At 40.7% G+C, this 105870-nt stretch overlaps 3 protein-coding genes and 1 pseudogene across 3 annotated transcripts; 1 reads left to right on the top strand and 3 right to left on the bottom strand.

Moving 5' to 3' along the window:
* Positions 1–2115: 2115 nt before the first annotated feature.
* On the bottom strand, positions 2116–6034 carry si:ch73-109d9.2 (uncharacterized protein LOC565042 homolog). Its single transcript, XM_056236882.1, has 4 exons — positions 5736–6034; positions 4663–4793; positions 4108–4216; positions 2116–3235 (listed from the first exon to the last, which is right to left on the bottom strand). Exons 1-4 carry the CDS (start codon positions 6007–6009, stop codon positions 2169–2171), a joined length of 1581 nt encoding a protein of 526 aa, XP_056092857.1. The 5' UTR covers positions 6010–6034; the 3' UTR covers positions 2116–2168.
* Positions 6035–8919: 2885 nt separating this feature from the next.
* LOC130071983 (von Willebrand factor A domain-containing protein 7-like) lies at positions 8920–39103 on the bottom strand. The gene is made up of 17 exons (XM_056236851.1): positions 39097–39103; positions 37839–38041; positions 36172–36444; positions 34722–34815; positions 34329–34445; positions 34053–34233; positions 33110–33270; positions 32818–32930; positions 32522–32638; positions 32128–32346; positions 31806–31932; positions 29339–29497; positions 28407–28499; positions 28063–28331; positions 27658–27951; positions 24501–24848; positions 8920–9138 (listed from the first exon to the last, which is right to left on the bottom strand). Exons 1-17 carry the CDS (start codon positions 39101–39103, stop codon positions 8920–8922), a joined length of 2994 nt encoding a protein of 997 aa, XP_056092826.1.
* Positions 39104–41168: 2065 nt separating this feature from the next.
* On the top strand, positions 41169–46995 carry LOC130071998 (uncharacterized). Its single transcript, XM_056236864.1, has 4 exons — positions 41169–41490; positions 41827–41978; positions 42269–42380; positions 43740–46995. The coding sequence occupies exons 1-4, from the start codon at positions 41220–41222 to the stop codon at positions 45872–45874; spliced, it is 2670 nt and encodes an 889-aa protein (XP_056092839.1). The 5' UTR covers positions 41169–41219; the 3' UTR covers positions 45875–46995.
* Positions 46996–49913: 2918 nt separating this feature from the next.
* LOC130072002 (von Willebrand factor A domain-containing protein 7-like) lies at positions 49914–83867 on the bottom strand (annotated as a pseudogene).
* Between the last annotated feature and the right edge of the window lie 22003 nt (positions 83868–105870).

The following is a 105870-nucleotide window of genomic DNA, read 5'->3' as shown; positions in this document are numbered from 1 at the left end:
GTACGGTGGCCTTGTTGGGCTAAAATTGGACTAAAATAAATTACATCAATGGCAAATATCCCATTTCGAAATATACATGAGCTAAAATTGTGCAGTTTCATAGGACATATACTATGTAAAATATAAGACTTCAGGTACAGCTAACCTTTACAGTATTATTATTTTAATATTCTTAAATGTTTTAGTTAGATCCTAGTATCATAACAAGAAGTTACATTATATGCAGATATATTTAACTGTTTTAATGTTTTGTACCAGAGGGGCCGTTAAATGCTTGATTCTGATTGGGTGATAGAGATTTTAAGCAAGGCGCGCAATTATTTTTTTAGTAAATGCACAGCTATATGAAGTAGTTCCAGGCCATTACAGTTCCTCTTCACATCGTGGCAATATTAACATCTCATATGTGCATTACTTATCTATATTTTATTCCATAATTCAATAGACTGTTGTCAATTATTCCTTACATGGGTTCTGAAGAGCCAAGAATATGTTTCATAATTTTTATCAAAGAGTTTAGAATAAACAGCTAAATCACCTGACAAACAAATTAATGTTTAAAATGATATTTGAAGGTGTAATGCTGAAGCAGAGAGCCGAAAAAAAAGACTGATATTGCATGTGACATACATTGTGTATTTGAAACTATATTAGGTAAGTTTTAAATAAACATTAATAAACTGAAATCACTCCACCTACATTTTCAAAATAAGCGTTATAGACAATAAGATTCTAAAGATCATGAAAGTGACAATGTCTTACCACTGCATAGAAAATACAATATTTACATCAGATGCAAAGATGGCCACATTAACCACAATGTTACTTAAAGGCATAGTCTAATCGAAAAAATGATATTCTGTCATCGTTTACTCACCCTCGAAACTGCATGACTTTATTTCTTCTGCTAAACACAAAATAAGATATTTTGCAGAATGCTGGAAACCAAACAGATTATACAGACAAAAAAACCCCTCAAAATCTATATTTTTTTATGTTTCACAGAAAAAGTCTTACAGGTTTTAAATGACATAAGGGCGAGTAAATGATGAATTTTTAGGTGAACCATCCCTTTAAAGGGATACTCCACCCAAAAATTAAAATTCTGTCATCATTTACTCACCCTCAAGTTGTTGCAAACCTGTATGAGTTTCTTTCTTCTGCTGAACACAAAGGAAGATATTTTGAAAAACGATTGGAACTTTGGCACCATTGACTTCCATAGTAATTTTATTTTTTTCTACTATGGAAGTCAATGGTGCCAAACAACTGTTTGGTTCCAATCGTTCTTCAAAATATCTTCCTTTGTGTTCAGCAGAAGAAAGAAACTAATACAGGTTTGCAACAACTTGAGGGTGAGTAAATGATGACAGAATTTTCATTTTTGGGTGGAGTATCCCTTTAAAGCTGGGCGCACATGGTGCGTTTTTTGCTGTCGTACTAGCTTGCAGGCATTTTTTTTCTCTCTGTAGATATCGTGTGGAAATCGTTGATGCTTGTATGGTCGCGGCTCGCATTGTGAGAGGAATTACAAGCCAAGCCGTGTCCCAATAACTTTCAAACTGGTTTAAAAGTTTGGGAAAAATTTCACTGGTCCAGTGAGTCCAGTTGACCAGTGTCCCCTATAGCCAAGTCATACACAACCACGTCAGATAGAATAGATCTATGAATATTATTATAGCCCAGTGGCTGCAACCCTTCAGTGTGTGCATACACTGACACACACGAATACTCTCTAGTTTTTTGTGTTGAGAGGAATGGCTGTGTTGTTTTCTCTGCTTTTCACAAAATCATTTGAACACTTCCCTTTGTATTCTCTTTCCTTTTTCAATACGAAGCAACAGCAGCAACATTGAAAGCTCCAGTCTCCAATGCTCATGTGATTCCCGCCAGCTCGCCGTGCGGTACAGTCGTGCCGTGTACCAGCTGTTTTTACGCCATTATCAGGTTAACTGACTCATAATGTGTGCAATGACGTACGACCTCCAGGGTGTCCAAACTCGCAGTGTCCGCCTGCCTTTACAAAAACAAAATTAAATTATACAGAAAACATAATGACTACAACGGGAGGTTCTACAGTAACAGTGTAACGTTTTATGGGAAACAAGTGGCTTCCAACAATTTAAAAGTCAAACCAACTCTGTAAGGTTGTGAGGTGAATTTTTTCGTCATTGATTATTCGGGTCAGCACTATGTTTGCGATGATGTGACCTGAGATGGTCCATTCGTTTGAAGCTCAGTCCACAGATACCACAGCAGTACGGTCTTTCTCCTGTATGGGTACGTTGGTGGACTTTCAAGATGTCGGCCCGGGTAAAGCTCTTACTGCACAGAGTGCACTTGTGTGGTTTCTCCTGCGTGTGAATGCGTTGATGCAGCTTGAGATTCCATAGTCGGCTGAATTTGTTCCCACAAAGCGTGCAGGTGTAGGGTTTGTCTCCGCTCTGGCTGCATTTGTGTCTACGCAGGTCACTGAAGGACGAGTAGCCTTTCCCACAGTGGCTGCACAAATGGAGACCGTCCCGCTGGTGGACACGCTGGTGGACTTTTAGGTTGCAGGCCTGAGTGAACTTCTTACCGCACTGGTTACAAGTATATCCAGCACTTGAAACGACTCGTTGGGAGACCGGGTAGCCTTTCCCAGAAGCCCTGCTGTCACCTAATGCTTGTCCAACATTAGACTTGAGAGAGTGATTCGATGCATGTCCCTTATAAAGTGCACTACTAGCTGTGTCCCCAGTGTAAAGTGAGTGTCCTCTATGTCCAGCACCATCTTCAATCCCACTGTGAACTTCCGTGAGGGCACTTGTGTCTTGTATGTGGCCATCTGCATTAATAAGTATACAGTCTCTATCCACGTCTTCTGTCTCGGGGTTGACTTGTGCAGGTAAAGATGCTCTGTTTCCTCTTTTACTCCTAATGGAAGAGCTGTAACGTCTCCCACCTTCCTCAACCAGGTCTTTTTGATCAGTCCCAACTGCAACTGCATGACCTAATGTGTCTTGAGTTTTTCCTCCAAGACTGTCCAGGTTTCCCATGTCCAGTTCATGTACACTGTAGCTCGCTAGCTCTTCTGCATTGTAATGTGTTCGGTATGGCAAGCCCTGAACGTCTACGATGTTTGCGTAAGTCTCACTGTCAGCGGTCTGTTCAAGTCCGGAGCTCCAGTCTTCCTGAATCTGTTGCAGCTCTTGCTCACTGTAACTATGAGCTGAGAAATCCATCCTCTCAGCTCCTGGAAAAGCAAACATTGAAAGAAAAATAAAAAACATTGTAATCGTCAAACACAGTCTGATGTCAGAGGTTTGCAGTAATCAGATGTTTAAAGGGATAGTTCACCCAAAAATTTAAATTCTGTCATCAATTACTCACTCTTATGTCGTTCCAAACCCATTAGACTTTTGTTTATCTTCATAACACAAATGAAGATGTTTTTAATGAAATCTGAGAGATTTCTGTCCCTCCATTTAAAGTCTATTCACCCAAAATTCGACAGTTCAAAAACTACTAGAAAATATAAAAATAAAGAGATCGTGAAATAAATCCAAATGAATCGAGTGGTTTAATCCAAGTCTTGTGAAGAAACATGATCAATTTATATGACAAACAGATTTAATTTAGGCTTTTATTTGCATAGAAACATTGATCAACAAGTGTACACAAAGCACTCAAATATAGTAAACAGAAGCTCAAGCGTACAACCAACCTCGTTGGTTCTTGTGAAAAGTCAAATGTGCTGGTGTAGCACACGAGAATGAACCTCACTGGTACTCACGCGTCAAGCAAACATGCTTGAGCTTCCATTTACCAAATTTGAGTGCTCTATGTATGTTATATGTGAATAAAAGCCTGAATTAAATCTGTTCGTCATATTAAGCGATCATGTTTCTTCAGAAGACTTGGGTTAAACTGCTCGAATCATATGCATTTATTTTATGATCTCTTTATGAACCGTCAAGAGTTTTGAGTGAACAGACTTTCAAAGAAGGGACAGAAATCTCTCAGACTTGATTAAAATTATCTTCATTTGTGTTCCGAAGATGAACGAAAGTCTTACAGGTTTGGAACGACATAAGAGATGACAGAATTTCTCTCTTTAAATCACACCTTCAGTATTTAGTGTCCACCCATCCTGAAGCTCCTTATTATCAGCAGTGGCATAGAGGGCCTCCTCTTTCAACACGCAGTCCAGTTTCCTGTCCTCTGTACCAGCAGACTACAGAGAACACAAAGAGAGAACATGCACAGGATGTTAAAGTTGTGGTGAAACAGAAGTAGCGACAGATCTTTTCTTCCATGTTGTGATGTACATCGGAGTGAAATAAATGAACGATGCGGTCGGGTCATCAGTTGATGATCTGAATGAAAGCTTGTAGTCGACTGTAAGGGACTAAATTATTGGAGAAGTCCAGCATACGTCACCAGAGAGAAGTCTGTCGTTTCACAGGAAGATCAAGTTAGTAATTAAGAATTACAAAGTCATTTTTTTTTTATGTTACATGCACAGGTTTATTGTTCACAATAAAATCAATAACATGCACTTACTAAATAATAGAGTGAATTTTCTGGTCTCAGACACAGCCATGGTGAAACACTGCTGTACAAGCAACTTATCAAGGTTAGAGGTCATCAGTAAAGTGGTTTATCCATTCGGGTACTCACCTCTGTTGTGTTACTGGGTCTGGTTTGATCTTCTAATCTCTCTTTGTCACCCAAATGTGTGTCAGTCTCCAACTCACAGCTTCCCCAGTTCCCAACCGGAACTCTCTCCTGTTTGAGGCTGCGTTCATTTTCTACATGTGGTCATCAAGGGTGAAAGCAACTGTGAGGGCATTGATTACACAGTCCTTTAATGGTCTTTAATGGGACGGAAGAAAAATGTCATATGGTCTGGAATGACATGAGGGTCTATACACTAATCCTCTATATTATGCTGCAGGTCAATTTGACAACTTGGATCTTTGAGTTGAGAGAAAACCAATGGTTAACCAATTTTCCTTGAAGATGTTATTCATTTAGTCTTAGGAACATGCCTGCAAAGTGTCAACACTGATGTGTTTTGGAATGTGCGTACAAAATGTATATTACTATTATGATGTTTTCAATTAAAGGCAGCTGCACAGACCCGACATATTTTGACAGGTCAGTTTCTCATCTACCCTCTAACGGTATTTACATGTATGCATGATGTATATTTAAGAAACTTCCTCTGCATTAAAGGTGTACACTTTTATCAGTTCATGCATGTTCTTCTGTTCAATGTGAATCGAACCCATGATCTTGGCGTTGCTAGCACCATGCTTTACTGCTCTACTTATTCTGTTAAAAATGTTGAAAAACATTTTTGGAAAAATTAAATAAATAGTTACAATGCTGTTTATAATATTGAGCTTTTGGATTTAAAAAAAAAGTTGCTAAATTCAGATTTAAAAGGTTTGCTGTTTTTACCTGATGTTGTTTTGTCATCGTGTGATTTTTGGTCAATTGTACTGAATCCAATTAGGGTCCCTTTGACCACCACCTTAACTATCGCACCCAGATTTATGTTTAACCTGGGTTAAGTGTTCAGTATGTCAACATGGATGATTCATAAACACTTCACAATAAATTCCTGTTCTGTTCTAAATACTAAGTGTATATGATATTCCAACAGATTATAAAATCTTTACATTTCCTTTTTGTAGAAATTACAAATAGTAACAACACGGATTTTGAGTTGAATTGAGTGAACCAACCTGATTGTGGTAACAATTCTTCTCTTTCACTGTTACACACACGAGCTTTGTCACCACACTCTGCACACCTCAGGGCGCGCATCTCCTGGTTTTTCCTTCTGCACTCGCTCCACTGCAGCCTCTTCTTGAGAGTCTCCACCTGCTCTCGACTGCGGGACACTTCCTTCACGAAACTGTCCTCCACGAGCCGGGTGATCTCAAACATGGCAGCTTTGAAAACGGTCTCCATGACCCCGGATAGCTGTGACTGAAACGAGTGTATGGCTTCGGACATAATGACGAGTATTTGGATGGGAAAACCCTATCTAGCTACTTCCGGTGATTATAAACAAACCAACAATTTATCCTCCAGCTTTTCATTAGACTTATCGTAGGTGTGCTACCGTTTCACTGTTTTTATTGAACCTTCTTGTAGTTTTGTCAAATTTGTAGTCCAAATGCTAGCGATGACTGTTCTTGTGCTAGCTACTGTTTAGGCTAACTATCGTTTATTTCACTCTCATTCGTCTCACAATTAAACATTGTAACATAAACGATACGCTGAGAATTAATGCTGATCCAGCTAAGAACATTCTCTCGTCCTACAGTGTGGGACTGACCGGAAGTACTTCTTAAACCAAACATACGGGAGGAAGTTGAGGGGGCGGGGGCAGTAAGTTACTGCTTTAAAGGGGCAGTACAACCGAACATTTAAGAAAGTTAAAAGTTTAAGAAGTTTACTCGTCGTTTTCTGTGTAATTTTATTCAAAATCATGTACTCATCTTCATGTTGTTGCAAACCTGCGTGGATTTCTTCATTGCGACGGAAAATAGATGTTTGTCAGAATGACAGTCCCAGTCACGATTCGCCTTCACTACATCGTTTGTCTAAAATGAAATTGAAGTGACTCAGGCAAAGTGAGGTCGCATTAAAAACTGTATCTTTTGTATTCCAGGGTCGGCTTTGACCTGGTAGAACGTAAGCTTATAAAACAGTCATAACTTAATATTTCTAAAATAAAACCATATTGAATCAGTAACTTCTCAGAGTAGCCTAAATACACAAAAGTTTTAAAGTTTTGAATGTTACCATGTTTTTACCATGCTATCACTTATTTAGGCCACCCCATTTTTATTAGTTAAGAAATGAGAAATTTCAATATTTTCAAGAATAGCAAAAACCAGTGTTAGCACTCAGTGACTGACATTGCCCATCCCTGCCAGAAGAACAAATTTTTTTTTGTCCCAGTACACTGTCTGATAATCGTTAAAGGGTTAGTTCACCCAAAAATGAAAATTAACCCATATTTACTACTTGCCATCAAGCCACCTTCACACAATCTGAGTTATATAAAAAAAAAATCCTGGCTCTTCCAAGTTTTATAATGGGAGTCACCTCTCTTCCAAGCTTTAAAATGGGAGTGAATGGTACCTTGTTTTTGAAGCCCAAGTAGAGCTTATGTGATAGTAGAGTCTACTCTTACTTACCTAATCTTACACTACTTTTACATCCTATGTCATATGTCGGGTCAGATGTCCCTCTTCTGCCAGAACTACTCGCGTACAGTCGTAACCAGAAGCCAATGATTATAGTTTCTAAAGTTATAAATATGGCTGAATTATATAATGAATGCCTTTATTAAAACCCTGGAGCCATATGAATTACTTTTATGATGGATGGATGCGCTTTTGGGGCTTCAAAATGTAAGGTACCATTCACTCCCATTATAAAGCATGGAAGAGCCAGGATATTTTTTTAATATAACTCAGATTGTGTGTTTGGCTGAAAGAAGAAAGTAATATACACTTGGGTGGCTTGAGAGTGAGTAAATTATGGGAAAATTTTCATTTTTGGGTGAACAAACCCTTTAACTGCAAATCTCTATTAACTGTTCATTCAATCAGTTGCACTGACTCTTTCTCTGTGTTCAATATATCTTTATCTCAAAGCACTCAAAAAGTTGTCCAAACCGTACTTATATTTTCCCTTATTTACGTACATTATAATTTTCACCGGAAAATGTCATCTGAACAAGTAAGTAACATCCACTTTTGTTCTGGTTTTGACATTGCAGTAAATCGCGCTGATTAAATCTAAAAATCGCTTATCATATCACGCAAAACCGTGCAAATTACACTTTGTTCTCAAATTGTTAATGTTAACAACGTCAGCCAAGGCGGTCACTTCGACATTATGTCATACTGACGTATATGGGAACTCCTCCCTTCTCCATTTTCACTGAAATCTTATAGGCTAACGCCAGCTGGGGACAGCTGGCCAATTGACGCAAAACATGCAAATGCTGACCGGTCCGCGGGCAGTATAAATAGCATGGGCGCGACAATTACGTCAGAATCTCTTTCTTCACACTAGAAGTCTTATCTGAAGTCATCGTGGAAGTTGCAATAGAGGTTACTCACCATGTTTCCTCCCCGCATCCGATGGCTGCTACATGCCAGATATGTGCGGGTTCTATTGACTCGCTCTACCCAAACAAGAAGATCTACCGAGGCCGCACTCAGTGCGCGTCCTCAGGGGAATAAACCCGGGCAGCGATATTTTTTTTCACAGGATGGTAGGGGAAGACTCATGAATATTCATTAGGGAACTCATCCCTGATTGGTCTTAACCCCAGTGACTGGTAGGTTTAGGGGCAGGGTTAGGGGTAGGTCATCATACCCCCAGTGACGGGTAGGTTTAGGGGCGGGGTTAGGGGGTAGGTCATCAGACCAATCAGGGATGAGTTCCCTAACGAATATTCATGAGTCTTCCCCTACCATCCTGTGAAAAAAAATATCGCACCCGGGCATCAGCAGGGATGAGGCCCACTGCCGCCAGCGGCCGCTGGTGGGCCCTCTCCCGCCCAAAGACGAGTTGACAGTTGTTCTCCCCTGTGGCTCAGTGGCGGAACCCGAAGCCTTCGCGCGAGAGACCCGTGTTCAATCCCGGCTCTCGCATCAGACACATTTTAACCTAGCCCGTCGCCTCTCCGGTCCTTTTCGCGGGCTCGCTAGAAGGACTCGACGCGATAGGCTTCGTCGAAAAGGATACTTTTATTATTTTACTTTAGCCTGGTATCTTAGCCAGACTACTTTAAGAAAGACTCCGTCTTCCACGACGTCCTATGGTAAGTCATGCGCAAGACGCGTCCGAGAGACGAGGCAAGGCCATGGCTCTGTGTCTAAAGGCGCGAAAGTGATGATGCTATGAAGTCTCTATTACGGTCCAGCCTTCCTCGATGTCTCTCTTCGTCGGTACCTCGTCCCGCCTAAATTCGGCTACAGCCGCCAAAACGGTTCGAACCCAAATTAACCGGATCTTCACCGTTGGCAGAGGGCGGGACCGGGAATGTGGCGACACAGGCCACGGAGAGCGCCGCGCCAGACGTGGGTCCTTCCCTGTCTTGCCTTTAGACGCCCCGCTCTGGTAATGGAGGTGCACAGCTTACAGCTTATGTCGGCAGGCTGCCCTGTATCCTTCAGTGCAACTGGCCATTCTGATTTAACCACGTATTCACAATTGTTGTCGCTACGCCACTGACGCTGTGTTTATGTTCACACTGCACAGTGATATGTGCTATGATTTGTGCCGTTATATATTGCCCTGTTTCTTTCAGTGCGAATGGCTATTCTGATTACCACGTATTCACAGTTGTTGTCGCTATGCCACTGACGCTGTGTTTATGTACACACTGCACACTTATCTGTGCTATGATTTAACTGTTATATCCTTATATATTGCCCTGTATCCCTCAGTGCAACTGGCCATTCTGATTTAACCACGTATTCACAGTTGTTGTCGCTATGCCACTGACGCTGTGTTTATGTACACACTGCACACTTATCTGTGCTATGATTTAACTGTTATATCCTTATATATTGCCCTGTATCCCTCAGTGCAACTGGCCATTCTGATTTAACCATGTATTCACAGTTGTTGTCGCTACGCCACTGACGCTGTGTTTATGTACACACTGCACACTGATTTGTGCTATGATTTAACTGTTATGCCCTTATATATTGCCCTGTATCCCTCAGTGCAACTGGCCATTCTGATTTAACCATGTATTCACAGTTGTTGTCGCTACGCCACTGACGCTGTGTTTATGTACACACTGCACACTGATATGTGCTATGATTTAACTGTTATGCCCTTATATATTGCCCTGTATCCCTCAGTGCAACTGGCCTTCTGATTTAACCACGTATTCACAGTTGTTGTCGCTACGCCACTGACGCTGTGTTTATGTACACACTGCACACTGATATGTGCTATGATTTAACTGTTATGCCTTTATATACTGCCCTGTATCCCAAAGTGGAACTGGCCTTCTGATTTAACCTCGTATTCACAGTTGTTGTCGCAACGCCACTGACGCTGTGTTTATGTACACACTGCACACGGATATGTATTAAGATTTGCGCCGTTATATGTTGACCTGTTTCTTCAGTGCAAATGGCTATTCTGATTACCACGTATTCACAGTTGTTGTGCGATGGAATGACGCTGTGTTTACGTGCACTCTACACACTGTTATGTGTTCATGATTCATGCCGCTATAAATTGCCCTGTATCCTTTAGTGCAACTGGCTATTCTGATTCATCTATGTATTCACAGTTGTGCGATGCCACTGACGCTGTGTTTATGTACACTGATATGTGTGTGTTATGCTTATGCCACGATATTGCCCTGTACCCTTCAGTGCAACTGGCTATTCTGATTACTACATATTCACAGTTGTTGCGATGCAACGGACGCTGTGTTGCGTACACACTACACACTGTTATGTGTATGATTTATGCCATTATATATTGCCCTGTTCCTGTATCCTTCAGTGCAAATGGCTATTCCGATTACTACGTATTCACAGTCGTGCGATGCAACTGACGCTGTGTTACGTACACACTGTACACTGTGTTATGAATTTTGCCGTTGTTGCCCTGTATCCTTCAGTGCAAATGGCTATTTGCACTGCAAATGCAAATGTCACCTGAATGTGGGACCAGACAGACTGTCCAGGAACAATGTTCCAGCAGGGGAATGGTCGCTGCACCCGCAGACGGTCCAGCTGCTGTGGAAAACGTTCGGCAGAGCACAGGTGGACCTATTCGCGTCCCACGAAAACGCTCATTGCCCGGAGTTTTTCTCGAAAAGCAAGGACGCGCTGGCTCATGTTTGGCCCCGCTGCCCCCTATATGCTTTTCCTCCTGTCTCGCTCCTGCCTCAGGTGTTGGAACGAATCAGGGAAAACGGATGCCCAGTGCTGCTCGTAGCTCCGCTCTGGACAAACCAGACGTGGTTCCCTGCCCTGATGCAGCTGACCAGCACTGCCCCATGGCCTGTACCATTGAGGAGAGACCTCTCTCAGGCGGAGGGCTTGATTTGGCACCCTCGCCCGGAGCTATGGTCCCTGCACGCATGGGCCATCAACGGGTACCCGCTAGCCTCCCAGAAGGAGTGTTAAACACGATCGCGCAGGCTAGAGCTCCGTCTACCAGGCGGCTCTACTCCTCGAAATGGTCTGTTTTCTCTGCATGGTGTCAAGCCCAGAGCTTTTCACCTGTGGAATGCGGGGTTTCGGAAGTGCTTTCCTTCCTTCAAGAGCTACTGGATAAGGGCAGGACCCCATCCACGCTCAAAGTATATGGGGCGGCCATAGCAACGTTTGCAAAACCGGTGTCTGGCCAGTCGCTGGGGAAAAACGACTTAGTCGTGCGTTTCCTTAGGGGAGCTCGGAGGCTGAACCCTCCCAGGCCCCCTTCAGTCCCGACGTGGGACCTTTCCACGGTCCTGGAGGCCATGAAAGGCGCCCCGTTCGAGCCAATCCAGCTGGTGGACATGAAACACCTGTCGTTCAAAACAGTGTTTCTCATGGCTCTCGCTTCAGTGAAGCGCATAGGGGACTTGCAGGCGCTTTCAGTAAGCGCGTCATGTATGGAGTTTGGGCCTAATGACTCGAAGGTCATTCTCAAACCTAAGCACGGGTATGTGCCGAAATCCCTCTATACACCGTTTAGGGCCCAGGTAATTTCCCTGTCCCCCCTTCCGGTTCTCAGTGAGGAGGAGGACGCGAGTCTCCTTTGCCCCGTCAGGGCATTGAGAGCTTATGTGTCGCGCTCGTCTGTTTTCAGACAGACGGAGCAGCTTTTCGTTTTGTTTGGCGGGCGTTCCAAGGGACTTGCCGCCTCAAAACAGAGCCTATCCAGATGGATAGTGGATGCCATTGCGCTCGCTTACACTGCAAAGGGCCTGCAGTGCCCCTTGGGTGTCAGAGCGCACTCCACGAGAGGCGTGGCCTCTTCGTGGGCATGGTCAAGCGGGGTTTCCCTGCAAGATATCTGTACGGCCGCGGGCTAGGCCTCGCCGTCTACATTTATAAAATACTATAACCTGGAGGTATAGTCCAGGCAAAGTAGCGTTTTACGACAGACTAATTGTAAAAGTATTTTTTGCAGCATAGATCATTTCTATAAGGTGTCCAGAACAACATACTAAAAGTCCTAAGAAATCCTAGTTGAGGAAATATGTTTAATTCTCATCAATCCGAGATTTGTGCCAATAAGGCCAGGCAACAATACACCTCAATGGGGCTATTTTTTTCCTTTACTCCTATCAAAATGAAACTTTACAAAATGAAAGTATCCATGAAAAGTAATTTTTTTTGTATTAGAAGTTTCTTTGAAAATGAAATTTAATATGCAAATGAGCTATACACTAATCGAAAATGCCCAAATACACCCAAATAGACTTATTTTTTTCCTTTATTCCTACCACAATAAAAATTTACAAAGTATACAAGAAAAGTAACTTTTTTTGTATTACAAGTTTCTTTTGAAATGAATTTGAATATGCACATGAGCTCCACATGTCCTAATGTGCATAGGCAGAAACACCCTTCATATGTATGACAAATCGGCCCAATCTTCATCCAATCATCCTACTGCCAATGGGAGATGGCAATGCTGCTTTTAGACTGGCCTCTAACCTGAAAACTGCCTGGCTTGGTAGTACCTGCCAGGGGTATAACCCCTGCCGGTATAGTCTTCAGTAGTGATGGGCGATACCACTTATTTTGTTTTCAATACGATACTGATATTTTCAAGGCCAGTATCGTCGATACGGATACCAATACGATACTTCTAAACTGACCTTTTAAATTTGAAAATTTCTTAAATGATCAAATTACAAAGATTAAAATGGGTAATGATACCCATTAAACATTATATTTGAAAGGCATTTTAACATTCAATATGCCTTAATTGGAATTTATTAGATTATATTTTTATTTACACATGGTTAAAATGTTTACTTGTAGTGGTAACCATGGAAATCTACAAAATATTATAGGCCTATTTGAACTATGGTCACTGTAATGTTCATTTCCATAAGGGACTGCCAGTGACACCAATAAAATGTAACCTTTTTATTCTGACAGTGTATGATTTATATTAAAATTAGTTACAGAATAGAACATCAGTATGAACTTTTAACATTCAATTAAAAACAATTTAATTGCACAAACTATGTAGGCTACAATTTGTTTATTGTGAAATAGCTCAAATATATATTTTTCTGTCTTCTGTTAAGCATTGTTTGAATCACTGATCTATCTAATGACAATATATTAGTGGTTTGAATGCATTGTTAGCAGTGTGTGAACACTCTCTATGATTGATTGGTTCTGACTTGCAGCATTTGCGTGTTCAGTTCAGATAAGCAGGGAAGTGGTTCTACTACACAATTATTCACTAACATAGGTTATTCATCCAATATACATTCATTATGCATATTGTACGCATTGGATTTCTTGTCAAATAAACAAAATCACTGGTAAAAAAAAAAAAAAACCTGTAGTATCGATATTTTTATTTGAGTATCAATACTTTCGATTCTCGACATCAGTATCGATATATATACACCCATCACTAGTCTTCAGGGTCACAGAGGCACACAAGCCTCAGGGGAGGGTTGGGTGTTTTTTATTTTATGTTTTCTTTTCTTTTCTTTTTTATCCAGTCTGGATCCTCGACCCCTTCTCTGTGGCTCTTGGTTCTGGCACCCCCTATATCAGTTGCTGGTTTGTTCTTTGCTTAGTTCTTCCCCTCTGGGTCATATTCATCTGATAAATCAGGCAACTGTGAGTTTGTGCAGCTAGTACCACGGCATTCTCCGCAAATGGCAGTGCAAGGGAGTCCATGTTTTTTGCATGTGCATCTCTTTGTGCCGCAGTCTTTCTTGCAACTACAGCGGACTACATCTAGTATTTCTGACCGTCCGGTCATTATTGGCATAAATCTCCATCCAAAACATGCCACCCCTAGTCTTTTGGGTCCATACGTTCACTTCCCCCTTTCCACTCCATCATTTGGTAAAAGACCCGAAGACTATGGAAGTTTGCAGCTGTTGACGTTGGAGGGAGAGTTTGAGGTTCCACTGGAGATGAGTTCTGAGTTACTTTATCACAGAATCGCCTTTATATGCATAGGTTAACTTACTGAATGGACATGAATGTGCTAGTTATTTGGCCCCTGTTTTTTCTACTTGTGACTTTATGGCTTCTTGGCCATAAGTCAATTAGGCCTATAGTGTTGAGCTAATTTGCATATTTAAAATAGATTTTTCCAAGAAACTAACTACATACATTTTTGTTTTACAAGATACTAACTTGTAAAACAAAAATGTAACTTTTCATGTATATTTTCACTGTGTGAGGTTTGATTGTGATAGGAGTAAAGGAAAAAATAAGCCCATTAGGGTGTATTTTGGGCATATTCTATTAGTATATAGCTCATTTGCATATTCAAATTCATTTTCAAAGAAACTTCTAATACAAAATGTTTTACTTTTCTTGTAGACTTTCATTGTGTAAAGTTTTATTGTGGTAGGAGTAAATGAAAAAATTAAGCCTATTTGGGTGTATTCTGAGCATATTCGATTAGTGTATAGCTCATTTGCATAATACAATTCATTTTCAAAGAAACTTGTAATACAAAAATTTTTACTTTTCATGGATACTTTCATTGTATAAAGTTTTATTTTGATAGGAGTAAAGGAAAAAAATAGCCCCATTGGGGTGTATTGTTGCCTGGCCTTATTGGCACACATCTCGGATTGATGAGAATTAAACATATTTCCTCAACTAGGATTTCTGAGGACTTTTAGTATGTTGTTCTGGACACCTCATAGAAATGATCTATGCTGAAAAAAATTATTTTACAATTAGTTCTATTTTTGGCTCCAAAATGAGTTACTTTGCCTGGACTAGTACCCGCCTTACAAGCTAAGCTTTTGGCGGTCTAAAATTCAGTGCTATCTGCCCCGCTGTGCGGCCCAGATGCTGAGTTTACTGCAGCCCCATGAGTGTTGACACACGTATGGCCACCCAGATCAGGCTGAAAGCTTTCACCCTGGCTGCGCGTTTTATTGTCATATGATAGCCCCGCTGGGTGCTTTTTTATAAGGAATGACGCTTCCAGCCTCTCTTCCGTGAGTTTATGGTGATTATGCACTACATGAGCCCTGGGCTTCGGCCCCTGGGACTTTGGTGTTGGATCCCTGTACGCACGGCGTGTTGCATTGTGTTCCCCTAGCGTAAGCTATTACGCAGTACGAGAGAAGAGAACGTACTCGGTTACTAACGTAACCTCGGTTCTCTCTAGAGAGGGAACGAGTACTGCGTATCTTGCCGTGCTTGGAATACGCTCTGGTTCGCTTCGGCGATGAAAACCAGCTTGTACCAGCCTAACGAGCATATTTATAGGGTGAGACCACGCCCCTTCTGGCGGGACGTGACGATATGGGCGCGAGTTGCCCCCTTTGGTCATTACGTCACGCAGAGTCTCTCTCGATAGGCTGCTGCATTTGCCGCAAGAGCAGCCAATAGGCGCGCGAGCTGTTTCGCCTATGTCTGCTTGCTGCTGCAAAGCGTTTTACATTAATAAAAAATTAAGGATAATTTTTGGCTTCAATATCTCGTGGAAAAGAGTTTTTCCCCTAGCGTAAGCTATTACGCAGTACTCGTTCCCTCTCTAGAGAGAACCGAGTTTACGTTAGTAACCGAGTACGTTTTATTAATGTACTCATGAAACTGTTACCACCAGCTGTGCAGTAGTCTGTATTGCAGAGTTACCATTGCTGCTAACTCTGTGTTATGACTATAAGGTTACATAGCTGTTTCCACATTACGCAGTAGTTTCCAATTACTGTTAACTCTGTGTGGCTATAAGGTTATGCAGCTGTCACCGCTATGCCGTCGACCAGGGCTGGACTGGCCATCGGGCATACCGGGCATTTGCCCGGTGGGCCGACGTGCTTTGTGGGCCGATACATCTCATACTTAATTTTTTTTTTTTTTTTTTTTTTTTTTGTCTGAACGGCCCATAAAACTCGTACATCGGCGGCCCATTGCGTTTAATTTTGTTTAATTGGCGGCTCTGGGATCTTTGTGCCGGTGCAATGCATTGGACAAAAAAGTCAGCGTAGGTTTTTCTTTTTCCGGCGCATGATGAAACTCGTAGATCAGCGGCCCATTGGTTATTTTCTTGATTGACACTGGGCTGGTCCAATCACATCTTTAAACTCCTCCCCCTTTGAGCTCTGAGTGAGCGAGCAGTGTCAGTGTGTATCTGTCAAAATAGTCAGAGCGATGGAGAAGAAACGCAAGGAATGTGCAGAGAAATAGCGTGAAAAGAAACTTCAAAGGCCCTTCAAGTGTCTGATGAGGATAGTGAGGAGGATAAGGAGAGAGATGAGTGAGTGCAGAGAACTGTGGTAAGCAGAACTAGGCTACTGTCACAACACTTGGTGTGTTCACGCCGAACGCGAATAGAGCGTCAAATACGCGTCTATCGCGTTTAGTTAGACGCTTGAACATTCGCTCGAGTTCAAATTTTTCAACTTGCGCGGAAGACATTCGCGGCAAACGCGTCGCCCAAGTCGCGTCATTCGCAACGCCCGGCGCGAATGATGCGTCTATTCGCGTCTTTGCATTGACTTTGTATGTAATCTACTCGCCCAAATAATTAAATTCGCGTATGTAGGAACCCACTATCCAGTTACGCATTATTTACACATCTGCATATTTGACGATTACGCATTTTATTAGAATTGTAATGAGACAATAATGAGTAATGAGTTTGTAAACCATATTTTTCTTCAAAATAAAAGCTCGATGCCGTTTCCGTCAAAATAAAATATCATGTGCTTATCTCTGTATAGAAATTAGTACGAAACTAATTATGAAAGTTGCTTTTATTTTTCAGTGCATTTGTTTTACAACATATGGCTATTACTGCAATGGGATTATTATTAACTATTATTATGTAGTTTTTGACATGACATTTTGGTTTATTTTAGACAGACAACTTAGTTTAAACACAGCGCAGCTGACAAACTACAGCACATTTACTTCTTTCTGAAACAGGTGTAGGCTGAAGCTCTTGCTTACAATGTCTACCCTTAATGCCTGTAGTAGTGTAATGTACACTACAGACACTATATCACAACTAAAAGAGTTTTGAGTTTTTCTTTGTTCAATTTGCACACTGAATATGGGTTGGAGCTCTTTATTTTTAACTCTCAAAGTGCACCAGATTGATGAATTTAACATTAAAAAGCACAAAATTTTCTTACGGGGGAGCATGCCCCCGAACCCCCCTAGAGGGACAGAGGTGCACTCACCACAGATTTCACAAACACCTGTGGGAAAAACCAGTTTTGCTATCCCAACTTATAGCTTTCTTTAGGATTCATCACTGTGGAGTATAGTTCAACTTAGTAGTTATTTAATCGGTTAACTCTTACTCACTCCTATTCACTTATGGCATTAGTGGTTTTAATAGGAGTTGGTATACATATTCAAGGGCGTGCAAAGTTCGGTTGTGTTATATAGTGGGCCAGTCTGGGCCAAAATGCCCGGACCAATTTTTTGTCCCAGTTCAGCCCTGCCGTCGACACTGTGTTAGCTCTTGTGCTCGAGTGCTTATGGTGTTGTGCTGCCCTGTCCAGTGCAGCCTTCGCTTCATTGTAGGGCTGCACGTTTTCAAGTTTTTCATTAATCGTTAACCGAGGCCCTTAGCGGTTAATACTCAGTTAACCATAGTGTGCGCGCCGCCGATCTCATGAAAGTGCGTATATATACAGCGAATGTTATTTCTCGTGCCATTTATACGCCAAAAATAGTTTTTGCGTCTATATGATACGCAGTTTTTGCGTGCATATAATACGCACTTTATGGCGTGTAATACGCACGCATACAAGGGGTTTCAGTGCGTATAGCATATGCTCGCAAAAAAACATTTTTGGCGTATAAATGGCATGAGAAATTACATTTGTGGTATAGATACGCACTTTCATGAGACTGTGTTGGAGATACAGACACACGAGAAAGGGGTAGTTCATTTTTAACACCTTTAATAACTGGTTGGACCACATTTGAAACTAAATTAATTTATAAAACGCAGTGGTAAGGACAGAGCAGTTAAAGTAGGCCACTGACTTTTGCGTTCGCGGCCTGTGAACAAGGCCCTAGAATTTAATGCAGTCATATTATAGCACACTTTTTTTTTAGAAACTTTGTGCAAAGAAACAGTCAAATAAATGCGTACAACAACAACATTTATCTACACCCATTTTTAACAGTAACAAGGTGAGTTTTGTGCCTATAGCTTACACTGCAACAAAGGGCAAATTAAATACAAAATTGATCGAAATAATTAAAAAACAAGAGCATAGACCCACATTTTTCTTTTTTTAAATAAAAATCCAAAAAAAATAAAATGACCAAATATGCTTGTCTGCATTTTCAGGGAATAAATTACCCAAATTAGGCACCAAATTAAATCAGGCTGCTCTACAGAAATCCTTGTATTCGAATTGCTTAGTTTTTATTAAGAAATATTAACACGTCAACGTGATCGGGAGTGAGACTGGTGCGCAGTCTATTTACTGTAAGTCCAGCTGCCGAAAACACCCTCTCTGAAGGTACAGATGTGCCAGGTATGCACAAATACTGTTTAGCAAGTTTGGCCAATCTGGGAAATCGACTGCCGTTTAGGTTCCACCAGTCCACGGGGCTCATTTCTAGGCCAATGGGACTGTCGCTAAGAAAGTTTTTGACTTCTGTTTCACAACTGGTGAGGGCTGATGAAAAGTAGTTTTCGCCAAGTATGAGTGCCATCGCCGTGGCTGCGCTGTCTTTGGAACTTTGTGCTGGGGCCGCGGCCGCCTCCTCTTGCCCGTGTTCTGCACTTTGCGTAACGGCTTCTGTTACATTTGGTACATTGTACGGAACATTTGCTGCAAGGCTACAGAGTTTTGCATTTGCCAGCGCTCTTTTTTCTGGAGATAAGAACCCGAGATGCTTATGGCGCGGGTCCAACATACACGCAGTCATCGCTGGGGATGACAACATCTCTGGCTCAGTAACCTGCACACACGTATTTAGACTTTACTACATGCAAACTTTAACTTAGTGAAATTGTCAATAATCGTCTGGTACCTACCTTCATTCTTTCAGACAGGGAGTTTCGGACTTTAGTTTTAAACTCCACCAGAACCCTGTGCGCGTCGCCTTCGCTTTGTAGTTGTGTATTTATTAGTCCAAAGGTGATGGGATAGGTGTTTGAGATGGACACTTCCCTTTCTGCAGACATAACTGTAGTTGCACACTTGAGCGCTTTTAGAGTTGGTACAACATCATCAATAAGCTGCCAGTGCGCGTCCTTTAACTCCAAAATCCGTGCATCTTGAACTTTCGTTACAGTGCGATCTGACAGCACCGCAGTAACTGCCCACCGCTGTTCCAATAGGCGCTCAAACATGTCACAGACGCTGTTCCACCTGGTTTTACAGGACTGTATTAGTTTGTGGGGTGGCAGTTTCATTTGTTTTCTTTCAAGCGCTTTCGTTGCCACTGAGCTGTGGTTGAAATGGCTCACAAGCTTTGCAGCAGCGGAGATGACGCGGTTCAAAAAAAGAGAAAATCCATCATTTATAGCTAGCTGAAGCGTATGTGCAAAGCATGACACAGAATGCCAATCAACGCCTCTGTTAGCAGCCACAATGTTTTTTGCGTTGTCGTGCACACAGGCAATCACTCGTCCCGTAAGAGCCCACTTTTCCACGGACTCCCTTAACTTCTCTGCTAGGTTATCAGCTGTATGGCGAACGGGCAGGGCTTCAGTTAAAAGGACGAATGATTTTAAAACCCAATCTTCGTCAATGTAATGGCTCGTAATAGTTATGTAACTTTCCGTGTTTAGAGCAGTCCAGCAATCCGTAGTGATGGCAACTACATCAGGTGACTGTAGATCTTCTTTGAGCGAATCTCTTTTTGACACATTTCGTTTTTCAATGCGGCGTGTGATTGCCGAACGCGAGGGAATGCTGTAGCGGGGTTGAACAATATTCATCAGTTCTTTAAAGCCTTCGCGCTCCACCATTCTAATTGGCATCATGTCCTTTTCGATCATTCTGCAAATCCCCTGTGTTATGGATTCGGCTTTATCACCACTGCACAAGTTTTGCACTAGCATCGTGGGGATGGTAGGCTGGACGAAGGTACTCGCAGGCCCCGCGGCAGCCTCTCTAATGATGCCCGGGTGTTGGCTGTTGAGATGGTACAACAACGAGGTTGTACTTGAAGTATATCTAAGCACTGCATTGCAATACTTGCATTTCGCCCCTTCGTTCTCGATTTTAAAGTGCTCCCACGCTGTGCTTTTCTTTGCCCGCTTCATATTTGAAAACTGGTCATGACTACTTCTTGTGTACATTACAAATGTCTGGGAGCGCTCTGGCGGTCTCTGGTGGTGCAAAAATGTATTACAACTTAATTCAATGCACGCCATTGACGCCACTTAACTGAGCAAAATGTTTCACTCGGTTACGCAATTTTTAATGGTTAATCGGTTAACCATGGACACCCCTACTTCATTGCAGTGGATGCGCAATTTGGTAAAGCCGGAGCAGACGTTGGTCTAGTTTCGCCTATCAGTTTTGAGTGCTCCTAGCGGCGCTGCTGGCTTAGAACTGTTGTTTCCTGTGGGAGTGAAGCTTGACCCCGTTCAGGGCTTATCTTCACTGCGCTCACGGCGGGATTCTATACAGTTCCCATATACGTCAGTATGACGTAATGTCGAAGTGACCGCCTTGAAAGGGAACGTCTCCGGTTGCTATCGTAACCTCGGTTCCCTGAGAGGCGGGAACGAGACATTACGTCAACCGCCGTGCTCGCCGTTTGATCAGCTGTGCTAGCGTTCAGTCTTTGTTCTGACGTAATTGTCGCGCCCATGCTATTTATACTGCCCGCGGACCGGTCAGCATTTGCATGTTTTGCGTCAATTGGCCAGCTGTCCCCAGCTGGCGTTAGCCTATAAGATTTCAGTGAAAATGGAGAAGGGAGGAGTTCCCATATACGTCAGTATGACGTAATGTCTCGTTCCCGCATCTCAGGGAACCGAGGTTACGATAGTAACCGGAGACGTTTTCGCATGGGTCCAGTTGCAGTCTCTTTTTTTCTGTAGCCACTCCGAAGTCCGAACGAAGTCTTTTGCATTTTACAGCGGGTGAATCTGTTGACACTGATGATTGTCGTTTGAACCTTTCTTTGGATCCGCCATCAAATTAATAAGTTTAATTATATCAAGTGCTGTGAGAAAAGGCTATAAATCTCCACCTCCAACATCCTCACAGGCAACATAGCCTACTAGCCGAGACTCCTTCTTTATGTGTACAGATGTGACGTAATGAGACATGCTCGAATCTCCCGCGGAAATCCACCAGTACCACTGGAATTAAAAACATTATTACAAGTTTACCGCTTTGAATCGAGCTAAGTCAAGCAGATAGTTTTGAACACTGGCTGGTTATGCATTTTCTCAAATATGCAGCCTATTTTGGATCATTTTTAACCCAAAAAAAGCTACGGACTGCAGCTTTAAAGGAGAACTCCGGTGCAAAATGAACCTTTGGTCTAATTACACATTGTTACCTAGTCAACCGTTATCTGAGATTTGTTTTCATGATTATCAAATGTAAATAGTTTTATCTCTAAAAACAGTTTAGCCTATAAAGCTAGTATAACGCTAGTATATTGGGCATAGATCAATGACAAATAAAAATCGCTTGTTACCACTAACAAGGCTCAAAATAGCCCCACACTAACACGGTAGCATAATGAGGGTCCCTACCTTCAAACCGAAGCATTGAGAACTTTGTCAGTGTCCAGACAGTTTAATAAGAAGATATTTTAAACATACAGTCAACTTCGCGTATACAGGCAGGAGCCATCTTTGAAATACAGCCTTTACCAGTCGATCTACGAACGCCGATCCAAGTGCGCTGCATGGTGAGATATGAACGAGCTATAAGTTGTGATAAGGTGAGCGTGAACAGCAGGCTTGGATCGGCGTTCGTAGATCGATTGGTAAAGGCTGTATTTCAAAGATGGCTCCTGCCTGTATACGCGAAGTTGACTGTATGTTTAAAATATCTTCTTATTAAACTGTCTTATTAAACGGTTGACTAGGTAACAATGTGTAATTAGACCAAAGGTTCATTTTGCGCCGGAGTTCTCCTTTAACAGTTTTTAGAGTGATGTGGCATACATATTTTGTAAGCGTGCATTTCCTTTCAGCAGTTTTGTTTGAATGTTGCTTGCTATAATTAAATGTTTGTTTATATCAAAAATATATTGTTTATATAAAAAATATATTTATATAAAAAATATATATTTCCTGTAATGGCAGTCACATGATCCCTCAGAAATCATTCTAATTGTCTCGGTTTAATGCCCTTTCTTGAAGCCACATTGGTTTACATCTAGCTGGTTGGTCAGAGACAGGAAAGATGATACTTGGTTGAAAGCAACTCGTTCAAGTGTTTTCGCAATGAATGGTGGGAGAGAGACAGGTCTGTAATTCTCTAAAGTGATGTGTTTAATGTTGGTTTTTTAAGCAGTGGAGTTACCCGAGTCTGCTTGAATGCTTTAGGAAAAGTGCCAGTATGGAGGGATGAGTTGATGATGTGTGTGAGTGCTTGGAGAGATGGCTTTAGAAGGTGTGAGGAGATGGGGTCTAGAGAGGGCATCTGGTAGGATGACTGGAAAGGAGAAGTTTAGATACTTCTTCCTCGGTTAGTGGAGAGAAGGAAGAGAGAAGGTTTTTGGCTCTGGGAGAGGTTGGTCTGGGTTCCTGTGTGTGTGGAGCTAAGAACTGACTGCAGACTGCTGATAGATAGATTAGTTAGAAAGAAAGAAAGAAAGAAAGAAAGAAAGAAAGAAAGAAAGAAAGAAAGAAAGAAAGAAAGAAAGAAAGAAAGAAAGAAAGAAAGAAAAGTTAGAAAGAAAGAATAGTTAAAAAAAGAAAGAAAGATTAGTTAGAAAGAAAGAAAGAAAGAAAGAAAGAAAGAAAGAAAGAAAGAAAGAAAGAAAGAAAGAAAGAAAGAAAGAAAGAAAGAAAGAAAGAAAGAAAGAAAGAAAGAAAGAAAGAAAGATTAGTTAGAAAGAAAGAAAGATTAGTTAAATGTGAAGCTGGCGCTGGTAGGTCGATGATAATGACAACATGGCAAATGTAGTACGTACGGATTATATTCATTCTACACACATTCATACTATATAGAACATGCTTTTTTTAGCGGTCGTGAAGTATTTTTCTCATTGAATATAATGAATATAATGTTTCACTGAGAAATACATCAGATTTCTGAAGTAAACTACTATCAGTTTCATGTTGACTTCATGTATGTATGCAGTGTGCAGTAGATTTCCCTTTCAAATTTGTTGAAATATCTCTACATTGATTGGAAGAAATGTGAAAGATAATTGTATATATTTTACCTTAAAAAGACTGTTAATACCTGTTATAATGTAACATCAGCAACTTTAATGCTATTAAATTCATGCATCTTCAAGCAGAGGATCTCAGATCATTGCATAGAAAACAATGGTTCTCCAAAATAAATCATTCTTGTATTGGTTACTTGGTCTGCATTAAAACTGATGTGTAATTCTGTGTAAAGTTGTCCATGTATAGTAAATGATGGTCTTTGAATTCCAAAATATTACAGAAGCTGTGATAGGTTAAAGCTGGTTATAGTATAAGTTCTAGTAAATATTCAACCCAAACATCAGCGTGAGAAATTTTAATGATAATGATTTAATGAGAAAGGTTATCTCCATTAGTAACAGTATTATTGAACAGTAGTAGTTAAATTGAGATTTTCACCAAACCAAAAAATGCAAATTAGATATGGTATATTTTATATAATTGCCATACATAAAGTGTATACAGAAAAATAGATACATCTATAAATCATCCAAAATTGCCCATTTTAATAAAAAGTCAGTTTGATTGGTGGTTATAAAACATAAAAACCTTTTTTCAAATAATCTTACAAGCTGATATCACACCATAGTCCAGACTTGTTTTTATGATCTAATATTTAATACCCATACCATTTGTAAAAAAAAAAAAAAAAAAAAAAAAACCTTAAAGCCATACAAGTATTTATAAAATGTCATTAAAGCATGAATCATCTGCAATAGGCAAAGTAAAACCAAATAATTATTGATCATTTAAAAAATGTTTGTCAGCTGTGATGGAGGAAAAGACAGCTACATAAACCAAGGAATGTTAGTATAAAGACAAGTACAAAAAGGTTAGATGTGTAACACATGGAATAGCAAAATGGCTCCCACACTAACCCAAATATTGCTAAGTGGATAAAAAGGGTGCCCAGAACTGTTGTTTATGGCATTAATAGAGGGAGCCGTTGTCATTGTTGCCATGCTGTTTGTTCTGGACGTTGAGGTGTTTGGTGTGGTGCTAACAGAAGATGCTATTGATCTTGAGCAAACGCCAACATTTCCAGCTCTGTCTACAGCAACCAGTTCCATTACTTCAGAACAACAAGAGGCGCTGTAGAATGCAAGAGTGACGTTCACTCCTCCGTCCCCGAGTGGGGTGCTTGTGTTGAGGGTTCCAAGGCCCTGACGAAGAGTCACAGACACGATGCCCGTCCCATTTCCATCAGTAAGGTTGGCTGAGAGCTCCCATGAGGACAGGCTACAGTTGCTTGAGCAGTTAGCATTTACGCTGATAATCTCACAGACTGGAGAGGTGACATCTGTGATCTTGTGGGGGAAATTATTTCAGATACCATCTATTATTCAATCAATTTAACTTTAATAAAAAGTAACCAAGTATATTGATTTTATATGTGTGTGTGACCGTTCAAAGGTTTGAGGTAAGTTTATTTTTTTGAATGATTTTTGAAAAAAGTATTTTACGCTAGTCAGGGCTGCTTTTAATTGGTCAGAAATACAGTAAAAATGGTAATATTGTGAAATTTTCTATTTTGATATATTTTTAAATGTTCTGGTGGCATCATTACTCCAGTCTTCAGTGTCACATGATCCTTCAGAAATCATTATAATATGATGATTTGGTGTTTAAACAACATTTGTTGTTATTATAATGTTATTATGCTGCTTAATATTTTTGTGGAAAATTCCAAAGTTCAAAAGAACAGCATTTATTTGAAATGCAAATCTTTGTAACGTTATTAATGTATTTACTGTCACTTTTGATCAATTTAATGTTAATTTGTTTAAACAAAATCTTATTTACATCAAGCTGGTCCCACTTTATATTAAGTGGCCCAATACCTGTGAACTTACATGGTGACTAGATGTGTACATAGTATATATGTAACTACAGGGTAAATACACATTGGTACATCGTATCTACAGCTGTAATATTTGTGTAACTACACATACAACCAACGGAATGGTATGTGTAAGTACAAATGTGTAACAACAATATATGTATTTAGACAAGTAAATGTTAATTCCTGTGTGTGGAAGTGGTAAATTCCACTTCCACACACAGTCTTAAAGGAGAACTCCGGCGCAAAATGAACCTTTGGTCTAATAAAACATTGGTACCTAGTCAACCGTTCTCTGAGATTTGTTTTCATGATAATCGAATGTAAAGAGTTTTATCTCTAAAAACTCTTTAGCGTATAACGCTAGTAATGGGGGCATATAATAAGTAAAAAGAAATCGCTAGTTTATGGTAAATGGTAAATGGACTGCATTTATATAGCGCTTTCACAGACCCAATGGCCACCAAAGCGCTTTACAATTTGCCTCACATTCACCCATTCACTCACTCATTCATACACTCATTCATACTTGGACGGGCGACGGCAGCCATGCAAGGCGCCATCCAGCTCGTCGGGAGCAGCCGGGGTTAGGTGTCTTGCTCATGGACACCTCGACACTTGGTCAGGTGGAACCGAGGATTGAACCACCAACCTTCCGGTTTGTAGACAACCAACATGAACCACTGAGCCACTGCCGCCCAGTTTATACCACTAACAAGGCTCAAAATAGCCCCACACTAACACAGTAACATAATGAGGGTCCCTACATGAAAAACGAAGCATTGAGAACTTTGTAAGTGTACAAGACAGTCCACTTCGTGTATACAGACAGGAGCCATCTTTGGAAAACAGTCTCGACTAATCAAACCACGAACGCCATTCATACAGTTCAGAAGTTCACTGAACTTCATACAGTTCAGCTCACTTAGCACTTCGTTCGTGGTTTGATTAGTCGAGACTGTTTTCCAAAGATGGCTCCTGTCTGCATACACGAAGTGGACTGTCTTTATCTTCTTATTAAACGGTCTGTACACTTACAGTTCTCACTGCTTCGTTTTGCATGTAGGGACCCTCATTATGTTACTGTGTTCGTGTGGGGCTATTTTGAGCCTTGTTAGTGGTATTAACTAGCGATTTCTTTTTACTTATTATATGCCCCCATTACTAGCGTTATACGCTAAAGAGTTTTTAGAGATAAAACTCTTTACATTCGATCATCATGAAAACAAATCTCAGAGAACGGTTGACTAGGTACCAATGTTTTATTAGACCAAAGGTTCATTTTGCGCCGGAGTTCTCCTTTAAATACTGCAGTAACCAGTTTGGATATAAATATATTTAATTTCCAACCATGTCAGAATGTTAAAAGCAGATTTAATTTCACAGTGGCAGAGTTTTCTTTTTTTCTTTTAGGCAGTCTAAAGGACCCTGTGCTGTTCTAGTGTAGTGTTAGGCACAGCTGCAGGTACACAGAAGTTTTACTTCAGAATCTGTTACACTGTTGAGTGTAATAATAAACATTGTTTAGCTTTACTGCTTTTTTTCTCTTTTTGCAGAAGTGATCAAGGTTTGATACTTGGCCATTTCACCAATGCAATTGTTAATTATACTTTTAATTGCACAGTTCTTGTGGAATTAACATGTAACATTTCACAATTTAAGTGGGAAGTTCATATGAAATTATCATGTGATGGTACACAACAATTACCTTAACAATTACACATTTTATTAAGTGGACAGTTCCTGCAGAGTTACCATGTAAGTACACTGTTGTTATAGTGTTACACAGATGTTTAGTTTTTTTTGCATTTTACACTGTAAGTTGTGACCATTTTACACTTTAAATGGTAAGTATCACAAGGTGAAACTTTAGTTGTAATTCAACATTATTCCTGCAAGTCATAAATACATGTAACTGCAGCATTTAAGACTGTGTGTGGAAGTGGAACAACTTGTGTAAATACATATTGTTGTTACAAAATGTAGTTACATAATTCCTGTTACACGTGTATTTACTGAAGTGAAAAAGTGTTGTTACCAATGTCCTGTTACACATTTACTTGCACATACCATTCCATGGGTTGTTACATATGTGTAGTTACACAAATATATCTGTAGATATTATGTACCAGTGTCTACTTGCACTGTAGTTACATAGTATGTACTGTACAAGTTCAAAGGTAGGGCCAATTAATATAAAGTGGGAGCTTTTACTTTTTTTATTTTGCTTAATTTAAGACATATAACATAATTCAGAAATAAAGTAAGATAGTTACCGGAGAAACAACTGTAAGCCTAAGCACAGCATAGTTGAAATCACTTTTCCCTGATGTTTCAGCCTCAATGGTGAGAGTCACTTCAGTGCCTGAAGTGGTGGCTACTGGCGCAGTGAGATTTACTGTGCTATTTCCAATACTCCCACCTCCAACGGACATGGTGCTGGGAAATACTGTGGCAAACCCACGGTCATTCCTGGCATTAATGTTGAAGAGTGCATCAGAGCCACTGTACACCACTGTGAAAGGGATGCTCAGTGTCTTCCCAGGCTCCCATACCTCATTGGTTGTAGCCTAAGTGTATAAATTGAGAATAAATAGTGAGTATGAAAAAATAAATGCAATTAATGTTTGTAAGTGGTGGTAAATGCATTTATTAACTAATGTTAAAAATCCTGAACTTACAGTAATAACCACACTGGAAGCTCTGTTTTGAGTGACAGACTGTCTCTGAAAGAGACTATTTGATGAACGTGAAGAACTCCTCTCCCCAAACACACGGACAACAAATTCTCCTGCTGGGACACTGTTCATTGTGACTAAGAAATCCCTAACTGCAACCCTTTCTAGTGTTCCATTAATAGTCTGGGATCCTGATGCTTCCACAAGGGACACCTCTGTAAGGGTAACAGAGTCCCCACCCATGACGGTAAGCAATAGTGTGATGTTACTGTCTGTGGCAAGGAAAGAGCAATACAGAGAGTTAAAATACAAGTTGCTTATTGGTCATAGGCAATATGGTCACTCACTTGCTGGGGGTCTGCCTCTTAATACACTGTAGCCTGAATGAACATCTTTGCTCAGCTCCACAAAGTTGAATAGGAAGTCAATGTCACTTTGGCCTGCCAATTCAACAAGTAAATAGTGCTCAAAGGGGTAGTTCATACAAAAACAATAATTCTGTCTTCATTTATTCATCCTCATGTAAATCTGAACCTTAAAGGCCAACGTAAGCTCAATGGAAAAATGTACCTCTACCTATAGCATATTTTTTTGCCCTGAAAAACTTGCTCGGTAGCCCACCTTGTACAAAATTGCACTTGAGATGAGGATCACTGGTTTAGGCGTGAGTCCCATGAAACAGTCACAAGAGCTCAAAGAATTGTAGAAGCGAGCTAAAATGGAATGGATACTTCTGCAAATGCATATTTATCACACGTTTATTACACTGGCTGGCTGGGCTGTAATGTCAGTTTGGGAAAGGGTTTAGTGTTGGTTATTTCCAAACGCGATGGAGCATTATCCTTTTATCACCACATACTGGATATTTCATTTCCGAACTGCCGCGATACATACAGCGACCAATGTAATAATGATCTGTTGTGAAAATGATCTGTTTTGGATAAAACTTAAACGGTTTTACCACCACTCACTGAACCTTTCACTTTGAAAGTGCCATGAAATGCGTATGAAGCAACATGATAACATTTGGTGATATCATTGCCACAGGCATGTTTTTCCCATAAGCCTGGGTTACAAATGTTAGTAGGGTCCGGTGTGGTTATGGACCCCATTGGCTCTCATTGTATAAAAATAAATAAAAATAAATTGACATTCTTTTGTAGTCTGCCAAAGAAAGAGAGTCATACAGGTTTGTATTGACAGGAGTAAATGACAGACTTTTCATTTTTGGGTGAACAACCTCTAGTGGCTTGTGTATGTAAGAGAGAGAAAAAGTTACCATGGACTTTGATGGTATAGGCCTGTAATGAGCTTATGTTAATGTTCCAAAGGCCTACTTGATCAAGTATAGTCAAACGCACTGTGTAAAAGTTGCCCACATGCTCAACCAAGCCCAGTTTTCCACTTAATTCTTCATTAGTCTGTGAATCACCTGTGGAGGTAAATAATGCCATCAAAGATAACTGATCATTTTTATTATAAATATGATATATTATATATTAAATATGATAATTAAAAAAAAGCTCAGAATTTGTCTCCATACCCGATGGTGTTACGGGTGTGGTGCAGGTTGAAGGAGAGGCAGCAGTCAGCAGATCAAACTCAATAATCTTTACTCAATAAAACTTAACACAGGAATCCAGGAAACATTTACCACACCAAATACAAACGTACCATACACAAACGAGAACCGACAAGGAGTGAGGGAGAACACAGGGTTTACATACACAGAGAACAGATTAGGGAAACAAGGCACAGCTGGGGCAAATGAACTAGACACAGGTGAATAAACTAAACACTAACGAGGAGCGGGAAACTGGAAACAGGACTGAACCAAATACACAAAGAACGGGGGAAACACAGGACATACATGTAACATTAGCTCCCCCTCCTGCAAGGCGCGTCCTCGCGCCGAGTAACATCAATAAGGGTGGGGGGGTGGGCGCCCTGGAGGCTGACGAGGGAGTGGCCTACCCGGAGCTGGAAGCCTCCAGGGCGGAGCAGGACGTGCAGGAGGCCAGGGCGGAGCAGGACGTGCAGGAGGCCAGGGCGGAGCAGGACGTGCAGGAGGCCAGGGCGGAGCAGGACGTGCAGGAGGCCAGGGCGGAGCAGGACGTGCAGGAGGCCAGGGCGGAGACTTTCCCTCGGGTGGCCAGGGTGGAGACTTTCCCTCGGGTGGCCAGGGTGGAGACTTTCCCTCGGGTGGCCAGGGTGGAGACTTTCCCTCGGGTGGCCAGGGTGGAGACTTTCCCTCGGGTGGCCAGGGTGGAGACTTTCCCTCGGGTGGCCAGGGTGGAGAGGCCACTTCAGGTGGCCAGGGTGGAGAGGCCACTTCAGGTGGCCAGGGTGGAGAGGCCACTTCAGGTGGCCAGGGTGGAGAGGCCACTTCAGGTGGCCAGGGTGGAGACGCCACTTCAGGTGGCCAGGGTGGAGACTGTCCCTCGGGTGGCTTATATCCCCCCCCCAAAATTTTCTTGGGGGGAGTGACGGGTTCAGAGACAGGCTTGGGGGAACTGGACGGGACCAGCGGAGAAGGCACGGGAGGACTGGACGGGACCAGCGGAGAAGGCTCGGGAGGACTGGACGGGACCAGCAGAGAAGGCTCGGGAGGACTGGACGGGACCAGCGGAGAAGGCTCGGGAGGACTGGACGGGACCAGCGGAGAAGGCTCTGGCTCGGCAGGCGCGCGGGGAAGCTCCGGCTCGGCAGGCGTGCAGGGAAGCTCTGGCTCGGCAGGCGTGCAGGGAAGCTCAGGCTCGGCAGGGCTGCAGGGAAGCTCAGGCTCGGCAGGGCTGCAGGGAAGCTCAGGCTCGGCAGGGCTGCAGGGAAGCTCAGGCTCGGCAGGGCTGCAGGGAAGCTCAGGCTCGGCAGGGCTGCAGGGAAGCTCAGGCTCGGCAGGGCTGCAGGGAAGCTCTGGCTCGGCAGGGCTGCAGGGAAGCTCAGGCTCGGCAGACATGCAGGGGAGCTCTGTGTCCCAGTCTATAAGCCAGTCTTCCTCTTTTAGCTCCACCAAAATTCCAACTGGCACGGTGGGCATGACGTGATGCATCGGCATGACGGTCTCGGCAGAACGAGACACTGGACACAGTGGAGAGACAGGAACAGAAGGGAGATCTGGGGTTACATCAACGGTGTAGGACGATCCACTCACCCACAGGATGTTGTCGATATATTCCCTAAGGGAACATGTGGTGGCAGTAGCTGGAAATTGCCCAAAGAGTGGATCGTCCAGACCCATCCAGAAGGAGTGCTTGAGGGCTGCCTCTTTCCAGGACACCTGATGGGCGAGGTGGAGGAATTCCTCGACGTAGGTCTCGATCAGATGGTGATTCTGGGAGAGGCTGAGGAGAAGGTCGGTGGAATCTTGAGGGTAGAGGAAGATGCCCATAATGCTGCTGTAACGGTCGGTTCTTCTGTTACGGGTGTGGTGCAGGTTGAAGGAGAGGCAGCAGTCAGCAGATCAAACTCAATAATCTTTACTCAATAAAACTTAACACAGGAATCCAGGAAACATTTACCACACCAAATACAAACGTACCATACACAAACGAGAACCGACAAGGAGTGAGGGAGAACACAGGGTTTACATACACAGAGAACAGATTAGGGAAACAAGGCACAGCTGGGGCAAATGAACTAGACACAGGTGAATAAACTAAACACTAACGAGGAGCGGGAAACTGGAAACAGGACTGAACCAAATACACAAAGAACGGGGGAAACACAGGACATACATGTAACAGATGGGCTTGTGATGTTGAACAATAGAGAATTGCCTGTAATATAGATTGTAATATTTTTCAATGAGGAGTCCACAATAAAAGAGAAGGCTTCTGTTTTTCCTGGGTTCCTTACAATTTGGAAAACTGTTACCTTAAGATACAGAGATTAAGTTGTGTACATATTTATTGATTTTGGATTAATATTTCAATTAAACACATTTTCAAAAACATATTCTTCACTTTTGTGGATGGTGATGATTCATTTCCAGCCATGTGCTTCAGAAAAAACATACAGTAACACAACTACTTTACTGTGGGAAAGGTTTTGAGATATTGATTTCATTACTAGAGCAGATGTGGAGGCATCCAATATAATGCTGGTGGCTTGAGGAAGTGTTGCTTTGGTAACTTCAATCGCCTGCCCTCCAGAGGCCAGAGCTAAATCCTCATAGACCTGATTTAAGGGATTGGAGATCCTGGTGGAGTAATGCTGCCTCTGCCCTCGATTCGAATCCTCACTCCGTCTCCGACGAGCAGCAAGACCATTAGTCAGCATGAAGTTCACCTATAAAAAGTAAAAGCACGATTTTTTTTACTCAACATGCATATTATATCATGGACAGCCAATGCTTTCAGGTAACCGTATATTGAGATGCAGGCTTTCAGCTTGTTTAATTGGCAAAATGTCTATGTCTGTCTATTGACATAACCAGACTATTAAAGGGAAACTTAATACATACCACAGACTTTGTGCTTTCAATCAATGCCAAAACAGTACTTTTTAACTCTTTGTCCTTTGCATCAGCATCAGTGAAAACAAATATTTTAGTCTGGGGAGGTGAGCTAGTAAGAGCCAGCTGGAAAAAGAAAAAGTCTGTTTTGTAAAAATCTCAAATAATCCAGCAGAAGTTGTCCGACTTATGATTTGTGTGGTGTAAATGTGCACGAATATACCATAATAGATCATTTGAATGCATAGTGTAAACAAATTATTATGAAATAGCATTTGAGTCCATTCATATTGGTGTTTCCATACCCGGAGTCCCGAGAGGCAGAGCTCTGGTGTGTCCCCTCCATCATGCGGTTGAAGGGCATTAATTTGTAATTTGAATTCATCAGGATCTGTTGTTCTTATTAGTGGTCCAAAGTCTTTGGGAATGTAATAGGGTCAGTTATCAGAAAATAAGTTCATGTTTCCAGACTTTGCACGCATAATTACTAGTTATAGTAATTATAGTAATACTGGTAATCTTGAGTTCTGCATTTCTTCAGAGATGCATACATTTTCTCTGTGAAATTTAGAAACTAGTAATAAAAAAATTTCTAACCAGGGTCATTGAATGGCACAAGAATGTACTCTGCTACAGTGCCTTTCATACTGTCTGTGATGTTAGAAGTGACTCGTCGTACTTCATTAATGTCATCCCCCATGCTGCCTGTGGTGTCAATCACAAAGCACAGTACTGAAGTCTGAGAGAAGCCCATCAATCTAAGAGAGAGTGACCCAAAAGGAGAAAAATTAATTATCCTAAATTCATATAAAAACTTTGCATTTACATGTAAAGCCCCAAATTAATATAATTCAAAGACATTACATTATTGCACCCTACAATTTGTTTTTCAATCGAGTTAGTACATTTTTTCGGAGGAGTTTACACATATATTGTTTTATCCCATGTGTGATACATTTTAATTGTTGGTGCATATACCCCATTAATACTTATTGTAACAATTTATCAGTACTCAGAACTTGAAGAGAAAAATATTATGGGCCCCGAATTTGCATATTGACAATGTAGGCTATATGCTCTGGCTGGGTATTGTTTGCTATGTCACGATTCAAGATGTATCATTATATATCCATCACGTCAATAAGTATTATGATACATCTTGAATTGTGAAGTAGAAAACAATACAGTCTGCAATATATAGCCTGCATTGACAATATTGGCATCATGTCCAGGCCATTTTTTCAAGAATGTGCCATGTTCTGATTGATGGATGATCCGATCTGCTTCATCACATCACAGTGATATGTTAATGAAAACAGGGCCTTTGTCTGTCAGTACCATGAGCGCTGCCTTGTTAAGTTGCCGTGTAAACAAATATCAAATGAACGTGTTGTGTAAACTGCTCCCCAATCATACTGTAAGCTTGAATTGTTCCAATGGCCAGCCCATGGCCAATTAACTGATCATGGCATTATATTATAGATATAATGATTCATTCAAACACAGCATGCATGGAAAAAAAAGTATTTAGGAGGACAACCTCAAAAAGTTAGAGTCTCCCAAGTAACCTCTAATGTCTTCCAGTAGTTGTCTGGTCGCAGCAATGGCCACTGTTGCAGCGTCGTCATGAAGGTTACCATGACTGGACGATTGTGTATCTTTATTGATTCCACCTTTAAACCAACTTGAGATGTCAGCTACACCTCCGTGGCTACATTTTTCTGCAATATTCAATTTGGATTCACATGTAAACTGAATTTTTGGCATTTTATTAGTTTTCTTTTATTTTGATATAGTGAATGCATGAATTCATTACCAGGTGGCCTGGACAAAAAGTATCCTGATGTCAGTTTTCCCTCTTCATTGATGTCTTCCAGGATGTTGTTTATACAGGCATCTCCATCACAGTTTCTACAAGTGGGTCTTTTTTCTCCTTTAAATATATAAACCCAAAAAGAGTTGAAATGAACTGTCTAACTATTTGTATAGAAGTATACAAATTAAGCACAAATTTATAGGTGTCATTTCAAACAGATCCTTCAGAACTTTTAACTTAGCAAATTAAATTCAGTTCAAATTCAGGATATGAACCAGAATTTTAAAACATTCTTAATTTAATTCTGAATGGTATGCATATTAAAGAATTGATATTAAAGAATTGCTGGCACAAACAGAAATACCACAATTTTAATAATTTTTTTTGCTATACCAGCAATATTATCTATAGGGCGATCGGGTCTGATCAGGTTGGAGTATGGAAATCGGTTCCCCAGTTCTATCCAGTTGCTGTGACTGTAGAAATCCTTTAAAGCCAAACAAAAAGAATAGTCACACAACTGGTTTTGATTACACATTTAAAGTAGGCTATACTGTATACCAGTGGCGAGCAGTGACTTCTTCAAACAGGTATTCAGAGTTTTTCGGTCGATGGAATCATTTTCTGGTTTTAGTTGATGGAATCATATCCTCAACTCCAGCCCTCTGAGTCATAAAATCGATACCTCGACTCCATTTGTTAATAATAAGGACAGAGTCAAAATTCAAGGATCTTGCCAGGAATATCAATTAGGCATTCTCTCTCTCCCTCTCTCTCTTTCTCTCTTAAAACCTTTTTACAATTTTTAATTTAAAATAAAATAAAGAGAGCATTTGTGGAACTGACAATAAATGAGCTAGTCCCCTCACATACAGGTAATTCGGGATTGCACTTGCACTTATACAAGAAAGGTCTTACATAAAGGGGTGGGGCTCGGCTACAAGCTGATTGGTTACTGCATGCTGTGTACACAAAAACAATGTTATGATTGTATGCCACAGGCATGGGAGTTTTTCACTAGTAAGTGATTACAAATGTTTAACACAGCCATGCACAGTTTCCTCCTAAGAATGGGTTAATTTGATCTGTAATATACATATTACTGTCATACTACTGCGTTTAAAATAATATTTAACTAAAATGAGGATTCTGCCATTATTTGTTCACCCTTATTGGTTGTTCCAAACCTGTAGGACACTCAAAAGTTTTTTGGACCCCACAAACATTCATAATACAGTATCTTCTTGAGGGTAATCAAATAATGTCAGAATTATAACTTGCACTTCATATTCATATATAAATTGTTGCTTTTTTGAAAAAAAAAAAATCTGATATAATATCAGTTTCAACGCAATACCAATTTTAACTATCAAAACAGTTTCATGACAATTTGTTCCATTTTATGAAATAGCCTAAATCAGGGATGGGCAACTTCCAACCCATTTACATCTAAAATTAAAAAGGGAATTTATGCTAAATGTTATTATTAATTTGCCAGTCTCAAACTCATTCTCTTAAATGTCCTGGGTCTGCAGAGCATTCTGAAATAGCATTTGAGTATATATATATATATATATACAAACCCCTGTTATACATTCATAAAATATCACATTCTTACAAAATAATACAAGATTCTTTCACATTTCACATCTCATTATTTCATGATTCCGGATTGACCTTGCATTGAAATTCTGAGAAGACATTCAAGATATTTTGAGCTGCAGGATTAAAATATTTGAATAAAAAATTAATAATGAATCAGATTATTGCATCAGTTCTGTGAGAATTATGTATTGATGTCCTTGTCTACAAAAGTTATAAAATGTTCTTTCTAATGACATACCTGTAGAGGATGCAGAGCCTCACCCAACAGCTTTCTTGCTGTTTCATAGTTCTTCTCTTTTGCAGCAGCTTTAACAGCTCTGACACTGTTTTGGATGAGGATCCAGCCCCCAAAAAATTTCTCGTCATCAAAGTGGTATTCTGCATCACTCGCATGGTGAAAATCAACCCAGGCGTTACTACTGCAAACTGTTTTAATGGCTTGTTGGAAACCTTTAGCTGATGAAGGAGATGAGCAAGCTTCTGTCAGAGACTCAACTGTCCATACAGCTGACTAAAACAGAAAATACATTGCATATATCAGTAGACTATTCCATAAAGTACGGATGGCGTGGCTTTAGTATGACATGAACTTGCAAGTGCAATATAGTTTATCAAAGAAAATGCTGTTCAGTAGTTTCTAGCACAACTACCTGTCACACTCAGGCTTGGACACAATGACCAGAACTGAGGTGGTAGGTGTTTTTGCAGTTATGGCAGGAACACAATGCATAAACATGTAACGCCCCCTACCCTCTCCTTTAATGGATGTAGCACCTGGTTCTAATGATGTGTCTCCCGACACATCGCGTTTATCAGGAGCTAATTACCCTCCTCCATCCCCAGCTCCTCCTCTCGCCCAGTCAGGATTTGGCATTATGATTCCCCTTGATTCAGAATAAATTCTCAAATTATGTTGTACTTTAAAATCTTGAATTAATGATATCTGCATACATTCATGTTGGTTCTGTTCCGTTTACCCTAAGGGGGGTTATTGCTGCTCTCCCTGCTCTTATCCATGCTAGGCTGCATTGATGCGCAGGGAGTTCTCGCCCAGAACGGAGCCATACCGCCAATCCAAACTGCTAATTGTCATTCATATTTGACAATAGGGGTCCTGACAGAACTGATACTCAAATATTAATACTCAGTTTGTACCAGAAAGAAAACAGTAATGCAATTCCCTTTTGAGATATGGTACCATACCAAAATAAATTAAAATGCAAAATACACTCAATACAAATCAAGTGAATAAACTAGACAACATGTAATGTGGGCCCACACACACTTTCAGTTTCAATAACCCCAACCTCTTGGCCTGTGTCGTTTCTTGAGAAAGGTGTGGCCGTTAAAACCAACAAATGGCCTCTTCGCTCCAAAAAGCTAAATAAACAAACAAGTGTTGCTGTGTCGACACACGCGCTGCATGTCCACCGATCCCATTAGCAAATTAGCTTAAAGAATATTGGAGCACACACACACACACACACACACACACAAAGGAATGATGTTAAGATGAAGGATGACTGGAGAACGACTTGGATAAGGTAACAGCAGTAGCAAGGTAGTCAGTCAGGAATATAAAGCAGGTAAGTAGTCTCTAGCATCAGACGAAGTCAGACAATGAATGAGTGAGTCTCTGTGCTCTATATACAATAATGCTTGTGGTGAGGGCTAAATGAGTTCCAGGTGTGTGTGGTTAGGTGCCAGGGATGATGATGGGAAACGCAGTCCATGACAGTCTTCCAGTTTAATTTCTTACATGATTTAAATATATCATTTTTTGTGTGTATTTCTAATGTGAAATTGATTTATGCCCTCAAACAGATAAAATATCAGTTTTGGAAATAAACAAATCATCTTTAATCTGTAGCCACACCAAAAACAATGATTCCTTTCTTTTCTCACCTGCACAAAATTCCTTCCTTGTTGAAGTGCCTGAGCCTTACAGACTTCTGCTGTCGTTTGTAAAATTGCTGTTTGTGTTATATCTTGGTGAGTAATGGAATTTGTTAGCATAGTCTTGAAAGCCAGGGTCCTTTCTTCACTGTGCAGATTGACTAATAGGATGATAATTGGATAGAGTGAACTTTGAATCATTGTGACTTTATCTGAAAGAAAAAAACATACACGATATACATAATCACAAACTTAAAGGCAAATAAGATATATATTATGAAATGGCTACTATACCTCAATCCTGGATAACCTAAAAAGTATTCTCTGCTGTTTGTCAAAGCTAGTGGCCTCAGGTAGGACTATTTATACTTACACATGATATCAGTCTAGAAGGTGGCCCTTCAGTGAAGGAATGTGCCATGAACAGGTTTTACTTGATTTTCCCTGAGCAGTCTTGCAGAAAGTTTGCAAAGTCATTATAGCAAACATTGCATTCAATGTTACATGATTCTATCTCATACACATAAAAAGGTACTTTATTGACGTCTATGATTCCATGAAGAACTTTTAACATCCGCAAAACCTTTCCATTGCACAAAAGGTTTATAGATTATTAAAAGTGTGTACTTTCACTTTCACTTTGTAATGCACAAACGACGATTCCTTACATTGTTTTGTGCAATATTTTGTTAAGCTGGTTTTAAAGCACTAGTTCCTGTCTGACCTGATTTGTTTTCACAAATGATGTTCTGTAACATTTTGTAATAGCTCTATAACATTTGGAGTAAAGAATTGTGTCACGGCCGGCTCTAAGCCGCGACAAATGAGGGAGGCAACGAGAACAAAAGCCAGTCAAAGAGATTTTATTTACAGTAAAGAATAAGCTACATCATTAACGCAAAACACAATAAACACGTTCCAATAACACAGGCCTGTAAACATAACTTCCCAACTAAAACTAATACATAAAGCAAGCAAACAAAATAAAACAACCACAACCCAAACTAACAAAAAAACAGAGGGTAACCGAAGCCACCTCAAGTCAGAGAACCATTACCTTTTATAACCCTCTGCAGGTGTTTCACATTAATGACCTCAGTAGGACGGGCCTAGAGGCACGTCACAATTGTTTGAGAGAAAGGACCACAGATGCTTATGAGGCTACAGTTGGGATATTGTTGTACCCTGGGATGTTGGTCAGACAGGAGGCAAGGATCAGTTCAAATACTTTACTGAACGTTTCTTCAACAGCACAGACAAGACATACCGTACATGTGCAGATTTGGACATTGTAGTTGCAGCTCTTATGTTGATGGAGATATGATGGAGATATTATTACTGTAAATAAACTAAACAGTAATAAATGTCACATGTACTGTAAAAAGCACAATTATTTATAAGTTCCTATAAGCTTAATATCGTGTCTGACTCAATGCAACACCTTAAACGGACAAATTATTCTTTAACATAGGAATTTGTACAGAACAAATAATTAATTAGCAGTTTAAATAATACAAGAACAACACTTAAATCACCTACAAACAAAGTGTGTAAGCCTTCAACAATGACATTTTGCTGATTTGCTAATGACACAGGAGTATGCATGACAAATTTCTCTCGAGTGGATTTCTGACCAAAACACTCTTAGCTACAATATCATATTATACAAAACAACAATATTATTTCTGGATGTACAGATTGGAGCATCAAATGGTTAACCTGTCAATAACCTGTGTGTTTTACTTTACATGTATTGGTGTCTGTCACGGTTGTTCTTGGGTTTTGTTTTCACTTTCATGTTTCATGCTTTTAATTTTGAATTCTTGGCTCCTGCTTGTGTCATGTGAAAAAATCTTATTGGAAGTGGGCGGGGCCAGCTCTCTATTTAGGTAGGCATTCTAGATTCTACCATTGGAATCAGGTTAATTCGACTGAAGCGACGAAACGTCAAGTTGTGCAGCATGATAGCATGGCCTGGGACAGAGTGATATGCGAGCGAATTGTAGCGAGTAACCTCGTTTTACAGTGTTCAACACCCATGTTGACACACTGGGGATGGCTTCCCAAGCCCCGGCCCAGGTGGAGTGGTTCGAGCGGCAGTTTCGCTGTGCTGGGAACTGACACTCCTGGTAGCTGGAAGAGGAAATTTGCACTCTTTTAAAAAATGTTTGTTTTTTATTATGTGTGGTGTAACAGCGTTTAACAGCACAGGGGCATGAACATGAACAGGCCCAGTGCTTACAACAAACACACTGCTTCCAACACCCGGAACTGAACGGGGGGTTAGGGAGCAGCTTTGAGGCAGTTTGGGGGGTGGTCTGGCGCGGCGAGACTTTCCTTCATGGAAGATCATGGACGACTTCTGAGGCGCAGAATCCAGCGTTATCTTAAGGCCTTGTTTACACTGTCAGTGAAATGTGACCCAATTCCGATTTTTTACTCATATGCGACACAGATCGGATGTGTTCTATGACAGTGTAAACAGAAAAAAAAACGCATGCATTCGGATATTTCGAGATCGGTTTCAGGCCTCGTTCATATGTGGAAATAAATCAGATATAAATCGGATATGTGCCAATGCGACTGTCATGTAAACAGGCAGATCGGATTTTCTGAGGCATTAGGGCCACTGGAGGGAACTGGAGCATTTCGACAGGAAGTGTCACATTGCCTGTGACAAGGTCTGAGAGGCGGTGAAGCGCTCAGCGAAGCCCTCCACCGCAGGGCAGAAGAGGCCGGTGGGCGACACTGGGGAGTCGAGGAAGGCAGCTTTGACTGCATTCTATAGGCCTACCACTCTATGGCAATGGTTCTTAAGGGTGCCTCAGTCAGCTAACTTCCAGGGGGCCCAAATAAGTATTAAAATCATTTAAATTTAGTTATATTGACATAATCTTAATTATAATGCTAAAAATTAAGATTCACAACATTAAACTGATTATTTTTAAATATGCAATTTTAAAAGGCCTAAAATTCACTTGTGACTCTTCATATATCAAGTAGTTCACTTTGCATAGATAGTAACAAGAATTACCTTTCAATGCCTATTTATATTTAATAATGCATTTTTATTGATTGATTTATAGACTTGAGCACTTAAGATGATAGACTTTGGAAAAATTCATGCACAAATAATGCATATCAATAGGCTATACGTTTTTTTTTTTTTTTTTTTGACGAAATCAACATACATTGTTCAGTGCTTCAGAATGTGTCAGTTTCGTTTTAAAGGCAGACCGCAAACCTTTTCTGCAGCCTATAAATAAAAGTTTTTACCATTCAGTGCGGAAGTATACCGCCCTCCCCTGGACGTGTGTGATCCTAGTTGTTGATTCTGTCAAAGGGACCATAACGTCCGCTCCATAAAATTCAACTAATCCGAATCGCGCCATGCCTGAGGCGAGTCTTGAAGATTATGACGGGTTTCAGACCCAGTTCACACACATAATGGAAACAATATTACTGACTGCTGTCAGGGAAGCGACAAAACTTTATGAGGGCACTTTGCAGCGCTTGAAAGCGGAATTGGTGCAGCTGAGACAAGAGAATGTCAAAACGAAGACAGGTGATTCATCCAGCCAAGACACAAAGAGATCCACTGAATATGGGAGTCAGAGGAATGCGAATGTCCCTAAACATCGTCATATTGGCGTGCAGTGCGGTAGGTCTTTTTCTTGTAACGATGTGTGGTGTTATGGCGTTCAATAAACACTTCCTGGAAAATTATAACGACTTTTAACGGCTTAGACGAAGTCAGATGGTAAATGCATAAAAGCTAGAATTTCGTACTTTTTTTTAACTCTATGGACTTATCTGATATAATCATTTGTAATGTATGTCCTGCTAAAAAATAAAATCTAGAAGAAAAAAACTAGACTAAGATGGTTTCACTATGGGTGTTGTGCACTTTTCTATAGGGTTTTCTTCAAAGGGGTTAACTACAGTTTCCAAAAAAAATACTTTTGTGCTGGTCTTATTTCTCATTTTCATTTGTTAGAAAAGCCCATTTTGGTTGACCAGGGATGCAGCCCTCCTCAGTTTATAGGGCAACATCTTAGTGTGGGAGACATTACGAGTGATAAACTCACAGATCTTTGTGCCAGTGAGGATGGGAGCAGACAGCTTGCATTGCTCCTCATCAAACAAGAGGTAAGAAACGATAGACTAGTATATGTTTACTCATTCTGGTTCTCGTTCCCTTCCTTCCTCCCACTTTTCTGTTTTGCATGTCAAATAAAGTTCACACAGACTGAGGTCATATTCCCTCTCTGTAAGAGTTTGATTGAATATCAAAATGTTATGTGAGGTGAGACTTCATTCTTTGTCACTTAGAGTTTAGTTTCATTTCTAAATCTTATGTTCATATTTGATCTTTTGAACGTGAATAATATTTTAATGCTGGCCTTTTTATGCATTATGATTTTATGTTCTGTCTTCAGCCTCATGATACTGAATGCGACAACTACGCACCAGGATACTTTCTACTGAAGCAAGAAGGTGCTGAGCCGATACTGGTGCGCAGAGAGCCAAATAAGGACACCGTGGAAAGGGGTATAAGAGTCATTCACAAATTTGACCGAACAATGAGAAAATATTATCATATGTTACTTATTTAGCAGCAGTTGATAAAACAGAATAACAACATTATACACTTTTTTAAAACTTGAATAAAAATTAGCTTTTTAAACGTTCCATTTAAATATATATTTAACAGCCCGATCTCATGAAAGTGCGTATCTATACAACGAATGTTGAGACTGTGTTGATATTTAAATGTGGGTGTGTGTGTGTATATATATATATATATATATATATATATATATATATATATATATATATATATATATATATTTATATTATGTATATACAACCCCAAAACCAGAAAAGTTGGGACATAAAATCAAGAATCTGTGATTTGTCAACCTTTATTTAACTGACAAAAGTACAAAGAAAAGATTTTTAAATTTTTCACTGACCAACTTAAATATATTTTGTAAACATAACCACTTTGTTCCCAATATCATGAGAGAATTGTCAAACAATTCAAAAGTCCCTCAGAAGGCATTGCATGAGAAACCGTCATGCTACTGTGTTAAATACAGCCACATGTGCTCGGGAGTACTTTGGAAAACCATTGTCACTTAACAGTCTGCATCAAGAAATGCCACTTGAATCTCTGTTACACACGGAGAAAGCTTTACATCAGTTCTTTGCAGAGATGCTGCCAAGTTCTCTTGGCCCGAGCTCATCTCAGATGGTCTAAAACACAGTGGAAATGTGTGCTGTGGTCAGATGAGTCCATGCTGCAGCTTGTTTTTGGGAAAAACAGATATCGAGTTCTCAGTCCCAAAGATAAAAGGGACCATCCAAACTTTCATCAGCAACAGGTACAAAAATTGCAGGTACAAAAATTCCACTTGCAAAACTTCAACAATTAATATCCTTAATTCCCAAACATTTAAAAAGTGTAATTAAAAGGAAAGGTGATGTTGACGCATTGCTAAACAATAAAGGTTAAAGAGAATTAACAAATCACAGATTCTTGATTTGGGGTTGTGTATGTATGTATGTATGTATATATATATATATATATATATATATATATATATATATATATAAATATTTTTACATAATTTTTTAAATTGACAAAATATGTATGTGCTGTATTTCGTTTTTTCTTTTTAAGTTGAAAAACATTTGGTGCCTAGACCAATGTAGACTAAAAATGTAAAAATATGAATGAAACACCCCATCCCACCCCAAGCACTCAACTCAAATATTTCGCTAAAGTATCTGAGAATTCAAGAATTCACGCAGTCCAAATAGCCAAAATGTACTTCACACATTTGTAAATACATTTTGTTCTTCTTAAAGTTAATTTCTTGCATCTTCACCTCCCTGTATTCACAGTTGTGATCCCACCATCATTTCAAACAATAACCAGGCACCACAGCAACATTAGAGAAAAGTCTCCACCATCAGTGATTCCTTCCTCCTGTAGTCGCAGAGTGGATTCCTGTAGTCACAAACCTAATCAGATTATACAATCCATCCAAGGTACATCTAAAAGAACATTGGAAATCAATGAAGACTTGTCTTCCCAAACCAAAAGACAAAATGTCAGTGCACCAGCACAGACATCCACTACTTCTGTACTTGGTAATTCAGCCCAGACTCCTGCTCCTACTGTTAACTTGTCTGTGCCAATGATCGAGCTGTCTGGTGCTCCATCAATTCCTCAAGCCAAGTCAACAGCATCATCAGTTCACCGACGACCAAACCCAAATCCTCAAACATCTTACCAGACAGTAGTCCCTCAGAAAGTGGGGTCAAATATCTGTCATCCACTTCAAAACACGTTTATTTCCCCTGTTCCTCCAAACCAAGTCTTTGCAATGGAGCCTCATTCCTCCAAACAATGGCCTCAGGCATTGGTTACAAATACAGAAAAAAGTATTTCAACCATTGCCTTGCTAAACCAAGCCACTGAACCATTTACCCAATCTCAGCTTATACCATTATTTCCACCACAAACCATCAAAACACCAGACCAGGAGGTTCCTCCACAAGTACATGCTGCCATGCCATCAGGCCATATTTCTGTCTCACCAAAAACACCTTCAGCAGTTCAGGATCGGATTCTCTCACCCAGCCTTGTTCCACCTCATACCCAAGTTTTTGCATCACTACAAGAAATACCAGCACATTCTGTGACTTCAAGTTCATCATTCCAGTTCCCTTTGGTGCTCCCACATAATCCGACTCAACCGACACCACCTTCTTACCTTCCAACACACATTCCATTTACTTCTCCCCTCCTTCCAGTTAATGCAATTCAGGGATCTGTCTCCCTAAACCCACCTCAACCTCCACTTACACATTCTCAATATCCAATCCAATCCAATCAGTTCTCCTGTTCTTCAGAACAGATGTTTCCTCCACCCGATAATACACCTGGTTTGCTTGAATCTCTTGAAACTTTGCATTTGCACTCATCCATTGTGATGACCCCACAAGAGGCCCCGGAGCAGGCACCCATGCACCATTTTCCACCATCTGGGCAGCTTGCGCCTCTGCTGACACTTAAGGAGCAACAAGCTGTCGCTTCCGCTAGCGTTGTTTTAGGCCGAGTGCCAGTTCTATCTTCAGAGACCTCTCTGTCCCCAGTTGACAACTTTGAAGGAGACGTACCACTTTCCCCATGTTTCAGTGCAGAAACCACAGATATAAATGATAAAGATTTCTCGGAAGATGAAGACACTCCCACACTCCAGTCTAGACTGAGAAAACAGAGAAAGATGTTCTCTAAATCCAGACAAGGTGAGGACGGCACAGTCATGGTCAATGATAAGAGGGTGGATCGGGTGCAGAACAACTTGATTAGTGAAACACCCCATTCTGGCTCCAATAGCGAAAGTCACGTCTTATCGAAACCTTCGAGTAAAACATTGCAGAAAAATACTGAGTGTCCCGAGTGTGGAAGGGTCCTCAGCAACGCGTCTGCCTTGGAGAACCACATGAGACTTCATACAGGAGAGAGACCTTATACCTGCTCCCAGTGTGGAAAGGCATTCCCTAGTGTGCGAGGCCTTAACCGGCACGTGAAGGTCCATGCAGAGGAGAAACGGTATCAGTGTGAACAATGTGGGAAGAGTTTTGTGTACCACTTTACCCTTACCAAACATCAGCTCATTCACTCAGGAGAAAGGCCTTTTCCTTGTAAAGTTTGTGGAAAGAGGTTTTTGGCCAAGGCAGACCGGTCTACCCATATGCGCATGCACACCGGAGAGAAGCCGTTCTCGTGCACGCTGTGTGGGAAGAAGTTTAAACATAGGGTTGCTCTGAATATGCATATGCAGGGGCATAGAGGAGAGAAACGCTACATTTGCCCCCACTGTGAAAAAGGATTTGTGGATCTAGGTAACTTCAAAAGACACAAGCTCATCCATACAGGGGAAAGGCCGTTTGAGTGCAAAGAATGTGGGAAACGTTTCACTCAGTCAGCCCATCTCAAGAAACATGCCAACACACAACACGTTACATAAAGTAATTGGATTGTTTAACAAAGCAGTTGATATACGGTAGATAAATATTCTGTTACAGAAAATATAATGGTATTAGGCCTGATTGCAAATTAATTTATGGATATGCTATTTTTAAAAGAGAAAAATAAAAGATTATATTTTTATATTTTAACTGCATTACTGCATAGATTTTGTACAGTGCTTTAATTGTTAACATTTTTTTTTAAATGTGAAGTAAAACGGGGTTATTTTTCTATTAATTCCTCAACCAGTTGTAACAGTTGTAATTGAAATTATTCAACCCCTATTGCAAATCAGGTTTATTTGCTAAATTTACAGACTTTCAGCTGTTTGCCCCAAAAGGTGGTTTCCCCAAATTCAACTGAAAATGCAACTTTTAATGACTTCTGCAGTCTCAAAAGTATTCAACCCCTTCATGGCAAGCATCTTTAGTACATGGTAGAACACCCCTTTTTCTGTTATGACCCGCTGCAAACGAGATGTATAACCAGACACCAGCTTCTGGCAGCGTTTATGAGGAAATGGAATCTTAGCCCATTCCTCAATGGCCTCCAGTTCAGTAATATTCTTGGGTTTGTGTGCTGCAAATGCCTTCAAATCCCACCAGAGATTTTCTTTGGGGTTCAAGTCAGGTGACTCTGATGGCCACTGTAAAATCTTCCAGGACTTCCTCTGCAACCAAGCCTTGGTGGAATTTGAGGTATGCTTGGGATTATTGTCCTGTTGGAAGGTCCAATGACACGCAAGCTTCAGCTTCATCACAGATGGCATGACGTTGTCTCCTTCCTAGGATTTCCTGATATACAAAAATGAATCCATCTTGCCTTCCACATGCTGCAGGTTTCCAGTGTCAGAGGATGCAAAGCAGCCCCAGAGCATCACAGAGCCCCACCATACTTAATAGTCATAGTGTTCTTTTAAGCATATGCTTAATTCTTCTTCCTCCAGACATACCACTGATCCATAGGGCCGAAAAGTTTTGTTTTATTGCTCCACAGAACAGAATCCCCAAACTTCTGTGGCTTATTTATATGATTTTGAGCAAATTGGAGCTGACTTTTCTTGTGCTTTTGGGTCAGTAGTGGTGTACATCTTGGAGTTCTGGCATGCGTTTAGTACACGCCTTAAGGCGGGCATACACTTTGCGATTTCAGCACGGTACCTACTCACACTGAACGAGTAAATCGCATGCGATGTAAAGCCAAAGTTCAGGATTCATGTGCTCACACTATACGGTCCGATCATCGAGCTGCGACTTCACTGCTCACACTATATGTGTGAAATATCTGCGATAAACCCCTGGATTGCGCCTATAGACGATATCATGTCCAGAGATATTGTAAAAACAAGCATCAGCTATCAATATCAAGATGATTTACCATTTCCAATTTATGCATTAAATTATTATTAGTATTATTGTATTATCATTATTAGGGGAGGCCTAGGCTAATTTTATTATTTAATTGATCCGCTATTATAGTTAATTTGCCATGCAATAATTTCACAGCATATAACCAACGTGCTGTGAGGATAATAAAATATTACATAGAAGCTACTCCTCATTGAAAATTGTCCAAAACATTTAGGTCGATTACAATGAATTATAGGCATATAAATAACTATTAACTGTCTATAATATGTCCGAACATTGCAATAATTAATCATCAATGAAAATTAAAAACAGGTTTATTTCAAAAACATTGTTTAACAAATGAATAAAAGAGGCGTTATCGCAGGTGGCTTGGAAGACGTGGGTAATATATGGTTAATCCATTTTGCAACACGAACTGGAGGTAAACAACAGTAATTTGTAGCTAGTTTGAACTACAGAACTTAAAGTTCTCCCTCTTTTCGTTTTTATTTTAATTTAATTTTGCTGCAGATGAAATGGTTAAACTTCTGTTTTCGCGCAGGCGCAGTGAGGGAAAAAACACTGAGTTTAGGGCAATCGGTTCGTAGCTTTGCATTCAACTGTGCGATATAGTCACGAGGAGCGACCAAAATATCTGACATGCCAGAAATTCATCCGACCATCCGATTGTCGATCGGGAGAGGTTAATCGCCTCTCGTTTCTACCTGTACACTGCACGATAAACGACGCACGACAAAGCTGAAAATCGGTCCGACCCGAAAAAGAGTTGCACGAGTCAGAATTCGGCTCAAAATCGGACGAAAATCGCATAGTGTATGGCCGCCAATACTGTGCAAGCTGAAAACTCTGTGCCTGTTGCCAAGTCTTGCTGCAGGTCTTTTTCAGTCACTCAAGGGATTTTCTGAAAGGGATTTTTTTGCTTTGTCAGAAATCTAGCCGTTGATAGCTTCCTTTTTCTGCCCCGTCCAGGTAGTGTAACCACTGTTCCTTTAACTTTGAACATGCAAACTATGTTTCCAATGGTGTCTAGGAACATTTAGTGCCTTAGCTATCATTTTGTAACTTGTTCTTTGTTTGTGAAGGCGATGAAATCTTCTCTTAACTTGTTGGACTCTTCTCTTAACCATTCTTTTGACTTATATCACCATATCTCTAACATGCAGTCAAACATGACTCAACAAACCTAGCCAGTTCAGATATTTCATGTGTTCTAGCTCAAGCACACCAGGTGCAACTAATGAAGCCCTTGATTAACTGCATCTGGTGTGCTTGAAACAACACCCGTTTTGCAGATTTGTTCTATTATGAGGGATTCTATTCAGGGGGGTAAATAATTTTAGACTGCAAAAATCAAAAGTTGCATTTTCAGTTGATTTTGGGGAAACCACTTGAAACATTTGTTGTGTTGAGCTATTTAAATAACTTTTGTTTGATTTGTTCATTGCAAATAGATGAAAGTCTGTAAATGTTGCCAATAAACCTGATTTGCAATGGGAGTTTAATATATATATATATATAAACACCCCAAATTGAAACATGGAGTCCATTTGAATTTTTTTAATTGTATGAGGGTCACATATTGCTGTTTGCAAGACAAATTTGTGTCCAATAAAAAATAAAAATGATCAAAGTTTGTTTGCTCCACAGTTTCTCTTGAAATTGTATCTGATCTATTTGATACATATGAATGTAGTATGATGCAGACAAGAAAGAAAAATGTTGCAAATCATATCAACCACTGGGTGGCAGTGTAATGTTATGTGATACACAGACTGTCTAAAAAGCCTTTTGTAAACCTCAATATTGAAATAAGTTCAAATAACTGACATTAATTGCAAGTGAGACAAAACAAGATAAAATGTAGAAAAATCTGCATCACTTTAAAATATGTATATTTTCATTTTAGGCAATTATACAAGCTTTTGTTGAACAGAGTAGCCTGCTTAAAAAAGACTCAAAGCCATATGCGAGTACAGCTCATATGTGTGTTCCGGTTTATGTAAAGTTATGTAAACAACTCGGGTATGTATTTTAACATAGGAATAGCTGCTTGAAATCTTCTAGATTACATGTTCATGTTGCAACATGTACTACATCATTCAATGCAAACAGAAAACAACAAGTTATTTAACATATGACTCTATGTTTATGGTGCATAACAATAATGCTTAAAGTATAAATGTCATTGTCCTTAAGGTTACATTTTGAAAAGTTGTACATTAGGGTAACTGGGCCATAAAATACTATTTTGTTTGTTTAGAAGTCATTGCAGATATTTGTAAAATTATATTGATATTCATTATAGTGGTAACATAATGGTTACACAATTTCCTCCTATATTTGGACAGAAAAAAGTATTATTGTAGATCAGAACTCTTTTTTTTTTTTTTTTTTTTTTTTTGGAACATCCATTTATATTTTAGTCATGCAGATATTTCACTAAACTAGTAAGAAATATGACAATCCTAACTGTCAAAATTAAATCCATGATAGATGAATGAGGTCACATAAAACTTTAATCTGTGTTTGTAGGTTCTGAATAAGCAGCATGGTTCTTCATTAGGATGAAATGCTTTGCTTTACACAACCTCACAGCTCTGAGAAATCTTTATAAAAATAATATTTATGGAAGGTAATATTTATAGAAGGATGGGATGAGAAAGAGAATGATAGGATGATTGTGTATTTGGTTGATGGACACCATATCATTACAGAGGGAATGCGTCACGTAGAAAAACGTATAAAAGCAGAGATGTCCACAGAGGGAGGGACATGCTGATGAGGCGAGAGCCTGCGCTAGACTTCATGGTGTAACTGCACCTGCCCACGTTCCCAACCTTGTCAACTGCGGACAAAGTCACGGAAGTTGAACAACAGGAGGCCTCATATAGACCCATCACACTGTCTTCCTCTTCCTTCTGGGTTAAATTTCCACTGCCTTGCTGGATGGAAATGCTCTCAATGCCTGTGCCTTTACCGTCTGTGATGTTGACAGACAGTTCCCAGTTTGATGAGCTGCAAGAGGAGGCGTAGCAAGTACCCTGTACATCGACAATTTCACATTTTGGAGGTGTCAAGTCAGTCACCTGGACGGAACAGTGAAGGATGAGTTAAAACAACAGCTTACTGAAGCATTAACTTGCCACATACAATTATAGAATATTTATAATAGACATTTACATTTAATTGATTAAAAACACAGTAAAAACTATAAAATTCTGAACTATTATAGCAATTTAAAATACATTGTAATTTATTCCAGTGATGGCAGAGCTGAATTTTTAGCATCATTACTCTAGTCTTCAGTGTCACATGATCCTTCATGAATCATTATAATATGCTGATTTGGTGCAACATTTCTTATCAATGTTGAAAGCAGTTGTGCAGCTTAATATTTTTGTGGATTCTTTGAAGAAAAGTTTAGCAAAGAACAGTGCTTATTTAAAATAGGAATATTTTATAACAATGTAAAAAATAAATAAAAAAAGTCACTTTTGATCAATTTAATGCTTCCTTGCTGAATAAAATAATGAATTTATTTAAAAAGAAATCATACTTACCACACACTTCTGAACGGTATATTAAATATAGGTCAACCACAATTTGTTTTGTGTGGAAAATTATTTGCTGCCATTGAAATTTAGATCTAAATGATCCATTTTCCTATTAATTCAGTCGTGTCAACAATTTTGCATTCTGGTGGGTCTGATAAATATAATTGTTTGATATTATTGTTTGTTTGCTTGCTTTTTTTCTACAGCAAAATCAGTGGAGAAGCAATGACTGAAATGACTCATGTGGCTTGTGTTTTGTTGAAAAATAACATTTCACAAATAAATATAGTCTTTCTGAAAGCATGTGAGGTTACCTTGGAGAGAACAGAAAGGCGAACGACAGCATAGTTAGAATCACTTCCTCCAGGTCCCTCTGCCTCGATGGTTAGCGTAACATCTGTGCCTGAGACCGTATCTGCAGGAGGAGTGAGAGACACTGTCCCTTGAGCACTGCCGCCACTCTCCAGATTGAGCCTGCGATGACAAAGAAACATGACTGTGACATGAGTTTTGCTCTTGATAAGAAAAGCTATAAAAACTTGTACGAGTCAAAACATCACTGAGTGATTTGATAAGTAAGTAGAGAAATTACGTTGATGGATGCATGATAGTGATGTTTTTGGCATTTTTGGCATGAATTGTGTAGGTACCGCTTGATCCGTTGGTTGTAACAGTAAAATTTAGTTTAAATTCTTGTCCTGGTAGCATGGAGCTGTCCGCTATTGCCTATAGATGAAGACATAAAACAAATGAGAAGACATTCAATTCGAGAAAATAGCATTATAATTAAACTAGATTTGTTCAAACAACTAGTGAGCTGCCTACTGCCTTCTAAAGGAAGTATTCTAACTTCCTTGGAACCTTAGAAGCGACCGATTTCCACACGAGAGACTCAACAACTCGAAGAGATGTCGCTGCAAGTTGGAGGGGAAGTTATTTTTAGATTAAAGATTACGAGGGCACATTAATAAAAAAAAAAAACTGATGTGCAATGTGCATGGATAAAATGTCAATTTATAATAAATACTGCAAATTCCATTAAAAACAAGAATTGTCCATTTTGATTTCATGGTGACTTCAAATAAGCATAAAAATACAGCACACAACAAATATTGAGCATAATCAATTTCCAAATTAAATTAACTAGTTTTGTTGATACTTTTTAAGGGCAATGGGTCTCATTCACTAGCCGTGTATATGCACACATCTGAGTAGAAACGTTTTCACATCAATACTTACATACTAAATTGTATTGTCATTTTACAAAAAAAAATATGAACAACTGAAACCTGTTACGTAATGCAGACAATGAGAGGATGATGGGTGATAAACAGGGTGTTTTATTGAACAATAAGTGGAGAGAATGATGGATATTACGGTGGGTGACGAGGCAGATGCACACAGGAGGGAATGGATACACTGGAAGGATGAGACAGGGAGATAGTCCACAATATGAAAACGAAACCCAACGATGAGCTGGGGTGAGGTGTCTGTAGTTATAGAGGCAGTGATGAGGGTGATGATGAGGTGCAGGTGTGTGTGATCATGAATGACGCGCAGGTGGGAGCCAATGAGGGTGATGGGAAATGTAGTGTAGAGGAGGTGACAAAGCTGATCTGTGACAAAACCACATTTAGGGCCCTAAGTCCTGACACTCCTGTATTTTCTTGTCTTCTTTTTCTTGTTCGGAGCGTGGTGGTCGGATCCTGGCACTCATGTCATGTTTGGTATCGGCTCTGTGTCGGGATTCTGACATTCATGCTCAGAGGTTTTGTCTTTTGTCATGAGTGCATGGAATGAGCATTTGCTCGTTCTCGTGTGCTCTTCTGTCCGTGTGTTTTGTGCTTTCATGTCATGGTTTGTCTTGTGCTGTTTAGCACGCAGCTTGTTTTTTACACTAGCTGTGTGCTTTCATGTTGTCATGTTTTGTGTGAACATGTGGCTTATGAGTGTTCTCATTAGCTGCGTGTTCATGTCTCGTTTTGTGTGAGCACATGGCTTGTGATTTGTTTTACTGGCCATGTGCTTCTAGTCATGTTTGTTGTGAGCACATGGCTTGTCATGTGTGTTTCCTTGTGCCATGTGCTCTCCTGTCAAATGTCTAGCCCCGCCCATCTTGTTACCTGATTATTGGTTCATTTGCCCCACCTGTCCTCCCTCGTTTGCTCTCCCTATTTAGGCCCTGTCCACACGGACACCGGTATTTTTTATAACCGTGACTTTTTTTTAACGCAGTCCGTCCGTCCGTTCGTCCGCACGGAAATGCACTGAAATGCACTGAAACCGAACATTTTTGAAAACCCCTGCCAGGGTGAGGATTTTCAGAAACGCCGGTTACAGTGTTGTCGTGTAGACAGTGAAACCGGGGTTTTTGCCTTGCGACGTCAGAGTGTGCGCCGTTATCCGCTGTGTTTGACGTCAGATTTGCGCTTCTGATTGGCCAACGTGGCTTTACGGTTAAGGTTTATATCGCCGCCTGCTGGCATGGCATGCTCTTGACCGTGCTTGATAGCGTGTTTTTGCGTTTTCATGTAGACGGAGACCGAGCATGTGTGGACGGGATTTTTTTTAAAACGCTGTAGAAAAAACCCCGGTTATAAAAATACCCGTGTCCGTGTGGACAAGGCCTTATTCTCCTTGTGTTTTCAGTCCTCTGCTGGATCGTCATTGAATGTTCCCTTGAGTGTTTCCTTGCTCTAGTCGAGTCATGTTGAGAAGTCTTCCTGCTTGTCATGTTTCCCCCCCTTGAGGTGGATTTTGTTTTATTTTTATTATTAATAAAGCCCATTGTTGTTGACAACTATTGACAAGAATAGTTGTCCTAAGAGGCAGCATATCTGAAGATACTGTATCTACCTTTTGGTACAGCTCACTAAGTTTTGGAACAGAAGAAATGTCATAATAGATCAAATAATAGTTTCAAAAATGAGTGTAATGTTCCAAAAAAGAATGCAGTTTGTACCTTGACAGTGACTTTGGACTGAGACATCTGTGTGGTGGTCTGCCTCTGGAACATGCTGGAGAAGGTCTTGTCTTTTCCTTTTAGCAAGACCACAAACTCTCCTTCTGGAACTTCTTCCACAGTAACTAGGAAATCTCCACCACCCATTTTCTCTATGGTTCCATTAGACACTTTGACCCCAGACACCTCCATGAGAGCGACCTCATGCACCTCTAGAACCTCTGGACCTTTCTCTCCAGTCAGTGTTAGTAGCAGCTTAACCGGTGAGCCTGAATAAAGAGCAAATAATCTTTTAACACCTCCATTAAAATAATTTTATAAGAATCGATTCTTATTTAAACACAACAGCGGTTTAAACCTGCTGACGGCCGCCCATCAATGACCGCATATCCAGGATGAGGTCCTTTGAATTCTTCCACAAAGTCGTAGATGAATGTAATCGCACTCTGACCTGAAAAATTAATGTTCTTTTAAATTTAAATAAATTTCTTTACTGTCTACATTACAAAGGCAAAGACTTAGGGCCCTATTTTAACGATCCAAGCGCATGGTCTAAAGCGCACGGCATAAGTCCACTTAAGGTGTGTCCGAATTCACTTTTGCTTCTTTAACGATGGGAAAAATGGTTGGTTTGCCCGATGCATGGTCTAAAAGAGTTGTCCCTTCATTCTCTTAATGAGTAATGTTTTGGGCGTAACGTGCAGTAAACCAATCAGTGTCATTTCCCATTTCCTTTAAAAGCCAGTTGCACTCGCGGCATGGCGGATTCGCTATTTACATGGCGGAATTTGCAAGCGGAAAGACTGAACGCTTCTCCAGAGAGGAAACGGATCTGCTCGTGCGCAAGGTTAAAGTGCGCAAGCAGACCATCTACGGGACAAGCCGGATTCCACCATATCCTATGTACACAATAATAATCTTTTACATTGTAATCCTTTCATTTTAAATATTTGGCATGTTTGGGCGCTGGTCCCTGTGTGTGTAATAAGCAGAGTCTACGCGTGTTGTGCACCCGCCTATAGGCGCACATTATTAACGCGCTCTTTAAATAACAAAAGATATTGCGCCATTGACTTTAGAACAGGTTTCAGTTTGACAATAGCGCAGTCTATTTCAGTTGCCTCAAAATAGCAACGCGCCAACAATACACCTGAACACACCTCGTTTTCAGACTAGCATGCCCATGGGTGCACAAATGGGCGCAAATGAATTTGCTATTTACACAACGTGGCACAGGACGTGAAAATGATAACTGCGTCGGGCTGAAACTAGCAAAAAACACTTGCCTGGCACCGCATTGCGCCGAGTGTATGATAGAGCCCTTAGTCTTTTGCATTGTATTGGTTTATTAAATATGTACATGATGGCTCACCAATCACTTTTATGGTGTAGGCCCGAGTTGTCGTCATGTCAATGTGCCACAGGCCCATCTCAGTTTCATTTAATTGGATCCGTTGCTGGTTTCCTACTTTCTGAATTGTTCCCAGAGGTCCGTTAGCAACAGTGTTAGATTGAGACACGCCTGGAAGCAAGTACATCCCATTAGATAATAGTGAAGGAACTTACTTTTATATCTTATATTGAAGCAGTGCATAATAACAATCAACAATCAATCAAATGAGTACAGCACAATATAATATAATCAATTTGAAACACATACTAGTTGTACACTTTTATTTACTGTTTTTATTTTTTTTTATAACTTACATTTCACTCTAACATTGTTAGTTTTAATTGAATTTTCTGAGTTTTTCCAACTGGATGCATTTCCAATTTTCGATTTGAAGTCTAATTGTTTATAAATGGCAGGTCAACAGTTTTACTAGCTATACTATCATTAACATTAGGAGAGATTATCTATAGTCGGTGAAACGTACTGTTGCAGCCACCACACTTTCATGAGACTAAACCAGATTTTCATTTCATCTTCTGTTAAAGATTTTATATTTAGTTGCTTGCATTCTGGTAAAATGTGCACGACACTACGATTTATCCTGGACTAAGATGGAATTAAGATAATACAAATTTGTCGGGATAGCTGAAATTCAAAATGACAGCTAATGGGGCCTGGGAATTCTAAAATAAATGTTTAGTGATTATATTCATTGTTAATATGAATATTATTTAAAATTAATAATGTATAATTAATTCTAAAGTAAAGGTAATGATAACCCACTAGTAATGACTCAAGTATTACCAAATGGAAGGAATGCTGATGGTTTTGGTAACACTTGAGTCATTACTAGTGGGTTACCATGATCTTCACTTTAGAATACTGATCCAAATAAATAGTAATTCCTTTAGAAGGATGTAGTAACATTTGAGTCAATACTATCCAAAACTTTACAAAACCTTCAAAAGCTTAAAATGACTTCAGTCATTACTAGTGGGTTACCATGATCTTCACTTTAGAATTATGGCCATTTTTTTTTATCAATTTTAGTTCATTTTCGTATTATGAAAATTGTTTGGTTACAATTTGTTGTTTGTTACAATTTGTCTAAAATGTTATTTTAGTTAACAAAAATGCTTTAATTTAGTTTTCAGTAATATGTGGTTCACATTCTACTAAAAGAACTTCTGAATTTACCTGTTGGGCTGCGTAGGTTGAATGTGAGGCTACTTCCTGTGATGTAGATTGTAGTGTTGGACACAGACTCATCTAGTAGAAAGGAGAAACTCTCCACACGTCCTGGATCCCTGGAGCGCTGAAGAATTGTCACCTGACAGAAGAAAAAGTGTGCAAACATTTGCAAGGAAAAAACTTTGGCTTTAATCATTTATACCAGTAAGCTGTTATAACTGTTTTGTTTGTGATATTTACAATTTCAAAATGACTAAGACGCTGATCATACCAGGGTTGAAGTAGAGGTATCAACAATGATATCAGTGGCTTGAGAGAGGCTGGACTTGGGGACCTCAATGGCTTGACCTCCAGAGGCCATGGCCATGTCATAATACACCTGAAAATCTGGCCCTGCCTTCAATGCCCTTCTCCTCCTGCTATATGTTGTCATGAAGAAAGACACCTGAAAAAAGAGGGCGAGAGATGAAAAAGTGGGAAACTAATGGAGGACTGGTGAAAATGTTGATGGCAAAGACTGAAAGTGAAACAACGATGGACAGTTTACCGTAGACTTGGTGCTGCGGATGAGGGCGTTGATGATATTCTCCAGGTATGTATCCTTTGGTGGAGCGTCGGTGAACACATATATTTGCGAGCAGGAGGGAGCGCCTGTCAGAGCCAACTGTGGGATAGACAGAAGGTTAGAAAATAGAAGAACCATGTTGAGTGGTCAATAAAAACCATGCACCTCTGCCCGCCCACAGCCCTGGGATGGAAAGTTAAAGTCGCCCACTCATCCAAGACCTGTAGGACCACTTCAGCCCTTGCAGGTCAGGCAGGCTCTGCCCTCCACTCCATGGCAGTCCTCCAGGTTTTTCAGGCCAAACTCCTCCGCTCCATAAACGAGTCTGGCCCTGACCCCGCTGCTTTCAGAGAGCTGAGCAGCACAACGGACTTGGCTGTGTGCGTTACAAAGGCAACCGCCCAGAAGATCGGCAGGGCAATTGCCAGCTTAGTGGTGTTGGAGTGCCACTTATGGTTGAATTTAAAGATAAAAGACACAGACAAAACTGCTTTCCTTGACTCCCCAGTCTCCCCCACTGGTTTCTTTGGCCCCACGGTGGATGGATTCGCCGAGCGCATTACCGCAGAACAGAAGTAGTCACAGGCAATGCGCCACTTCCTGCCCAAGCGCTCCAGCTCTGCAGCTGCTTCAAGTTGCCAGAGAAGTGTGCCGACTCAGCAGCCCACGAAGCCAGCACCTTTGACCGTTTAAGGCAAGTCAGAGCCTGAGCCTCAACAGCGCTCCCGCTCCACCAAGCACTACCCTTTTCCTGAGCCTCAGAAGCCTACAGCCGGACCACCCTCCAAAAAGTCGAGTCTGCACCCCCAACTCCCTGTTCCAGGTGTTGGAGGCGATGTGTTCATTGCAAGCACTGGGCCCGTTCATTTGAATGTTCATGCACCCATGCAACTGACCGCTGTCATAGTGGACAAAATAAAAAACAAACCACTTCAAAAAAAAAAAAATAGAGCACTTTTCCTCTTAACAATATGGACTGTATATGGCTCCGCGCACCTTTACGAAGTGCATGGATGCGGCCCTCTCCCCTCTGAGACAGAAGGGAGTAAGCATGCTGAATTACCTCAATGACTGGCTCATATTGGCCCACTCAGAGGCTGAGTTGAACATTCACAGATCTTTGCTCTTCAGCCATTTGGAATGTCTGGGACTCAGGATCAACCTTCCAGTCTTCCAGCCAGAGTTGGCCAGCTGCTTCCTGGGAGCAGTTCTCGATTTTGGCCCAAAGATGGGCCTGGCTCTCCACGGAGCATGCTCTGGTGATTCAGCAGCTAGCGGCTTCTTTCAGAGTAGGGGTATCACTCCCCCTCAGAGCATTTCAGAGGATGCTGGGCCTAATGGAGGGTGCATCATCTGTTATTCCGCTGGGCCTGCGAACACATGTGGCCCCTGTAGTATTGGTTGAAACCCAGCGCCCAGGTTCCAGCCCACCTTCGTATCAAGGTGGACCACGGCTATGTCATGGCCCTGACCCCTTGGAAGGACCCCCGTCTGTACCAGACCGACGCAGAATTGGGGTTGGTCTCCAGAAGGAAGGTGGTCTTGACAGATGCCTCCAACACATGTTGGGGAACTCTGTTCGAAGGCAGGGCGACATCCGGCTCCTGGTCGAGCATGGAGAAACAGCAGCATATGAACTGCCAAGAAATGCTGGTGGTTTTTCTGGCCCTCAAAAACTTCCTACCAGAACTGAAAGGGCACCATGTCTTAGTCTGCTCGGACAACATGGCAGTAGTGTCCTACATAAATCATCAAGGTGGACTCAGATCGAGGTGGCACAGCACCTCGAGAAAAACATGCTCAGTTTCGCGCTGTGGCTTGAACTGAGGTTTCAGCTGGGTTTCAGCCAATACTACAGGGGCCACATGTGTTCGCAGGCCCAGCGGAATAACAGATGATGCAGCCTCCATTAGGCCCAGCATCCTCTGAAATGCTCTGAGGGGGAGTGATACCCCTACTCTGAAAGAAGCCGCTAGCTGCTGAATCACCAGAGCATGCTCCGTGGAGAGCCAATATTTTGAACTACCATTGCACGGTAGAAAGCAAATTAACATATTGCATTACAGTCTGGAATGGAAACTGTTCAAAGGCTGAAAGAGCTGCACTGCAGAGGTTCATAAAAACCTCAAAAAGATCATCGGACTTCCCTTGAGGACATTTAAAGGCTTCGCTGTTGCAGCAGAGCTTCTATTAAGGACAGTACTCATCCCTTTCATGATCTGTTTGTACTACTACCATCTGGAAGACGCTACAGAAACTAAAGACTTGCACTTCCAGATTCCGAAAAAGCTTTAACCCAACAGCCATTTTTGAACTGAATTCCCTCTTCCCTGGCTGCCTCTATCCCCCCACAGCTGCTGACTTGTAAGCCATATTGTTGCAATATCATGCACAAGACACTTTAAGCTATTTTTATTGTTTAACTTATGGTTTTTATGTGTGTAGGTATGTGGTTAATATGGATGAATACAGTTTGTTTTCTATGAGAGATATCAAATTTTGTTGTATACATGCAATGACAATAAAGGTTAAATGATTAGTTCACCTCAAAATGAAAATTTCCTAATAATTTACTCACCCTAATGCCATCCAAGATATCCATGTCTTTCTTTCCTCAGTGGAAGAGAAAATAATTTTTTTGAGGAAAACATTTCTGAATTTTTCTTCGAATAATGGACTTCAATGGCAACCAACGTTTTGAAGTCCAAATCAATGTAGTTTCAAAGGTCTTTGAAGTGCTTCAACGGGCTGTGCACGATCGCAGCTGAGGAAGAGGGTCTTATCTAGCGAAACGATAGTCATTTAAAAAAAAAATATATATAAATATTATATATATGAAGAGTTCAGATGCAAAAGCCTCTAAGTGCCATTTTAAATTTTCTTCTAGAATGATTTTATCAAGCTTGTATATTTGAGTTCAGTAATTTCACTTAAATGACAAAGCTGGATAAAAAATATCATTCTGGATGGGAATTTCAAATGGCACTTAGAGGCTTTTGCATCTGAACTCTTCATATACACTTTTTAACTACAATTGGTCGGATTGAGCTGATCTGCAACCAAGCGGCAACCTCCCTGTCTCTCTCTTTAAACCAACACGGAAGTGAATTAAACTGCAATTCATCGACTGGCCGCTTGAGGCAGGCTGCAGAAGAGAGTCAAATCTGTATCTCCCCCATGTTAAAATGCCCAACTTTACAGCAGAAAAAAACATGTTTACAGCCTGGAGCAAAAAGTGGTTTTGGTCTATAGCTTATTTTGCCCTTCATGATAACTGTGAGGGGGGTGAATTTTTTTACAACTCATCCGTTTAAATTATATTAAGCCTGCATAATTAAGGGCGTGGCCACTTGAGTGACAGGTGGATTGCCGCTGCTGTCACTGCTAGCCGTTTGTCTGCTGTCTGTTAACGTCACCCTCAGCTAATTCCAGCTGCAGCAGCTGCTGTAACTTACTTACCATCTCTGCCGTGTTTGTGCTTTTTTCGGGATTATTTCATACAATTTAATACACGTATTATACCTTCGCCCACGCCGTTGGTATTCCGTCGTTGTCGAGTATGGAGAGAACAACCAGCGCTGTATTTCCAGTTGTTTTCCTCGCATGCACTAACGTTAATGGATGTCTGACAATTTCGTTGCTAAAAACGTCAATAGATATAGAGACCACACTACGGTGGCCGAGACAGCTCAACGCGCTGCAACTGAAGCAAACACATGCAAATAGAGAAAAACGTGTGCAAATAGAAAAAAACGCATGCAAATAAAAAAAAACACATGCAAATAGAAAAATACGCGTGCAAATAGAAAAAAACACCAGCAAATTAAAAAAAAACATCTTCATCAGTTTCACAACACACGTGTGCTCCAAATAAGGAAACGCGCTGCAAAAGTTCACAACACAACCAAATACAGAAAACGCGCTGCAAATAACACAGACCACAACGGAAATGTTTCCAGGGGAACCAAATAAGTGACGAACCCGGCTGAGACGTGCTTATTGCTCGTGAGCTTCCCTATGCCATACTCCCTTCGAAGGGCAGATTGCAGAGCCCTTTTGGAGTGAGCAAGGCTCTAGTGGGCTGTTAGGCAGCCGTGTGGAACGCACTTGATGAAGGGAGCAACGAAAGACAACGTGGGATGTTCCCATGACAACGCAGCACGGTGTCCATCAGCTGGTCTTACGACAGAAATATGATGCTGTTAACATAACGGATGCAAATACATTTTTATTTTTAGTTGACAAAAAAAGCTTTTAAAATATGCGTTATATATCTGTGTCTCAACTTTAAAATTTTGGACCCTACATTACCTAGCATTTCTTACGAAACTTTTCTTTATGAAAATGTAATAACATGAAACAATTTGTACAGTGTAACTGATGTATAGATAAATATATTTCATTCATGTTTTTCTTCTTTATCTTTTTTATTGATTTATTTTAGTTTCCAGCTCATTGTTCTTTTCTCATTTGTATTCTGATGACATTGAACATATTGTTAATACATTTTGTACATTGTATACAAGTTGTATGTCATAAAAAATGTAATCTCTGATTGATTTCCATTACACGAGAGTAGATGTTAAAACTTCATGCTGATTTGTACTCGGCTTTCGCCAAGATAAGCAAAACTAAGACGTAGCTTTACAGTAAACTATGCTTCTCCATCCATTTACGCTTCTTTCCATAAGGTAGTGTGACTCCCCTTCTGTCCGGCGTTAACGGCAGCAGTGTACTTGGCGCGTTAGCGCACGCGACGGCTGCAACTACAGGACCAGCACGACAACCGTCTGGATTGAACCGAGTAGGGGACATCTCTAGGGTCTTCAAGTGGGCACCTTCCGTCCTCAGTGTTTCGTCGACTAGCCCACGACACCTCAAGAGGGCTCGACAGTGACTCTGGCGTCCCAGAGTCACCCCCCTCCGTCCCCCACTCAACTCAGCCCAGCTTACTGACCTCTACATCCCTCCTGGTGCTGAGACCTAACCACAATATCACAATCTCTCCGCGACCCAACCATACGCGCCAACCCATTGACTAAGGCTGTCGAGCCCCACTGGTGCGTTAATATGCAGTTTCAGTGGACAACGGTTCCGTATGGCATACCACCTACCGCAAAACACAATATCTACCCAACCACCCGTCATTCACGCAAAATACACAGGAACGTATACAAACAAACCAACAGACTCTTCAAGTTTTAAAGAACTCTACGAAACCGTAGCGTGGCGGCCTGTACACAGCCAGCTAGAATCTTTCCGTCTCAACCACAGCCAGTTGCTGCTCCTTTCTGCTGCTTCAGATAAGTTCTTTACTGTGCGACGCAACTCTTGGCCACTGAATCCGACGTCTCTGAGGAACCGGGTTGTAGAGTGTGCCACAAAACCTCGACAACCCACTTCCACTGGATAAACCTGGACTCTCCATCCTCGCTGTTCTGCTTCAGTGGCCAGATGAGCATACCGCAGTTTCTTCCTCTCATATGCCTCATCTACCGCATCCTCCCATGGCACTGTTAACTCTATCAGTTGAACAATGCGTGCTGATCCAGACCACAAAACAATATCTGGTCGTAGGTTAGTGGTGGCAATCTCAGGTGGAAAAATAAGCTGTATGTTTTGCACAAACAAATAAATAAACAAATAAATAAAGTATAATTTTAAGCTGTAAGCACCAGCACGCATAGATTTATGGATATCTACTATGTCGGCATGTCCCAGCCGGGTTCGTCACTTATTTGGTTCCCCTGGAAACATTTCCGTTGTGCTCTGTGTTATTTGCAGCGCGTTTATGTATTTGGTGGTGTTGTGAGTATTTGGAGCACACGTGTGTTATGAAACTGATGAAGATGTTTTCTTAATTTGCAGGTGTTTTTTTTTTTTTATTTGCACGCGTTTTTTTCTATTTGCACGCGTTGTTTTCTATTAGCATGTGTTTTATTCTATTTGCATGTGTTTTCCTCAGTTGCAGCGCGTTGAGCTCTCTCGGCCACCGTACCACACTCATTATCCGGTACTGTTGCTCTCACGGAACAGATATGCTTATTTAACTTTTTAGTGTTAAATAAAAAGTACCGCCAGATGAAATCCTGTAGGTGTCAGTGCTTTCTCTCCGTCCATGCAGTAGATGCACACCCTTGAATGAGCGCGGATTTATAGTGCATTTACTTGAACTTTTGAGGTAATATCTTTAGTTTAACCCATTTGAGAAATTGAGAGGTGGCCAAAATCATATTTTAAAATGGACTGAATAAAGCTCTTTACGAACTTGACGTGCGATGCCATGCTGACTGATATGTATGTGCATGAATCACTGTCACACGCACAAGCTCAGAGCAATATTGTAAGTTACTGCATGATAATACATTTTTATAGCAGAATAATAATACATCACAATACACAGTCTCACTTTTAGTTACGTCTTTTAACTATTATAATATTTCGAATGGCAAAAACATGAACTTTAACTATTGGCTTTACTTCTTCAATCAGCTGTCACTTTAGGGCGAGGCCAGTAGCATATAGCATTAGCACCTCAGCTCCACCCACGTCCCGCCTCTTTCCCCATTTTATTGAAGGGTTGGTCAAAATCCCTTGCCTCTTCAAATACATATATAATCATATATCATTTTGAATGGTTATATACTTCCTTTATAAAAATCAATAATCAAATATATTCATTATCACATAATAATTTTTATATTCTTGTGCTTGTGAAATTATATTTTCTTAAATGCATGGATGCAAGTAACCAGTTTCTTTTAGGTGCATTCCAATCTTACTTTGAGATTGCACTTAGTACACGCAGGACACGAAGGCCACGGAACCCACAAGGCCGTTTGTCTCTTTCTCTGGGATCAGTAGAAAGGTTAGAGGGTCCTAAAGGCAGCGTGGGCACATATGATTCTTCGTTGGACATATGGTCAAGCTATATTGAGCGTTACTATCAAACTTGAATTGTTGTATTAAAATGTATTCTTTCCAGTATATTTCCTTCCTTGGGAGTAAATGTCAGTTATCTGTTTTTCTCCCAAACGAGTGAATGTTTTAGCATTATGTTTTGGTATACTTAACTGATAATAAGGAGCTCAGACTCTCTTCAGCCTTGATGGGAGCTGTTATTTGCTAGTGTCTGTTATTTGTGTGTGTGTGCGTATGACATTCTATGTAGGTTCTGGACGTTCGGACCAGACACCCCGGCGCCCTTCTCTAACCTGCGAGGCCACCACAGACCTAAATCCAATGAGTGGACGACAACTATCTTTACTAATGGCGATAGGCACCCCTATCTCCTCACATGTGTTAAATTGTTTAGGCTTTCATGTTTCTTAGCCAATGAGAATCATTCAACCTGTAAGCAATGACGTAGCTTAGACCTTGGAAATGGTATAACTGCTATGATTTTTGTAACTGTAAGTGGGGCGGCCTACGAACTCCTGTGTGAGTCTTGAAGCTGACTTCTGCTGATGGAAAATGCAAACTATCTTCAGTAAAACTTTTCTTTAATTTTTTATAATTCTGACTCCGGGTCTTCATTCTTCATATCTGGTTCTGGGTCTTTGACTGTATACCCCTTACAGTTATGGTGGAGGATGCGGGCAATTATTCTCGGTGACACCCCTGGCAAATCAACAAACAAGGTAGTAAGCTTTTGTTAATTGTTAGGGCTGTCTGACTGGAAGAGATTTTGAAGGAGAGCGGGAGAGCTTCACTCCGATGAGGCGAGTGAAGCTTCACTCCGATGAGGCGAGTGAAGGAGTAAGTTAATTATACTGCTGACAGTATAAGAAGTCGCTGAGAGCGTCGTTAAGGGTAACGGCAGCAGACAGCGCAAGCGAAGCGTGCTCTGTGGGGGCCCCGCTGGGCATTACTGGTGTAGCACCACCCCAGCAGAGCACGTCCCTGGGCTAGAGGTCCAGTGGCACCGTAAACCTGCTCAATCTCTTCCATCTCAGATAGGGGATCCCCGAACTTAGTGAAGTGAATCAGGCAGTTAGGGATACTAACAATAATAGGGTTGTTTGCCAGGGATGCATCAGGAACAATTCCGAGAGAAAAATTAAAAAAGTTGTGACCCAAATTGGCATGGACCAGTATATGTAACTGTGATTTTGGAGTATACTTTGCAGTTTCATCACGCAGAAGCCAAGCTGTGTTGTTCAAAGATCGCCGCCTCCATTTCTGCAATAACTTCAGGTGAGTATGAACCATGATTAAGATATGGCAGAAAAATGTAATAACTTAATCAGTAACCTGAAGAGTCCTGAAACAAATAGTGAGACAGGAGAAGCAAACGCTGTAAGCAGCTGTGCTCTAAAGCCCTCACTTTAAATAAATTTGCAGAAATGAAGTTGAGTAATGAAATGAAGAAAGTAAATGGTAGTCAGGATTTTGATTCTGATCGGAAATTTAAACAACTTGACTGGCTACAAACAAACAAAGAAACTGAAAAATTAAAATGTTTAGCCTCGTATTGCTTACGGTGATTACAAGAAGCAAGTGAAAGAAATTCTGGGTCTGGGATAATTTCCCTGGACAAGCGACTAAAGTTAAACAGGCACTTTGTGAAAACAACTTAGAATATTTTGCAGCTTATGAAAATTAATGTTCTGCCAATAATAATGATGAAGATTATGATTGGGCTATTATGATTAAATCCGCCACTGGTGGACTGTAAAAGAATACAGAGAACTGCTTAATCAGTAGCTCTGTTTGCATTCCTGAATGGGACACACTGCTTCAAGGGCGTGCAGTAAGTTGGAGCCGTTGAGGCTGACACATGAACCCACCAGATGACAGAGAGTGTTTTAATGGTGGTCATCAGGACCATTTAATACGTAACTCTAAATTCCCACCGAGAAGGTGTTTAAAAATGTGATAAAATGACAACACATTTCTGGTAATAATGTGAGTTTGAAAGTAGATCAGTGTTTAAATGACGATATTAAAGTTGTCGTCTGAGAAAGAACAAGAGATAAAACAAGGTCAAAAGATTGAAGTCTTAAAGTGAATCCTTTTGAAGAAAAGATCTATAATAGTAATTTTTATAAGTTGATGTAAAATTAATGACTCCAACAAATGTGAGTTGCAAAATATATCAAAGTAACTTAAAGGATGATTGTGTTGTAATTAAACATTTTAAAAAGGTTTTAGATGATATAGAGAGACTAATCTCACAGATGATTTACAATAACTGCAAAAGTATCACAAGCAGAGAGTGCTTGCCTCGTCAAACTTAGTGTGAATCCTAATTGGAGATTGATAAACTCCAAGAGAAAACTGAAGTCAAATATTAAACTATGGTTGAGAACTTGACAATTAAAATTGAGATTGAGAAATGTGAAACGTTATTGAGAACTAGAATAATTATTTTTATGTAAAACAAATAAGCAGAAGCCGTACTGAATTAACAGTTGCTAAATGCTGATTAAACAAACAGCTTGAAAAGTTGACCATGAAAGAACTAGAAGCTGATGTTTAGTTTTCAAAAGATAAGTTTGTTATTGGCTGTAATGAAACAGTTTGCTTATCTGAATCTGATGTGTGCTGTGGCTGAAACTGCCAGTGCAACAGACTCAATCTGAGTGGAAATTTGTAATGCCTAAATTTCCTGATGTGTGGGCAAAAGACAAATATAAATAATATGTTTATTTGAAACCGTATGTAATATCTGGCAAAGATGCCTTAAGCTGGGATAGAGTTAAAAGATGATAGATAAATGTTTGATGTTAGAAGTATATGAGAGAGCAGTGTACCATCCAATAGAGTCTCAGAGTCTCTCTCATTCAATGAGTCAGCTAAAAACTGGTATCTGTGATAATGTGTAAAGCACAGTGTTTCAGTTGAAGGATCATAGACACAGAGATGTTTTAAAAATAAAACTGAATGACTTTAAAGAAGTATTTAAAATAATAATACAGATAGAGATGACATTTTGATTAGGTTAATTTAGGACCAGTAACTTCTTTGTCTGATCTTAGTCCCCACCATGAAACGGGGGAGGGGCCGACGGAAATGTACACTGAATGTACGGTTGTGATCTAAATTCACTGAGTATAATCCAAGTAGCTAGGTTGCTGCTTTTAAGATAGTTAATGGATTTAAGTGATTAAATACTGTTGTTATTAATCTGTCTCCCTATGTGAACACTATTAGGCAATCCGAATGGCTCTGGTGACTCTTGAACGTGCCTTTCCTAAGCTCTAGAAAACAGCTGAGTTCTGTTGAAGCAAACAGCCTGTGATGGGAAAGAGCGGTCACCAGTGGGCACGAGTGGCTACTCAATGACGGGTAAGACCTTCTATTGGCCAGACAGGGGGCAACCCAAGCCAGAGTGGATCACGTAAAGTCACTGGGCATCTCAAGATGGAGGTGTTTATGTGAGAAAGGTATGAGAGTGGAGCGGATGACTGTGAGGCCAGCAGCATCCTTTATCGTTAGGGCGGATGAGCTGTGAGGAGTTACAGACAGTCTGACCCCGAAACGTGAGTGTTCCTCGAATACCAATCACCAGAAACCGCATTCATTGTATGGCTTGTTTTTTTATTGTGACAAGCGTCTGCAAATATGCCAGGGGAAAACACCCTGATGGAGATTATAGATAAAGGGCTAACAGGAGTGGGCGAGCAGGAGCCAGCTGAGGCCATTGAGTGATTCCCATTAGTTGTTGTGGAGACAGTAGCAAAACTTTTTATGTACTGGTTTGCCTTATGGGCAAGGAAAATCATAGTGTTGATTTTGAACTAATAGGTCTATGACATAGTTTTAACTCCTGAAGGTCGTTAGACATGGTGGTGGCTAAAGATGAAGACAGCTTTTGTAGATTTGAGAAAAGTCTGGATAACAAGGTGAATGGTCAAAGGTTATTGTAATTAATTTAATATTACATTATGTCTAAGTTACAGCCTTAGAAGGCTGTTGAAAAAGATTATTTATTTATAGTGAGAGAGACTGCTTGAGCAGAGGAAGGGATGGTAACTGTGTCTGTCTTTCCATTATTGGCCTGCTAGAGCAAGCTGAAGCAAAATAATGATAATGAAACAAAACAACCCAGCTGACCTTGTTAAATTCTAATGAATAATGAACAGGCATGCTTTGAAACTGGTTGGGAGACCATGTAAAATTAGGTAGAAGCTACCGGAAAATGGGAAGTTTAAAATCTTATTTAAAATTTAAATCTTTTAGCAATAATATAAAGAAAAATGAACATTGAAAATGAACAGTTAACATATGTGTGTCTAGTATGAGTGCGTGTGATGGTGACAGCACTTTATGTCTTGTATGTATTAGTTTGGGGTACTATTATTTCCTGATTTTGAGGATATTGTGTCATTAACCTCTGGAATTAGTGTTTTATCATTACAGATGGGTTAAGTGAAATGACCAACTTTAGAAAAGTTGATAATTCTAAGTCAATCTGATGAAAAGACAATGCAGAACATGGGACGAGCTTTAATTGGAGTGGTTCTCCAGCTCTGTCTGCTATTGGTAATTATGAATGCTTTTGTCATTTATGATATTGAACTGAATTACTCTCTGGATTAGTATTTTATATAAATTGGAATTGTAAAGAAGATTGCCGTCCATTATGGGGTAAAACTCTTGTCTAAATTCAACTGAGGGTCTAAATTTAAATAGACAACTAGGTGGGATCATAAGGATAAACGTAGGGAAAAAATATATATATATATAGACTTGACGGCAGAGAGACAAAGTGGCACATTGGCTAAGTCACTATCCAAATTATCCAGAGTGAGCTCCCTCATTTTTATTGAAAGGCCGGAGGGCGAACAAAGAAGGAGTGAATATAACTTCTAAAAAGAAAAGGTTTTATTTCTCAATCCATTAAATGTATGTATGACATTAGATGTCTAAGAAGACTACAATTTAATAAAGGTAAAAAGAGAAAGCAGCTATATGGCTGGCTGGGATCTGAGTAACATAATATTTTGGTTTCTGTAAAACTGTAAAGATAAGCGGAACTGAGACAAATACTGTGAGAAGTAGTTATAATGAAAAATAAAGTTGAAGTTAATGATAAGAAAACAAGAGTATTGAAGAATTAATAAAATACCATGATTCCCCTAACGAGGGAACTTTAAGTGTCACTAGGCTGACAGTGGTGAGAGACTCGGATGCAGAAGGAACTGGCATGTAGGGCAAGATGGAAGAAATATAGTAGAAAAAAATGTATGTTACGAAAATACAATTTCTGATAGGATTTATGGAAGTCAAATTAAGTTTAAATGGTATGAAAAAGTGAGTTTCAAAATAAAAACAATAAGACATTGTATGATTGACAGGGATTCAAGTGATATAAGGATAAGGAATGAACAAAAGCTTTATTAAGCAGAATGGGGAACGATCCTATATTTAAGTGGTAAAATAATGACTGAAATGATGATGTGAATTTGTTTTATTTTATTTCTATTTTTGAAACAAACAAAAAAGGGTATAAGATGTTATACAATTAAAATGGTACATGCTATGTGACTGTAAACTGAAGGGTGATTTCAGTAAAGACTTAAAGGGCTTACATCGATTATTATGGGTCTTAATTATTAATATTTTATTGTTTGTTGTTTATTTTTAGTTAGACAACCATTGTGTTTTAAACCTAAAGGGTCTATAAAAGGGGTAGTGAAAATAATGGATTAACCATCCAACTTTGTTTATAATAAAAGGATTTGGAAATCATAATTTTATAAATAAAAAAAACTAGTGCATATATTCTGGTACTCATGATTATAGACAATGTCTTTATTTAGGATCTGAGTAGTGACTGTGGATCTAGCCCATGCTAGTAGGAATACAGCAATAGTGCTTGCTTATTTAGCCTGGCTTCCAAAGAAAAAATATGTACTTGTTTCGTAATCAGTTATGTGTTTTATAAAAATTTTAACCTGACTGATAAACTGAGGAAGAATGACATTGATGTCCTGTTGTGAGTGGAAGGTGGGAGAGCCTCTTAATGGGGACTGGAATTTTTAGTATCCAGCATGTCCATGACGAGGTGAAGAGACAAGTGTGACCCGGCAGGGGAGCATGCGTCACCACTCCTCCCTTCCGTAGTGACCTCACTGGTTAGACCAGACGTGGCGGTATTGGACCCCACATTGGTCTAAAACGGGGGACTGAAGGGTTGGTCAAAATCCCTTGCCTCTTCAAATACATATATAATCATATATCATTTTGAATGGTTATATACTTCCTTTATAAAAATCAATAATCAAATATATTCATTATCACATAATAATTTTTATATTCTTGTGCTTGTGAAATTATATTTTCTTAAATGCATGGATGCAAGTAACCAGTTTCTTTTAGGTGCATTCCAATCTTACTTTGAGATTGCACTTAGTACACGCAGGACACGAAGGCCACGGAACCCACAAGGCCGTTTGTCTCTTTCTCTGGGATCAGTAGAAAGGTTAGAGGGTCCTAAAGGCAGCGTGGGCACATATGATTCTTCGTTGGACATATGGTCAAGCTATATTGAGCGTTACTATCAAACTTGAATTGTTGTATTAAAATGTATTCTTTCCAGTATATTTCCTTCCTTGGGAGTAAATGTCAGTTATCTGTTTTTCTCCCAAACGAGTGAATGTTTTAGCATTATGTTTTGGTATACTTAACTGATAATAAGGAGCTCAGACTCTCTTCAGCCTTGATGGGAGCTGTTATTTGCTAGTGTCTGTTATTTGTGTGTGTGTGCGTATGACATTCTATGTAGGTTCTGGACGTTCGGACCAGACACCCCGGCGCCCTTCTCTAACCTGCGAGGCCACCACAGACCTAAATCCAATGAGTGGACGACAACTATCTTTACTAATGGCGATAGGCACCCCTATCTCCTCACATGTGTTAAATTGTTTAGGCTTTCATGTTTCTTAGCCAATGAGAATCATTCAACCTGTAAGCAATGACGTAGCTTAGACCTTGGAAATGGTATAACTGCTATGATCTTTGTAACTGTAAGTGGGGCGGCCTACGAACTCCTGTGTGAGTCTTGAAGCTGACTTCTGCTGATGGAAAATGCAAACTATCTTCAGTAAAACTTTTCTTTAATTTTTTATAATTCTGACTCCGGGTCTTCATTCTTCATATCTGGTTCTGGGTCTTTGACTGTATACCCCTTACATTATTTTATCCGGTAGTGACGAGAAGTGACGCGCTGCCAAGATGGCGACGGCCGGCCCCGCCCACTTTAGGCTTCAAAAACGCTCTTCAGAAACGTACGGGTGACGTCACGGACACTACGTCCATATTTTTTTACAGTCTATGTCTGCAACGCGCCGGGAACTCATCGGGCCCTATTTTAACGATCTGAAACGCAAGTAAGCGCGAAGCGCAAGTAACTTTGTGGGCGGGTCTTGGGCGCTGTTGCTATTTTACCGGCGGGATAAATGACTCTTGCGCCCGACGCAAGTTTAAAAGGGGTTGGTCTGAAATAGCTTCATTATTCATAGGTGTGGTTTAGGTGTAACGTGAAATAAACCAATCAGAGCGTCATCCAACATACCCTTTAAGAGCAGGTGTGCATGTTGCATGGCGGATTGTTATTATTATGGCGGATTTACCAGGTGCGCGCCAGGATCGGTTCACAGCCGAGGAGAGCAACGTTCTTGTCAGGGCAGTGAAAGACAGAGAAGTGACGTTGTATGGGGATGGGAGTTTTTTTTTTTTCTGGTTCTTGACGGACAAACTAATTTGTCAGATGTCCTTATATACATATGTGTCTTGCCACTATTGGGCAAACAGGTCTGATCCGTCATTACTACAATTAGCCTGAAAAATTTGGGTAAATTTTTTTACATCTTCGTGGACACCACAATGATTTCCCTCATGTGTTTATATTTTTCCTTGTTATAATGTATGATTTGCAAAAACAAAAACTGCTGCATCTGTGTTGATGAGAGAATCAAAGTGTATGCGCATTGTGCACCCGCTACATTATGGCCAAGCATGCATACTTAAAATAGCATTATGAACAACGCGCAACGCGCCACTGACTTTAGACTAGGTTTTTTCTGGTCAGTGGCGGAATTGTTTTCTGGAACTGCAAAATAGCACTAGGGAATGTTTGCGCCGAAACACGCCTCCTTTTTGCGCCGACCCGCCCAGGGAGCGCAAGTTCATTTCCTAGTTTACCGACGTGCGTCTGTGGAGGGAAAAGCCCGCTTTGCGGGGGTGCAAAATAGGAATGATACATGCGTCAGTGTACAAAGTAATTTGCGCCGGGTGCAAGATAGGGCCCATCACGTTGAAAGGTCACGCTCGATGTCGCCGGCGCCGGCGGAAGTACCGCCCCACTGTTTACAAAGCGACCGTGCGAAGGAGGATAGTTCAAATTGTATTGTATGTTGAATGACATATTTATGTCTTTGTGTCATATTATTGTTTAAAATGGTCCTTACGTGTGCGTATCCTGGGTGTTTAAATCTCATCGAGCGTGACCTTTCAACGTGATGACATAGTTCCCGGCGCGTTGCAGATCAGCTCAATCCAAACAATTGTAGTTAAAAAGTATATATATATATGTATATATATTTATTTATATTTATATATATATATATATATTATTTTATTTTTATTTTTTTAAATGACCTATCGTTTCGCTAGATAAGACCATCAGCTGCGATCCTGCACAGCCCGTTGAAGCACTTCAAAGACCTTTGAAACTCCATTAATTTGGACTTCAAAACGTTGGTTGCCATTGAAGTCCATTCAAAGAAAAATGCAGAAATGTTTTCCTCTAAAAATTAATTTTCTCTTCCACTGAGGAAAGAAAGACATGGATATCTTGGATGGCACTGGAGTGAGTAAATTATTAGGGAATTTTCGTTTTGAGGTGAACTAATCCTTTAAACTAAAAACTAAAACTACAGCGATCTGTCATGTCACATTTAAGAACGTCAAAACGCCATTTATTGGTTGAATTCCATGATAAAATGGACAAAATTTGAAAGATAGCACTTTTTAATTTCTTTTTAGAACAAAGCACAAAGCTATTTGCGATTATTGGATGAGAGGCACACTACAAATAATGTTTAGTATAGGGAAAAACTGCAGACCTGGCAACCCTGGCTTGAACTATGGGTGATTCATAGGGTCAACTAGAGCCTGCTTTTATATGGAGATATTTTTAGCTGTTAATGCCTGCATTAACTTGCCTTAAATTTAACACGAGAGATTTTCTTGTGAGTTGCAGTCGGTCATGGTTTTACCGCACCCTTTTGATTGACAGGATATAATCGGCACTGATCATCGGCTGTTTTTAAACAATCGGATGGCCGATAGCGAAAATTATAGTTTTTATCGGCCATCCGATATCGATTGTTGGCCGATACATCGGTGTATCTCTAGCTGAAAGGCCACACAACACAGTACCTGAAGTCCTGATAGGCACATTTCTGGGAGGTCTCCCCCTCCTTTAGCTTCGAGCATGGCGATCTCTATCTTCATTACATTTGGGTCTGTGGTTCTTATTAGTGGTCCAAAAACTGCAAATTCATACAAATTGTACCAGTTAAAAAATAAACCACCTTTTCCATAATAATTGTAAAAAAGTACATCATTGTACAGAGGCAACATTATAAGCCACCATATAGACACATTCCCAACACGAAGGCTGTTCCAAAAAAATTATAAGGCAGAATTGAATGTTTTCTTCACAGAGAACAAGAAACTCAGTGGGGAAACAACCCAATATGACAAACAAATGTTGCTATTAAATAAACCTATTTTGAATTGCATTCAATAATGAAAAGTATAAATAAAAACAGTTTAGTGTAATTAAAAAGGTTTATTTTTACCAAACATTTCTATGTTCTATGTATTCCAATGCTTAATGTAAACCCTTTCTGCACTCACCTGGATCATTAAACGGCACCAGAATATATTCAGATGGTTCATCTTGAGTTCCTTTCTTACTGTCAATGATGTTGAAGGCGACTCTCTTGGCTTCTGCAATATCCTTCTCCATACTGCCTGTGGTGTCAATCACAAAAGCCAGCACTGCAGATCATGCAATACCCATCAGTCTGATGGAGGAAACAATTATTATTCTGGTTAATGGTTTTTACATTTGCATTCACATTACATTTATAATTATATGCATTATTTAGGCTTAGAAAATTAGGAATGCTAAATACATTACCATATAAAAGTTCGGGGTCAGTCTTATCCAAACTTATTCTCACCAAGGCTAAATTTATTTGATCAAAAACACGGTAAAACAGCACTGTTTTGAAATATTATTAACATTTTAAATAACTGTTTTCTGTTTGAATATATTTTAAATTGTAATTTATTCATGTAATTGCAAAGCTTTTAAAGCAGCCATAAGTCCAGTCTTCAGTGTCACGTGATCCTTCAGAAATCATCATTCTAAGTGACAATTTAATAGTCAGTTTAATGTGCCCTTGTTGAGTAAAAGTATTAATTTCTTTGAGAAAAAGAAAAAAAATACTGACCCAAAACTTTTGAATGTGTCTATATAAGGAATTTATCCCCATACCGAAGGTAGTCCTTGTTCCCTACAGCTCCACGTATGTCCTCCAGCAGCTCCAGGGTGGCTTCAGATGCCAGGTTCACAGCATTATTGTGTAGATCAGCATTATGGGAACGGCGTTCATCTTTACTGATCCCACCTCGAGGATTCTGGGTACTGCTGAGATCAGTCTCCCCACCATGGCTACATTTACCTTTAAAAGAGAATATAACTAAAATAATAAACAATAGAATATAACTAAAAATAAAATATGCTTAAGAGACTTCACCGTTATATTCTCTTTGCAATAAGTTTTCTCCTTTAACTTGCACCTCAAAAGGTTTGCTTTGCTTTTGTACATTTACCTTTCACATAAGCATAAAAGACAAATAATAAAATTGTAACACTGAAGAATATTTTCTCTCCTAATCCACACACTTCTTCCACTTCTAATCACTATTAAAATGTTTCTTAAGTGGGGAAATGCAACTGATGTCTTATTTTGGTAATTTGGTAAAAAGTTTTGATTAATACAGCCTCTGCTCTGCTGCTAAGTTTGAACTACTAGATGTGTTAGCTCTGCTTTTGTTGCTTTTGTTGAAGTTTTGTTTTAATGTGTATATTTAAAACAAAACTTAATCAAAAGCAAATTAAAGGGGTTGATTATGTTTTCACTTTTCTAACTTTAGTGTAATGTTGCCGTTTGAGCAGAAACAACATCTGCAAAGTTACAACGCTTACAGTTCAAAGTAAAGGGAGATCTCTTCTTTTAAAGAAATTGATTTTTAAGGACTACAACAAACGGCTGGTAGGGACTACACGAGCTTCCTCCCGGGTAAGTGACATCACTAACCCTAAAATTTACATAAACCTCGCCCCCGGAACACGATTTATAGATTGTCAAGACAGAATATTAAAAAAAGCCCCTTTTAACTTGAATAATCTTACTGTTTCTCTGAGATCTACTACCTCCCTTAATCGCTTTAGGCTATCTTTATTTTCTGATCTTGAAATAACTTGTTCATGTTTTTGATTTTACTTCTTTTTTTTTTTTTTTTTTTTTTGAGAATTCAAGGATTTCAGTTATTAACTGGTCTTATGTTGATGTTACAGATTTATGATGTTGAGTTTTTGTATTTCAAATGTGGTATGGGTGTGGGGGACACGTTGAGAATTTATTTTGTTTTGTATTTTTGTAAGGTTGTTGTGTTTTGTGTTATATATTATTCTGTTTGTGTTTCTAGACCCCCTTGAAAATGAGATGTTACGTCTCAAGGGGCTATCCTTTCAATAAATTCAATATGCTAATCAATGACTAGAAGATGACTACATATAAGCTACATAAATTCATCAACTAACCAATCAGAAATGTTGTCTACATTGTTAGGTCCAGGGGCCCGTTTCAATAAGGAGTTTCAACTAACTCTGAGTTAAAACTTGAACTCTGAGTTGACTTACCCTGAGATGGGAAACACTGAGTTTTCGGTTCCAGAACAGCTGAAATGAGTTAGTTCAATCAACTCTAAGTTGACTGACTCTGAGTTAAGCTCGTGCACCACAACTATAAAAAGCCCTTATCAATGGAGCGCAGATATTATGAGTCACCATGGCAACAGAGCCAGACAAAAAGAGGTCTGCATATTTTTCAACAGCAGAACGGTTTTAGCTTGGGAGAAAAAAGTTGCTGGAGTCAATGCCTAAGTTTACATTTTAATTACTGTTATACAGTGTTGGGTGTAATTAATTACCAAGTAATCTAAATACTGTAATTCAATTAAAGGGATCTTCATTCTTCTGTAATTTAAAGTAAAATCTGATATAATTTCATTAAATACTGCATAGACTATAGAACAATTCTGTTTAAAACAATAGTGGATTTTAACATACATTTTTAAAAGGTATATTTTTAATGTTACCTTCTCCCTCTACACACTTTGGTCAGTTCAAGTTTCTTGTCTCTCCTTGTATTGTTCAAGTGGTTGAGGTTGATATGGGATTTAGTAATTAGTAATAAGTATACCAATACATTCTAGAGATAGAAATTATTACATTAATCTAATTGCACTGTTGAAGATGTCATTTCTAGTTAGTAATTAATAACTATTTTAGAGTAACTTACCTAACTGTTATAATATTAGAGGTGAAACTGGAAGAACAGTAGCCTATGTTATTCAACCTAATTTTAATTTTCATGTAGGGGGTGGGGGTGGGGGGATGCAGAGGAGATGGAGATGGAAATGGAGATGGAGATGGAAATGGAGATGGAGATGCAGAGGAGATGGAGATGGAGATGAAGATGACGATGGAGATGGAGATGGAGATGAAGATGGAGATGGAGATGCAGATGACGATGGAGATGACGATGGAGATGAAGATGGAGATGAAGATGGAGATGAACATGGAGATGGAGATGAAGATGGAGATGAAGATGGAAATGGAGATACAGAAGGAGATGGCCCTGAGCCTGAATGCTGGAAGGCCAATGGCTGAGGGAATTCCTGGAGGGGCTTCATCAGAGCCAGTCACTCCCCAAGATTTAAGGGCCTTCATAAAATTTAAGAGGTCTACATATGTTTTATTTTTTATATAGGCTATTTTCGATATTTCCATTTATTTTACTTTGGGTTGGGTTTTTTGTTGGTCCCAACAGATTCTGATGGTAATATCTGTCTTTTGGAGCCTCCTGTCCCAACAGAACCCCAGGCAGTTGTAAATACTCAATATACCAAAAATTATGACAAATAGTATTATAAAGTGTTCTCAACCAAATGCTCATCTTCACAGGATGATGGGGATGAAGAAACAGTTTCTGCTGCCACAGAGAGGCCTATAGAGGTAATGTTAATATTATGTGTCTACACATTCACAATTTTATGTGGAGTAACCTATAGAATCTAAGTCTATATCTAAGTATAAATGGACATTCTCATCCCCCCCAGATGAACACGGTTCAGTGATTCTGTAAATGCCACAGTTTAATTCTGTAGAATTTGTTTAGAATTACATGCGGAAGAGGATTAGGGCCAAGCAATAATAAAAAAATAAAACCATCTCGAGATTAAAGTCATTATAATGCGAGATTAAACTCGTTAAATTTCGAGAAAAAAGGTCGTAATACAATTTTGAGAAAAAACTCATTAAATATCGAGAATAAAGTCGTTATAAAGAGGGAGGGGGAGGGGGAGGGGGAGAGGGAGGGGAGGGGACGGGATGAGGGGGAGGGAGGGTCTAGCTAGCCTCCGTTTTGTTTGACAATACTTCGAACGTCAACAAGAAGTGACGACACCCAACATCGCTTAGAGCACCTTTAATAAGGAGTTAGACTGATTATGTTTGTTGTTTTGGCAATACCCCCTTCTGAATCTGAGACCCCTCTTTTTCTTTTGCCTAATTTGTAAATAAAAACGACTTTAATGAAATATTATGTGGTTATTGTGAAACAATTCTGGCTCTGGAGACGGGGTGGCTTCACGCTGTTGCACAATCATTTCACCACCATCCATTTTTGAGGTTGCTTTCCACCCCTAGACCAATCAGGAAATCGTAACATGTAATTTCTTGAGTCTCTCCATCTTTGTCTGACTCCGGTTTGAACATAAAAGGCAAAAGGTTTTTGAAATTTTCAGTGCATGTCTGTGTGAGGTATACTCGAAGCTGCTAAGGACCCAAGCTCATTTGCATTTAAAGGTACAGACACAAAAACTGTGTGTGTTTTTGTTCACCCTCAAAAAGTTACAATTTTAACATGCTATATAAAAATATCTGTGGGGTATTTTGAGCTAAAACTTCACATACAAACTCTGGCGACATCAGAGATTTATTTTCCATCTTGTGAAAATGGCATTATAATTCCCCGTTAATTAATTTTGTGTTGTCACTGTTAGTTCCCTTTGGTAAATTCGGACCTTGTTTAGTTAAAACCATTATGAACCTTATGAACACAATATAACACATTTACTTTGTTGTACTGTGTAATTGGAAAGAGAAAAAAAAATTGCAAGATGTGTTACGAAATTAGTTGAGCTACAACCGTACCATCAACATCCTAGTTACAACGTTTTTCAGTTGTTTGTACATAACTTAAAAAACACTCCTTCTAGGAAGCTGATAAAACACAAACATTTGTTGAAAGTTAATCAGTTAGCTTACAGTAGTGGAAGTAGTTAATAAATGTTTTAGTTCACCTTACATTTTTTTACAGTATAGATGCCCATGCGTGTTTCTGGAATAAATTTTGTTCATAACAAAATGTTTCCTCACCTTGGGGTTTGTCAGAGGAGAACAAGCCCATGTATCCTGAAGTGAGGTACTTCCCATTCAGAATAGCAGACAGCAGCTGGTTTGGACACGTACCACTGGCACAGTCACTGCATGTTGGCATTGCAACGTCTGCACATGAACAAATACATATACAGCATTATACAACACACATAAATCACAAACATGCACTTAATTTACTTATTTGCTGTTTAGGAACAGTCTACATAGATTAATCTCATACAATATGATATGTACTCTCTGTTGTAACCTCTTATCAGTTATGCACCAGGTCATCTGTTCACTTATCTCTAGTTTTCATTTTAAACATTTATTATTAAGAGCTATTACAAATGAACATTGGACAAGGCAACACTAAAAGATGGTGTTATCTCCACATTTTTATTTTCCACATATCTCTCAAATATTACCGGCTGGCTTTATCTACCTGCAATGTTCTCAATGTTGAGATCCGGTCTGATGAGGTTGGCATATGGACTTTTGTTCCCTAATTCGACCCAGTTACTGTGGCTGTAAAAATCCTGGAAAAAAATAAATAAATTAAGGAGTAACATAATATAATTGTCACAGTCATCATCTGCACCATTCTGTCTCTGTCATCTTCACTACACTTCCCAGCATCCTCTTGTCTCCACACCTGAATTCACTCCCTCAATCATCCACCTGTTCGTCGTCATCATCATCTGTGTCACCTGTCCTCACCTCGTTAGTGGTCGTTTGTATCAGTATATAGTTCTCTCTGTTCAGTCTGTCTTGGTTGGTTCTTGTTTATGTTACTTTGTGTTTAACGTGTGTGGGAACCTTCTGCCCGTCTGTATCCGTGCGACTATTTGTTATATTGAAAGTAAAGTTTATTGAAATTAGATCTTTGACTTCAGCCTCTTCGTCTGCCCACAACACACCCGTGACAATAATATTAATCATATTAAAGCTTACGTTTTATATACACTCACCGGCCACTTTATTAGGTACCCCATGCTAGTAACGGGTTGGACCCCCTTTTGCCTTCAGAACTGCCTCAATTCTTCGTGGCATAGATTCAACAAGGTGCTGGAAGCATTCCTCAGGGAGTTTGGTCCATATTGAGATGATGGCATCACACAGTTGCCGCAGATTTGTCGGCTGCACATCCATGATGCGAATCTCCCGTTCCACCACATCCCAAAGATGCTCTATTGGGTTGAGATCTGGTGACTGTGGAGGCCATTTTAGTACAGTGAACTCATTGTCATGTTCAAGAAACCAATTTGAAATGATTAGAGCTTTGTGACATGGTGGAAGTAGCCATCAGAGGATGGGTACATGGTGGCCATAAAGGGATGGACATGGTCAGAAACAATGCTCAGGTAGGCCGTGGCATTTAAACGATGCCCAATTGGCACTAAGGGGCCTAAAGTGTGCCAGGAAAACATCCCCCACACCATTACACCACCACCACCAGCCTGCGCAGTGGTAACAAGGCATGATGGTTCCATGTTCTCATTCTGTTTACGCCAAATTCTGACTCTAACATCTGAATGTCTCAACAGAAATCGAGACTCATCAGACCAGGCAACATTTTTCCAGTCTTCAACTGTTCAATTTTGGTGAGCTCTTGCAAATTGTAGCCTCTTTTTCCTATTTGTAGTGGAGATGAGTGGTACCCGGTGGAGTCTTCTGCTGTTGTAGCCCATCCGCCTCAAGGTTGTGCGTGTTGTGGCTTCACAAATGCTTTGCTGCATACCTCGGTTGTAACGAGTGGTTATTTCAGTCACTGTTGCCCTTCTATCAGCTCGAACCAGTCTGGCCATTCTCCTCAGACCTCTGGCATCAACAAGGCATTTCCGCCCACAGAACTGCCGTGTTTTACTTGTGTGTGATGTTTTTTCTTTTTCGGACCATTCTCTGTAAACCCTAGAGATGGTTGTGCGTGAAAATCCCAGTAGATTAGCAGTTTCTGAAATACTCAGACCAGCCCTTCTGGCACCAACAATCATGCCACGTTCAAAGTCACTCAAATCAACTTTCTTCCCCATACTGATGCTCGGTTTGAACTGCAGGAGATTGTCTTGACCATGTCTACATGCCTAAATGCACTGAGTTGCCGCCATGTGATTGGCTGCTTAGAAATTAAGTGTTAACGAGCAGTTGGACAGGTGTACCTAATAAAGTGGCCGGTGAGTGTATATATATAATATGCTTAGTTCTGTCATGAAAGGTTAGATGGCACAGGCTGATGGGTCGTTAACACAATGACATTCACAGCTTAACTACACTATATTGCCAAAAGTTTTGGGACATCTGCCTTTACATGCATATGAACTTTAATGACATCCCATTCTTAATCCATAGGGAACAGGAAGGGGCCATCCCCAAACTGTTCTCACAAAGTTGGGATCATGAAATTGTCCAAAATGTCTAGGTATGCTGAAGCATTAAGAGTTCCTTTCACTGGAACTAAGGGGCCAAGCCCAACCTCTAAAAAAAAACAACCCCACACCATAATCCCCCCTCCACCAAACTATACACTTGGCACAATGCAGTCAGGCAAGTACCGTTCTCCTGGCAACCACCAAACCGAGACTCGTCCATCGGATTGACAGACAGAGAAGCGTGATTCGTCACTCCAGAGAACACGTCTCCACTACTCTAGAGTCCAGTGGCAGAGTGCTTTACACCACTGCATCCAATGCTTTGCATTTTGCAGAAACCGTCTGCATGCCTAGGTGCTTGATTTTATACAACAGTGGCCATGGAAGTGATTGGAACACCTGAATTCAATGATTTGGAGGGGTGTCCCAATACTTTTGGCAATACTTGGCACAAGCTGATTGGTACATGTCACATCTGCAGCCGATAAGCTTGCTGATCACAACATTTAAATTGCTGGTTAGCGTTCACTATAGAGGGAATGCATTAGCGTCACTTTCCCGCCGGAACACGCCCCCTCAGCTGGAGTGAATGGCAAAAGAGCTGCTGCGTGACTGGATTTAATAGGGGAAACTGCGGAAACGCGAGTAAAACAAACGATGGTTGGACTCGATATAAGTGTTCCTTACAATTTAGGCCTACCAAAGATCCAGTGATCCATGGATATTGACACGCAGCCATTGTGTTTCCTGACATTTATATGTGCCTGATTTCGACGCTGGGGAAATACGTGAACGCTTTATATAAATACAATATAGGTAGGTCTAAATCCAGGTGATCACTCATATCAATGTTATATATAGGCTATAATCATATCGTCCAACCCTAAAACTTGTAGCCTATATTTTTTTTGTCATGACAACGCATGTGGTCATGTAAACACGGAAACCTGTTTTCTTTTATCGGAGTAGGGTCATAACCGGCTTAAGCATAAACCGGTCGACACGGGTAGTTTTTTGCCTCTTACTCGGATTTCGTATTATGTGAACGCATTAACCTGCTTTCTGCTTTTTTTTCTCTTATCTCGTGCAGCAGAAGTAGAAGTGGTTCAGTCAAAACGCTGCATCTGTAACTGCATGAGAGGATAATATACCAGCTGTAAATTTCCCGCTGACATGTTGCAAGCTTTATTTAACATCAACCGACAAAACAAATGAAATACTCAGAGTCAGATACGCAAATGATTGTTTTGTCGTCACACAGCCTAAGGGTCATGGCCTGATTTATTAATAAAGTCATGTAAACACGGTTTACTTGTGTTGTCATGGTTACTGGTTTGCATGTAAACGGGCTCAATGATAACTGCAAATCCACTTTTCTCTGGAGTCAAGTTGTTTCTATGAATTGCATCGATCCATTTCCTTCTCTGTTCTGTAGCTTTTGGCAGTCTGTAAAAATATACCTCAGATTTCTTGTGATTGTACAGTCAATCGCAAAGCTCTTTCCCATTTTAGATGTGTTTTTTTACGGCATTCACGCTGAAAACCAATGCTGCCGCTCAGTCTTTCTGCCACTCAGTGAGCGTGACCGCAATCACTCCAGCTGACGGTGACGTCATACGCATTCCCTCTATAGCAGTTTGCAGCGCGAGTCCGTCTAAAACTCTTCACCTTCCTCAGCTCCACCTGTATAGATCTGCTATGGGTAATTTATATATATGCTTTTAGTGCAGCAGCAGTATGTCTTACATACTCACAGCAGCTTATCAGCGTATGTTTTTAGCAGTAGCAAGTTCCTGTACTTGCTCTGCAGCAGCAGCAATGATAATCTACAACAGCAGCAGCAATGTAGCAGATCTATTCCGCCAAGACCAAATACTTTAACATTGTCATATCCATTCCCATGCTAAAGATCTTCAGAGAGATGTGATGATAGAAATATATATATAAGCGAACATATATATTTAATTTTTAGTCCTTACTGTATTTTTAAAAGTACAATAAATGTGACAAATATTCTTAACTGAATGTCTTGCATACAGTTAATATTGAAAGCCTATGTTTTTTTATTTACTAAAAAAAACATCTTTTAGATAAACATGTGACAACCATAAATAAAATCATTTCTTATAATAACAAGTTAAAATAGTTTAATGAGTAAAACCATGTTCTTGAGCAATTTTGTAGCAATATACTTGTCATAGTCACTGACTGTACAGTATCTCCCTCTCACCCACCTGTAGTGTGTGACACACTCTCCCTAGTGTTTCTCTGGCAGATTGAAGGTTGTCAGTGCGGACATTCGCTTTTATGGCTGCAGTTCCCTGAATGATGAGGTTGCGCCCCTCAGTGAAGGCCTCATTATTGAAGTGGTGTGGTGCACTGTCCATGAAATCACGGTCCACAAATCCATTCTGCATGTAGATCTGATTCAGTGCCGTACGGAACTTGGCACCCGAAACCTCACCTGTGGCCGTGCCCAGACACGCACGCAGCAGCTCTTCAGGTGATGAGCCCTGCATGTGTTAAAGTGGAACATGTTTATTATTTATCATCATTTTGAGTAGACATGACATTTCTCAATGTCAAAAACAAACAAAGCCATTGTTTGTCTTCAGAAGATGCTTTTTATGCCCCTACTTGTACACAAACTCACCATTGGATTGAATTCTCTTCCTTCTGATTCAGCCACTGCTTCACACACCTCGTGGATCTTTGCCATCACAGCAGAACTAGTAATGGTCACATGAGTGTTTCCGCCACCCCCGACTGACACAAAAGCCTGCATCCTTGACACTACTAGTGTGATCAGGGCCACTACAGGCACTGATGACTTCATGATCATCTGAGTCAAGAAGAATAACATTTAGCAATTTAATAATGCTTACTGTGTGCAAAAAAAAAAAAAAAGGGGGAAAAATCTATTCTTTATTCATGTGTAAAAAATAAACTGACTAAACCAGACAAATTAAATTAAATGAAGGAATTAAAATCTCTAAAGAGAAGTGAGCGGAATTAATATATATTATGATATTGCTATGTGTCCATCATATAATATAATGGAAAATGAATAGAAAAGAAATGCATATAATACACCTTATTACCTTCTATTCAAGGTACCTTCAATCTGTTTCTGTTCCTCCTGTCTGGTTCCTTGATAATGGATCCTTGTTGGCTCTGATGACATATATATACATTATGTCTTATCTCACAGTGTACAGAAGTTATCATGCAATCAGACCTAAGCAAATGATTAACCATGATGGAGGAATTATATTAAGACATCACTGCCTTTAAAATATTGTATCATATAACACACACAAAAAGTATAAATCATATAGCCTTCATGTGAAATAACATCCAAAATTGTTTTGAAACATCTAGCCATATTAAAACTAACCTGATGCTTACTGTTGAGTGAGTTTATGTCCAATCCATAAAACCACCTTTGACCATTCACATAAAAACTTCTACATTGATACATTTTAATTTGCTTTAGTACTTTTCCAGCAAAAAGTTTTCCAGTGTATCATAATCTTTGGGAAAAAAATTCACATTGCACAAATAGGACCACAATGTTCTTGCACGTTGAGGTCCCAGAAACTTCAAAATTATTGACCATATGGCATTACAGGTTCAATGAATGTTCTTTATGCATTAATTATGTAATCAATTATTGTGACTCACGTTGGTCCTGGGGAACCACAGTCATGCAGAGTCTTGCTGAACCCCTGAACAGTATTCTAGTATTATTCACTTACTTTATTTAAATGGTTATCAAGAAAAAATTCCCAATTCCCAATTAAAACAAGTTTTACACATAAACAAACTTGAAAATAAACAAATTTATCATGACGAGCTCATTTCTAAGGTGGCGTCAGTTACTTTTTTTAGGTGTCAGTATAAGATCAACTTATAGTTTACACACTAATATCCTTAAATATTTTAGTTCCTTACATGACTGAGGAACTTTAAAATCAAAATCTTAAGGTGCAGTTTACAATGTCAAATTAGCAAACCTGAATCATTTCTCTTTCAAAAGATGAATCGCATCTACAGAGAATTTACAACACTACAGAGAATTCAAAATATATAGGCCTATTCTTTAATTAACAGACACTCAGGAGAATACAGGAACAGGAATAAACACTAACAAAACATGCGGCATTAATGCAATACAAAACTAAATGAACCATGCACATGTGAATGTAATCAGTAGCTAAGGAAACAAACTGGCACACACTAAGAAACTAGGGGTGCGTCTCAATCAACTCTCGAGCTCGTGAATCAGTATGTCATGTTCACGAATTCAGGCACTGCACTGGTAAGGCCAGTAAAGGTAATAGTCTTGTAGTGACTCACTACACATTGGGACACTGATGACTGATGACTATTTCCGACGACATGACAACGTCCTCATTGTACAACATTATTGTGGTCCCGGCCAACCCAACACAAGGAGAACCTTCTCCATTCAGCTAGGTTCGTCAACCATAACTCCATCCAGGACAGCCAGGAACCTTGGAGTTGTGATTGGTGATTATTAGATGAACTTCACAGACCACATTGCTAACTGCCCGGTCCTGCAGATTTGCCTTATTCAACATTAGGAGGATCCGGCCCCTCCTAGCGCCGATCTCTCTTTTGACAAGCCATCACTGACAGCGTTCTTTAATGCTTGCATCTCTGCATCATCTGCTGTGGCTCTCATGAAAACTTCAGCTTTTTCTCAGAAATGGGAAGTTGCGATGTCACCCAATTCACCTCTAGTTCTTCTCCTAATAGATCGTCTTTCAGCTCTGTCAGTTAAGCACGGCTCAGAGCATCAGCTATTTAGTTCTTTCCCAGGTTTGTACGCTACATTGAGATTGTACGTCTGCAGACGTAGAAGTGTTCTATGAAGTCTCATCAGATCTTGATGTAACGGCTTTCTGAAGATGCTTTCTAACGGTTTGTGGTCACTTTCAATTGTGATTTATTTCCCACACACATACCGGTGGAATTTCTCGCAGCCATATACAATTGCGAGCAGCTCTTTCTCTATTTGTACGTACATCTGCTCTGACAGTCACTCAGGGCTCTAGACCCATAGGCCACTGACCTTCCTTTTTGTAAGATCACCTCTTCAATCCCTTCTGAGCGCTTCCACCGACAGTGTTAGCGGCTTGCTGACATCATAGAACTTCAGGATTGGACTGTGAGTAATCATCTGTTTGAGTTTTTCAATACTTCTCTTCTGAGCATCTTCCCAGTGCCATGTCTCTTTCTCCAGCAATTTTCTCAAAGGTGAACTGATGTCAGACAAGTTGGGGATAAAATTTAGCCAAATATTCATCCATCCCAAGAAATCTTTGCAGCTCCTGTTTGCCCTCTGGTGTTGGTCTGAATTACTGCTTTAATATTTTCTTCATCTGGCTTTAGTCCCTGAGCACTGAGGATGTGCCTGATGTATTTGATTACCATCATTTTGATTTTGCATTTGTTTCTGTTTAATTTCAGATTATTTTCCCTTTCCCTTCTCTTCAGCTGTGTCTCCCCACACAATAAGTCATCAATTATGTTCACAACACCTTCCAGGCCTTCTATCATTTGGGCTATGGACCTTTGAAAAACCTTTGATGCTGAAGAGATCCCAAAGGGTAAGCGAAGAAAGTGATATCGCCCAATGGGTGTGTTCATCGTATACATAATTTTAAACTCTCTTGTCTTGATCCAGCTTGGTTTGCCAGAAGCCTTGATTTGCATCAAGTACTGAGAAGTACTTCGCATTTGGCAATTCTTGAGACCACCTCTTCTACATTTAACATTGGATAATGCTGTCGTTGTATCACTTTATAGATCTCTGGGGTCCATGCATATGCACATTTTTTTGGTGTGACCACTCAGTAGGCTCAGTTTGCTTTACAATAACTCCCATCTGTTCCATTCTTTGTAGTTCTTCAATTACTCTATCTCTGAGATCTACTTGGATCCTCCTCTATGCATGCTAAACTGGTCTGATGTCGGTGTTTATTTGTATGTGGTGTTCATCTGTAAGCAGCCTAGTCCTACAAACAGATCATCAAACTCTTTGAGAATGTCATTATTTTTCTCAACTTGATTCAGCCTTTTTACCATGCCTAACTTTTGGCAGGCAGCATGCCCAATAATTGCTGGTACATCTCTCTGTATGAATTCAAATACAATCTTGTTCTTTTGTACTCACAGGTGAGAGCTTTCTTGCCTAATGGCTCCATCTTGTGGCCTGGGTAAGTTTCAGGCCAATCGTTTTCATTTTGAAATGTAATAGATCTTATATCTTTGACCTGCTCTTGCTGTACTGTTCCACTGAACATAATCTCGTTCTGTTCAACTGTGTATTCTTTTACTCTGACTGACTCATATGGCTCTTGGAAGTGGACATTTTAGCAAAGTGATTTCTCTTTTGACAGTTCTTACATGTTTTCCCGAAGGCAGGACAATTTCTATATCCATGCTTGTAGCCACATTTGCTGCATTAAATTTTTGTCAGCACACTCTGATCCGATTTACCATTCTCGTTTCTTTGGCTTCAATCTTGTCGTTCAGCGCTTTCATCTGACTGGCCCTACGGTATGGAGGACCAAACCTGCATAAATTAAAAATCAATAAATGAATCAATAAATGAATAAATAAACAAATAAATATGTGAATAAATGTAAATAAATAAATGAAATGACTATTTATAATTAATTATTTATGTAGAATTATATTTTTTCCCACATTTATTTTTTTCATTTATTTATGCATTTATTTATGTATGGTGTGACTAAACAATACACAAGAGGTTTGTGGACATAAACCGTGATATAAGATTTTGGCTAGCTTTCATGACGCACACACGCTAGGGTCTCTCCCTCTCTACCGTGCTCTCGATCTCGTCTCACCTTCACTTTTTCCTCACAATCATGACGTAGATCCACAGCTAGATCAATGAGTATAGAAGCACTATGATTACAATGACCTCCGATTGAACTGTCACAAAATTCTGAAATTATCGTACATTATGGGATTTTTTTCATTATTGATCGTACATCGTACAGAGGTCAAAATTATCGTACAAATACGATAAATATCGTACATCTGGCAACACTGATTGTAACAGACTTTGTTGGATTGTACATGACAGAATCCAACAAAGTCTGTTACTATAATACCGGTAATGATGTACTGGCGCTCGTTGTATGTGTGTATGCAATCTATTTTTCCCCTCGGGGCTTGCCGTAGATAGGAATGGGTCGTGCGCACTTGGTACTGGAGTGTCGCGGGTTTTTGGAGTTAGTGATCTGATGTGTGGTAATAAAGTGGAGAAGAGTTCAAACTGCTATGTTTATTATTTATTCAAACTGCTACCCTTACACCTAGAAGGTTAAGTTCCCCTGTGGCTATTTTCTCCAACTTAAACTGATACCGTGACTATGCGCAGTTGCGCACGAATTGTCTATGCACTCGCGAGGTGTCTAGATTATGCGCATGACTTAAACGCTGGCAGACACAGCAGCAGTTGTTGGCAGGTATATTGATCATGAAACCGGAATTTTCTTGTCTTGAATTATTCATTCATTCATTCATATTCATTCATTCATTTATGTCACTTGTTTAAGTCATTAAAAAAAAAAAAAAAAAAAAATTAAACTCGATTGGGGGGCCCCCTGGTGGCCCCAAGCAGCCGCTTAGTTCGCTTATGCCTCGGGCCGGCCCTGGTCAGTGGATAGCACGAGCTACTAAAACCAGGATTGTCTGGCACCGATTGTTGGGTCATTCTCTAATTTAGGGTACATTTCATGTCAGCAAAATATCACAAGAGCACTGTCCTTTCTCAGTGGAACATTAAGTGTCTCAATATAGTAAATTAATTCAGTGTTACATATCTGTTATCTGCAGAGTTTTTACTTCAGAGTTTGTCAACTATTACGGACAAACAGGGTGTTATACAAACCATTCAATTCAGTCTTGCACTTGAAATTAAATGCAATTTAGAAGGCTCTTGAGTCCATTTCTGCCACACATACAATTGTTATTTAAAATGATTTTCATAATTAACCTTTTTTTTAAAGATGAACATGCAATGCATTTATAACTGTCCTTATGGACAAGGATGTTTTTCATCATAAATCTCCATTAAAGTTATTTTTGATAACTAAAAAAGATGTTATAGTAAACTCCAACCTATGCAAATAAGTAGAATGCTTAAAAATGTCAGAAACATCAATATTGGCTACTTTAACTTTAAAAATCTAAGTGTAACCTAGGTGACAATGAAAATCACACGGTTGACACAAGTAACCTAGTTGACCGGACATATTGTTAACCATGGACAACATTTTATTCATGAGACAGAATTGAATTAGCAAAGTTGCTTTCGGTGAAAACCTCTTTTATTTTAAATGTAGAATTATTAAACAGTACAGAAATGCACTAGCCTGGCTAACGCCAGACCCAATTCTCGTTGAGACTTGGGTCTGGGAACCACATGTTCATTTTCTCGTATTTGAGGCGTGGTTTACGAATGCCCAGAGCCGTTTATTGGGTGCTAAGAATGTCTATCAAATGCGCCTGTACGTAGCTCATAGCCAATCGTTTCGATTATACCAGATGACGTATGTAGAGCGACAGAAATTAGACGAGGGAGACGACGATGGCCGATGGGCCAGAGATTTATGTGTAGCCTAGTACACCAGTGGTTCCCAAACTGTGGTCCGCGGACCACTAGTGGTCCGTGAGGGTACTGCAGGTGGTCCGTGGAAAGGCAAAATAAAATACAAAATAATATTTTTTTTACCTTCATTTTACCAGGAAATTCCCATAAAAAAGTAAAAAGAATATGTAGGCCTATATTGATATACAATTTAAATTAAATTGTCAGGTTATTGTGTGATTACTAAAATAGGCTAGTGGCCTATTTCGGTGGATAGCAACAGGTTCTCTGAAGAGAAAAGAGGCAGAGGCAAATATTTTGACATTATATTAACCTATGTTACACATGTATGCATCTTCTAAGCAGAGTTGCACATATCTCTTAGTTTTTGCCGCGCATCTCTTCTTTTGATCTAACCCTTGTTCTGCTCACATATTTCAGTCATCTTTAACTCTTATTTACTACCCAGCCCTCCTTTAACATGTTCCAACACTCTTCTGTGTCACAATTGCATCTTCCAACATCATAGGTAGGGAGGTATTTTGTCACAATATAACAAGATATAGAGCGAACTGAGTTTGTAACTCCCTTCTGCTACATAGCAGACAGTATACGTTAATACAGAAGCACTTAATAAACTATACTCAATGGAGCAGTGCTGAGGATGGATTTTAGCTTAAAAGTCTGATAGCTTGGGGGGGGGGGGTTGACTGGTGGTACAGCAGGAGAAACAAGGCTGTTGAGTATGGTGATGGGGGGCAGAGTGGGGGGGCTCCTCCTGAAGTCCACGGTCATCGCCACAGTTTTGAGCGTGTTAAGCTCCAGGTTGTCTCATCCCAAGGCCTAACCCTACCCCAGACCTAAACCTACCCATATCTATCTGCGTCTCATATTGACGCTAAAGGGTGCCATGTGCGTTCGATGTAGACGAAATGGCAAAAGCGTCAATATATGACGCCTTGGGATGAGAATGCGTTGGATTGCACCAGAGAGCCAACTGATCAACCTCCCGTCTGTAGGCCGACTCGTCACCGTCCCGGATGAGGCCGATGACCGTTGTGTCGTCAGCGAACTTCAGGAGTTTGACAGAAGGGTCTCCTGAGGTGCAGTCGTTGGTGTAGAGGGAGAAGGGGGCGCCAGTGCTGATAGTCCTGGTGCTGTGATGTTTCCCAGCCTCACCTGCTGACTCCTGTCAGTCAGCAAGTTTGTGATCCACACAAACACCACACCACACTTTATGTAAAAAAGATTGGTGAACATTATTTATTATCTATAACTTCAGTAAAGCAGATGTAAAACACTACAAGGGGAATGTGTTGCTCTCAGGAGGAGGCTGTATTGGCACAATGACATCCTGGCTCTGGCTAAATCTACATCTGTCCACTGCAGAGGCTATAACCAACCTGGAGGAGGAACTAGTATAAATGTATAAAAGTATAGTATAACCTTAACATTATAACATTTACAGTAGGCTTTAGTCTTCATTCACCCACTATGCTTGTAAATCATTTAAGGGCATATATGCAAGTGAAAGAGTTCCAATGCAGAGCCCTGCTTCAGTGTACCGTTGTACATTATGATGTACATTTGTATTTAAAGACATAAATTAACATCATCCAATTCCACAAAAGTAGTGCCACAATTCAAAGATGTGGCTTACCATAAACCATGATGTAAATATCTGAAAGTGACAACAAGGCCCTTTTATGGTGCCGGAGGAAGGAGTGGTGTGCTGCTTTGTCCTGCCAGTCCAGCATTTATTTGAAGAGAGAGTGATGGTAGGTGACTGGGGCCAGTCTTGCTATACTATCATCAGTCCTTAAACCCTGCACACAGTGCACAGGCTCACAGCCTCCAGGTATTGGGTAAAATCTGGAAGGTCCTGAGATGAGTACCAGGGATAAAACTAAATGATTCAACTTCACTTTTATTTTACTTTACACAAGTACCCATGTACTCTTACAGAGCACTGAGTGTACTTTCCTTGGTGGTTCATCAAACAGAATTAAACCCAAAAAAGCACTAAAAGATCTGAAAGTCCAAGAGCTAGAGATCATTTTTGACTGAGTAATACTATAGGTTTCACACACAAGTAAGTCTACATAACTAATGAGAACTACAAGCTGCATAAAAAAGATTTCATCTACTTAACTAACATAATATGTATATTACACTGGAGAAAAATGCAAAGGAAAATAAAAAGTATACAACTTTATAGATTTGTTTTGGAAGAGTTTTGTTTTGATACAGAAGGGGTAACAGTAGAAGGTGGAAGCTGAGAGTGTTTAGCAGATATAGTGCCATAGAAAGAGGAGCTGGAAGGCAGGTGAAGTTCTGCTCACCCTTCAAACTCAGTGATTAGCTTCTGTTGGTAGCAATGCTTGCCTTCTCTTTGATATAAACACAAGTCAACAGGTCAAACCGTTATTGTCTGTTGTCCCACAGAAAGAGTCGGTGCACAGAAGGGGGGAGAAAGACCTCTGCTGGTCGAGCTTCCACATAGCAAGAAGGTCTATAAATATGTTACAAAACTAAAATATGAATTAAATAATAGAAACTTATAAATAAATAGGCTACCTGCTATCCTAAGCTACATATAAAATGAGTGCACTTGTCTTAATCTGAAGTTACAGGTCACCAATGGTCTTACAAATGTTTAATTCTCCCTAACAGCCAGAGTTTTTATTTTATTAGTTTTAATTTTTATTTCAGTTAACTAAAGTGTTTTTTTTTTCACACCAAGTGCTACTTTAGTTGTACTAAAAAACGTTATATTAGTTCAGTTTTAGTCTACAATCACATGCTAACTATAGTTACTTTTATTTTGAAAGTGTTTCCGGTTACTTTCGCTTCCAAAAAAGGAATAGACCACGCGACTTTCGTTTTTGGTTTATAAACGAAAAACGAATTGACTGAAGTTCATAGACTCTCTTCATTCTTTGTTCAAAAAGGAATAACGATTAAAATGATCGCCAAAAACGAAAAACGGCCGTTTTTAATTGGTTTTTCGTTTTTTGATTCTGACACCAAAAACGGTTATTTCAGCGCAGTCTCATCCCAAGACGTCATATAACTGACGTCTTGGGACGTCTTTTGACCATACGTCAATATCCGCCTTTTTAGGGTACCCTTAAACGTCGGTTAGATCAGGGGTTTTCAAACTTTTTGTGTGTGTGGACCACTATTTGTAATCAAGAATTTTCGCGGACCACCTCATAATACACATAATAAAATATGTCTACACACAGTCCTACCTGAATTAATCCGCACCTCTAAATAGGCTTAGCACTAAAACTATAACTGGTCATCACATCAGTACAACAGCTTGTTAAAAGAACGTTTACTGCACACAACGGCTGCCACATATTTAATTTATTTATTTACTCAAGCGCATAATCGGGTTCATTTCAGGGATGCGAACATGTATGGTCAAAAAAGAGAGAGGTAATCGAAGCCCTCGCCCCGCGGCAAATATCCAGATACTTACATTGCCGCCAACCCCTGCCACCCCTATAGGCACATATAGTAAAATGAAATTCAAATAAAGTTTTGTCAAAAAAGGTTTTATAAAAAGATAAACCTCACATATTTCAGCCTTTAAATAATGTTTCACAAAAAAGGTTTTATAAAAAGATAAACCTCACATATTTCAGCCTTTAAATCATTTTTATAAAAAGAATGAGTCAAAAAAAGATAAATTACTTGCCATTTACATTGATGCACATTAGCAATCTTTTATTATTAAAAGTAAAATTCGGTCCGAATTCCCGTGCTGTCTGTCGTTGCTATGCAACCATGCACTGCGCTCTCCACAACGACAAAGAAGTTTTAGTAGCTAATAGATTTACACCATCGAAAAACGCTTGCTGTAGCTCTGCTACAAGATTTATTTACGGAGAAGAGGAAAAAAACCCGTAGTGTTTGGGTGCAGCCGGTGCACCCCCATTGTTCATGTTGACTGAGCTTTCAATGTTTACGGAAAGGATGAAGCTGATTGGTTTGTTCTTGTCACATGAACGGCGGTGCGTTTGCGGCATTATGAAAAGTTGAGGTGTTTTCATCTCGCTGCGCCTATTATATTATACAAATAGTTAAGCTTAGCCCTTTTATTTTTTATTTTTTTATTTTATTTTTTTCTTTATACTTTAGTTTAGTCTCTTATGTTAAACTAATTTAGGAATCTTGGATTATTGTCTTTTTGGATGTCATGTTATTGTTTGTATGTTATGTCTAATGTCTAAATAAAAAAAAATAAAAAAAAAAATATATAAAAATCTCGCTGCGCCTGGAAAAAATGAGCGTGTCGCTTCAATTATGAGCGCGCTTGCCGTGCGCCTACATGAAATAACGAACTTGAGAGCGCAAACGACACGATATGTAGCCCTTGACGAGCTACCTCCAATCAGGCCACGAGCTACTGGTAGCTCGCGAGCGACGTGTTGGAGACCCCAGTAAAATATACAGCAAGAAACACTATGGTTCACACTTGCGCGCACACTGCTGTTTTGCAGTGTTCTGATTTGCTTATTTCTTATTTACTTGTTTGGTGGAGGCAATCCAGAATTATTGTTGGTGAAATTATAATCAGACAAATATTTAAGGTGCTCATAAAGAAGCCCAGAATGTATGATAATGACATCATAAAAACACCTTATGTGGGGGAAGGTTTAGAAGAGTATACAAAAGTGTTTGTAGCAAGAGCCGTTCAGTTCTGTATTTTTTCTATGTGTTTGGTTAACTCATTTTTCATCAACTGAAGAATAAAACCTTTTGTGGCCTTTTTGGTCTCCAATGCTGCATTCTTATTTTTCCATGGATTCTTGTTTCATTATTTTCATCCCACGAAGGTTATTTGGGTGTATTTCCCCATATGTAAAATATCTTTAACATTGAAATTATTTCAAAAGGTACAGTGTTTGCGTGACTGATTTTTATCAGAAGGCCTAGTTCGGGTAACAAGTGAAGTTCAGCTTATGTACAGGTCACGCTTAGGGTCATTAAAAGAATGCTTCCTGATTTTTCATCTCACTCCTTGTCAGGGAGACACTATAGTCCAGGCATCAGACTAGCAGATAACAGTGTTTTCTTGGGATGTTTTATGTTAATGTCTCCACAGTGAATATTTGAAATACATGAGACTATTAGAATATTTTAAATACATGATACTATTAGATTTCAGATGTAGACCAGTTAATAATGAACTTCTAGGAAAGCCGATAGACACTATAGGGGAACCTGACACCTGGCTTACTTTATTTCCACAACATGTGTAAAAGCCTTAGTACAGACTTACTACATAGTGGGGTATTTGTGTACATTCCTTGTAAACAAATACAATGGTACATTTCTCACATTAGCGCACTACTTGTGTAGGCCTCGAATATGTTTGCTTTCAGGTGTTTTGTAAGGTTGTAAACCAAATACATTGTAAACATATGTCTGCTGTGAAGATCAACACTAAGGTACAAAACACTGAATATAGTGACATTTGTCAGCCACGACTACTGTAATGGTTTGCTAAATGTTAATTGGATTTCTGGGAGCTCTCGCATATTTCCATGGTGCCACAGGTTTAAGCTTTGGGCTAAATATTTATCCAGTGTTTAGTGAAACTCTTTAAATACACAATTCAGAATATTGTGTTGATGCAAGAGACCCTTAGCACTATTAAATTACATATTGTTTTTAAAAAAGCCCTTGAAATAATAGGAATCAAATATTATTAAAGTTAGACATTATAATTGAAGATGACGGTATAGCTCAGTGTTTACCCAGTTTGACCAGCTTATGTGTGTGTGCTAGCGTGTGTGTGTGTACATGGAGTAGAGCACAGCAGGTGAAAGGTAAACTACTGGAGATGATGACAACTCATTGCTGATTCCTGTGTCTGCCAAACTTTGCTGGAGCTCTACGCATGGGTGAAAGGATCAATGGAAATCCGCTTGTCTTTCCGCATAGAATTCTTTTATAAATCCAGATGTTTGTGGTGAAATATGTCTATGCACATTTCACTTTATGTGCTTCAAACTCAGTGATTAGCTTCTGTTGGTAGCAATGCTTGCCTTCTCTTTGATATAAACACAAGTCAAAAGGTCAAACCGTTATTGTCTGTTGTCCCACAGAAAGAGTCGGTGCACAGAAGGGGGGAGAAAGACCTCTGCTGGTCGAGCTTCCACAGAGCAAGAAGGTCTATAAATATGTTACAAAACTAAAATATGAATTAAATAATAGAAACATATAAATAAATAGGCTACCTGCTATCCTAAGCTACATATAAAATGAGTGCACTTGTCTTAATCTGAAGTTACAGGTCACCAATGGTCTTACAAATGTTTAATTCTCCCTAACAGCCAGAGTTATTATTTTATTATTTTTAATTTTTATTTCAGTTAACTAAAGTGTTTTTTTTTTTTTCACACCAAGTGCTACTTTAGTTGTACTAAAAAACGTTATATTAGTTCAGTTTTAGTCTACAATCACATGCTAACTATAGTTACTTTTATTTTGAAAGTGTTTCCGGTTACTTTCGCTTCCAAAAAAGGAATAGACCACGCGACTTCCGTTTTTGGTTTATAAACGAAAAACGAATTGACTGAAGTTCATAGACTCTCTTCATTCTTTGTTCAAAAAGGAATAACGATTAAAATGATCGCCAAAAACAAAAAACGGGCCGTTTTTAATTGGTTTTTCGTTTTTTGATTCTGACACCAAAAACGGTTATTTTGTTTTTCGTTTTGAAACAAAAAACAGAAAAACGGTATTTTCGTTTTATAATTACAAACGAATTACGGATTATCCAGAGATCCCCTGACCAATGCCGAAGTCATATTTCAATGTCTTTGGAAAACAAGAAAAAACACAAAATGACTTAAGCAATTATGCTATGAGGCTAACGATATGTAGCTTTGGAGCCGCTGCTGTGACACTGTCTACAAACGCTTCCAGTGTGAATACTCTCGCGCAGCTGCAGTGACGATGTAGTTACGCTGACGCGCTGCTCAAATGCCGCTCACGCTTGCGGTGTGAAACCTATGTGTGAAACGGCCGTAAGGCTGCATCGAAAGGTAACTTCGCATCTACTGCCATGTTTGATCCATAGGTATAAACAAACTGCTTCGGTGTGTCGCATAGACGCGTCATCGTCTTGCTGCTCCCTCCCCGTTCTGTGATTGGTTCCCTAAACGAGGCGAAAATTTGGTCCATGGTATCCATTCTGCCTTTCAGCGTGTATAAAATCGCGCTGCGGGAAGGATATATTGGGAAACCCAGACTAGAAATGCACATGATTCCACAGAGAATACATTGAAATGCACACTAACAAAACATCTTTCATGTTGGCCATGAGTGCATTGTGCACAAGCAGTAACCTGCGCACCTCAGAGGAAACAGAGGCATGTTGAAGTTGTTGCCCAGACTTGGATCCTGGGGATTCTGACACATGCTCTTGTGTCTTTTTAGTTTCTTGCAAAATGTATCTGATTTTCTTTTTTGCTTTTCAAGCAAGTCTCTCAGTTTCTGTATTTCTCTATGTAATTTTGAGTTTCCTCTTTTGGCCTTTATTCTTCCAGTCTTCTTCTGTCTGAAATAAACAACCAGTATATTGTACTCACCTCAAGGATTATTAGGAACACCAGTTCAATTTCTCATTAATGCAACTATCTATTTAACCAATCACATGGCAGTTGCTTCAATGCATTTAGGGGTGTGGTCCTGGTCAAGACAATCTCCTGAACTCCAAACTGAATGTCAGAATGGGAAAGAAAGGTGATTTAAGCTATTTTGAGCGTGGCATGGTTGTTGGTGCCAGACGGCCGGTCTGAGTATTTCACAATCTGCTCAGTTACTGGGATTTTCACGCACAACCATTTCTAGGGTTTACAAAGAATGGTGTGAAAAGGGAAAAACATCCAGTATGCGGCAGTCCTGTGGGCGAAAATGCCTTGTTGATGCTAGAGGTCAAAGGAGAATGGGCCGACTGATTCAAGCTGATAGAAGAGCAACTTTGACTGAAATAACCACTCGTTACAACCGAGGTATGCAGCAAAGCATTTGTGAAGCCACAACACTCACAACACGCACAACCTTGAGGCGGATGGGCTACAACAGCAGAAGACCCCACCGGGTACCACTCATCTCCACTACAAATAGCCTGCTCTTTCTCTCTCTGCTATTCTGTTTTGCTTTCTTTTAGTAGGCCCTGTTTCTTCTTTTCTCTCTCTCACTCATATCTGCCATTGTCTTCACCTTTCCTTGTGACCTGAGCCTGTGCTATGCTCTCTGCTTCTCCAAACATGCTGCCCTTCTTTCAGGATCTGCATCACGTCGAGCCCTGTATCTCCGCTGTCTCTCAGCTGCAGGGACCTATTTAAATGTATCATTTTTAAAAGTAAAATAATATATCTACATACATAACATATATATACACATGTTCAGTCCAAATAAATAACATAGAAACAATTAATGTTCATGATATGCCATAGAGCACTGATGTAACTTAGTTGACAGATAGTTGACCGTAACTTAGTTGACCATAACTTAGTTGACAATTTCCATGTTTCTTCCCCATAACAGAAATGGTGGACCTAGCCTAGCTAACCACATGTCATTTTTTTGAGCAGGTTAATGTAAGAATTCAACACAAAATTTCATTATAATAAATACAACTTTTTAGCCATGACAATGTACATAACATAGTTGATGGTTAATAATACGGCCGTTGACAATATGCTTTTCTACATCAAATACTGAAAAAACTGAGAGGAGACTCACCATGGTGTGTTTGAAATGGCCTCCACAGAGGAAAATGACATCACATGGTGCTGGTCAGTGGTCACATGGTCTTGGAATAAACCATTTTGAGTTGCTGGGGGAGGTTTTGTTTGTAACATAGTTGACCAACATTTTGTGGACACGAATAAATTAATATATTTTGAGTATTTAAATAAATAACTTGTATTTGAAACTATTATTTTCCTTTAATATTAAGACTTTTGTAAAAGATTGCAAAAAGAATTACTTTATTTTAATGATTTTAATGGACATTTTTGGACCCTCAACTTTCTCACATTGAAATCGGACATGGACAAAACTGTACATTTAGGGCCATAATGACACATTTTAAGCAAAATGAAGAATATATTGCACATATTGTCTGTGTGATGTTATTTCATTAAGCAAGTTTACACATAAAATGCAATTTGTTTAAAAAAAATTTGATTGTGTAAGCATATAAGTATATTTAACATCAGTGGACATGCAGTGTACCCTAAATTATAGATTCACCCTGTTATCTGTTTAATTTAGAGTTTTGTTTTTTACTGTTTTTATTTAATATGGTGTTGTAATGAGTCTTCGTACTCACTGGAACTGTGTTTTAAGTGTGCTCAGCATGTTGCTCAGAAGTTTCCTCTTCTTTTGTCTGGACATTTGTTGGGAAGGAATGACATAGCATGGTGTTCATTAGAATGAAGGATCGCTGATCTGTTGTTTAAATGTGTTTGTTCTTTTTAGGTGTTCCCAGGTGGTTGCACTCGAGGGGCAGTGGGCGCACATGTGGTGTTTATTTTTTGTTTATTTTTAGGATCCCATTAGCTGAAAGTCTGTGCAATCAGCTAGTCTTCCTGGGGTCCATTCTAAAAAAATTACATTAACAAAAACAACAACATTTCAATCATCACAGTTAACACGTATACACATTTCATACATGTACATACATACACAAACACACACTCATACATACATACAATCTAGTTTTAATTCATAATAAGACTAAATATAAATACCATGTTATTTACAATTACCTTAATCAAAACATATAAGAACCTACATCAACACATAACACCTTAAACTTCTTTTAAATGACAGCTATTACAAAGCTGACGAACTTAAATGGAAATGTTATTCCAGACGACTATAGCTCTATACAGGACGGTTTTCTTCATAAAATTAGTTCTCTTACGAGAGGTTCTCTCGTATTGCGTAAGCTAGCTTACGCTACGGGAAAGATTCATCTTTTCTGAGAATTTGAAGCCCAAAAATTATCCTATAATTTTGTATCCATTGTCAACGCAGTTCAGCTGCAGCAGACCATGAGCGGGCTAGCTAGCAGCTCATTGGTTCGCTCACAGAGAACTGCTTAAGCCTATGAGGAGACGCGAATGAACTCTCGGCCAATGAGAGTCTGACCTGCTCTCATTGCGTCAGAGCCCGCCGAAACGGGCGTGGTCAGAGAGTATAAATTAGCGTCCCCAGGCTGTAAACTCTGATTTTCATCTCTTCAGCGAGGCTACACGCATCTGCTGATCCTGAGAGAAGCCGCCGTCGTTGAAAAGGCAACTCTAGCGAGCATCTGGGAGAATGAGGAAGCCGGCCGTCTTCGCCACCTTCAGCCGTCCTGCGAGCTAGCGCCATCCGACGGATTTGTATCCTTTTTACAAAAAGCTTCCTATACTTATTTGTATCTAAAAGAGCCGAGCGTCTTTTTAAAGATGTCTCGTAAATCCTCCTGCGGTTCTTGCCGCGCTCCCCTCGAGACTGGAGACCGCCACGTCATCTGCGCTCTCTGCCTCGGATTGGAGCACGCCGAGCTCGCCCTCGCCGATGGCGGCTGCGATCTCTGCGAGGACATGCCGTTGTCGACCCTGCGGGCTCGACTTCAGGCCACTAAAGTTGCGCCGCGGAAGAAGAAACGCCGCTCTTAGAGGCCGCCGGAACCCCAGCTAGAAGCGTTCATCCCGCCGGAGCCTGTCGCCTCCCGCTCTCCTTCTCCGCCGCTTCCGGACATACAGTTGCCGCCGAGTGGCCGCTCTGTCGCCTCCGATGACGCCACGGACATTAAGGAAACCTGTTCGCTTCTCGCTTCAGACAGTGAGGAATGGTCCGGTTCTCACGCCTCCTCGGCCCGAGAATCCTCTGGGACCCGCGCTGGAATCGAGGAGGAATTAGTGCGCCTCCTCTCACAGGCCGTCGAACGCCTCGGGCTCGATTGGTCCCCTCCCCCCGAGCAGACCATCAACCGTATGGACGGCAGCTACTTCCGCCAGCGCTCGACTCCCGTCACTAAACGGGCCGCGCCCTTCCTGCCTGAACTGCACGCGGAACTCACGAAGTCCTGGAATGCCCCGCTCTCTGCTAAAACTCGCTCTGACTCTTCCGCCCCGCTTCGCGTTGTGGACGGAGCCGCAGAAAAGGGCTATCTCTCCATTCCCCCTGTAGAGGACCTGGTCGCCGCACATTTATGCCTGCCTTCCACGAGATGGCGCTCATCTCCTGTTCTTCCCTCTAAAGCCTGCAGAGCGACTTCAAGCTTTCACGCCCGCGCTTACTCAGCCGCCGGCCAAGCAGCCTCTGCACTTCACTCCATGTTCGTCCTTCAGATACTACAGGGTGATTTACTTCGTGAATGGGACGAGAGCGGAAAAAATCCCCCCACAGTCGCGGATTTGAGGAGCGCCACGGACATTGCCCTTCGCGCTACAAAATCTGCTGCTCAAGCCCTGGGGAAATGCATGGCCGCCATGTGTGTGTCTGAAAGACATTTGTGGCTCACACTCGCCGACATGGGAGATTCTGAGCGCGCCACCTTTCTCAACGCCCCGCTCTCTCCATCCGGCCTCTTCGGATCTGCTGTCACGGGTATCGTTGACCGTTTCTCCGAAGTGCAGAAAGCCTCCCAGGCCATGAATCTTTTTCTGCCTCGTCGCGCTAGCTCCTCTGCAGGCCGCTCACGTGACCAGCCTCCTGCACGAGCCCCACTCCAGCGCCCAGCTCAGCACAGTCAGGCTTCTCAGCGACGCCAGGGCGGCCGCCCTCGTTCTCGAAGTCTGCCTAGCACAGTTGAGGAAAAGACGGCGCTCTCCCGCCGCGGCCGGACCGCCGTCAAAGTTTCGCCCTCTGTTAGTCCCCGCTCACGCGGCTACTACAGCAGTGTACCCCGCCATTACCAAGCCGGTCCCCTTTCCCGCTTGCATGAGCACAAACGCCGTTTTCACGGCAACCCAGAGAAATCTCAAAAAGAGCATAAAAGCCTCCTGTGTAGAAAATGTGCCCACAACACTGTGTTCACTCATACACAAAAGCATTTCAGTTCCCGTGTTTCTCACAGAGCCCACTCTCATAAAGCGGTTCCAACCCGCTCGAGTTTCAGAGTACAGAGTTCCACGAGCCCGTGTGCGTGTCCCACCTCTGCTCACTCTGTTACACGGCCCTTAAACTCCTCTCTGAGTGTAAATCCCGCTGTCATAAACACTTTGACCGCGCTCACGCAGCCCGCTATGTGCAGCAACGGGGACCATGTAGCCATTCACCCCTTAGTGTTACGCTTCAAAGCGTGGGAAGCTATTCCGGGAATTTCCCAGTGTGTGCTAAACACAATAAGGCTAGGCTATCGCTTACAGTTTCACCGCCGCCCTCCACGTTTTCGAGCGCGGCTAGAAACTATTGTGAACCCAGAAGCAGTGACACTGCTCCGTTCGGAGATAGCAAAACTATTGTGCAAAAGGGCTATAGAGAGAGTTCCTCTGTCTATGAGCGAGTCAGGGTTTTACGGCCGTTATTTTCTGGTTCCCAAGAAAGACGGCGGCCTCAGACCAATCTTAGACCTCAGATTTCTGAACAAAGTTCTCATGAAGAGACCGTTCAAAATGCTCACTATCAGAAAACTCCTCGCGCATGTGCGCCAGGGGGACTGGTTCATTTCACTAGATCTGAAAGATGCTTACTTTCAGATTCAGATAAAACCCCTTCACAGGCCATTCTTACGTTTCGCCTTCGAAGGCCAGGTTTATCAATACACCGTCCTTCCGTTCAGCCTATCCCTAGCACCCCGTACGATCACGAAGTGCTTGGATGCGGCGCTCGCCCCCCTGTGGAGTCAGGGGCTGCGAATACTGAACTTTTTGGACGACTGGCTGATTTTGGCACAATCACAGAGAGAGCTACTGTCTCATCGTACAGTTCTCCTCGACCACCTGAAAGCTTTGGGCCTCTCTGTCAACTGGACAAAGAGCGCACTACAACCCAGTCAGACTATCTCCTTCTTGGGTATAGAGCTAGACTCGGTCACGATGACGGCTCGTCTGTCAACACAGCGCGCGCGCCGTGTTCAGCGTCTCGCCGCATCTTTTCAGATGTACAGACTCACACCTCTGAAAACTTTTCAGAAGGCATCGGGTTACATGGCCTCAGCCTCCGCGGTGCTCCAGCTGGGGTTACTGCGCATGCGCATGCGCCCGCTTCAGCTCTGGTTGAAGAGCCGTGTGTCTCACCGTGCGTGGACCACGGGCCGCCAGCTGATAAAAGTAACGCAGACCTGTATCACAGCTCTGCAGCCATGGACTGTGGCAGAATGGTTTCAGCGGGGCTTTCCATGGGGACCCTTTCTCGCCGAAAAGTCATCTCGACAGACGCATCCAACACGGGTTGGGGTGCGGTCTGCGAGGGCTCACCGGCCTTCGGCCCCTGGTCAGCTCAGGAGAGCCTCTTCCACATAAACTGTTTGGAGATGCTGGCGGTCGAGAACGCGCTCACGCGCTTTCTTCCGCGCATTCACGGTCACCACGTGCTGATCCGTTCGGACAATATAGCCGTGGTCTCCTATCTAAACCGTCAGGGCGGAGTCAGATCCAGGAATCTCTTCCGGCTGACAGAACGCATCTTAGTTTGGTCTCAGTGTCACCTGCTCTCGCTCAGAGCGACGCACGTGCCGGGTCATCTGAACGACGGTCCAAGTCAGTCTGTCCCTGCACACTCTTACAGTCCAAAAGCTGTGCCGAATATTCGGCAGAGCAGAGGTGGACCTCTTCCCCTCAGAAGAGAACACCCACTGCCCAATGTTTTTCTCAAAGAGCGAGGACGCGCTAGCCCAGACCTGGCCCAGCCGCCCGCTTTATGCATTCCCGCCGCTTACTCTGCTACCACAGGTGCTTCAGAGAATCAGGGAAACACGCCACTCGGTGCTCCTCATAGCCCCGCGTTGGGAGGGTCAGACTTGGTTTCCGGAGCTCACTCAGCTGTCACAGACAGCCCCGTGGCCCATTCCATTCAGAGCAGATCTCCTCTCCCAAGCTCGCGGCACGATCTGGCATTCCCACCCAGAGCGCTGGGCGCTACATGCGTGGGTGATCAACAACTACCCGTTGCTTTGCCAGAGGGAGTGTTAAACACGATCATACAGGCTAGAGCGGCTTCTACTAGAAGGCTCTATTCGTCTAAATGTTCTGTGTTTTCTAAATGGTGCACCGACAAAAACTTGGACCCACGGTTATGCGAGGTTCCTTCCTTGCTAGTTTTTCTCCAAGAGATGTTGGACAAGGGCAGGTCCCAGTCCACTCTCAAGGTGTATGTGGCAGCCGTCGCAGCGTTCGTTGAACCCCGGCGCGGCCAGTCACTGGGCAAAGATGGCTTGGTCATCCGCTTCCTCAGAGGAGCTAGAAGGATGAACCCCCCACGCCCCCCTTCGGTGCCGATTTGGGACCTTTCCATAGTTCTCGAAGCTATGAAAGCCCCTCCATTCGAACCGCTAAACACCGTGGACCTCAAATACCTTTCGCTCAAAACAGTTTTTCTGCTCGCGCTCGCGTCAGTAAAACGTGTGGGAGACCTTCACGCGCTGTCCATTAGCGCTTCCTGTCTCGAGTTTGGGCCCAATGACTCCTTAGTCGTTCTCAAACCTAGACATGGTTATGTCCCAAAAGCGATTGGTACCCCGTTCAGGGCACAAGTTATTTCCCTATCGGCTCTGCCTGCATCCGATAGCGAATCTGACTCTAATCTCCTGTGTCCGGTCAGGGCCCTGAGATTATACATTACTCGCACTGCTCCGGTCAGACGATCCGAGCAGCTTTTTGTTTCGTTCGGTGGGCGCACCAAGGGGTTGGCCGCCTCGAAACAGACTCTATCCAGATGGATAGTTGATGCCATTGCAGCCGCATACGCATCAAAAGACCTGCCATGCCCTCTGGGCATCAGGGCTCATTCCACTAGAGGCATGGCCTCATCGTGGGCATGGTCCAGCGGAATTTCCATTCATGACATTTGTGTGGCAGCGGGATGGGCTTCCCCCTCCACCTTTGTCAGATTTTACAATCTGGAAGTTCCCGCCTTGCAGGCTAAACTACTAGCAGTCTAGTAGGTTACAGCTCTTCTGGTTGAGCTGCACTATAGGGAGTCATTTCACACAGACCGGTTTCGCTCTGTCCCTCTCTATCATGTGCTTATGTACTACACAGTCTCCGGCCCGCTCTGCTGGCATTTGTCACAGGTACATATAATTATTCCCACTCATAAGGGTTCCCCGGGGTCTCCCCTGGGACTCATAGTGGATGCTTAGCACGCACGGCGTTGACCAGGTGTTCCCGTAGCGTAAGCTAGCTTACGCAATACGAGAGAACCTCTCGTAAGAGAACGAATCGGTTACCTAACGTAACCTCGGTTCTCTCTAGATGAGGGAACGAGTATTGCGTTCCTGGCTGTGCTTGTGCTCCTAGCGTTCTCGCTTCATTCTATGAAAACCAGAGTTTACAGCCTGGGGACGCTAATTTATACTCTCTGACCACGCCCGTTTCGGCGGGCTCTGACGCAATGAGAGCAGGTCAGACTCTCATTGGCCGAGAGTTCATTCGCGTCTCCTCATAGGCTTAAGCAGTTCTCTGTGAGCGAACCAATGAGCTGCTAGCTAGCCCGCTCATGGTCTGCTGCAGCTGAACTGCGTTGACAATGGATACAAAATTATAGGATAATTTTTGGGCTTCAAATTCTCAGAAAAGATGAATCTTTCCCGTAGCGTAAGCTAGCTAAGTCTTGTTTTGCCCTGCAGACATGTCCAAGCATTCCTGAGCATTTTCTAGTATCCCTGGTTTTCCTGGTTCCCTGATCTTTGCCTGTTCTCTGGACTCTGTGTACGAACGTTTGCTGCCTGCCTCGACCTCAGCCTGTTTACGACCACGAGTTCTGGACTGTTCTGAAGCCGTGCGACTAGCTTATGCTTCCCGAGGAACCGATTGCCAAATAGGGGTGCGCGCCCACTCCACTAGGAGCTTGGCGTCGTCATGGCCTTGGGCGAAAGGCATGTCTATTCAGGACATTTGTCTCGCAGGGGGCTGGTCATCTCACAACACGTTTGCAAGATTTTATAACTTGGACATTCCCTCGTTCGCACCACACGTTCTGTCAGTGCAGGAGGAGAGGC

This window comes from Rhinichthys klamathensis, unplaced genomic scaffold (genome assembly GCF_029890125.1).
Source record: "Rhinichthys klamathensis goyatoka isolate OS25496 unplaced genomic scaffold, OSU_Roscu_1.1 h1tg000469l_1, whole genome shotgun sequence".
NCBI lineage: Eukaryota > Metazoa > Chordata > Actinopteri > Cypriniformes > Leuciscidae > Rhinichthys > Rhinichthys klamathensis.
This window is presented reverse-complemented; position numbering and strand designations above follow the sequence as displayed.

Coding starts and splice junctions, on each gene's coding strand:
- LOC130071983 (XM_056236851.1), bottom strand. Junction 34,234..34,328: donor CTTTTTGTCCAGGCCACCTG/GTAATGAATTCA, acceptor TGAATATTGCAG/AAAAATGTAGCCACGGAGGT. Junction 29,498..31,805: donor ATTGTTCAACATCACAAGCC/CATCTGTTACAT, acceptor CATTATTTACCT/CCACAGGTGATTCACAGACT.
- si:ch73-109d9.2 (XM_056236882.1), bottom strand. CDS start 6,009: ATGTCCGAAGCCATACACTCGTTTCAGTCACAGCTATCCGGGGTCATG. Junction 4,794..5,735: donor AGAATTGTTACCACAATCAG/GTTGGTTCACTC, acceptor GACCACATGTAG/AAAATGAACGCAGCCTCAAA. Junction 3,236..4,107: donor GTGGACACTAAATACTGAAG/GTGTGATTTAAA, acceptor TTGCTTTTCCAG/GAGCTGAGAGGATGGATTTC.
- LOC130071998 (XM_056236864.1), top strand. CDS start 41,220: ATGCCTGAGGCGAGTCTTGAAGATTATGACGGGTTTCAGACCCAGTTC. Junction 41,491..41,826: donor TCATATTGGCGTGCAGTGCG/GTAGGTCTTTTT, acceptor TTCATTTGTTAG/AAAAGCCCATTTTGGTTGAC. Junction 42,381..43,739: donor TAAGGACACCGTGGAAAGGG/GTATAAGAGTCA, acceptor CTGTATTCACAG/TTGTGATCCCACCATCATTT.